General features: G+C 38.7%; 11 protein-coding genes, 3 long non-coding RNA genes and 1 pseudogene across 32 annotated transcripts; 8 read left to right on the top strand and 7 right to left on the bottom strand.

Annotated features, from left to right (window-relative positions):
- Positions 1–7,919: 7,919 nt before the first annotated feature.
- LOC113461044 (uncharacterized) lies at positions 7,920–10,385 on the bottom strand. The gene is made up of 4 exons (XR_015969446.2): positions 9,962–10,385; positions 8,306–8,446; positions 8,179–8,225; positions 7,920–8,051 (listed from the first exon to the last, which is right to left on the bottom strand). It is a non-coding gene; the product is annotated as an uncharacterized LOC113461044 (long non-coding RNA).
- Positions 10,386–11,374: 989 nt separating this feature from the next.
- On the bottom strand, positions 11,375–14,514 carry LOC103724190 (putative flavin-containing monooxygenase 1; annotated as a pseudogene). The gene is made up of 5 exons (XR_015969447.2): positions 14,111–14,514; positions 12,964–13,204; positions 12,681–12,856; positions 12,244–12,569; positions 11,375–11,911 (listed from the first exon to the last, which is right to left on the bottom strand). The product of XR_015969447.2 is annotated as a putative flavin-containing monooxygenase 1 (transcript).
- Positions 14,515–19,138: 4,624 nt separating this feature from the next.
- LOC103723086 (SEC1 family transport protein SLY1-like) lies at positions 19,139–21,869 on the bottom strand. Its single transcript, XM_008813900.6, has 2 exons — positions 21,408–21,869; positions 19,139–21,328 (listed from the first exon to the last, which is right to left on the bottom strand). The coding sequence occupies exons 1-2, from the start codon at positions 21,436–21,438 to the stop codon at positions 19,500–19,502; spliced, it is 1,860 nt and encodes a 619-aa protein (XP_008812122.4). The 5' UTR covers positions 21,439–21,869; the 3' UTR covers positions 19,139–19,499.
- Positions 21,870–24,575: 2,706 nt separating this feature from the next.
- On the top strand, positions 24,576–30,854 carry LOC113461847 (uncharacterized). 3 transcript variants are annotated; one of them, XR_016396689.1, is made up of 9 exons: positions 24,576–24,749; positions 24,834–25,150; positions 26,051–26,401; positions 26,781–26,829; positions 29,445–29,522; positions 29,602–29,682; positions 29,886–30,117; positions 30,246–30,363; positions 30,456–30,854. It is a non-coding gene; the product is annotated as an uncharacterized LOC113461847 (long non-coding RNA). The 3 variants fall into 3 exon arrangements; XR_016396688.1 differs by having other exon boundaries at positions 29,602–29,692; positions 30,246–30,854; XR_016396687.1 differs by having other exon boundaries at positions 30,246–30,854.
- On the top strand, positions 28,191–28,806 carry LOC149752752 (uncharacterized). The gene is made up of 2 exons (XR_016396690.1): positions 28,191–28,326; positions 28,700–28,806. It is a non-coding gene; the product is annotated as an uncharacterized LOC149752752 (long non-coding RNA).
- Positions 30,855–32,485: 1,631 nt separating the features above from the next.
- LOC103723101 (small nuclear ribonucleoprotein SmD3b-like) lies at positions 32,486–36,525 on the top strand. The gene is made up of 5 exons (XM_039115376.3): positions 32,486–32,780; positions 33,729–33,781; positions 33,855–33,921; positions 34,005–34,061; positions 36,118–36,525. The coding sequence occupies exons 1-5, from the start codon at positions 32,622–32,624 to the stop codon at positions 36,181–36,183; spliced, it is 402 nt and encodes a 133-aa protein (XP_038971304.1). The 5' UTR covers positions 32,486–32,621; the 3' UTR covers positions 36,184–36,525.
- A 1,026-nt stretch (positions 36,526–37,551) lies between these two features.
- On the bottom strand, positions 37,552–51,349 carry LOC103723105 (protein LAZ1-like). 2 transcript variants are annotated; one of them, XM_008813922.6, is made up of 9 exons: positions 50,754–51,349; positions 50,287–50,654; positions 50,129–50,185; positions 46,776–46,884; positions 46,054–46,238; positions 45,876–45,964; positions 40,336–40,597; positions 39,592–39,843; positions 37,552–38,372 (listed from the first exon to the last, which is right to left on the bottom strand). In XM_008813922.6, exons 2-9 carry the CDS (start codon positions 50,434–50,436, stop codon positions 38,019–38,021), a joined length of 1,458 nt encoding a protein of 485 aa, XP_008812144.1. In that variant the 5' UTR covers positions 50,437–50,654; positions 50,754–51,349; the 3' UTR covers positions 37,552–38,018. The 2 variants fall into 2 exon arrangements, with proteins under 2 accessions (XP_008812144.1, XP_017702427.1); XM_017846938.5 differs by having other exon boundaries at positions 50,854–51,257.
- A 3,223-nt stretch (positions 51,350–54,572) lies between these two features.
- Positions 54,573–58,178, bottom strand: LOC103723135 (cyclin-B2-2-like). Of its 5 annotated transcripts, none has more exons than XR_015969448.2 (12): positions 57,949–58,094; positions 57,748–57,811; positions 57,478–57,616; positions 57,331–57,390; positions 57,192–57,237; positions 56,935–57,099; positions 56,688–56,828; positions 56,195–56,284; positions 55,886–56,107; positions 55,402–55,513; positions 55,129–55,307; positions 54,573–55,021 (listed from the first exon to the last, which is right to left on the bottom strand). XR_015969448.2 is itself a non-coding variant. In XM_008813965.6 (12 exons), the coding sequence occupies exons 2-12, from the start codon at positions 57,800–57,802 to the stop codon at positions 54,883–54,885; spliced, it is 1,326 nt and encodes a 441-aa protein (XP_008812187.3). In that variant the 5' UTR covers positions 57,803–57,811; positions 57,949–58,178; the 3' UTR covers positions 54,573–54,882. The 5 variants fall into 5 exon arrangements, 4 of the variants coding, with proteins under 4 accessions (XP_008812187.3, XP_008812179.3, XP_088561940.2 ...); XM_008813965.6 differs by having other exon boundaries at positions 55,402–55,500; positions 57,478–57,607; positions 57,949–58,178; XM_008813957.6 differs by having other exon boundaries at positions 55,402–55,500.
- Positions 58,179–61,512: 3,334 nt separating this feature from the next.
- On the top strand, positions 61,513–65,699 carry LOC103723151 (U-box domain-containing protein 15-like). The gene is made up of 4 exons (XM_008813977.5): positions 61,513–62,164; positions 62,282–62,398; positions 63,973–64,398; positions 64,486–65,699. Exons 1-4 carry the CDS (start codon positions 61,727–61,729, stop codon positions 65,524–65,526), a joined length of 2,022 nt encoding a protein of 673 aa, XP_008812199.4. The 5' UTR covers positions 61,513–61,726; the 3' UTR covers positions 65,527–65,699.
- Positions 65,700–68,745: 3,046 nt separating this feature from the next.
- LOC103723159 (ubiquitin domain-containing protein DSK2a-like) lies at positions 68,746–73,738 on the top strand. 6 transcript variants are annotated; one of them, XM_008813988.5, is made up of 8 exons: positions 68,746–69,298; positions 70,790–71,551; positions 71,613–71,833; positions 72,295–72,408; positions 72,478–72,536; positions 72,876–72,904; positions 73,192–73,284; positions 73,385–73,738. In XM_008813988.5, exons 1-8 carry the CDS (start codon positions 69,043–69,045, stop codon positions 73,531–73,533), a joined length of 1,683 nt encoding a protein of 560 aa, XP_008812210.2. In that variant the 5' UTR covers positions 68,746–69,042; the 3' UTR covers positions 73,534–73,738. The 6 variants fall into 6 exon arrangements, with proteins under 6 accessions (XP_008812210.2, XP_008812227.2, XP_008812218.2 ...); XM_008814005.5 differs by having other exon boundaries at positions 71,628–71,833; XM_008813996.5 differs by having other exon boundaries at positions 68,753–69,298; positions 71,625–71,833.
- A 1,464-nt stretch (positions 73,739–75,202) lies between these two features.
- On the top strand, positions 75,203–82,417 carry LOC103723179 (uncharacterized). Its single transcript, XM_008814016.6, has 4 exons — positions 75,203–75,460; positions 80,984–81,714; positions 81,800–81,883; positions 82,102–82,417. Exons 2-4 carry the CDS (start codon positions 81,012–81,014, stop codon positions 82,215–82,217), a joined length of 903 nt encoding a protein of 300 aa, XP_008812238.4. The 5' UTR covers positions 75,203–75,460; positions 80,984–81,011; the 3' UTR covers positions 82,218–82,417.
- Positions 82,418–88,518: 6,101 nt separating this feature from the next.
- LOC103723193 (catalase isozyme B) lies at positions 88,519–93,904 on the top strand. The gene is made up of 8 exons (XM_039115378.3): positions 88,519–88,757; positions 89,082–89,178; positions 90,663–90,940; positions 91,709–92,485; positions 92,597–92,686; positions 93,131–93,198; positions 93,281–93,374; positions 93,584–93,904. Exons 1-8 carry the CDS (start codon positions 88,743–88,745, stop codon positions 93,641–93,643), a joined length of 1,479 nt encoding a protein of 492 aa, XP_038971306.3. The 5' UTR covers positions 88,519–88,742; the 3' UTR covers positions 93,644–93,904.
- A 3,116-nt stretch (positions 93,905–97,020) lies between these two features.
- On the bottom strand, positions 97,021–101,530 carry LOC103723201 (receptor-like cytoplasmic kinase 176). 2 transcript variants are annotated; one of them, XM_008814048.5, is made up of 6 exons: positions 101,268–101,530; positions 100,307–100,656; positions 99,046–99,181; positions 98,285–98,427; positions 98,080–98,203; positions 97,021–97,670 (listed from the first exon to the last, which is right to left on the bottom strand). In XM_008814048.5, the coding sequence occupies exons 1-6, from the start codon at positions 101,326–101,328 to the stop codon at positions 97,210–97,212; spliced, it is 1,275 nt and encodes a 424-aa protein (XP_008812270.3). In that variant the 5' UTR covers positions 101,329–101,530; the 3' UTR covers positions 97,021–97,209. The 2 variants fall into 2 exon arrangements, with proteins under 2 accessions (XP_008812270.3, XP_089782019.1); XM_089925893.1 differs by lacking the exon at positions 101,268–101,530 and having other exon boundaries at positions 100,307–100,877.
- Positions 101,531–107,132: 5,602 nt separating this feature from the next.
- On the bottom strand, positions 107,133–112,368 carry LOC103723207 (putative serine/threonine-protein kinase PBL21). 5 transcript variants are annotated; one of them, XR_606584.6, is made up of 5 exons: positions 111,654–112,368; positions 111,060–111,249; positions 108,587–108,954; positions 107,680–107,934; positions 107,133–107,576 (listed from the first exon to the last, which is right to left on the bottom strand). XR_606584.6 is itself a non-coding variant. In XM_008814062.6 (4 exons), the coding sequence occupies exons 2-4, from the start codon at positions 111,178–111,180 to the stop codon at positions 107,911–107,913; spliced, it is 513 nt and encodes a 170-aa protein (XP_008812284.3). In that variant the 5' UTR covers positions 111,181–111,249; positions 111,654–112,368; the 3' UTR covers positions 107,133–107,910. The 5 variants fall into 5 exon arrangements, 3 of the variants coding, with proteins under 3 accessions (XP_008812284.3, XP_026656054.3, XP_088561945.1); XR_015969449.1 differs by having other exon boundaries at positions 111,363–112,299; XM_008814062.6 differs by having other exon boundaries at positions 107,133–107,934.
- Positions 112,369–119,402: 7,034 nt separating this feature from the next.
- On the top strand, positions 119,403–121,613 carry LOC103724201 (glycosyltransferase family 92 protein Os08g0121900-like). The gene has a single exon (XM_026800260.4). It carries the CDS (start codon positions 119,746–119,748, stop codon positions 121,411–121,413), a length of 1,668 nt encoding a protein of 555 aa, XP_026656061.4. The 5' UTR covers positions 119,403–119,745; the 3' UTR covers positions 121,414–121,613.
- Positions 121,614–123,649: the final 2,036 nt, after the last annotated feature.

Genomic DNA, 123,649 nt, shown 5'->3' on the forward strand with positions numbered 1-123,649 from the left:
TATATAAATAAAAATAAATTATTCGTGCTCAACTCCGCTGCTACCGAGCTGAAGTCAAGCTCAAGTAGGCAAAAATGTCAAACGGTCTCTCTCTCTCTCTCTCTCTGTGTGCCTCCCTCCTAGTAGCCAGCCAATCCTGGTCTTAAATTTTTTAATGCACTGCCTATATACTCTGACTAGAAGTAGTTGCCGTGATGCTTCACGTTTGCTGGTAGCCCCTACACTTTGAAATTGCACGAAAGGAACCGAAGTACAGCAGAATTAGAGTCCGCATCTGTCCACCAAGCCGCACTGTAAATTTTTGAAGTGATTTTTCAGGATTTATGCCTACCAATGGCATAAAAGCACTATAAAATAAAAGTACAAAGTTGTATTATTTGTTAGTGTAATGGTGGTTTGTGATTAGGAGTGCAAATGGATTGGGTAGGGTCGGAGCATGAGTGATCCTAACCCAATCCGATTTCTTGTTCGGGTCCCAATGTTGAACTCAGACCCAACCCAATAGAAGATCGGGTCGGGTTAAATCGAGTCCATGGCTAAAATTTTTAATCCAATAAGTCATTCAAGTCGGGTCAGGTCGGGTCCATGTATAATCCGGTCCCAACCCAAAAAATTTGAGTCCAGATCGAGTTTGGATCGAGTTTGGATTGGATCCAGGTCGGATTCCTATATATACTTGTCATTCCTTATGCTTAGCTTCTTTTGCAATAAATGAAAACTATAGAAAGTAGGTTATGTATGACCATACAAGCGAAAGTGCCTAAGCTTTAAGGATTGATGCCATTATAAACTAACCTAATAATGATAAGCTCAACTTTATTAACTACAAAAAAAATTTCTGTTTATATATGCAATATATTTTTTTTTTATAGAAAAGAATTACATCTATGCTAATCCTTTTTACTCAGCAGTGATATTGTCTGAATTTGTTAGAATGCATCCACTACTATTTTTTTCTAAATATACTACTAGCTAAAAAAAACATACATCGGCCAAGACGAGGAATATAGTTTTGATAATGACATATAGTAAAGTTTAATACTTGCAAACGACTCATCATGAACCTATCTTCTTCCATATGAAAAAGTTATATTCTATTTTGCCTTTATTAGTTTGAACTTCCTTATTAGGGGAACAATGTTCCCTTTTGACATTACACAAAAATAGTCTCTTTCATTTCTCTCCTCCTCAAACACAAGAAAAGATAAAAGAAGTATAAAGTTAGAGACTCATAAGTACCCATATGGGCCCTAATGGTATAGTAGGTTCTGATCAAGTTGGGTCGGGTCATATTGTAGAAAATCTAAAATTACCCCAAAAATTAAATGGGTCGTGTTGGGTCGAGTCAGGTTAGAATTTAGTAAATCCAGACTTGATCCAAAAAATGGAATGAGTCTAATTTTAGAATCCGACCTGGCTCCACAGATCCTTTAAATCGGGTCGGATCGAGTCTAACAAGTCGGGCTGTGTCGGATCATAGGTCAACCCCACCTATTTGCAGCCTTATTTGTGATGCTTAGCATAGTATGCTCCATGTGTAGTAGTCCCAGCAACATTGTCGGTTAAGATCCTATTATGGACACTAGGTTAAGAGATAGAAGTATAAGGATTTATGAAATCCGAATTCAATGAAACTATAAGCATTTTCCCTTTGAGGATATCCGGATCCCCCCACCCCCCCCCCCCCCCCCCCCCCCCCCAAAAAGTGGCAAGGTAGCTTGAGCTTCCTACAAAGCATGCGAGAGAGAGCAAAGATATCTCCTGAATGCTTGCTCTTGAAGAGGTTCTAACTTTAACTTGAAAAGGTGACACTATCTGTTTTCATGTTTTCCTTTTTCAATGAATCCGTCTTTCGGTCGTATAATGCCTAGTGAAAACATAATGAGATGGAATGCTTGAATTGAAAAGAAGACCAGCTTGTTGGTAGTCATTTTTCCACAGCTACGATAAGAATGTCAATGCTGGAGTTTCACTTAGGGGAAAAAATGTTGAATTTGCAACTTAAAAAAGGCATAGATTAAATAACTTGATTTTGGGATCTTGTTCTCCCCTATGTGACTTCGTTCTTTTTTTCACACAAAAGATTGATCCTTTGTGTTCACAACAAATTTCATGAAATGGAATGAAATGACCGGCACCCGTTACATTATGAATGAAAAGAAAAACGGATAAATGCTACACGTACATGAAGTAAGTTTACAAGGCTAATTCATCTTGACCTAACCTAACAGTATTCTCAACGCCAGCCCGGTGGTATCCCAGTTCTCACTTGTCATGGTGTGACCTACGGACCCAGGATCCTCTACAATGGGTTATTGGCACCATAGAATGCTGTGTAGTGCTCGATGGCCATCTTCAAAAGATGACCGCCATCCAACAAAGTATACTGGATTTTTTTCTTTTTCTTTTTTGATACTAAGAGAGGCAAAAGCCATCCAAGATTTTATTAAAAGAATTGGTAATTACAAAGAGGATGAGTTACAGAAAGTAGAGAGTTTATCATATCAGAACTATAGGTGTCAGTTGTAACTAAATAAACTTACCAAAAAGCAAAGAACATAGTGATATGTTAGCTATGTATAAGCCAAAATAGAAACAAAAAGGTTATCTTTTCTGATGCCCAACTATTTTGATGACAGCTATCGAGTGCACAATATTCTATAGTACAAACTATGCTGTAGAAGGATCGATTTTCAGGACCTATGGCTTGAGAACCTATCTATATTTGAAGCCCAACACGTGGACTAATATGGACCTCTCATGTCACTCAGTTGTTGTCAGCTGTCCCTTCAAACTTCTTCCATATCCATACTTGGCGAACCTAGGGTCTTCCCTTGGGAACTATTGTTTCCCATGCCAACCTAACTTTAATATTCCCTCACCAAACCCATTGTCTGTTATTTCAGACCTTTTTGTCTTTGGTATCTTTATAATTACTTATCTTGACTACTAAGTATCTGGCATGTGATTTGCTTAAGAGGACAGCAGCATGGATGAATATGACTGCACCAAATGTGCTAAGATTTCATTGAGAAGCCAAAACACTAATTGTCATGAAAAAATATTTAAAAGTTTTTGGAGCAATTCATTGCTCTAAGACAACAGATCCAATTTAAGGTTCAGCATATCCAAATCATGTACAATATATGCCTGGTCAGCTTAGTATTGGATAAATATCTTTCATGCCAATGATTTACATCGAGCACTTTGTGTTTCAATTCAAAAATTTAGCTAAGGTTTTAAGTGAATCAGTGAACCAACTAGGTCAAATTTCTAAAACTTAAAAGTATAATCCATACTTACGTCAAGTTTGCAATGTCCTGTTGTTCTTGTTATCTTCCATGTCTTCAATTTTGTATTTAAAATCTATCTTTTTATGTTTAATTTATAGATTATTTTGTTAAATAATTATTTATGTATCGATCTATAAAATCCAAATCAGCCAGCCTCCGACATCTTAAATATTTTGTTGCATAAATGATAGTAAAGTCATCATTAATCAACATTTGGAACCAATGGATGCACAACAAATCAGCTTCCACTTTCTCCATATGCTTAGGAGGTTTGACATGGGACTACCCTATAAAATTGAAAGAAATTAGGGTGATCAAAACTTGGAAAGAGATTACTTAGGTCCAAATTTTGCATGGGCCCAGCAACGTGCTCAGTAGTGTACAAAAGTGGTTGGAAGAATGATTTGAGGGCATGTAGTTCCATCCTCCATAAAGCGAGACATGGAATCTGAAAAAAAAAAAAAAAAAAGGAGGAAGAACTGATAGTTGCCTATAATTCTAATCAATCAAAATTTGGTATGCTCGTCTTCAGCTGTTGATTTGATAAAATATATTTTCTGTTCTAATTGATATAGTCTACTATGGTTGCTTATTAGACTCTGACTAATAGTGATTTAAATACTCAACTTCAAGATGGTTTAATGTGGACTTTGGAATTAAATGGAGAAGCATATGAAGGAGATTAGCGCAAATGCAGGAGGCACACTGAAAAGAGGGCTCTAGATTCAGTTTCTAGATTCCATTACTAAGGCAATTAGCATAAGCCTAGACCCTGAAACAAATTTGAAAGAAATCATATCTTTCACTGCTCCAGCATTACAACAATGGCAGCACTCACCACCCAATCATGATTTAATTGTTGTCAAATGTCTTCTCCCTAGAATCCACAGTGGCTGTGGTAACATTATGTTAGGCATTATAAAGGCTATAGAGGAGATTGCTATGTTATATAGATTAATAGTAAATATCAAGAATAACGGTCATTATTTAACTTTTAATTTATTATAATCATTGTTATTCATCGTTTGCACACTCGTTCGAAAAAAATAAATAAAATTTAAAGCTCAAATTTCATGATTTCGAAATTATGTAACAAATGAATAACAAAAATATCTTGTTATTTGATTAATAGTGATTCAAGCAAACAACAGTTCTATTGTGTTATTGCTAATTATTATTTGTTATTATAACAGCAAACAACATCACCTCAATGTCATAGCAGCTCATCATTGTAATTAGTTAGACTCTATTATTTAGATAAGCTATCTTTGGGATTTAATCAAAGTAGGAAGATCATGATAGAGTGTAAACTTTGAGAAGAGAAGAATCTGATGTGAGGGAAGAGTTTTCCTAATCAGATAACTGGTATCTTTGCATTCAGAACCAAATACAGTTACAGTTTTCATTTATAGACGAACAAACATAAGGATTTGTTTTATTGAATCTATGAATCCACTAAACTAAATAATGAAAATGTGGGTGCAAATACGGTAACTAGAACCACATGTAGCCCTAACTACATGCATTTTTCAGCAATAGGTATTCAAAAGCTACCATGGTAGATTTAACTGTGAATATTCGCAGTCTGATATGCCATGAACGTTGTCACTCTGTGCTTCAGCTCTCTAGGCTAGTTGTTAATATTTAATATTTATATACTCTTAGGCCCTAAGAGTCACTACAGTGGCCGTACCTCCGATCACATGCCAAAGATATTGGGTTTGAATCTTCAGTGGCGTATCATTAAGAATTCAGCTCAGGTAATTCTTATACAGTGGGATGCATCCACCTCCCAAAGTGAAAATCCTGGAACCTAAGACCAGCCAGGGACTTAATTTACAGGTAATACTCCTTCGATAGCACTCCATTGTAATCTCAAAAAAAAAAAAAAAAAAAAAAAAAAAAAAAAAAAAAAAAAAAAAAAAAAATCATACATGATGTTAAAATATTGGCTAGAAGAGAAAAAAAGAGAGAAAAATAATTTTATTTTTCTGTTCTACCATATTCAGTACATTTCAGGGGTTATATATATTGTACAGACTCTATATATGAAAAATAATATAGGGTGATATAGAACCACGCTAATAAAGAAAATATGATGGGTGAAACATGTTGTTATGTGATTCCTAAAATCATTCTAACAAGATCATGCTAACAAAGAAAAATAATATAGGTTGATACAGGATCACACTAATAAAAAAAATATTATGGGCAATGCAGGTTGCTATGTGATCCCTAAAATTATACTAGCATTTCCTCAAATTCAAGATGATACTATAGGTGCCAAATTGAGTTTAGAAACTAGATCACGACTGTATCTAGAAACTGACGTATTAGATGAAGAGCTGAAGTAACAGCTCAGAAACTGACATAATAGACTAAGAGCTGACATAGCAGCTTAGAGGCTGACATGGTGGTAGATCAAGAACTTATGTGGCAGCATAGAGCCTGATGTGGCAGAACACAAGCTGTTGTAATAGCTTAGAAGTTGATGTAGCAGATGTTGACATAATAACTCAGAAGCCGATATGGGAGACTAATGTGCCAAGCTAATGTGACAATATAGAATTTACTATGGTAAAATAGAAGTTGATATAGAACCTTAGAAACTGATGCAGTAGATCAGGAAGCTAACCAAGCAAATTGATATATTTAACAATCCTGACATAGCTAACTGACGCGGTAAACTAACGCGTCCACTGACATGACTGACTAACATAGTAAATTGGTGTGTTTATCGATGTGTTTGATTGACGTGACAGACCGATGTATCTGTCAATGTGACTGATTGACTTATCTGATAATGTGGCTGATTGACTTGCCTGATGATGTGGCAGCAAGAAGATACATAAAAGATGATAGCTGCAGCGAGAATAGAGCTCAGAGAGAAAGCATCCGAAGGTCGACAATCTTCGTAGACGGCGACAACATAAAAGAGAAGCAAGAGACCTCAAATTGGATGGTAAATGAGCCAAAGCCATCAAATAAAATTGAAGATGTAGAGAATGGGCAACGGTGAGGAGAGACGACCGAAGATCTGAAGTTGAGGAGAAAAGTAATGAAAAAGAGCTGCAGATCATTAGAAAATAAAGGATCTTCGAATGTTAAACTATCGAAAATAGAAGATATACAAATACACTAAAAAATATGAGATCTTTAAATGTTGATTTACAAGTAAATAGAAGATCTGTAAATCCACCAGAAAATAGAGGATCTTCGGGTGTCAATTCACCAAAAAACAGATATCGATAAATCGACAATAACGGGTCTTTAAAACTTTTAGACATGGCAATGACGGCTATAGTAAAAGCGGAAGAGATGGCAACAACAGATTAGGTGATTGGTGGCTCTGATACCATATTAAAATATTTGCAAAAGAAGAGAAAAAGAAGAGAAAAAGAGAGAAAAAAATGATTTTATTTCTCTATTCCATCATATTCAGTATATTTCAGAGGTTATATATATTCGTATACAGACTCTATATAAGAAAAATAATATAGGATGATATAGGATCACTCTAATAAAAAAAATATTATGGTGATACAGGTAGTTAAGCGATTCCTAAAATCACTCTAACAAGATTATGCTAATAAAGAAAAATAATATAGATTGATACAGGATCACACTAATAAAGAAAAATATTATGGGTGATGTAGATTGTTACATAATCCCTAAAATTATGCTAATACCTGACTTTTGAGATAATTTCGTGTTCATATGTCAATCTTGTAATTATACATTCTTTTTCACAAAAAAGATTTAGTCTTTAGAAAATTAAAATAAGTTTTTATTTATATGTCATATTAAAATAATGTGTTTTAGATATCAATTATCGATTTCTTTATTTTTCAAGCTGAGTCCAACTAAGCTCAAGGTCGTGAATCCAAGCTTTAACTCCAGGTTATAGAAGAAATTACTAATGGTCAACCAGCAGAACCTCCATCTAGTCTTCATGGAATAGGATGCCTCAATTTTTTCGACACTTAGAAAACAGTAGTTGTCCCCTCCCATCCTGGTCCATTACCTAATCTATCCTGTCCACTTGGGATGGTCAGATGCACTATAGAATTTGAAACCTTGCTTCCAGGTGTTCGGCATTAGGTGATCTGGCTGATCAGCCGCCTAAGAATCTATGCTATAGAAAATGACAATCAAATTAAAAATCAGCACTTGGTCCTTTCTTCAACCTCTCCTGTCAATCCAAAACCATAACATTCACTGTTGGAAAAGGAGGTGATGGGTCCCCAGGGCCTTTTACTTTTAAATTTCTTCCAGCCAGAGAAGTCTCTTTGGCATTGAGCCGGGTGTTGATTGATATCTCAGTGCAAACTTTGCATCTTCATCAGCTTGAATAGAAACCCAAAATAATTGGAAACACACAGTTGATATTTATAAACAAGTTAGGCTTTATGTCAGAAGACCTTAATTTTTTGTTTAGAATTTTAATTTGCATACAAAATGCAGAAAGAAAGAACAAATCACTTGCACCATCATGTCCTTTTTGAATGGCTTGGAAGTGCAGTACATGTAGCTTTGACCCGTTCTCTCTTTTGACCCCATTGTTGTAGTGTGAACTTGAATTTCTCATAGATAAATATCTGTTTGCTTTGATTGTGCTTTTAGATCTTTCAGTTTCTTCAAAATATTGGTGAAGTAGTCCTGCAAATACTTTTCTAAGGTCACAATGTCTTTCTGATCCACCCCAAGCAAATTATATGTTTCTGTCATGGGAGAGAAAACGGTGTCGCTTGAGAGGACCTGAAATCCCACCAATTGAGAGATTCAAGGCATCAAGCTCAATGATAACCTACACATATATCAACTGAAAAGAAATGGTCGCAACCAAGCCCTCTTCGTTAGCACAGAAAGAAGGAAATTCCATCACCTTGTAAGGAAATATAAGATCGGCTTATTCCCAAGAAGTAGGTTCGTCTTGTTCACAAGATTCTCTATTAGTTGCTTGCAATTGGCAGTCAATATTACCAATAAGTGAAAGATGGATAGAGATTTACCTCTGAAAATGCTAAATGATCAGCTATATCATTCGTCCATTGGAAAAACCGAGTTAGCTGGCGAGTGAATTTCAAGACTGAAACAGGGACAGTGGTTACATTTGCATCTTGCCCTGCTAGTCTTTCACACAAAGTAATCACCTGAAGGCAAAAGAACATTCTTTAGACAATTCAAAGATGAGATATATCTTTCTGTTCAAACTTTTGCACAGATTCAGTTCTCTGCTCACTATCACTAAAAGAAAATTTTCAAGAAACTTCATGCTTCATGGACACCCGTCAAACCTATAAAAGATTGCAAATCTTTGCTCAATTAATCAACAATGATGCACATAAGCTTTATGGGTGCAGCAAGAAATAAATGTTGCCATTTGTTGGATGAGACTGGATAGGAACCAACATGGAAGAAGTAGATCCCAATTCAACTTGATGAAATATGAAATTTATTGTTTTAAGTTCGCAATATGATGTTGGTGCTAATACATGTAATATTGTGACTGTTGTAACATTACATCAATTATTCTGCATGTAACACATTAAATTGTATTAATTTTCATAAACATTTCTCTGTGCAAGATTTCATAGAAATTTCAGTCATTATCTTGATATGGGTCTGAAATACACACTAAAACACATATGTACTGAATTCAGCACCAAGGCATAAATGATCATTGAAAGAACTTTTTTTTTTGCCTTTTTCTTTTTACCCGGCTATAGGTGCCTGTTCTCTGTTTATGTAATCCTACATTATTAATGTTGTTGGTATTGTCAGGCCAGGTCAAAACAGGATTAGAACCACCAGCCCTGGCCCAAACTCAACCCCCAAACACCCCCCTCCTTTTTATTTAATGCTCTCCTCCTTCCTAGTCTACCAACCTAATTCTTCAGCCTGAGCATAAAAGTTCTAATGTGGGCAGCCTGGATCCCTAACATCCCTATGGTTTAGTGATATACTTAGCATATACCTATTTCTCGAATTTGGAACTTTTTGAGTCCTGCTCCTATATTGGTTTGATGAAGGTAGACAAGTTAATTATAACAAGGAAAAGAGTACTGAAGCATACCATAGACCAATTGGTATAGATGTGCAAGGCCTAAAACTTTGCTAATCGATCACAATTTACCATGTCTCAGCCCTCACTTGTGCCAATGGGCATTACAGTCTGCATGAATGTGTATTATGTGCATGGAATATTATATTACTCTTTTGTTCATTATTAAATCACATGCTGTTGGGCTTTTAACTCCCATGTTCAGACCCATAAACACCATAAATACTTGCATAAGCAGGATTAACGCATGGATATCTCTAAAAAGCTACTCCATTTGGTGAAGTAGCAAGGGTCCAAAATTGACATGATTCGTCAGAAAACAGATGGTTCGTGCCAAATAAAATAAAAGGAAAGTTCAAGATCAAGGATTCTTTTTTCTCATTCATCATCCAATTTAAGAACCTATGATGAAATTAAGGGGAAAAAAAAGGCTACTCTCAATTAGCTAAGTTAAATCATTGCTGAAAGTAGCACGAGCGCCGATACACCAACGATTCTAATTAACAGAATTTCATCGTCAGGCTTTCAATTAGACCAAATGAAGAGGGGGGGAAAAAAATTCCATGCGAGGAAGTAGAACTTCTTAGGGGAAAGGGGTACTCGCCTGGAGAGGAGGAAGTCGGGAGGAGGTCGGCTTGGGCTGGCGCTAACGTGCGCCCCCCGGACAGGGAGAAGAGGTTGGGACGGCGACGGTGGAGGAGGAGGAGGAGGAGGAGGCGAGGGGAGGTGAGTTGGGGAGGGAGAGAGCCGAGCCTCGAAGCCATTCGGAGGCAGCAACTCTATTTTTTTTTTAATTTTCTGTTTGTTTTCCGGTTATGTTTTCTTTCGACTTGCAGCGCGAGATGGATGGAAGCCGTCGATCTAAATCCTGCCACGTCCAACCGAAAAGGATCATGCACTTGTCCAGCTAGGCTTTTTAAAAAATCTTAGTAGATTATCAACCAACCACAAGAAATTATAAGTTTTTAATCTTTTAATGGTGAAGCTGAGCAAAAAAAAAATGGAGGTGCAAATAAGTTGAGCAACAACTCACAAGCTGCTTGGGCTCGCTTTGATTCAACTTAACCCGCAAATATACATATTTTTAATAATGTTATTTTTTTATTTATAATATATATTAATTTAATATTTTAAAATATAGTATTATGTAATGTTTTGTTTTAATTATATTTTATGTTCGAATTCGACCTCAAATTCGAATTTGAGTATGGCTTGATTGATATTTGAATCGAGTTTCGAATTTGAGTATTTCTAATCAAATCAAGCTTAAGTCTCTAGTTACCCGGCTTAGCTTGGTTCAATTGTACTCCTGGTAAAGAAATATGATTTGATTCTACATGCTATGAGTCCTTTTAATGCTGATATGTATAATTTTTTCTACGGATGATGGCTCAGGCTATAGACGGGGAATAGTCCTTTCCCATTGTCAGAAAAAAAATGTTTATTTTTAAATATGATAGTAAAACGTTTAGTACGAACATGCAAAATGTACAAAGAATAATATAATCAAAAATCACAATTAATTGTTGTACAGGCTGTCAATCATAATAAAATTAAAATTATTTTTTTATCTACAATCATTTTAACGTTCTCCACTTTAGTCCAATTGTTCATTCTCTAATGTTCACTGTCTTCTATTCATGCCCCTGCATGCATCGTCCAGAATCCTCGGACGTGTTCAATCTCTTTACTTTCTTTTCTTTCCGTCTTTCCTACCATCCTTCACTCTAGTCCAGTTTTTTTTTTTCAGAGTTCTTAGAACATTTGCTTTCTCGTATGTCAGCTAACCCTACCCCTGGATATATTGTCCTGATGATAGATTTGTGAGCAGAAATAGGAATTTCTGAATTAGAATGGGGCGGCCAAAGCCAAACCACACGCAAGAATGTTTAATAGACCAAAATCCTTAAAAAAACCATCGAACGCCCACAAAAAGCAGCAACCATACAAGACAACCCCCATCAGAGATCCCAAAAATCTAGGCAGCGCAAAACAAAATGACAAACAGAAGCCAAAATATCAAACAGCACAAAACAAAGGATATTTTTTTTGTTACATGAAACATGCATTTTCCTTAGATTTTATCACTGTTGACAACTTTGAGTCCACCATAAACTTTATTTCAAACTTTCAGAGTGAGTGAAGGTGATCAGATTTTTGATGGAAACCCTTTTGTGAGGGTGTACTATGATAGAAGACATTCATTTCTTGCGGGGAAGATCAGCATAGTCTGCAGTTCCATAAGGAAGGAAGAGATCAGCTAGAAACCCCTTCATGCTTCTCGGGTTCCATCCCATGTCTTGGCACAACCGATCATTGTACAAAATGTGGACAGTTCCAATGCATGATCCGCAAAAATACTCCCGAGATATCGCTTCATGTACTTTTCCCAATCCTCCACGTTCTTTCCATATCTCTGATGCCAGGCAATTGAAAACCACCATCAAGGAAAGGAATTAGCCACTTGGATCTCAACCCTGATGTATATATGTTTGATAAACTCTCTGAATAACCAAGTATTGCCAGCCAAGGAATCCAAGGATGGATGCATTCCCTGTCAAAGTAGGTTAACTCTAATCAAACCAAAAAAGTAGAAATTAGACGCAATGCGAGAACATTAGACAAGGTCGATAAAGCTAGCGACGTTGTTCTAGACTTCATCAGAATGGCATTGATTATAGAGCATGGCAACTTGTAGCAAAGGCTTCATAAAAAATTTGAACTACATCGACATGCTAGTTCTCGTCTGCTCAGAGACATTTAACAAATTTGGATCAACATGCTCGTTCACTAGCTCTAATGAAAATTCAAGCACATGCTTATATCGCTAGAAATTAATTGTATCTCCTAACTCATATATGATATCTAAAGACTACAGATATGTACCTGTAGAGAGGGACCGTCGTAGTTGATGAACCAGCTACAATCTTTTTAAAGAAAGGTGACCTAAAGATGTCCCTTAGCTTCTGATCACCTTTGAATCTAGTGGCAAAGATTGACCATATCAGTCTTTATAGGCTCCTCTTCGCCTTCGATGATCATCCCATCCTTACAAAAGCTAAAGGATTTTGATGTCTTTACAACAATGCTAGTATTGCAATTAAACAGGAAGTTACTGCATGAAAGAAGCTATGTGCCGGTACCATGCCATACTGTTCCATAGGAATCTTCCATCTGTAGTAGCTCTTGGCAAATTTAGATAACAACCATCTCTGAATTCACAAAAACAAACATCAACTAATTAGGATACAAGAAGGGAAAACTACAGAGGTTAGTTTTAGGATGTAACCTGAAAATTAAGAAGCAAATTCCTATTTCATTACCAGAGGTGACAACAGGATGGCCAGCAAACAAAGCAGAAATCCTTCACCAGGTTTGTGAACTAGAAGCTCCGAGAAGCTATTAAGATATAAGAAACCAACAAAGACTCCCCAAGCATATTAGCCGTCTATATTCCAACGCTTAGTCCTACATATCATGGTGCAGGGGTGCTGGATCCCTACAATGAAAAAAAAAAAAAAAAAACAGAGATTCAAGCATTGTGATCTATATAGCTTGCTTTAAATATGGAAAGAAGTTTATACTAGAGAAACTTCACTCTTGTACCATTTGTATTAGCGCACTCTGCTGCAATGTCCAATGCTGATTTCTGGAACCCTACCACTGTAACTCGTTTCCCTTTTATCAGCTCAGTGGTGTCAGCAGTGTCCATGTTAGAGTAGTCCCTGGAGTGGATCACCTTTCCATCAAACACTTCACGTCCCTTGTTTGCTGGAAATGTGGGGATGTGTGGGGCGCCGCTGAATTTTCCAATGCAGATGATCACAAAATCCACCTGATAATATGTCTGGCAATTGGCAATCGAGAGAGGAATTTAGAAACCAAAGTTCATGCATTTGAAAGTAGCACAACTTATTTATTTGATCAATTTAAGAACTTGGGGCAATGAATTTTTATTTTTATTTTTAAAAATTTTTCATTCTTTCCTATTGTTAAGTTGCGCTCGGTATATAGAATAAAGAATACTAAATAGAATTTCACGTTTCATGAGTTACCTTGAAAGAGTGCAAAAGTGAAATTTCGAGGATCTGAGGGGTTGAACCACATGTTCATCCACTTCTAGAACACGCTCAAGATCGAGCTTTCAATCACAATGGAAAGAACACAAAAAATCACCATTCAAGTGCTTATGGTGCAAGAAAAGGATGAAAGCGAGTCGTATCTTGTTGTTTCTCTCTTTGGAATGCTTAAATTTTCTGTAGGGGAAATTCTGGACATGAATAGTGCTAAGAAAAACAGATGCGAGAGAGAGGGAGAAATTACCTGATAGTTTCATTTTTCCTCCCAACTATTCTCTCTCTCATTTGAATAATATTAGATGTTCTTGGTCGGGCTAGCCCATCATGGGCGGTCCAACCAGGCCCAAAAATCAACAGTCACAAAGTTGTAAATATAGATGTTCCCTTTTACGGGCGAGCTGCAAATATAATTGTCTATCAGTCATGAATGATTGATGTTATGTTTAATATAATAGATGACCAGTCAAAATTGCATGACGATGCATAAATCATTTCCTTACATTGAACAACAAAAGTAGCATAATAGCAGGTCGCTGAACATGATGCATTTCAGACATCGCAAGAGTGAGATATGTGGACGATCTTGCTGCATTTCTTGAGAATATGAGTTAGTAGAGAGGATTTAGAGAAAAAATTACTGTAAGACGAACTATTTGTTTTGTAGCTTTTCTTACCTCTGTTTTTCCATCCTCCTCCCTGCTCTGCATCGCGACGTGCCACTCCCCCCTCCCGCCACTACCGCCGAACGCCTCGCCATTCCCAGCCCACAGCTCCCATGCCATGATCTCCTCCTCGGCTGCTCCCACATACTCGATCCCCGCCACCCTCACCTGGCTGCTGTGAGGGAACACCTCCATCACGCTCTCCAGCCATGGGAAGTCTGTGAACTGGTATACCGGCCGTGGTGAATGGAGCGTTGTCAGTTCGCGCCCACATGCCGCCAATGCCGCCATCGGCCTAGAAGACGGTGGGGAGGAAGCCCTTCTCCAGCGCCTGCTTGCATGCCACTAGACCACTGATGCACCACGATGGCAACTCCCTTCTTCTCCACGGCTGGGGAATGGCTGGCTTCGTACATATTTATAGCCGTGTAACGGCTAGAATGGGAGTGGGTGCTGTTTACTTGACAAGGATAAGTGATGCAGGATGGAGGTAGGGAAGGAAAGACAGAGGGGAAGAGAAGAAGAAGAGGGGGAAGAAGAAGAAAAGAGAGGAGGAGGAAGAAGAAAGGAGACTAATTTTCATTCATCGTTCATTAATTCTAAACAAATGCATGCCCCATATATATATAGTGCCACAAAATAATAAATAGGTCCCTACGAAAAAAACAATTCAAACAAGGTCCTCAAATGACAATATGCAAATTAATCCTACCCACATAAAATAAAAAATAACATAAATCAATCCAGCCACAACGAAAGTGGCTGGACCGTCCTCCTGCGACGACCGTGATCCCGCAAAACAATTAGTCCAGTCCTCGTGTCCGCACCAACAAGATTTTTTTTTATAATATTATATGCAATTAGTTTTGCTTGGACTAGCAGAGTGCGCTTTCTATCAACTGCACAGATCTCAAAATGCTGCGACCTCCATCATTTATCCGCTGCACGGTTCTCAAAGCAGAATGGAGATGATCCATTGGTCGATGGGCACGATGAAAGCATGACGAAAGAGATTGGGGAGTCCTGGATGATGTCAGCAGATGCTGGCGATTCTTGGATGTCAGCATTTTCTCTGGCTCGTCATGATTCTATCCTTCTATTCCGAGAAGTACAAATCTCTATGAGATCTATGCGGCAGATTTCTGTTGAACGTGCAACTGGAGCCTATATGCCGAATAATACTTGATTTTAAATAACATATATGTTAAAAAAAATTATTTGATCCATAAAAATTTTCACGCACTCAAATTATCCTCTCCTTGGAGGGAAGCAGTCCACAGATATTGCAACTGGCCAAAGCTTGGTCACATATGAATTTTAAATTGGAGTAATAACTTGTTCTCCTAAAAATAGAAGTGGTTACTTTGCAATTTTATGTTATTGCTTTAGTTTGTGTTTTTGAGCAACATCAATGTTAGGAATTTTTCATGTATTAATTTTTTTTATAAAAAAAATATTTTGTTTCCCTTATTTTCCTGTTTGTATGACATTTCATGTTATCATGAAATGAATTCACGGGCTACTCCCACCCTTTTCTCTAAAAAGGAAAAAAGAATCCGAATTTAGGATTAGATGAGATTTTTCAAATATTCTTTCAAATTTAGGGGTTATTTGCCTTTTTAAAAAAAAAAATCCCCACCCTTTGTTTGACTGCTCCTATTTTCATATTCTTGTCATTTTATTTTGTCCAGATAATATTGCAATCGCATATTGGACCTGATCTTTCGTTTGGATATATTATTCATAAGGATAGCCAAGTCTACACTTGCATATATGTTGCAACTATTTGTAAGAGGTGCCCATAGCAGTGAGTAGCAAAACCTTAATGACCTAGGAATTAGGATATCACCTGAAAAAGATAGCCAAAAATTATTATTTCAATTTCTTGGCCTTGTGTAAATACCCAAGTTCTCATCAACCATGCTATATCCTTTGGTTTTGTATTTCAAAAACATAACTGACGTGGAACTAAAGATATGCTCGGATCCTCACGCATTCTCTACATTTAAGCCATAACATCTTTGATGCTAAAGATCCAATCAAAATCACAAACACTATAACCAGCTCGTGCTAAGTTCCAAAATGGCACATGTTGTAATGTCCCACAGTCCACATCAGTTATAGGCTAGAGCTAGATCTACTCTAAGACTATTTGTAATGACCCAAAAGTTCACTTAAAAAGATTAGCAAGAAATTGTTTGGATTTTTTTGGTCGTGTATATGTATCTAAGATCTGCAACTAATACATGCTCGTATAAGGCATCATAGAAAGATATCGTATAAGGTCAAAAATGATCGGCTAGGATCACTAACATGGCATCTCATTTTATCCTTTTCCTCTTTCACATTGTCTCTGTTCATCTTGACTGCCCTTCATGTTGCTGTGATGGTTTTTTTTGGATTAATAGATACAATTTTGAATTGAGCCATTTACTATCAAATTCTTGTACACTATCCTCTATTTGCATAGATTTTGGGGGACACATCATTCTACAACCTACAATTAGCGTATGGTTGTTTTTATTTTATTTGTTATTGTTCATCTTGATGTGGCATTTAAGTAGTTCTCTTGCTTGGAATATTGATTACTGCCTCTATATTGCTTTCCTCGATTTAATACTTCAGAACCTTATATTTGCTTGGCCCACATATCCCCAACATAGATTAGAACTCAAGCACCCCTAATCATTAATTCATTCATTAAACCCATAAATGCTACGGGATGAAACCAAAAACCTTCTTCTGTGTTCGTTTGAGACTCATTAATTCACTTCCTCTCAACAAGCATCAGCTACTAGCACCTTAGATGTCTTCATACTTCATGGTCTCGATACTCTTGCCATCTTGATTGTAATTTCAACAATATATGACCCATATTGATGACTAATGGTCTATTCATGTAGCCTCTTTGAGATTCCTATAATCATCTCTGCGTGGCTTCACTCACTCTTACACATTGCATCACACCAATCAGTCTACTCGTATGCTAGTGTATGCCAAATATCCTACTTCATTGCCAGATGCTGACATAAGCTTCGACAAGTCTACATCTTTGTTTCTCCCCTTATTCCCACTTTTGTCTACACATCATTGTTTCAATTATTCGGCCAGTCATCCACATTTTCATCTGTCTTTTTGCAGAGGTTGGTCACTCTTCAACAATTCCTGGGTCAAAGCAATGTACATGGTTAATAATCATGCTCCGGTAGCCCCTTACATCTTAGCTTGACAACTGATGACTGATAAACACTTTATCACTTGCATTGAACCTTCATAGTATCTACATCTATTACATTGATATTGCCCAATGCTCATGACTTCATATTATCATAGCTCAACCGCCGAGCCAAAAAACTTGGCCACTTATTATGCAGTTAATACATAAGTTGTTTGAAGCCATAAAAAAAAGAGTTGTTTGAAGCTACCAACTCCTCTTTCTATGATAACCTTTATTTATGCTCTTATGTCTTCGATGGTACAACCAAACTTAAGGAACTAAGTCATTCCAAGTTTATTATTCATTCAGCCTTTCAGTGTTCTCATCAACACTTAAACTGTACATGAACATCGCATTGAAGTATCACCTGTCATGCTACCTTCACCTCTTGGTTTTCCACTCCAATTTTTAAGTTCTACTTATACTATAAGTCAAGCAGAATTATTAACGTATCGCCTTTGAATCATTTAGAGTATGCGGAATCAAAAAGATAAATGTGAGAAGCAAGGCAATTCCACACTAGCTATTGCATGGTTTTCATCTCAGCTGAAATCTTGACCAAGAATGATTTTTGAAGCTTCAATTGAAACTGATCTGTAACTAGAATCAAGCCAAAATTGACCCCCAAAACTTGACTTCAGGATTACCAGTAGATTTAAATCTAGTTTAGTTTCTGAAACTCATGAAGACCAACCACAGCCTCACTGATAACCTTGTTCCCTCAGGCAATCTAAACCAGTATATTCCAACATATCGGCTGATCCACTATCAATGTACCAGCTGCAACTATTAATCTTTAGTTTACTATCTTAAACATGTTTTCTAGTGTAAAAGATTAAAATCAATGCTTTATAAAATATCATAGTTTATCTTGTTTTTCAATATAATTGGTCAATATCTCCATCATTATATATTGGCCAAAGACTAGCATATCTTTCTTGTTCTTAACTTTTACGGCTTTCCATCTCAGCCAAGATAAACCTGTAAGTTGGTTCATCTATATGTACACACATTGAGCTAACCAGAGCATCAACCTTTAAAGACCTCAGGCTCTCTGTTTGACGGGACGCACAAATAACAATTTAATGTATTTATTGGACATAAAGTTCTACTCAATAAGCTACGAAAGGAATTGCATCATAAATACGTAACATGGTAAAATGCCAGCACAAACAACATGCCCATTTTCATCCACTTTAGACACCACATGTACTTCCAATTTCTAGTCCATGAAAATGAGAACTGTCACCAAAAACCCCTTCTTGCAAACTCAGTTCAACACCTCTTTGGCTTCTTTTCTTTTAGTTATCCAAATTTAAAATAGGAACCCTTGCAAAAATTGTGTGATCTAGGGGAAACATGGTTAGACCATCAAAAACAAGATTTTCATCAGCTGGTCCTTTCAAAACACATACCTCGACATTTCACAAGAACTGACTGCCTCCATAGTTTTATTAAGCATTCATTTCGACCTAATCATGTTGCCATCTCCTTCACAAGCATATGATGCCCATGTGCTTGCTTCACTTCTCAAATGGATAACAGAGATGGCCATAAAATTGCTTAAAACTTTATTAAGTATAAAAAACATTCGATAATAAAGCAGTAGTATTAGAAGCATTTCATTACACCATCAATTGCAAAACAAAGGTAAAGTAACAAAGACAAGCATACGCGCATCCATACATGGCACATACATACAACCAGACAAATATAGATGTGCATGCATGCATATTAAAAAGATGTCCTGTTTACGTAAGGTACTTTCACCCTTCTTATATGCATATGCTTGAACTTAGTTACCAAAACTTAAAAGCACATAAACACAAAAGCATCGTTCATCCTAATCTTGATAACAGGATATGTTTCAACTCATTTCTGTTGGTCAACATATGGCGAATTTAACATATAAACAGCATCAAAACTAGGCTGAATGGCATTTTTTTCAATCCAAAAAATGAAAATAAAACAGAAAAGGTATAAGGTCACCGACATATGACTCACTTGAATACAGATGGCAGTTTTCATGTCGGAAAGAATGCCATTGCATTTCTGTTTTCATCTAAGATTGCCACAGTCAACTCTCTATTAGCTCCTTAAGTCCGACTGCTAGTCATCTGCCACAACTATCAACCAGAAACAGCACATGATGGAAAACTTAACTCCTTACTGGGATGGACCCATTCAACTGCTTCCTAGACCCATCTTCTGCCCCAACTCTGTGAGCTGCTCGACAAACTCCGCCCCATTAAGAACCTCCGTGGTACCGTATACGACATGCTTGACTGGCTGTGAACGTTGTGCCAGCTCCATCAAACTCCTATACTCAACAAAGTTCCCACCACCTATCATGAAGACAATTGCTTCTTTGAATGGTCCCTTCAATTGTGCCCCAGATCCTGACCTAGGGGCTCGTGGATCAAACACAAGGTAAGAATCCACCTCTGGGTTCGGCTTCCCTTCCATCAATGCTTCCACCGTCCTTGTTAGTGCCAGTTGTCTCCCACCAGATAAAAGATTTTTCATACCTGCAGTCACGGCACTGATGGACTGCCCATAAAGCTTCTCAGCCCAGTCCACAATGTTGCTCCTGCTCGTTGAGCTTGCTGAAGCTGCCAATGATGCGTTCAAAGACTTTATCTTCTTCACATACTGAAAGGCACAAGTATCCACATCAGATTCCCTCAATGCTGCTTCTATCGACTCTACTTCAGATTGCAGTGTCGTCTCCAGAGAAAGAAGGTATGTTATCGCAAGCCGAATCTTATCCGCCTTTGTGCCCTTCCCTCTGAGCAGACTAAGCAATTGACTCTTATCTACACTTCCTTTTGTCAGCATGTCATTCTCAAGATCGCAGTAACCATCCAAAGACCTCTCCTTGATCTCGCCCAACAGCAAGGTGGCAATGTTGGTATGCTTGTCGATCATCTTCTTACGCTCGGTGAGCTCCGGAAGCGAGTTCACAGCATTCATCAGATGCTTTGTGTTCCCAATCAGATCGGTGCCCTCAAACTCAACCCCGTCCTTGCCACCAGTCCGCTTGTTCACCTCATCAACATCCTGCTTGTACTTGCTCAGCTGGGTCTCGATTTCTTCCGCAACCTTATGAAAGGGAGACCAACTGTTGGAAGCCCAGAACGAATCGGAGTCGTCCAATTCATAAGATTTGGCAGCAGCCTTCTCTGCAGGCATGGTCACTCTGTTCAGCTTCATCCCGAGCACGTCATGGACCAGTGGCCGGTAGCTCCAGTCATGCTGGATCCCAACTGCGAGCTCAAAATTCCGATCAAATATGCAGAGGATCGGGCGCTGGAAGGAGCTCGCAAGAACACCACTTTCCAAGAAAAGATTGTTTTTTATCAACAAATGGTCCCGGATGCGTGAATCCAGAGCTGACGCAACCATCTCCGCCGGGCCGCCGCGGGCACACCGGATTACCGGCACAACCCTGAAGGTAGAGAGGACACAGAACAAGCGACCGACGATCTTCTCCACGATCTCCTCGATCTCGCGGTCCCCGGCCGAGGGGTCGTTGATCTGGACGTAGGCCTTAGGCTGGGCCAGCGAGAAGAGGGAGTCCTCCAGGGTAACGAACTCGAGGTATTGATCATAGATCTTGGAGATCCGGTGGACGGCGTCCTTCTCGAGGGTCTTGAAGGCGAGGGTCTCGAGGAGGGGGCGGGGGAGGGAAGAGGAGAAGTTGAGGTGGAAGGACTCGTAGAGTCCGCGGTCCGCGTCGGCGGCTATCCGCTCGACGTTTTCCGGCGTGGGGCGGACGAAGTAGATGGCGGGGACGTCGGGGACGCTCTGGCGGTTCTTGTCGATGGGGAAGAAGAGGGTGATGCCGTGCTTACGGAGGTCATTAACATGGATCAAGGGGGAGAGGATTCCGAGGCAGAAGGCGTCCATTATCAGGATCTTGTAGACCTCCTCGGAGTCGACGGCGGTAGCGGAGGAGATCCCGCCGCCAGGGTTCGAAGGCTGGTTCAGATTCAGCATCCGGACAATGAGGCCTGCCGGGGGAATGGATCAGAATTGGGGGATAGAGCAGAGGGGGGAGCAGATCAAGATCGGGAAGAGGAGGGGACTTACTCATTTGCTTCTGCCGGAGATTGAGCGCCATGGATGGGTGAATTCCCTAGGATGTCGTTCCTTCTAGGGTTAGGGTTTTAGGAAATCCTTATCCAGGAGGGAGGATTCTAGGGTCAGGGTTAGGCCTTGGATTTGGATCTGGAAGTCGGAGGTGGAGAAGAGACGGAAGCGACGCGGAGTGGTGAAAGGCACCGCCGGTGGCGACTTCAACTGATGGAAACTAGTGTGGTCACGTGCGATGCACATGAGGGGAGAAAAAAAAACATGGATCGCAGTACTAGGAGGCTGGGATCCCTACCTATAGCCATGTAGCTCTATAAATACGCTCGTAAGGTTTAGCTGAAGCACTCCTCTTTTTCTTCTTCTTCTTCTTCTTCTTCTTCTTCTTCTTCTTTCTTTTTTTTTTTTTTTTTTTTTTTTTTTTTTTTTTTTTTTTTTTTGCTAAAGCGGGTCTTCATACAAGACGTGTACGAATACACCCAATAAAGTCAAAAAATACTAACTCACGGAGAGCCAGAGGCAGCTCCCCCTCCCCCACCCACAGGCCACAGGGTGTATCATGAGTGATGAGCCGCGAAGGCAGCCACCAGTCGGCTGCCCCATTGGCTTCTCGAAATACATGCTTGGCCTGAATGGCCACCCCAACCCCACACATCATCCCTATGTCCCGAACCAAGGGGTGGTCTGAGCCCTCACCCCTCAGCCCCTTCTGAATCCAACTGATGACTGTGGCTGAGTCGCCCTCCAACACAATCGAGCCAGCCTGCAAAGCCTGCCTCGCATATCGAAGACCGGCCCAGGCAGCTCGTAACTCTGCCCCGGGGACCGACATGCCGAACAGCTGACAGCCCCCTGCTGCCACGACTCTGGAGTGCGGGTCCCGTATCACAAAGCCCGCACCACCTCGCGCGCCTCCATCCAAAACCGATCCATCGAAATTGACCTTGAGGAAACTCGAGGGTGGGGGTTCCCAGGTGAAGAACACCATCTGAGAAGCTGCCGAAGCAGAAAGAGAACCCCAGGTGTCCCGAGCTATCAGAGGTCCATCTGAAGAGGATCTGATCTCCAGTGCCTGTACGCGCGCTAGCTCCACCACGAACCTCGGTGACACCCTGCGCTCACCGAGGGTACGAGCGTTCCTCGCCAGCCAGATCTGATGTGCTGTGCAAGTCGCTCGAATAGCCTCCTGACATGTCCGGGGGCGGACCAACCACTGCTGCATCGTCTGTAAAAACTGAGGCCTCCCATGCCAGACCTCCTGCGGGAACCCTGCCCACTGCCATGCCGACCTCGCCCACGTACACTGGAAAAGCACGTGGTCGACCGACTCCTCCACACTGCATGTCCCGCACTCCGCAGAGATCTCACATCCTCGCCTACTCAGCGCTGCTCTCGTCGGGAGACGGTCCCACGCCACCTTCCATAGGAAGAGCGCAGCCCTCGGGTGGAGCCCTGACCTCCAGATCCAAGTGTAGTCCGGCCCTGGCTCATGCTCCTGCTGGATAACACCGGCGAGATCTCCCAATCGGACCCTGGATCGGCAGGAAGTGCCCCAAACCCTAACATCAGGCCCCCCATAGCCTGGCACCGGAAGAGACCGGATCCTCTCAGGCTGAAGCACTCCTTTCGGTTCACTTCCCTCGGGCCAAAGAAGAAAACTAAATGGAGTAATTTTGTTAAAAATTGAGGTATCTATAAAAAATCTGGCAACGTTTGCCGATTCTCTAAGAAATGAAGTCGCCAGTGGCGCTGCAGACTTCATTAAGACCGCATGATTTTGCCAACTTCATATGGATACCTCAAATTTTATAAAGTTTCACCACTTACATAGCCAATGCCTCTTCATTCTCACGGACAATGGATGGTTATCCCATGAGAGTCAGGCTGGCATTTGATCCAAAGATCTGCATCAAAGACGTCCTCAATTCTGGAATGTTATCGAATATTTTGGCTGCTCTCTTCCTACTTCTCAATTGTGGTCCGCTAATTTCCCTTCTGACTTGATATATTGTTGTTTTGATGCCCATGAATGTCTTTATTTGAGAGGCTCTAGGGGGCTTCCGTTCCTTTTTGTATCAAAAGAAAATAGTGGCTTAAACTATGCCATCTAACTACTTCATTCTAGATACATTCTTTTGGAGGATAACCTGAGCAGAAATAGCAATTGGTTTAGTATATCAAGATTGCCGGTGTTCAACCCATGGCTAACCTTAGTTTTTTTTCTGGTGATTGTATCGGGTGCAATCTACTTGCCTGAAGATTCACTGGATAGATGGTTAGGAATTGAAGCTCATCTAATCTGAGCCAGCAACTGATATAACCATTTTAGTCTTTGCTTTTCTTTCCACAAACAAATAATTTAGTCTCATTTGTTTTTGCATGGTATTTTCTTTCTTAACGATAACTTTTCATGCTACTACGTAGGTACAATTGGCTGGATTAGGGTTAAAATGAAACAAAAATGATCTAATGACTCTGGAGACATGCATCATCATGCTAGTCCAAATGGCTAAACAAATTTGTTTTGAAAAAGAATTTCGTTCAGACTTGACACATTTAACCAGTCAAATAATCAAACTGATTTAGTATTAAGAATATTTTCAGGACATTTTTTCCGCTCAATTTCCATTTGGCCAATTAATGGTTCCATGTATACAGTCCTTGATGATCATGATCGATAGCTATACATAGTGTGCATTATCTGATAGCAGTTTATCTTCTGATACTGGCTATCGAGAGATATACAATATTGATGATGCTGATCGGTGGATTCAGAACCATGCTAGTTCTGGCAATGAGCACCTACTGTTATAGAACATCTGCAAGCTATTGAGGGACTGCGTGACCTCCTAGGTCGCATATGTGTATCGCGAGATGAATAGGATCGTTAATTGAGTTGCATCATTTGTTGCATAATACTGTGGTGCCTAGAGTTCTAATAGCTATGAGGCCACGCGATCCTTATTTATATATATATATATATATATATATATATATATATAGACACATACGGTTTAGGGAAAAAAAAGTGTACGGTATCCCGTGGTCAGCGTAAGTTGAGCAAACCGGTGACCGGTAAGTTGGAAACAGGGAAGAAACGAAGGTTCGGGCCAGAAGTTTTACCGATCTCCAATTTTAAACGGAAATTCCCACCACACTCCCCAGTCCCTTCTTTTCTTTCCCTCTCCCGCCTCGCCTCCGCCGGCGGCGACCAATGGCGAAGATTGCCCAGACCCAAACCCTGCCGTCCGACTCACCCATCTCATCGACCAGCTCGAATGCCATTGCCTCACTCCCTATGGCTCCTACGTCTCCAAATCCGCCCATGCGGACCTTCATCTCGTAATCCCTACTCGAATCCAATCCATCTTCCCAAATCTCGGTTCCATCCCTTTTTTTTTATTCACTTCTCGATTTGAATCGTAGGCGACGGAGGAGATGGCCAGAGAGGGGACGTGATACTTGGAAGCCATAGTCTGCAGTCTTCCCCCTTCGGTGGATTTAGATTCAGGTGTAATGGGATTTCGTTTGGGTATGAGTGAGGCGGCTTATTGCGAGGCAATTGCAATGGTAGAAGAATACCAGCAGGCAGTGTCTGCGACGAACCTCGCGGGGGTTAGAGATCTGCAGGGTCTCTACCCACAGCTCGGTTTGAATTGCTCTCCCCAAGTTTGATCTCACACTCGATTTTCCTTAAAAAAAAAAAAACTTGCGGGAGAATCAGGCATCAAACTTTTCCCCAGGTTTGATATTGCATTCTGATGAATATATATATATATATATATATATATATATATATATATTTGGAGAATTAGGCATCAATCTTATCTGTAACTCCCAGAAAGTGTTGTTACAACTAGATATAGAATGCCATTTCGTGAATGATTTTAAAAGTAAGGAGTTTATGCTTGTCTGCAAGTGAAATTTCAATAATTTATCGAAAAATTAGGAAGTGCAAAGCTTCTTTTGATGATTAGAATAAGGAAAATAAGAATATGCAAACGCCTGATGCATTATTTTGTTCAAACTAATTTTTGTCAGAATATTTCATTTACCTGCATCAGAACTTGTACATCACACTCTCTATCATTCTAATGCTTGGGTAATGGCTTATCAATCTTTGAACTTTGTTGTCTACTGGTGTTGATCCGAGAAAAAAAAAAAGACTAGTTACTTTCAAACTTCCAGAGGTCCTAAACCAAAATGCTCCAAGCAGTAACAGAAGCACCTTAATAATTCCTTACCGGATCCGGGGATATGTCTCGACATCCATACTGAAAAAGCAAAACATACGTGCCAAAACTTTTAGATCTCCGATTCAGCTTCAAAGCAAGTAGTTAATGCATAACATGGAGGTTTACATTAATATCCTGAAAGGTCATCTAACTTGTTTTGCCAATAATTGACGAGTTTTATTGACTTGGATATTGATATCGACTATAGATATGGACTCTAACTGGCTTTCCCCTTTTATCACATCGAATCATGGGTAGCATCTAGATCAAGGAAAATGTTTTTTCAACTTTGTATATTGCCATATATCATAGTTAGAATATCATATCTCTCTTTAGTTGAGTGTCTAACGAGTAGGTGCATTTTGGTTGGATCAAGATAAAGCATTTGAAATAATCTGATGGTTTCAGGTTTATGAATCTCTTGAGCATCGATTAGCTGTTCCTGAGGCTGCTCAAGGATTGAGACTTCCTCTTCTTTCTAAAGATGGGGAAATTCATGAGGAAGAGACTGAAAAATCTAGCATGACATCAAGGAGCTCTCTCAACTGTACAACTACCATTATCACACCAAGCTCAAGTTCGAATTTAACCAGTTTCAATAATAGTTATGCAGCTAGCAGTGTCAGTATGCTGGGTGTTGCTGCTCCACCTAATAGTGATATGGTTGAACCTGGAGTTGGTGGAGTGCCACATCATTTTCTTGGAGTACCAGCAGCTTATCTATGGCAAATCCAACAAGAGCAACCTGCCATGGCTGTGGTACGTTTCACTGCAGTTTATGGTCCTGAAGTTAATGTTCACATAAATGCATTTTGTGTAACTGGAAAGACACATATCTTAGTTCTTTTTTCATGCTGGAGTCCCTGTTAATAATTAATATTTAGCATAGCACAACCTTCATCCATACCTCAAGCCAACATGTCTGAGAAGTAATATTGTCATTGTAAGATATGACATAATATCAAAGATCCCTTGTTAGGGAAATTGAATCCCGCTTAGAAGCTAAGTGTGATACATTAGCTGATCTCTTTGCAATGTATGAAATAGGTAAACGATAAACTGAATAATATCAGGAAAATGTATAATTACTAGCACTTAGTTTAATCAATCTGATGAATAAGTTGTCATATATGTGCAGCAGACTCCTCTTCCATTAGTCAGATAACAAGTGCTCGTCTTCCAGAAAGGTGAACTCTTTTCCCTCTGTTCCATATTATGGTTTTTTGGCCTTGCTTTACCTGCCAAGTGTCTTGCATACGATGTTATATTGTTTATTTTGATGGCTTTAAAAATCCCATCATGTCGATTGTCCAGTTCGTTTCCATATGGTATTTATTTTATTTGATTTTCCAAACATGACAGTCCTTAATAAACTGAAAAGTTTCTTGTTGTGCTAGTAGTATTTCCTTTTCTGATTAATGAATAAAAATGTTAGTATGCAAGGCCAAATACATTTTCAATACTATTACAGGTAAAAGGAAAGTGGATTAGTGACTAATTATCACCTCTCAGTCCATATTTCATGTTAAATGCTTTGGATACAAATGCCTTAGGAACTATAAAGGTACAAGGGTATCAACACAGAAGTGCCAAGCACAAGGTGCTAGAAACCATGGGTTGGTGCAAAAGAGATTATAATATGCTGTATAAATTGTCTAATAATTGTACTAGAAGATAGTGTCAGGTAAAAATATTGTATTATGCTTGTTGTTCTGGAAGCAGCTTTAATGTCCGGTAAAGAGACATGTAGATGAAACTACTGGTGAGAACCAAAGGATTCAAATTTATGTTAAGACTCTGGAACATGAACTAACTTCATGTGTGGTATGGGCACCCTTTTTATTCAACAGTCATTTGAAAGTTATGGAGTTGTCATGCATAAAAATCCTTTTTTGACGCAGCCGGCCTAGTTGTGACCCAAAGTAGTAGTAGAGTTGCTTTGAGAAAGTAAATGATTTGCCACCAAGGTGGTAGCCTAGTGGTACTGGGCAGCAATTCTAACCACAAGGTCCCAAGTTCAAATCGCTACGGCGACGATTAAATTATGGACCGGAGCTCACTACTTTGGCCACTGCTTGGACTTGTGGTATAGGACCGCTCTTGAACCGCTAGTAGCCGGGGTGGTGCCGGGTGTGATGTACTCACACGTGGGACTCGAGCCAGAGCTCAGAGGAGTAGCTGAGCCGGGCCTACGGGTGGGGAGGGTATGAGTAAAACCGATCGGGGTGCCCAACACACGGCCATTTCTGCCCGCATCGAACATTCTCCTGGCGGGGCGGGGGCCCAGTGGGGCTGCTACGCGGGGGTGGGCTTGTCCCTTCCTCCCCCCTACCCCTTTTCTTTAGCAAAAAAAAAAAAAAAAGTAAATGATTTCATTTACCTTGTGGCGCCATTATTCATAAAAATTCTCTTAAGCCATCTAACAACCTTTGCCATCTAGATTGCTCAAAATGTATTCAATATTTTTGAATTGATCATATATGATAAACCAAAGCGGCCACAACTGTTGTTGACCGTACCATTACCTTTGATTGCTTTCTACCTGATGTGGGGTCGGAACCCCGACACCAGCCCGCACACCGGGCGAGCAGGGAAAGCATCCGCGTCCTCCCCGAGGTATTGTCCGCTCTGGGATTGCCGCTTCGGGTCTGCGGGAGGTCGCCCAGGGCCGTAGCCCAATGACAGTCCCGAGCCCTGACGGCGCGGGGGTCCGCAGAGGTTGCCCCCTACCCTCACGGTTTTGTCCCGCAAAAGGGCCCTCGGTACGCAAGGGACCTCCGTAGAGGAGCCCTCGGTGAGAAGAGGTGTTTGCACCCCCCATTTAAGGCACAGACCTTTCCGCTGATTACCCGATGTGGGACTAAACTGGGAACCCCATCCCACAACACAGCCCCCCCAGCGGGAAGGTCTGTGCGTGGCCGGGGCCCTCCTTCTAGCGCCATCTGATGTGGGGTCGGAACTCCGACACCAGCCCGCACACCGGGCGAGCAGGGAAAGCATCCGCGTCCTCCCCGAGGTATTGTCCGCTCTGGGATTGCCGCTTCGGGTCTGCGGGAGGTCGCCCAGGGCCGTGGCCCAATGACAGTCCCGAGCCCTGACGGCGCGGGGGTCCGCGGAGGTTGCCCCCTACCCTCACGGTTTTGTCCCGCAAAAGGGCCCTCGGTATGCAAGGGACCTCCGTAGAGGAGCCCTCGGTGAGAAGAGGTGTTTGCACCCCCCATTTAAGGCACAGACCTTTCCGCTGATTATCCGATGTGGGACTAAACTGGGAACCCCATCCCACAACACTACCCATGCTGAGTCTTTTCCCTTGCTTATGTGGTAATTGAATGACGCAATCTGAATGGTGTGAAAAAAAATGGCATTGGGGTCTTCAAATGAAACCTGTGATTAGAAAGTCACCGACGGAGCCTCAAAGTGAGTTGAGGCATTGTACGTTCAGTATCATTTCAGTTTGTTGTTGTGGAGCCGAGCAAAGAGTATAGTTGCTTGTTGAGTGATGTGAGCTTTACCTTTGATTGCTTTCTACCCATGCTGTCTTTTCCCTTTCTTATGTGGTAATTGAATGACCATCATCTGTTTTCTTTTAATTCATTTCTTTTGTAATTTTTGCTAATGGCTGAATGTACAATGAGGGCCACATGGTAAATATGGATTGCTTCCTAGATCTGATTCTGCTGCTTTCTCTCTACTGTTCTCAAGTTCAGTTTACTTCCTACTTATGCAACTAAGCACAAAGCATAGGATGTTTATAATTCCCACCTTTGTTTTGAAACCAATACATGTTTCTGTCTTTTGTCAGGTTACACATTTACGGGAGTAGCAAGGTGTTGATCCACATTTTGATACGATCGCAGGACAGTATCATCATATTGTGAAGGTAACCTTATCTTTGCAAAGTTTATTGTTAATCAAATCAGCTTTGGTTGTCTCTTCTGACTATAACAATTGAACTGCAGGAAATGGAAGGCATGCAATGGACAATTCACCAAGTTCAAATGGACTTAAAGCACTCACATGAGGACCCAAACTCTTGAAGGGTAAGATCCGGTAGGATTCCTACTGCACTTTTCATTCTTGCTTCAGGTATTGTTTTGATCTTAAAGTTATAACGATCTGATAATTCAGAGTGGCAGAAAAATAATATATTTATGCTACATATTGCTTAACCCTGAGCTGTACTTTCCCCTATATCTCCATTAAACATACCAATGATATTGTCAGTGCACATTTTTTTGGCCAGGTACTATTCTTGCCTTGTATAAATAAGAAGAAATTAACTCAGTCAATAGTGCAAAACAGGATGGATAGAAATCCTTATGTTCCTAGACTCATGCTGATTGGAGCATTCAATTTTGGAAATCCTTTTGTCCTGTGCAACAACAACAACTTCCAGAATGCATTTCTTGGGATACCTAAAGCAACTTGATCATTGGGCGTAATTTTCCGAGTATCTCATTTACAATAGCCTTCTGGTACTTAGATGATTTCCAAGGTTCCCTGTATGCAAAATATTCGTGATTGACATTTGCAAACTAGTTGGGAGGATAATTCTCCTTTTCCCTTGCTCATATATTTTAAACTGATTTTGAACAATGTGCAGTGATGTCTTTAAACATCTAAGTAGCAAGTCCTTCATACAACGATAGAAGCACCTGCGCTATTTTAGAACAGCGGCCACATCACTCTGGTTTCTCTTCTGGTTGCTTGATACGTGAATGGTAGCATTTCTTCCACCACTTGCGTCGGAAATTTCTGTGCACTAGTGATTGGCCATATCTGCTTGGTAACAGAGAGGGTTAACTATTTGCAGAAGTTGCGGCCATCCAAATGTAGAGTATCTGGAAACCAACATAATGGAGATAAGTTTTTTACAGATTTCCTTTGTGTCTGGCAACGTCTATCCACATGTTAATCTGCATTGGATTTCTGTTTGACTGTTTTTGTTAGATATTTTGTAGAATAAGATTGAAAACATATATAATCATTGATGCAGTTCTACTTTTTTTGCTATTTCCCAGGGTTTTGCTCACTATTAAAGTGGAGAAACTATGTTCGGTATTTTCGTTTTTCTTTTTTGGTTCCTTTTTGTTGTTTTACTTTTGACACATATCTACGGGTGCCGAGATGTAGGGAGCATGGAATGTCTGCGAAGTTACTTTTGTATTACCATGGTCTGTGATTATTCATGCAATGAATGTGTTTTGTTTCACTTGTTACATTTTATTATTTGGTTTTTTGATATCACAGACAATGACAATTCATGTAGAAAGCAGTGCATGCCATGATCCGTCCTCCCCTGTTCTCTGAAAAAGAAAGAAACAAGACTTTGGTTTGGAATATCCGTGATGCTGGATTGTGAACTCTGCAGTTGCTGCACCATTAACTAATGAATCTTTCAGGGCAAGCTTCATCGGACTGGTTCAAAGCTCGTAAAACGGAGGTAACTTGCAATAAATGAATAAATTTAGAGAGCAGCACCCAAGTATAGGTGAGCACTGGAGTTTGCTGGTTTCACTGCAAAATTCTTGATCTTGAGGTCAGACTTGTGAAGCAGGACTATTTTGGGTAGATGGATGAATTAGCTGAATTAGATCAAAAAGTTTGTCAGTGTGAATGCAGATAAACGGACATATGGCATTCAAACTCATACAGATTTTAAACTGTTGTGGTACTTTAAATTGATGATTGGGTAATGGCGGTTGCTGATAGCCTCTGGACTGGTCACTCAATTGATGATTCTTTTTAAATTTAATTTAAATTTCCTATTTGAATCAGTCTGACATGACTTGTTACAGCAGGATGGAGTTAAGCTCATGCACTTCGGTTGCTCTGTGCCAAGTTCTGCACTAGTTGGTTAAAAAAATTCCGATCTACCTATGATGCTGTGACAAGCTGGTGATCATGGTGGAAGTCTCCTTAATTTCCATCTAGTGAATCACCTGATAATGTCCTCCCTGCCAAAGAAATCTCTCACTTGTTCAAGAATAGGCTCAACTGGAGGCAATCATGCAGGGTCTTTAGTTGCTAGTAAGTGAAGATGCATCAGAGAACTGCAATGAGTGTAGATTGAAAGCAATGGGCAGACATTGCATTAATGAGATTGCTTCTGTAGTCCATCAGTAAAATCCAAAGGCGTCTTCATGATCTAGTCAACCAAGTCATATGAGCAACCATCTCTGCAAGCTGCTGTGCATCCAAGTCCAAACTAGTACCGATCAAACTCTTGGTATAGCTTAACCATGATGAACTGGCAGACTATCGTTTCCTGAACTCTAGGGCAGTGTCCACAGTCTCCATGGTGCAACACTAAAAGTTGAAACAGGAACTTGAACCTCAACCTGAGATCTCTGTCTTTAGTAATTGATTTATTTATTCTATATTTTGCCCTCAGAACCAGTGAGCTGAAGCATTCCCCCTCTTATACATTGGGAACTATAGTTAACATAGTCTAAATAGATTGTGAAGTGCTAGATTGTACAAATCAATGAAATCAAAAAATGAGTCACCCAATTGATCGCGTGTTTTTTTTTTGGTACAATATTAACATGTGTTGAATAATAAACAAAATCATAAAAGCGAGTCCGATTGCGGATTGGGTCGCCTCCTTTGCTGCTCACCACTTTAGGAAGTTCTTTGGACTCGTCATGTATCTATTTCTCTACTTATAGGACAGTGAAATTAGTACGAGCAGTCGATGTACCGAAAAATTAAAAAAAAAAAAAAAAAAGTGAGCCCAAAGCAGGTGATTTGCCGAAAATATTGTAGCAAGACGCAAATGGACCTACGGGAGTCGAGTGAACCTGTTTGTGACTCCACAGATCCAGTCCAAACTCACTTCCCGACCTGCGTTTTATTATTCCTTATTATTCCAAAATCCTCTACGGACCTTCTAGGGTTTAGAAAAGTCTGACGGTGGGTTTTGGCAGCAGCAGCAGCAGCAGTAGAGAAAGCCAGAGCGAGAGAGTACAAGAAGGAGATGAGTCGGAGCCTGGGGATACCGGTGAAGCTGCTGCACGAGGCGGCGGGGCATGTGGTGACGGTGGAGCTCAAGAGCGGCGAGCTCTACCGTGGGAGCATGGTCGAGTGCGAGGACAACTGGAACTGCCAGCTTGAGAACATCACCTACACCGCCAAGGTAAAACTCTCTCTCTCTCTCTCTTGGATTCGACTTAGGGTTTCTTGAGGGCTGGGTTTAACGTTCCCCTCTTTTTCATAAGATTAGAAGTCGTCTCGCTCGTTTTCTTTTCGTCCGTTTTATATCGCAATCAATTCCGCGCGTTTTTTCTTAAATTTTTTGATTCGACTGTGGAAACCCTAGATGCACATCTAATTTGATAGGAAAGAAGGTGTTAGGCATATCAACTAAGTCAAGGTTGAGGAATGGCAGCAATTTCCCGAGTGCTGAGTTAGATTTCCAGCTATCCGCATTCTCACTGCTAAAGCATATACTTTTTAGAAGAAGGCCAATGTTGTCGAACCTGATTTCCTTCCATATACCTCGTTGTAAATGCTGTGCATAGCGTTTAGAACCATAGAACTCCACCCAAATGGCTCAAAAGAGTTTAAAATAAACCTCAAGGTGCAAATAACTAATCCTCAAATGAACCTAGATATTGTGCCCACTGTATACCCCATCACCTTATTGCATCATAGACATGCCCTTAATTATTGATCAAAATATTTTTTTGTCAGCCCAATAAAGTTTTTTCCATCTAGAAATAAGCCATGGCTTGAAGGTGAAATCCAAGAAATTAAATAATCTACTTGTATCAACAAGGGGTTACTCTTGAATTGTTGTTTAACCCGTGATTTAGTACATGCTTACAAAGAAAGATGCATGATATTGCCAAAAGATATAACAATAGGCTACTTTCAACTGTTGTATGTTCACAAGCAGAAGTATTGAGAAAAGCCACAGCCTCCACCATGTGGTACTGCTCTCCAGGTTTAACCTCCAAGCTTCTTGACCTATTTTTGTTGAAGCTAACGGTTGCGCTTCTTGTAAAGACCATGTATTTGTCTGTGTTAGGATGAATTATATTGATGGATGGTTTGACATGCATTGCATTTTTCTTCTTAATAGGATGGAAAAGTATCACAACTTGAGCATGTTTTCATCAGAGGCAGCAAAGTAAGGTAAGCTCATCATGCCCTAAATTTTGAATTTGTTAGTTTGGTTAGATCAACATCTGAATGATTTTTATTACAGGTTTATGGTCATTCCTGATATGCTGAAAAATGCCCCAATGTTCAAACGTTTGGATGCAAGAATCAGAGTATGGAATACTTCTTTTTCTTATCTTATTTTGATAGAGTAAGCATTTTCCTCATATTTTAACGTATTTGTTGCTTCATCAAGGGCAAAGGCTCAGCTCTTGGAGTTGGACGTGGCCGTGCAGTTGCTATGCGTGCTAGGGTGAGTTATACTTTTTTAACAATCCCTGACTTTTGTTATAATATTCTGCAAACTGTTTATTTATCTGTCAAGTCAAGTTTAAAATGAAATATTTTTTTCTTGTCTTATAGGTTCTTATTAGTTTGAGCTTACTATTATCATTGTTGTCCATGGTGCTTATTTTTTTTTAGAAGAGCCACTAAGTTTTGTTGTGTTCTTCTGTCATCCTTTCATGTTCTTTGCTAACATTCATTTATCTTGTGAAGGTCTTCCTCTTCCAGCAAGCTGGTTATCCCTGCCTTCTCATGTGTTATTCTTATCTTAGATGGGCTCAGTAATACGTTGTTATCACCATGAAAAACAACTAAGATTAACCTGAAATTAATTGGTCAAAAACTAAACAAGATAAGAAACTCATGGATACAGCATTTTATTCAATTACTTATTCGAGAATTTTAGTTATCTTAGAATTCATATTTCTTGTGTCCAAATAGTTTATTATAGTCATAGGAGTTTGAAAAGGCCATACATCTCCACTGTGTTTAATAATTGTTGTCCTTAGAGTTGGGATTTAAGATAATCATTCTGGTTATCATGATGACTTGTCCCTTATATTAGCTAAACTTTTATATACATGTCATTTTTATAAACTAGTGAAATTAAGTACCCGAACAAGACCAGATAGAAGCCAATTAATATCACCTAAAATATGGGCTTTCTCATTGGTTATGGCTTGATGTGATATCATAATGCATTCAAATTTTCTCCTTATAGGTAGATAGTTGTCCTTAATTTCAGTTTCCACGAGCAGTGGGAATATGATAATGCCCTAACCATTGCAAGGGCTTTGTAAAAAGGGAAATGTCTGTATCTTCCACAAGGAGGGGAGGTCAGGTGAGTTGAAAGTAGCCATAAGCTAATCTTCCTATAGTTAACAAAAGAATAAAAATATTTGAAATGGCATGATAAGAACTCCACGTCTTTCATTGGTAGTAATATGGTACACTTTATTCAGAGGTATTAAATTGATTTGAAAATATCAAATTAATAGGTAACATCTAGGCATGATGTCATCTTCAGATGAGCTTTCAAGGCAGCCTTCCCCTATTTGCTTAAGAAATGAAACCCCAATCTGTAGTTCAGGGCAGAGCTAGAGCGTTTCTCAACAATTCCACAAGCACTCTTGCCAATACACCAAATATCTTGGGAATGACTAGTGAGAAAACTACGTTATTATCTCCACCCATCCCCACAAAATGGACTCAGTTTAAGTTAGCATAATAGCGTTGATTGGTCTTCTTGTACTCTATCCCTAATGCCCTATGCTCCAGGACATGGACTTGTGCACTCACCAAGGTGACCTGAATACTCAATGCAACGAGGGCAAATCCCCTCAGGCGTACAGTCCCTAATTCTGATGAGAATTAGTCCTTTTGTGTTTCTAGGGGGGAAAGGGTATCTCCACCCATCCCCACAAAATGGACTCAGTTTAAGTTAGCATAATAGCGTTGATTGGTCTTCTTGTACTCTACCCCTAATGCCCTATGCTCCAGGACATGGACTTGTGCACTCACCAAGGTGACCTGAATACTCAATGCAACGAGGGCAAACCCCCTCAGGCGTACGGTCCCTAATTCTGATGAGAATTAGTCCTTTTGTGTTTCTAGGGGGGAAAGGGTACTTTTTATCATGTGGATTGAGTTTCCCTTTTTCAGATCCCCTCAAACTCTCGAGAGGATAGGCGCACTAAAAATAATGAAACTAGAGTTTGTTAGCTATCATAATGCACTTCCTCCTAATCTTATGAACTAAAACAGTGACTTCTACCAAAAAAAAGTAACACCGTAAAACTTTCCTGACTCAAAAAATGAGAAGGTTAAGTTGTCCAACGAGGGTAATAATACAGATGAATCTCAATGACTTGTCATTTAGTATCCAGTCTCCATTTAGTATCACCATCTGCATAGTGCTTCAGGCTGAAACACATCATCATCTTTATTTGTTTATTTACTTGTTTGTTGTTTGTTTGCTTGCTTGCTTGTTTGTTTGTTTATTTTGATGTTCTCTCATGTTGTAGGCTCAAGCTGCTGGTCGTGTTGGTGCTGCTGCTGGTAGGGGTGGTGTGCCTCCAGTAAGAAGGTAGTCGTCACCTTCTAGCACTTCACACGTCGCTCGGATCTTGCCATCACAGAAAATCGTATTGATCCTTTTTTGAATCTTTCTCTGGTAGAAAGGGGATGTAAACAACGGATTGTTTAATGGATGCAAGGAAGACATTTTTCTGTTACCAGTTTAATCCTCATGCGACATCTAATGACCTTTCCTGGAAGCCTCTTCTTGTTATTATGGCCTTTGCATTTTTCCTTCACTGCTTCTAGTACCTCTAAACATTTTATTGATGCGATGTTGTTCCTAAATGAGTGTGGAAGGTGTACATGCAGTGTTTTATCACAACTATGTGCAAGTTGATATTTGTTATTTCTAAGAGTTGTCGATGCAGGGCAGATAAATCATGTGATTCATGTCTCATCGATCTGTATCTACAATACTAGGTGGCTTTGTGAGTTTGACTAAATAATAAATGTGGAGACAGGTTTCCAGTCGTTTGGAAATATTAAGGAACTTGTTAGCCTAGGGAGTAAAAAAAAAAAAAAAAGAAGAAAGCAATTTGGTCGGGGCTTCTCTTGATGAGGCAAACGATTGGAAATGTCCAATCAAGCTGAACCCATTCAGCTGAGACTAGGTACTGGTTTGTCTTAAGCTCCCCAATTATCAAAAAATTTTGCATCTAAGGATCATCCATTGTCGGTGCGGATCTTTGTGCATTTTTACGGTGGGGCATGCTGTTCTAGTACAGGTGGTGTTATATAAAAATGAAAGTTTGCATGAGATGGCATTTCCAAACTAGTTATCACCCTAGGTCCCCAACCATCCATCCTTGTTCCTAACCTTAACAACACCTTTCTACCTCTGCTTTTTTTTTATATGGAAGGGGTACTCCAGCTAGAACCGAGCTTGGCAGTATATTATTCAAAACTTGGCATTCCTCTTGGTGGAACCGAGCTCTTTACCGAGCTTCTAAACGTTTTCGCAAACCTAAGATATTCGAGGCCAGGCTGATTATGAGCTGAAGTTCAAGCTCGGCTCATGAACAAGCTCAGAGCCTGTTTGTTTGGCTGAGCCTTGGGCTTTTTGTTCGCAACTCTGTTTTCGGCACTGCCAGTCTTGCTGGCAATTAGCAGTAATGAAGTTTTCAAACAGGCTACAGACTCCTACCGCTGCCTCTCCTGAAATGGCTGGTGGCCGATTGACCAGTGGCAATGTAGCTACCGGTGCTCCAGACATTAGGCAGGCAAATATTCCTCATCCGACAGGTGGTCGGATTATAGCAAGGTGGTCGATATCACCATTTTCATTAACCCAAAGGTTCTGTAATAACTGGGACGAATACTTGATGGTAGATATCAACCTGGTACTGCTCTAATTCAAGATTTTCATGGTGCTGACTACATTGTCAAGGAAACTTGCGGGATTTCATTATGACAACTCAATAAACTGCAGGCGCCCAATGTCTGTAACCACTGTCAGAATTTGAAGCTTTACAACATCCGTTGCCCTTACAACATTTGCCACTAGGATAAAAAAAGCTTGATATGTCTCATCATTACATGAACCAATCAAATATAACCCTCCCAAGGATATTGATCTCTCTGAATGAATTCAGCAAACAGAGAACCGATGGAGCTGTGACCATTTCTTTTTTGCTCCACCATAGTTCTAACCAGTTTAGGTATACATGCAAAACTCGCTGCCAGGCATATACAAATTTGCCTGATATGCAAAGACCAAGAAACTTCACTTGCAGGCTTATGATGGAGAATCAGAATAACTCGGCAACTGCTGAAGCTGATCCACTCTGCTTAGACCACCAAGCACCTTGTATGTGCAGAGGACTGCAGTCACTCCTATGGCTGACCCTCATTCCTTTGTAACCCACCTGCGCCCCCGAATTTCATACCCACCATATCCATGATCACTACTCTCTCCCCCACTTTCTGCACTGGTATAACCTGATTTCCTATGACGTCTTCTTCCTCTGGAGGGCCCGCTATCACTAGCTGTTCCGTTCAACAGTGGGTCATCTATTCCACGAATAACTCTCCTGGTTGGTGATGATGAACCGATGCAACTATCATCTTTGACTCTCTTTCTCTCCTTTTCATGTTTTTTTATGTTTTGAGAGATCTTGTGAAGCTTCTCATTGAATTTTGTTAGACCCTTCTCCATGGGCTCCACCGCATGGGTGACTGTGAACTTCAAATCATTTACAATCTGCAGGGGTAAAAGGGATTAGGAATTCCACAATGCTCTCCATTAATCAAATTTTTATTGTCAATAGAATCTGATACAGGATGATAAAAAAGGACTTGCAAATTCTTGAATCCAAGATCTGCATCCAAAATTCCATGAAAAATGTTTTGTAATTTTCTGATGTCGAGATATGAAACTAGACATCAGCTTCATGCGGAATTCTTCCATCAAAATTAGAAAATGATGTAATCAAGAGACATATTGTACTATACTACTACTCCCTAACCCAGACCACATCCTGACTGGCTTAAAATATAGATTTAATTAGGGATGGCAGCTGGGCAGGTTTTTTTGGGTATCTGATCTGTTCCGAGCCTTAATAGGACTCGTTTAGCAAAACCTTATAGGGTTTGGGATTTAAAATTAAAACATGTTAGGTTTTCGGATGGGTTTGAGGTTTGACCCTCGAGTGCCCACTACCCAAACCTGATAATATATAATTTATTTATTTTTGATAAAATCTTACAAAAAAATATATACAATAGAGGGAGAATTATGGACTTAATGTTGGTATTATGAATTATGGTTGTTTGTTCAAGTTTGAATTGAAAGTTTGATGTAATATTGATTATTACTTGATAATAGTTATATTCAATACCCGATCCGACCCGAGTAACCCGATCTGAATTAAAAGTAATCGGTCGGGTTCGGGTACCCGACCAGTTTACCATTTTTGATGGGATAGGTTCGGGCTTTTGGGGCAAATTTTTAATCGGGTTTGGGATGGGTTCAGATAGGAGGACTTAAAACTAGTTCGAATATGGGTAGAGCAAATTTTGTGGGTACCCTACCCGTTGCCATTTCTAAATTTAATATTGAAACCAAAAAGTAATCTAAATCAATGATTCTTTATTTTGTGACCTTTATCAAGTATTTTTTGGAATGATCATCAGAAATTTCTTACGGAGAAATGGAACTAGTACTCAGATCCATGCATTTTGTCAACATGTCCTGCACAGGTCCAAGAGGACCAAAAAATTATAAAGATTTGGGCTGAGCAAGCTCATGAATGGAGTAAGCCAGGTCTTAGGAGGAGAATCAGGGATTTCTCTTTGTGGTTTTGTCAAAGAAATTTGGGCCCTATGCTAATTGAAATGAGCTCCAGAAAACCTTATTAACAACTCCTAGTGAGATTTGATAAACATATGCACTGAGATTGAGAGAGAAAGAGAGATCTTACATATTCTCCTCCTCCAAGGACAACATCACGCATGCTTTCTCTGATAGCTGTTCCACTTTTGATATCAACATCAGGCTGAGGAAGTCTAAGCTTTGTAGGTCGTTCACTGTCCCTAACCTCGTCAGGGTCCAAAGGGCAGTCCACAGATGCATAGTCTCCAAGAACTGAGATGCTTCCCAGAAAGCGCTCACCCATTAGTTCATATGGTGTAGCAGGGAAGACGTAGATGTGAACAATAGAAGCAACGCCCATCTGTGCTGGAAGAATTTGTGAGTCTGTAAGAGCTTCAGCCAGCATCAGGATATTAGAAAATTTTCACGAACCACAGACAAAATTTCAAGGAAACCGGTAATGTAAACATGAAAGCATAAGTTCCTGTTTAGATAAGATATCTGACTCCTGAAAACAGGAAAAGTCAAATAAATAAGATAATCATGTACATATGAATTAGTAATACTTGGTCTTATACACAACCATTATTTTTCCAGTGCATACAGATCACACTGTACAGCTGCTAAAGAATTGATCAACATTCTAACTTGTAGGAAAAGAAGATACATGCTTAAACAAAAATTCTCTCCTACTAACACAGCAAGAGGATACCCAAGTTTGCAAAAGCTTTTATACTAGTCTTACACAACAGCAAGGCAAAAAGAGATGCTTTAACATATATTTACAGTAGCAGATTCTATCTAATAGGTTGTATCTGAATTTCGCATTAAATTAAAACAAAGTATCAAATACCTCTATACAAATAATGAAGTCCTGAATACTTGACTTAAATTGTAAGGCTTGAGCTATAGGGCTTTTGAACAAACCCCAGGTATAAAGCAGTGCAATTGCAACACCTTGCCACCAAGTCAAAAAGACAATTGACTTGAATACCAGAAATTTGGCCAATGGTTTTATATGAGCCAGTTCATCCTTCGTCGCAGCATAGAATTGAACTAAACAATACAATGCCCATGATTGGCTGAAATTAAGAACCACAGCCATGTAAGGGTACCTACAAAATTTATAAAGAAGGAACATCTAGTCATCTCTAATCAAGAAAATTGAAGTTTTCACATGTAACAAATACAGAATAAGAACGTCAAACATCTGCTCAATGAAACTTTTGTCATAAAAGCTGCAAACTCTAACTAGTACATGGAAATTCATATACCAAAACAAACTACCAAGTGCTCACACTGGCAATTACAATCTCAAATGAATGAACCAATAAGTTACCAGAATATGATCCCAGATGAAGATAAAGTATAATACATACATACATACATGCACATATATACATATGGACATATGTATATATATGCACGTATGTATTAAATCGCATGTCAAAAAAGGAATGCTCGTACGTAGTGCAATGGCAGATCCATGAAATTTCATGGATCGTTTATGCTCCGGTCTGTAAGAGTACGTGACTAGGTTTCAGCATTTGCGGGAGTAGTGACAGTGATCAGGATATGGGAAAACAATGCAATTTGACCTGCTATTGAGAAAATATTCCTTTATTTTCAAAAAGGAAAACAAGCCGTTCCCCAATTCCCTTTCTCTTTCTCTCACTCATTCTCATTCTCCTGTTTTTCTTTTCTTTCTTTTCCTCATTTACACTGGTTCCGTCCTCCATGTTTTGTCTTCTTCCCGACCTTCCACGGTCCACAGAGCAGCTCACATGCTCAAGGCAGACATGGCTATCTCTTGGCCTTAACAAATCTGAACCCATCCATCCCATGGTACTTATTTGACTTTCTTTCCCTCTTCTTTTTATTTATTATAAATAACCAAAACAACTCTAAAAAATTGGGGTATTTTTCTTATTTCTTTCAAGGAACTTCTCTCTTTATCTTAGGAAATGCAAGCATCATGTCCACATCTTATATGAAATTTTTAGTGCCCAGTTTATTTCTATTCTCATTCCTAGCCTTTCTTTAAGCTTAATAGTGCATTTGTTGTAATTTTTGATGGTTCTGTGAACAGGTAATTTGCATTGATTTGTTCAGCAATCTTGCTTTGAAATTTGGTTGCTTTGTCTCTCTATAAGCATTCCTTTATTTTTGATTTAATACTTACATTGAAAATCTGAATATTCGGGACTGATGAAATAAATTGCCAGAAAAAACTTTCTAGAATAACCTCCAAAGATGTTCGGCCATGTCAAAGAGTTCCTGACGCAGCACATGAACTTGCACTAAGAGGAGGAAGAGAGTTGGAGGCTAAAAACAAAAAGCAAAAAAAAAAGTTATTTTTCAAGTGGGAGTTCTTGGGGGTTTGCTTCACAAAAAGAAGTTGGAAACTTGAATGAGTTCAATCTAGCCACATATCATTACTTCAATGGTCAAAAAAGTAGAAAAAAAGAATCTGACAAAGCAATAGTTAAATACATAATAAACAACAATTTAGGATCCACATACTGCAATCTCCACATTTCCGGGCAGCTTGTGCCATTGAACTCCAAGCTGTGAGCTAGCGAGAACAATTATTAGAAGAGTCGAAGTATGAAGCTAATTTGTGTGTGCAATCTATCAAACAAACATGGAAAAAATCTGGTGGCACTGTAATGTCAGATTCATGGACCGACGGAAGAAATAGGCTGTACCTAACTTGTTGACAACTTTTTCAAAGATGAAATAATCTTGAAGTCCTTGTGTACTGTTGGGCAAAAAGGATGCACAGTATATTTTTTATTTCATATCTTCTATTATTGATGAAATCAGACTGGAGAATGTTATTCAATTTGTGACAGATCATGCATCAAACAATATATCTGTAGGGAATATGAAAGCTGAAAAGCATCACATATTTTCAAGATCAAATGTGCATCCCATTGTATCAATGTAATATTCAAAGAGTATGATAGTCTTGAATGTCTCCCATATTAGAAGGTGCAAGAAAAATTATAAAAATTATACATTGATACCAACATGTCCTGGACTTGACGAGACTTCACACAAATGGTCGTGAGTTTCAAAGACCTGAATGCAACAAGGTTTGTTACACATTTCTATACCTTCGATCTATCTTGAAATAAACCAAACCATTTGATATATGGTTGTTTTAACTGAAAGGAGAGATCTGCCTAAAGTAGAAGTGCAGAAGGAGTACATGATACAAGGAGATAAGTTTTGGGAATGTGGAAAACAAGTTTTACGTGCAATGGAGCCTCTTTTCAAGGTGTTGAGAATGGTTGATGATGATGGTTCTACTTCAGCCTACATATAGTATGTCTTGCACAAAGCAAAATAGCAATTAAAGAGGTTTTTGTGGGAGAGAGTAAAGTATTTGCCAATTTTGAAGATTATTGATTATAGATGGAAATCTCCATATTGTCATTTATATGCAGCGGCAGCTTATTTGAACCGTCTCATGATGGACATGTCAAATTAGTTACACAAGTGGGATTGGAAAGGTAATTCAGTAAATGGTGATGACACATGAAAAAGACTACAAATAGCATAGAAGTTAAGAAGCTACCATCCTTGGATTTAGACATTTTGGAATCATGGCTATAGATTCCCTATGTGTCTCATCCAAGTAAGGATTGTCTTAGGCCCCGTTTGGGAGAGCTTTTGGAGGGCCAAAAAGCATTTTCTATCCCTCCAAAAGTACTTTTAGATGAAATAAGAGTGTTTGGTAAAAATTTCGGAAAGCTGTTTTAGCTTTTTTTAGAAAGCTAAAAACAGCTTTTTGGAAAAAGCTCCATTTTGGAGCTTTCCGGAAAAACACTTTTAGGCTCCGTCGAGAAGCTATTTTTTTACCAAAATACTCGTGATAAAATATAACAATTATACAAAATATCCCTTTATAATTCTAAAAATATGTAGGAGGGTAAAAAATTAATTTATACTAATAATTATAATAGTTTACCCCTTTATTATTGTATTATACTATAAATATAATATTATATTATATTATATCATAATACATTGATATGTTATGTTAAATAATTTAATATTATATTAAATTATTATGCTATAGTATATAATATTATATTATTATATTATAATAATATTATATTACATTATAGTAATATTATACTATATCATATATTTATGTATTAATATATATTATATTTTATTATGCTCTGTTGTATAATACTATGCAATGTCCTTTATGGTTATTTTGTCATACTAAAAGTACTTTCTCAGTTTGTTTACCAAACACATATTAAAGTGCCACAGCACTTTAGAAATATAGTTACCAAACAACAAATAGCTTTTTATAAAAGCTCTACTTCAGAAAACTCTATTTCCAAAAGCTCTACTTCCAAAAGCTCTACTGCCAACAGTTCCCCCAAATGGGGCTTTATTCATTTGTTTCCAATTATATCATAGAAATTTATAAATAGTACATAAATATGTGAATCTGCTTTTTGATAATTTTTTGGATTTTGTAATAGGGCTTTGGTTGGATATGCGGGGTGCTTCGGTTTCTATTTTGAGAATCTTGGCTATCAAAATTTTAAGACAACCTTAGCTCCTTGGCATGTGGGAGAACTTGGAGTGCTTTTGAGGCTACACACACAAAAAAGAGGAAATGTTTGGAACCTAAGAGGTTGCAAGATTTGGTGTTTGCGAGTGAACAACCATCTAAAGAAAAAACATAGCAAAAAAACAAAAGGCTGATTCAAAGCCAGTCGACCTTGATCAAATCAATGCTTATGTAGATGATTTTGAAGGAGTTGAACTTCAAGAATATGGTGGGGGAGTAATGAAGGAGAATGAGAGGAAGATGAGGTTCATTCCCACCTAGATGCATCCGAGCATACTCTTGATGGATTATTCTAGTTTCAAAATTATCTTGTATGATTTGTTTTGGACAATCACTATGATGTGATTTGATATAGAGTTGGATCTATGATATTTAAGACATTAGATGTTTTTGATGCTACAATATGTTGGTAGGCAATGTGAATCGTATCACAGATGGTTATAAATACATATCATTTTGCTATATTCACAACTATTTAATTTTAAATTATTAAATATCCTGAATTTTCCTACACTTTTCCCTAATTTGCCTGATGTTTTCTAAATTCCGGATTTCTCAACCTTGCTGAATTACTTCCGCATGCCTAACCTCAGAGCGAATTCTAAGTACTAGAAAATATTATAAATACTGCAGAATCCATTCCATTCCTAACCTTTGAAGATCCCTCAACTTACAAGATATTCATAGTGGGTGCTCCCTCCAATTCTATAGACCAGAACATCAGGTTGCTGCATGTTTGTATTTCTATGTCTTTCTTCCTAACCATCCACAAAATAAGTTCTTTGAATACAAAAGGCTTATTTTTCATATCAATCGAAATAATTAGGAACATTGTTAAATGCACTTACCGTGCTTTTGTGATTGAATAAAATTCAATTATAGGAATTCATTTTATGGATATGTGATTAGTAGGATAGATCATGGTGACAGAGGGCTGGCTGGAGCAATTCCAGTGGATTGCTGTAATGGTTTAGGATTCATGAACTAGTTATCAGTAGGTTTGGAGTACGCCAGGGGTAGGGCTAAGGATTTCTACTAAAGTTTTTAGGATAGGAACTTAGGGTTACAGCTGGAGATTGCGGTCAATAATTTTTGGTTAAATGCTGGGAATAGGCACTGCATGACTTGAGTTCATATGACTAGTTGAGTATGGAGTTACACTTTTTGTTTTCATCCATAGAGCCCCAAGTGTCTAACTCTCAAATGTGGAAATCTCTCTCCCCTCCCACCCCCCCCCCCCCCCTCTTCTGCATGCGTGTGTGTGTGTCTTCTTGCTTGATTTTTCAAGATAATATGTTTATGAACACTTGGTATGCAAGGTTAAGCATAATCACCGAGAGACTTCTAGCTGGCTGCACAACTTAGATATAAATTATGGGTTTCATAAGGGATTAGCATTTTAGAACATTGTTATATATTGTAAAATGCCTAAACATGTTCCAATCTTCTGCAAGAAGACAACACCAAAACAATCACTCATATTATACAATCTGATGTTGTTAAGAACAAACTGCATCAAATAACGGAAAACTTGAAAGGAAAAAACAAGAACATAATGCATCATGGCACCTTTTCAGTCATAAAATACAGATCTAGTAAACAAATGAATTCAAAATCAAGTTAAGAGTGGAAAATTTAGCAAGTAGATATAACAATAACCACAAGACGAAAGCCAGAATCCAACTATTTGGGGATGAGCAGTATGAGTCTCTCATTTCATTCAGCTGGCAAAATAAAGCAAAAATCCAACATGCCATCTATCTTCCATCCATTTAAATTTCATATGATCTTACCCGCAATTCAGTTTGAACTCTCCTTCACAATATACGTTGAAAGCTTCAAGAACCACTGCTAAAATGGCAGTGACAGTCTTTATTATCATCTGTGCAGAAAAGGTGAGCACTTTCGTTATCTTATTTTGCCTTCATATGAAAAGGTTGAAAATTCTTCATAGACAAATGGATGACATACATATTGAACAATTCCAATCTTAATAAGCTGATAAAACCATCTGCCAAGTTTCCATGGACTTAGAATATAATTCATAGGAAAAGGATGCTTTATAACTCCCTTTTCAGAAACAAATTCCAATAGGGGTGCAGAAGAACATGAACCACCCTGCCTCTCCAAAAACTCAACCGTTCTCTCTTCTCCACCTAAATAAGTACAGGATTGTGATCAGAAGTCATAAACAAGAACCTGTCAGCATGATGAAGAGGCACATATAACATAGCAACAAACCAACTAACAAGGCCTTTTTATATATGGAAAGTAAAACTGCCAGCACTACGAATTTGTCAACCCAATATAGTTGCAACTAGGCAACATGATTATGATCATAAAAATATTATAATTTTAAATTTAAGGCATCTGTTCAACTAGCAACTTCTTTTCTTGCCCATTCCCTAGTTTATGCTCCCAAGAAAATCGTTTTCTTTTGAATTTCTGCAGAAACACTACGAGAATCATGCAACTCTAAATAACAGCACCAAGCATAAAAGCACCATCATCCAACTAGTTTTTCCTGGATCATATAAAGCATTCCAGCTGCAACTAAAATAATGGGTGTGCCGATTGGCAAGATGTAAACAAATAATGCATGCTTAACATGAATATATCTGATGCATGCACATATGAAGAAAAAAAAGGTGGAGTAGAATTATATCACTGGAGCTCCTCTGAGAGAGGCCTACCCAGGCAAGCAACTAGATATCTTCCGAAGCAATACATGGCAAAGGCCTCGTAACAATCACGCAGGATCTCACAATCAACACTAATTGATGGATTCACCAATGATACATACTGCATTAAAAATAAAAATAGCTTCAGCAAATTTTTCAAATGCAACACTTGACATTGCTAAAATAATTCAAATACTTGTTAGACGACGCTTCAAGGTATATTAGAGCAACCAATGCAATCGATAGACTTGTAAAAGAATGGAAAAACTTTTCTCAGGAGTTTAATGGAATGATAGCAAAGCAAGAAGACCACAGTCAAATTTTCAGCAACACGAAAAAAAAAATAATCACCATTTTTAACTCTAGATGTCAAATGTAGTGAGTCCATTAGAAGTAACAAAGAAGCCTCACAATCAGGGTGAGCGGAACCGTCCCAAACCGGGCAGTTCCGGCCGTTCTAAGCCATCCCAGCGGCTCACCGGAACGGTTCCAGCAACAAAAATGAAAACCGTTGCCGAAAGCAAAGAAGGAGAAGGAAAGAACGAGTGAGCGGGGGCGGGGGGAGAGGGAGAGGAAGGGAGGATGGCAGAGGCCGGCGCCGAGGCAGCAGCTGAGGCCGGCGTCGGGGCAGCGGTGGAAGCCGCGGCCGTTCCCCTGTTTCGCTGGTGTAGCAAGCAGAGGCCGAAGCCGGACCCCTGTTTCGAACGAAACAGGAGAACGATCGCGGCCGCCGCCGGCCTCCCTCCCTCTCTCCACTTTCTCTCTCTCTTTTCCTCTCTCATTCATCCTATAGCAAATTGTGGATAATATTAAGTTTATGTAAACCTGTATATGGCAAAACATTAATTGCACAACTAACAAAAAGACTACGAATATGTACATGGTAATTGAACACATTGTCAAAATAAACTCAAAATCCAAAGTGCTTTAGAAAGAGTGTGCTATTTCCATCAGTTATACGAATTCATCTAGAAAGAAATTTAAACAAAAAGGAAATCAATTTAATAAGTCTTTGCAAAATGACAAGCTTATAATTTGACATCACATAGACAAGGTTGGGAAGCATAACCTGAAGTCTAATTTAGCTAATGGTACATTGGCTATGCGCTTAGCTGTATTTGACAATGTACTTGTTATACATCTTTACAAATGGCTGATATACATTAGATCCTATACTTTGGTGCATAGAACAGATAGGAGTTATCCTTGTTTTGGCCATTTGTTGCACCAACAAATTACCCGCTTGTGGGTCTCATAATCACAAATCTGCAGGCAAGATCATCTTCAAATCCTTCTGAATGATCCATGCTAAAGCCCCTCTTCTCCAATGTTAAGTTTGGGAGTAAAACAAGTTCATTTCTAAAATTTATTCTGCTAGGGTTGTACGGCTGATATAAGCTCATAAATTATTTCATCCTGAGAATATTGCCTGTTAAACTTAATCATAGTTGCATGATTACATGTTAGTTCGAGCAATTAAAAAAAAAAATCTGCTGAAGGGCAACAAGTTTGCGTTAGATGGAGAGATAATATATGATATTGGTGCGACCTTGTGTAAGGATCTATGTTATTACCAACCTTTTCAGTCTATTCAAGGCTGTATTATATTGGCAACATGCTATTGGTCTTTTACAAACCTAAATGAAGCCTTGCTTTGAGTCTTATCTTAGTCTAATTAAGCTGAATTAGAAAATGGTGAGTTCATTGGTCTTATAAGCATATATATGTGTGTGTGTGTGTGTGTAATAACATTTCTTGAGTGGGTGCAAATTATCTCTGCCCTTTTTTGTTGCAAGTCCTACAAAATGCAAGTAGGAGAAGGCACCTTTCAATCTGAACCATATACTCATGTAATATGGCTGATCACCAAAAATACTGGAGTTGTTTCATTTGGTAATGCGAGCAAGATCTTAGTCGTGGCAATTATAAAAAACATAACACGCTCAAATTTGCTGGTCACATTCTTTTCATGACAAGATAGCAAAATCAATAGGTCACCTTCTATGCAACATTGAACATGATCTCACTTTCACGATTTAACTTCCTCAATTTACTGAACATCCATTGAGATAGAGAACTAGTTGAACACAAAGAGTCGACATAATATCATACTGAATGATATTATCATAAACTCTTACCATAGGAGTACAAAAACAATATGCAAGGATAAGGGAGATATCATGTAATGCCCTATGTAATAGAGTGATATGATATGGCAGATGGTGATATTGTTCAGCATAGATGCAGATTGCTTATACAAACAATGGGATGCACCTAACTGTATTTACACCTAACAAGGCCAAGTTTCACTTCTCCTCTCTCCCAAAACTCTTCCAACTTCATTTGCAAAATTCATATTAGGATCTGGCATTTGAAGGCCAAAAACCACTAGGTTTGCAATATGTACATCATTCAGGCTGACAATTAATTAATTACAGCAATGCCTCCACCACCAACTTGCACCGAATAGTAGGTATGTTAATTGAGTACCCACAATTATCCACCATACCAGCCGAACATGTCTTGACAAGACTAGTGGTTTTTAGTATCAAACATAACACATAGGAACATATTAACCACATGACATAGCACCCTGAGTTGCAATAAAGATCTAACAAGATGCAAGAGCACTTGCCACAGTTTTGGGGCTGCATGAATTAATTTCAACTATAGGAAGTTACACAATGTTTTGATTGGCAATGGTTGTATCTGCATAATTTGATTAAACATATATCAACTTATCCTGATTTGGGGGCTATATTGAAGCATTTATCAACTATCATTATTTATTTGTTAATTTTTAGACTTTAATAACAAATTAATTCAACATGAGTGAAAAAAAGGAAAGTATGATGTTGCTTAATATATAACCAACTTTAGCAGCCAAATGTTTTTGCCTAAGGTACCATACCCACTCTGGAAACAAGATGACATTCCTGAACCTGCCTTTGAAGAATTTTTTAGCTCACTTCTAAAATTTCTTGCACTCTAGTTTAAGTTCAATGAATCTATGTTCAGGTGGTGCTACTTTATGATTTTATGCAAGAACTGGTTCTCCAGAGTACTTCTATAAAGAGGGAATAATTGGCATTGCATCAAAGCCACTTATTGCTGTTTGTAAAAGATGTTTTAATGTTTTACTTTCATAATTTAGATGATAAAGAGATTGCGGTTTCACAAGTTAAGCAAACCCTAAATGTTCTTACATTATCATGTCTAGTATAGATTAAAATCATCGGAGCAACATCTTACGGGCGGTAAAGTGGTTTGACAAAGAAACCATGTTCTTGCAGCAAAAAGTCAAGCCTTTTTTTTACACATTCATGCAAAGAACCATCTATATATCTGAGTAGCAGATATCTTACCGACTCGATAGCATAGCAAGGGACCATTAGGATGACACCAATCAGAAACTTTTGCTCCTGAAAGCCATAGGCAAAAGTAACCAGTGAGATCACCAAAAGCTTTTTTTCCAAGCACACCACGAAAGAACGTGTCCAAAAGCAAGGAGACAAGGTGGAACCTCAGGATTCTTATATGCTGAAAGGTGATTGAATAGGAGAAACATGGAGAGCGTCAGTGAGATGACTACAAAGAGACCAGCAATCAGTGTGGCCCACACGGGTGGCGAGTAAGATAAGAGACTCGAGGAGAATTGCTCTGTTATCTTCATCGGGTAAGCTGCCTCTCTTCTGCCCTAAACTCTCATAGCCTCCGAGTATAATCCAAATCTTGAATAAATCATTTGAACATTGCAACTCTCAACCAATGAAATTCGCAAAATCCAAAAAAAGGAGCAGCTTTTTTTCCTATTTCCAATGTTTTTCAGATGCAGCGATCAAAAAGACTGCTACTTCGTAAGAAGCCGACTTGACAATTCCGCAGGATGACCTAGAACACAAAGATAAAGCACTTGTCAACACGTAATCCTTCTTATAAATGATGGCAGCTAGAATTCAAAAAGAAAAAGAAAAAGGTGCGAATGCCCACCAAGAATCTAACAATCCGTAGCCCAAAACAGTCGAGTTCCGATTCCCAGATGCCCAAAAAAACCAACAGAAAAAGATTTAAAAAATAAAGAAAGCGAGACCTAGAATTTTAATGCCGCAGGCGCCCTAAAAGATCCCTAGAAACTAGACTTCCAAGACCCTTCCTCCCATCAAAACAAACCAATCAATCCGACGGACCGCCAGAGGGCAAGATTCGCTTCCGCTGGTCCGCTCCCACTCGATCCGAGAACCCTACGAACTCGAAAGAGGAATTCGAAAAAGGAAGAGGAGAAGAAGGAGAGAGAGATTATGAATCAAATCGAGAAAGGGGGAGGAGGAGGAGGAGGAGGAGGAGGAGAGGATTCGCGAAGGCGAGTCGGCTTCCTTCGGCCACTAGTCAGCGACGAGGGAGTCGAGAATCCTGAAGCCTGCGCTTATCGTGCAGGCGACGCGCGATGCACCGAGAAAGGGATAGTGCCACCGGCAGCGAAAGCTGCGGCTGAAGATGAGATGTGATGGGAAAACCACAATTGGTCAATATCATCCGTATGATTGAGTCTGGACGGATGATAGGGTTCGCAATCGCAATAAAAGGACGACAACACGAGATTATCGTGTGTTTATTATAAGCACGAGCTAGCCAGGGAGGTCAAACCAAAGACGGACAGTTGGGTGAGACCGGCTTTTTCTTTTTTTCAAAAAAAAAAAAAGAGAAACAAAAGATCCCTACCCTCGTTGGCTTATAGAGTACTCCTCATTTCTGGTTTGAAAATTTCTTTGCAGCTTAAGATAAATCTTTATTCAGATACCTACCAAACATAATCCCACATTTATAATTGTCAATGTTATTCTTGGTTTTTGAAGAGTTTTGGAGGAGGAAACAAAAAAAAAAAGAGTTTTCTTGTATGAATACCCATTTATGTGTATACACTCTTAAAATTTACATTTATTTCTGTACCATCAGAAAATATTGATTTTGTATAAATGCTCCTAATATAACGGTTCTTCTAATATCGTTAATAAAAACCATATTTAATTTAATTAAAAAATAAAATTTTAAGATTATTTTTTTATCCTCCATCGATCGCCTTGTAAATATTTTTCACTTCTACCCATTAAGAATATTTTAGTCATGTTAATTTGAAATCATTAATTTTTTTAATGGCGTTAGATGATGTGGGTATATATGCAAAAATAAGGATAAAAAAAAAGTAGAATAGTAAAATAAGTGTTTTATGAGGTATACATGATATCAAATTTGGGAGGATATTCATGCAAAATTCAATATTTAAAAGGATATTCATGCAAAAAATCTAAGAAAAAGAAAGTCTTACATCAGAATGAAGCTCAAAAAACATTTTAGAGCCAAATGTCTAAAAAAACTAGATTCTGAAAATACTATTGCAAGCTATTTCAACAAAATTGAAGGAAAAAAGCAACAAAAATAACAACACATTAATGCCAAGACCATTGATTTCACATTTATATAACATTCAATCACTAGGTTTCTCTAATCAAGGATTAGCATCATTTTTACATGTGTTTTTTATTCAAAGAACTAGGAGCTTTGCACCACCAAATAATAATACCAATGCTAACTTGAATTAATAATAGATGGTACAACTGAGTTCGCAATTAGCATGCAATATAGGCATAAGAACAGAAATTCAGATAACTTTTTACATAAATTACACCGCACGCTCATTCCTGCACTCGCACGAAGAAATAAAAAAAAAAAGACATCATAAAGAATTATCCGCTGCAAGCAAATAATCACATCTAACTTGTCTTGTTGGACATACTAGATACAGGACTCCAGATAGTGTGACTTAACACCAGGAAGATGTTCAATGATAAAGTAATCTTTTTTTCATGACTCAAAATTTTTGAAATTGGATAAAGAAATTGAAATTACCTTCAGATTAAACTTGAATACTAGAAACTTAAAAATTAAAACTAAATACAAACTGAAATTAACTCGATTGTAGATTTGGATAGCATGTGCTGACACTACTCTCTCCATGAATCTCAGATTTTACCTAGAGAGCATTCACCAGAAAGATTGAAGCACAGGAATACTCAGATGTTTGATATTGCTAACTCTCCTATACATCCCATATTCTGATGATTGTCACCACTGAAAAATGAAAGACCGAGAATTTGCATGAAGAGTATAAAATTAGGATGACCGTGGCTGATCATGGCAGCTTCAGTATGGAACCAATCAATCATCCATGTATGCGTGATTTCTCTTGGCAAATTGGCTCATGCACAACTCTTGCTGCTCGGCAAAGTCAGGGATCATACATAGCATTCCATTTCCAGTGCGCCGCTCCAGAGGATACATGGTTGCAACTTTTACACATTTATGATGATTAATGGTTTGCTTAATTTTGCAACAGTAGCAGTATGAGATGAGAACAAGAAATTCCTTGCACTTTTGATATTATAAAATGACAAAATATCAAGATTATAAGAGCAAAGTCAAGTAATACCGTGTGCAGATTCATGCATACACTTTTCCATGCTGATATTCTTTTCTGCATAGAAATTTTATACATATGACACAGGCTTGTTCATTATTGCTTCAGAACCTCCACCATATAATGCAAGTTGTGAACGGATCAAATTCATCTTTTAAAAAGGAGAGTACCATTTGTGCAATGAACCAAGTGAGAGCATAATCTTTTCTTGCCTTCGCAACAACCTTGGGGAGGCAACTACTTATGACTTCATTTTCACAAGGGAGGTAACCATCACAAATGTTCCAATCTCCCAACCAATCATCTGGCCGACGAGGCTGAGCTGTGACCTTGACTTTCTTATAGGATCTTGAGGTACTTCATGATGACCTTTACTGAGAAGATTTAAATTCAGTAACAACCACTATGTGGCATCCAAGTATTTCGCAGAATCTTATAGTCTGTTTCGATGGCTTTGGTTTATGCCTACATTTCAACCACATGCTTCATAATGTGTCTCTACCGAAGATTATTGGGTGATATCTTCGTCTAAAGTCTTTGGGCAATGATGAAAGATTTGAACAACGAGGGTAATTGTACGTGTTCATATCCAAGGACTACCACTTTATGCCATTTTTTTTATTAAAAAAAAAAAGCCAAAGATACGTCAGTCAAAATGAATCAATGATAGGAATTACGTCAAAAGTAAATTTGACTTCACATTAATACATTCAACCAAATATGCACACCATTATTATGACTATAGCATCCTAACCAAATATGGGAGGTATAATGGGCCACTTAGGTTATTACCATTTATTTCTGCCCCCAAGCTGAATTAACCATTCAAAAAATCTTAAGTACAATGCGACAAGAATGGGACTATTTCATTGGTTGGTATAAGTACTAAGCCACATATTACTTGACTAAAAAACCTTTTGATAATGTAATTAGCATATTTATCCGCATAAATAGAGGGTGAGTCTTGGAGCAATGGGATGCTTACTTCATTATGACTTCGAGGTTATAAGTTTGGACTAGGAATATAGCTTCTTCGCATGCGAGAGAGTAAGCAACGAATATCTGACCTTCCCCAAACCCTATAATAATATGTTTATCTGTATAAATCTTTGATCAGAATATCTGATTTTGTAGTCACAGTAATCTAGCACAAAAATCTGAATATTGTAAATTATTAATCAATATTGTAATAGTATTCATCAAGTTCAATAAACAACCAGCATTACCCGAATTTAATGTAAGATCTGCTCACTGTACTAAAATATCAAGCATATCTCAAAAGTCAGAAGAATTATCTAAGAGAAGATAGACAAACCCTTGAATGAAATTTTAGACACTGAACCAGAAAAGTAAGTTCTTTTATTTGCCACCTGGAAATGGTGAAATACACAACAAATTATATCTACATTAATTTTAACACTCGGATCTGATAGATTGAATCAGTGTCATGATAAAATATCATATGCAACATGCAGTCCAGCTATCGCAGCATCTGTTGCATAATTTAGCAACTTATGTTGCACACACTCAAGCGGTTGTCTGTTGCACATCACTTCACAAAGTTGGACTATACTGTTAAACATCATTAGCCTCCTCAATGATATCTGTTAAAAATCTGCATTGAGTTCTTAATCAGTAGCTCTAGGGTCATGTATCCATCAGAAAAAAGGCTGGTTCAGATTTTGCTGCACACCCAAACTTAAACGTGCTATATTTCCGGTATACCGCAGTGAGCTTCCCATGTCCTGCCTTCTGATGGAATTCTACCATCATTCTGGAGCACTCTCTGCAATGGGAACCAAAGTATAGGAATATCAGTGTTGTAGCAGACTAACAGAAAATGTTGAAGTTTAGTACATTCGCAAGCAAACAAAGAGGAAAAAAAGAGCTCACAAAAGCTGGTCCTCTGAGTAATTTGTATGTAGCTCACTAGCTCTACTCCAGTGCTTGAACCCTTTAAGAGCAGACTGAGCAGTGTAGACAGCAGCAGCGGCTAACAATGAAGGGCAGAACTTCAGCATTTGATACTCGACAAGACAGAGCTCAACAATGTAAAAAGATAGAAGTTCTTGCTGTTTCAAGGCAAAAGGGATTATAAGTCAAAAACTATCACTGTATTTAGAAAAAATTCTTTTCTCATGCTGGTCATTTGTATGAAAAGTATACCTTCTTGTCAGAATCAGCTGCTTTGAGGAACCTCCTCATGAAAACATAAGGGGTTGGCACAGACATGTTGAACCGCAACGTCTTGACTATCAACCTCTCCTGTTGTACAAGGCTAGAGAACAATTAGCAGTTGCAGTAAACAAGGTATGCCATACCGTGCCGAACTAGACGGTATGGGGGTGTGCTGACACTTGGTACGCCGAACTGCCCCCATATCAGACATACCAACATAATAACAGAATAGCACTGGTACGGGGCCTAGTACCGAGACGCATACCTCGGTAATAAATATAATTAATAAACAAAAATAATAGGTTAATCCTATAAACTGAGAAAAGCCATCACTAATCAGACTGTTAGAATTTTAATCTAGAATTAGACTGTTGGTATCTAGAGTCATTTCAGAATGGACGTGGGACATAGGATATATATTTTATCTAGCCAATGGACATACATACTTAATAGTTCAATTTGAAGTCGTTACCATTTCAAGAACTTCTTCCCTTGTGTAAGCACGGTCTGATATTAGGATTAGGTCCTCCACAACAGGAACAGAAACTTCCTCATATTTGCATGCAAGGAGCATGGCTGTCACTCCTACCAACTGGAGCTTCTTCCTCACAACTGTTTGACGTGCTAAAAATCTGTCGATGATGTTCACAGTTAGAAATAAAGTCTCGTCCATAAGTTCAAATTTGTAGTGCACCTGTGTGAGAGAGAAATTATAGCAAGTTAGAAATTTCAAAAGCTAGAGAATGGAACTAAACTCATAATTCGGTGATAAGTTTTTAACCTCTATTAGCCAGTCAATCAGAATAGCACGCATCTTCTCATTAATGTCAAACTGGTTTGCAATGTAGTTAGGGCAGGCACGGCCTAAGTCCTGCACAGCACACGAGCAAACATTTGTGTTATTTCATATGCGATGCTTTCAGAAAGTTCAAAAGTTGGTCTAACAAAATCTACGCTGGCCTTCTTTGTTGAACTAGGTGATCGGCTTAAGTCAAGAATCGCTTTAGCCACAATTTCATAAGTTTTAAATTTAACATAGCTTTGCAAACTTAGCATTCTATCAAACAATAGACTGGGGTTACATCCAAGACAATGCCTTGTCTTATGAAGAAAAATATCATTTCAACTTGGTTGTACCGATGTAAGGCGGCTTAACCTGTTTGGATTTAATCAAATCAACCTTTGTTCCAAAACATGTGTTAAACAAACATGAAATAGACAATGTTGAAATCCTCGTATAAGAAGGAAGGAGGGGGGGGGGTGTCAAAGTTCACCTCAGTCTGCCTAAAGAAGCTGTAGATGTCCTCCACATACTCTACAACTGCCAATGGATTTTTCGAATCACAGCTGTCGATGTCTGGAATAGGCTCCTCCTCTAGATCCTCCATTTCAACCTCCTTGAGCTCACAGTTATCCTGGAAATAGCTTCTTTCCACAATCAGAATCATCTAATACCCGGAAAATATGATATTTCAGAAAACTAAGAAGATTTATCTCAAGACATGGCAGGCGAGAACAAACCAATTCTTCCATCTCCTCCACCATAGGTAAAGGCAAGTCATTAGCTGATTTGAAATCATCAACATCTATGGCAGTGGAAGCATCCAAGGCCCTAGAACTTGGAGCAGACGGCAAGGGTTTCTTCTGTCTCTCACTCCCAATTGGCTGAAGTCTTGCACTAGAAATCTATACCAATATAAACCATCCGACTAAGGTATCAGTCATCCATGGAGTAACAAAGTAAGCCGCTATGTTCTCATTTTATCAATTGAGAGTACCTGGTGACAAGGTTGTGATTGGTTGGTTAAGGAAGCTGCGAATCTCCTGTATGGCAATCCATCAAATATTATTTCAAAAAGATAGAAACCAAAAAAATAAATTGACACTAAAGAACGGATGAGGGTTCTTTATTTCAACCTTGTCATTGGTCGCCGGCCAACAAAACTTGGGGGGTTCTTATCATTCCCGGCACTCTTACTAGGAAGAAGAAAACAAAACTTAGAGATTGAACTTAGATGCATTCAAAAAGATCAGACAATTAAAGATTAGAGTTCAGCGAATTACTCCTGCAATCCCTTCTTGATCACTGCACACGGATAGGGAGGAACGCCCACAATGTTTCTGATGTCTTTCAGTGCTCTTCTATTGTTATTCCCCATGTCTGCGCCAAATTTCACGCCCTCTATTGGAACACCTTTACAATCTTTATTCCAAATTAGTAATCAAAGAACATAAAAGGGGCCAATTTGGGATCCCCCAGCTAGGGTTCCAGAGGCCAAAGTGCAGATCTTGAACTAATCCCACAAAAGAAATCACGAAATCCTGTGAATATACCTCGGGCACTGGTTGACTCCACCATTCCTCTATGATTCCCACCAACTCTATCCATTGCTAATATCTACAGTAAGTGAAAAGAAAAACTAATTCAAGAAACCTCTCCAAACCCCGAATCTTTAAACCCAGATCAGAAAATTTCGAAAAGATCACTAAAGATTCAACAACATCGAATAACTATTCCAAGAGATCGATCAAGACCTTCGGTAAAACTCCTCGGTTCTCTCGAAATTCTTGAATCCCTCTCAGATGACGCTGGAGAGAAGGGGAGCCAAAGAAGCAAGAACCCCAAAAAATGGATCTCTCTCTCTCTCTCGCTCGCTCGCTCGCTCCCCCTCTCTCTGAGCCGAATTAAGAGGGAGGGGAAGGGTTGGGGGGGGATTAAAAAACGAAAAAGATGGGTGAGATTGGATGTACGAAAGGGCGAGAACGGAAAGAGCGGACATTGTCGGCGGATGTTTCATTTAAAACCAACGGCTAGTGAATAGTAGCCGTTGGATGGGGGCAGGGGATGCTTCCTTGAAAACCAGGGCTTTAACGGCTATATCTTGGCATGTGCTTTCAAAAATTCTGACGGCCGGTATCGTTTTTTTATCGATTGCTTGCTTGGATTGGCTACCACTACTTTGTCCCCCCTGACGGTCCCGTTAGAACGCTCCATCCCATTTTCTTTTCATATCTCATGCTTTGCATGGAAACTGGAATGCATGCTAAATATACCACGGCCCCACTCTCTAGCCAAAAGCAGCGCTGGATTAAATGATCAAATAATGATGATGATGATGAGGAGGAGGAGGAGGAGGTTCCAAGTGTATGGTGAAACTTCAGTTGGTGTTAAAGATTAAAATCTATTGATTTTTCTTTTTTTTATTTTTGAGTTGCTAGAGTAACATTTATTTTTGAGTACGGATCTGGTAACCATTGTTGTTGTATCTTTCGAAAATATCCGGTCCAATTTCTATCTAAATCTATCGAAATATAGATACAAATTTGAATATTAGACTAATATTTATATTTATATATGTATCAATAAAAACATAGATATTAGTATGGATAGACAACTATTTGATCCGTATTCGAATATATTTGAAATCTTATTTAATCTTATATAGATTTTTATAAGCTTTTAAAGAAAATATGTGACATATAGTAATATCTCTAATTTTTTAGTCACAAAGTTTAACTATCTTATGTATATCTATATTTGTATCCGTACTTTTATATCTGATTTGTGACTGTATCTATTTAAAATAAATATGAAGATAAATATTTGTATCGGATTAATATTCGGATCTATATCCATATTTGTCAAACAAAAAATGAATATGACTACCTATATATTGATATCCAACCTTTTCTGCCTACTTCGCTTACTTGGATAAAATAGTTGGAGATGAGCTGCATTTGGAGCATAGCTGGGTATTTAGTGGGGTCCAATGCAACTCCGTCAATTTATGAGAACCTCATTATGAGCAGGCAGAGGAGCAAGGAGGTAAAATATTTCTGGTTAATTATTCTTGGGCCTTGGCAAACTGCAGTCATAAAAACATAGCGACCATCATTCTTTAGAACGCTTGGTTGTTTTCAATCTTGCTCTCGAAAACAGCGTCGGTAATTATTAGTATATTATTGAAAGGTGTATGCATAAATAATCTTTTGTATATATCAAATTGTTTTTTGGTATTTTTTCTTATATTCAAACTAGATTTTTGTGTATGTATAATGGGCTTCAGGTTGTATCTTTCATATGAAAGAATAATTCTCCTTCTTTCGCGATATCAATCTTTGGATCGTGCAATATCCCCTTCCTTTGCATGCATATAGAAGACATAGATTAGAGTGCTTTGAAATCTATGCAATATGTGATCTAACAATTGACATGGTAATAAAAAGATCAATCATTCTTTTACGCAAAAGATACAACCTGAACTTGTATACTGAACCCTAGTTATGACACAAATGCACTGAATGGATCTCAATAAGTGGCTTTCTTGAATTAAATCTGCCCAAATCTTCTTGAAATCTTTAATTTATGGTAGAATCCTAGCATATGATGTTTAGATCTTCACAGATTCTCCAATGCTAATATCATATAATTTTCCTTAGATCTCAAAGTTAATTTGGAAGATGTGCTTATATGTCCCAAAATAATGCACTACAAGAGTTTCCAAGAGGAAAGCAAGAAAAATAAGGTTCATACGCAACACAGCCGGATGCAGGAGTTGATTAACATGAACGCTTCGCTAAATAATTTTAACAATATAGGATATTAAACCACCTCAGGGTTGAATCAAATACAATATACATCTTGAAATTGCTTTTCTCTTTGATGATAACCCAATACAAGAGATTTCAGGACCTTTATTAGTTCTTCTTCATGCCAATAATCTAGGTTATGAAGCAATTTCTTGTTCGCTATTCTTATAGATGGGCTTTGGAGTATATGCCTGGAATTCTTGATTGCAAACCTAACTTCCAAAGCTTGCTTCACTAATTCAAGCTTCTCATACACCACCATAGGAGCTTCAACTCAAAGTCTATCACTAGAGGCAAGCTCCTTTCCAACCTATATTAGGTATTTTTGCTCACCTCATCATTAATCAACCCATCCATCATATCATTCAAATTATTAGTGAATATAAAGGCTGTTATCTAATAATCTCAGTACTGTGCCGAGTTAAAAAAATTTCGTTTTCTTTTTTTTGTTAGAGAGGTTAAGAAAATGATATGGGTTGGTTAAACTTGACATCCCTTTTCACCTACCAAAATTAAAGAAGTGCACTTATCAACTTCAAGGAATTTGAAAAAATGATTACATGAGATGATCGCCACCATTCCCTCTTCCTCTCTCGCTGAGTGCTGCACTTGCCAACATCTAGTTTGAGTAATCATTCATTTTCTTTATGATTTCTTCTGATGAAACCGTGGGTTCAATCTATTTGCTCGCTTGGTTCGAGAAGCTGCTGATACAAATTGTGGTTGTAACTAAGATATTTAATGATTTAATTAGAATAGTTAAAATTTATCCTATGATCTATCATCTAGGCGGGATGAGAAAAGGAGGAATCTATTTTCTTTGATAAAAAATTGAGAAGGAAGAAGCAACTACTTGAGAGTGCAGATGGAGGAATCAAGGTTGATCTTTCGTGTGAAAAAAAAATTCAGCTTCCTTCGCACGAACCCGCAGTTGGGTCATCTATTGCATGGATCTCAAAGCACTCCAAATTTCGCCATTCAACGGCTTGAACGGATCTTAAAGTGACCAATGGATAACCCAACAGTGGATTCCCATGAAGGAATGTGAACTCTTCTTTTGTGCAAGAGATGCATTCCCGACCTTAGATGGAGATGGTGCATAAGGATGGAAGTTTTTGTCTACTGGGGTGAGAAAAGAACGAGAGTTTTGCAGTCACACAGCATAAGAGAAAGATGAGACCAATATGGACTTGGAAGGATCAATTTGAGAAATGCATTCTAGTTGAAATGAATCAAGCATTTAGAAAAAAACTTTGAACATGTACTTGTCTATATTTTAGAGCTTTAGGTGGTGTTTAGTGACCAAAATAGAATCACCAATATGGTCTTACATCAACCGTGATCTTTATTATAAGATAATTTGATTTTTGATGATTTAAGATCATCATATATGGTATGCTATATTTTTATGATTAAAAATTTTTATGTATCTATGAGTATTTTGTACATGGATGGGAAATTTATAGGCTCTCTCCTTGTTTTTTTTTTTTAAAAAAAAAAACCAACGAACCTGCGCGCAAAACATTCTCCACCTGTCGTCTCTGCGGGGAGTCCTCCGCTTCCACTCGCATTCCCTGAGCCACCTCCTCCTCCTCTCCTCCTCTTCCACATTAGCTATCGTCGAGGAAGGGGTAGGATTAGGGTTGGTTTCAATCATCTCCCACTCTATCTCAATTTCTCTCTCTCCTCCTCTCGTCCTCCCCTTCCTCCCCATTCCGTCACCATGGCAACCGAACCCGTCTCCATCTCCATGCCCCTCTTGAGAGTCAACCAAATTTGTCGACAAAGCCTAACATCGTCGATCTGGGAGACGGAGGAGAAGGTGCCCGCAATGCCGGAAGGGGAAGCCGTGGCCGGAGGCAGAGGAGGAGAAGGGAAGATGGCGATGGAGAGAGAGCACGACCAGGAGGACTTGACCCGGGAGATGCTGGAGATCATCGATTCGGTCCGGTCGTTCGGCGACTTCCGGCAGACGCAGCGGAAGGAGTGCTTCAACCTCGTCCGCCGGCTCCAGCTGGTGACTCCCCTGCTCGAGGAGATTAAGGAGCTCGAGACCCCGATTTCTGATGCGGCGTATGAGAAGCTGTGCGACCTTGCGAAGGCATTCGCCGATGCCAAGAAGCTGTTGAGATGCTGTCATGATGGGAGCAAGATCTATCTGGTGAGTATTCCGTCTGAAATGGATCTTATAGTTGTTTTAGATCATTGGAAGGGGCAAAAAAATTGCATATTTTCTGATTCAAACCGTAAAAAAACGATTTTTTTTTTTTATTATCAGGCACTAGAAAGTGGGGTAGTGGCGGGCAGATTTCACGTCGTCTATGAAAAGTTGAATCGTGCATTGGCTGGGATGCCGTACCATGAGCTCGGTATTACATATGAAGTGAAAGAGCAAGTAGGCCTCTCGCCCCTTCAAATATTTTTATGATGTTACAAAATTCTTTCGTGTATGATATTTTCTCTAGTTCTTTTTGCTGAATTTATTAATTGGTGATGCTAAATAAGTTTTGCTAGTGATATTAAATGAATTCTTGTAGATTTACTTGACAGATTATTGTCCATTGATGATAGATTTTGGTAAGAAATTTATGTTTCCATTCTGCATGGTTTTGTTGTACTTTTATGGAGTGCAAGAAGAATCGAAGGGTCTCTTATTGTCTAAAGGAATGGAGAGACTCTTGATAAATTTGGGATTTGGCTAGAAGTGTTGTCGGTTGGCTGAAAACAGGAGTTTAGTTATTCTGGTTATGGTTTTGGGTACAATAGGGAAAATGCCCTAGTGGTCATACCCCTTCTTCCCTTCCATAAGGATCCAGGGTTGAGTCTTTGCTGGTGCATATTCCCAAGTATCAGGACCCACATTACTTATCTTGTGTGGATCTTCCCCACTTTACTCTAAAGTATAAGAAAAGTATGGTTTTGTGTCTACTCTTGGATTAATATAAAATGTGGCTTATGATTCACATAATCAAGATAAGATGTCCATTGCTGGTGCAAGGTATAGTTTATAGAAAGTATTAGGACATTTCTTACTGGGATTTGTTGAAAAATAGCTTGTCTCTATGTTTGTCCTTTATTAAAACTATGATTGCTCAATATCTAATCTAGGAGTATATAAAGTTTATTAGTAGGCGATATGATAATTTCCATCTCTCTTATTGTAGTGTTGCATTAAATAGATGATATGCTACTGGTCCATTTCATCGCACAAATTAGCATTGGTTGTATTTATATCGTATATGATGGGATGATAATGTTAAAATAGATATTTTCTGTCCATTTTGTAGCCTACTTGCCATAATGGATAAGTTCAAATCTGTAGGTTACCTATATACTAAAAGATTTCATTATAATTCTGGACTTGCTGCACCAAATTTGGATGCATTATCTTGATTTAGTAGCACAAGACTTCTGCTTGATGGAAGTTGCCTCTGAATCTAATATGCAAATGTGAGTGCACGGAAGCTTTTGCCTGTCATTAATTTATTCCTCTATTGTTATACCTACTGACACAGTTCAATGTTCAAAGACCATAGAATGTTTAAATTTCAAAAAAAAAAAAAGAAAAGAGGAAGGCTTGAATTATGAAGTGTGATTTAGTTCTCAAGTTCACATGTAGTCCATATGAAGGCTTGAATTATTTATGTTCACCCTTTACAGATCATATATCTATTTCTATCTTTTTTCTTTCTTTCTTTTAATCAAAGAATCTCATTATTTATTTATTTTAATTATTTATCTTATTAGTTATGGTCTGTCAAAAACAGTTGTGTGTTGTCAGTGCATCTGAAAATTCTCGCCACAGAGATTATATCTTATGTCTTCATCTTTACATGTTGAGTATCAACGGTACTTAAATCGATGTTCATTTAGCAAATTTCATTGGAACCTTATATAGAAACATTTGTGTTATGATGTAATTTGATCCTTTACATTATAAATTAAATTTTCTCATAATCATGCTTTCAGGTCGAGCTAATGAACATGCAACTTCAAAGGGCTAAGAGGAGAACAGATACTCAAGACATGGAGCTGGCTATGGATCTGATGGTTGTACTCTCTGGCGAGGAGGATCGGGATGTAGATAGGGCAATATTAGAAAGGCTGGCTAGTAGATTACAGCTACAAACTCTCCCAGACATAAGAGCAGAAACAATGGCTGTAAAAAAGCTTATTAAAAAAAGAAGTGGGCAATATGCTGAAAGTACTCAGCAGATCATAGACCTATTAAACAGATTAAAACAAATTGCCGGTATTGAAGACAGTAATGGGCTAAGTGAAGTTGCCTTGCCTAAATATTTGGAGAAATGTCCATCTTTGATGATTCCTAATGATTTCCTTTGTCCAATATCTCTAGAGATCATGATGGATCCTGTCATTGTTGCAACAGGGCAGGTGCTTCAAATTGTTCAATGTTATTGCTCTTTCATTGTATAATTGGCAATATTTGCTGACAACTTGTTTCTTTCCTTCCTTTTCCAGACATTTGAAAGACGAAATATACAGAAGTGGTTGGATGCTGGCCATCGAACCTGCCCAAAGACTAGGCAAACTTTGGCCCACCTTTCGCTGGCGCCTAACTATGCCCTTAGAAACTTGATTTTGCAGTGGTGTGAGAAGAACAAAGTTGAATTACTAAAGCAAGAGGCGGATCTTGACTCTGAGCCTGCGGATCATGAAGAAGAAATATCCTCACTAGTCCAGGATCTTTCTTCCATACATCTTGATAAGCAGCGAAGGGCAGTTAAGAAGATTCGCATGCTTTCCAAAGAGAGCCCTGATCACAGAATTGCAATTGCTCAGAATGGAAGCGTCCCTGCCCTAGTCAGTCTTCTGACCTATCCTGATTCTAAACTCCAAGAGAACACTGTGACTGCGTTGTTGAACTTATCAATAGATGAAGAGAACAAACGGCTTGTAGCTAAAGAAGGAGCCATTCCTGCTATTATCGAGATTTTGAAGACAGGCACTGTGGCAGCTAAAGAGAACTCAGCAGCAGCTTTGTTCAGCCTATCTATGCTTGATGATATCAAGCTGATGATTGGGAATTTGGATGGTATACCTCCATTGGTAGATTTATTGCAAAATGGGACAATTAGAGGCAAAAAGGATGCTGCTACTGCACTCTTCAATTTGATTCTAAACAATAAGAACAAAGCCAGAGCTGTAGATGCAGGCATCATAGCACCTCTACTTCAAGTACTGGGTGATAAGAACCTGGGTATGGTTGATGAAGCTCTCTCGATTCTCTTTCTTCTAACATTACACCCTGGTGGGCGCAATGCAATAGGACAGCAATCATTCATTCAAACCCTTGTAGAATTCATCAAGGAAGGGACTTCCAAAAACAAGGAATATGCGCTCTCTGTTCTTCTAGAACTGGGATCACATAACCCATTGCTCTTATCGGCTGCACTCCAGTTTGGTGTTTGGAATCACTTGGCTGAGGTGGTAAATAGTGGAACTGACCGAGCTCAAAGGAAAGCAAGGGCCCTAATGAGCAAGTGTGAACAAGTACAATGAAGCTTGGGAAGTCTCATTGTCTGGTCACCTTTCTTTTTCCTTCACATGTGAAAGCAGCAAAATGGATGTATTTCTCGTGTTATCGAATGCTTTGCTTTCAGCTTATAATTTGATATTTTGAAGACGCTTACTTCCAATTCAGTGTCATATATTTTCAAGTTATACTTGCTGCAGTTCTCTCGAATTATGGTTGTTCTCAATCTTTTATCAGTAAATAACAGGTTGAGTTGTGGTAACAACGATGATTGACTATTATGGATGTCCATTATAAATATAACTTAGCAGATGACTGATTCTTAAGGTAATTTGATAATTTTTAGTTCTTTCTTAAGTTGTATTCTTAAATCTTTTTTTGATTATATCTACTTGATTCAGAACTAAGGCTATCTTGATGCTAACTAGAGAACAGAACAGATTCTGGAGCTAGTTACGGGATAGGTCAAGTTCTGTCCAAATGAATCTCATTGAGATTAAATCTTATTGCTCCAACCTGGCAAGGTTTGTACGATGAATTCATGATTCCATATCCTAGAGCTGTAGCTTCCTTGCATTCAGATAAGAATAAAATGGTATGCCATTTAGATACCATTAATGATGGAATGCATTCATCAGGATCTCACCAAAGATGGAACATTGATGATACACACACACACACAGTAAATCAGGTGGTAATCGTGGCAGATTGGGTGCAAACACCTGAACTATGTTTTTTGACGATTAGGAGGGAGAAATTATATCCTACATGGCAAATACCATGCGACCGTGCATGCCACCAATCATAACCACTCATTTTTGTGGGTTCCATTTATCAAGCACTCATCTCGGTGCACCGCTACAAGAATGAGTGGCTATGATTGGTAGTGTGCACGGCCACGTGGTGCATGACCGTTGTGCTTCAAAAGTAGTCCGAAGGGTCAGGGTTGTACCTTTGCATGAATCCATCATTGGATCATCCACTGGTTGCTTTGAGATCTATGTAGGTGGATAAATGATTGGAGTTCGGAGTGCTTTAAGAGCTGTGCGGTCGGTGATCCAATTGTGGATTTGCACGAAGGAAGGTGAATCCTTCTTTTGTGTCAAAGATACGACCCTGATCCAGATCCTCCAACACAATCTCCACCACTGGATCCATCCCATTATTTAGGATTCCATTGGAGGATCTAATCTCCAGTGCCATTAGTGTCCAATCTTATTTGAATACTGGTTAGAAAATATTTTTAAAGGTTGGAAGTCAATAGGCATCGGTTATAGTAATTTAATTGCTTAAGAAATTAGTAGCAACTATTCTTAGTTTGATGTGCAGTTTGTAAAACATGTTCCTAATTTTTCAAGTATCAACCAGTTGTGGGACTAAATACACACCTATACCGGTCCTCACATACTCCCTCCGTTCAACTCCTGATATCCTCGTCGGGCTAAGGGTTCAAATCTAATCAGCCTCTGTGAACCCATGTTGCAATGTCCCCTAAGGCTGCAAATGGGTCGGGTTGACCCCGTGACCCGACCCGACCTGCTTAGACCCGATCTGACCCGTTTTGGAGGATCGTGGGGCCGGGCCGAATCCTAAAATTGGATCATTTCATTTTTTTGGATTGGGTCTAGGTTTACTAAATTGAAACCCGAATTGACCCGACTCGACCCATTTGAAATTTGGATTATTGTGGGTTTTCAATCCTACAACCCGACCCGATCCAACCCGAATTTGTAAAATTATTTAGGCCCGCGAGTTGTAGCCCGCAGAGGTGCAAACACAAATTCTGAAGCCATGAATGGGTTGATCTGAATCGGACCCGAAGTTTTTGGATTGGGTCTGGATTATACATAGACTCAACTCGACTCGAATAACTCGTTGGGTCAACAATTGTAGCGGTGGACCCGCCCCAACCCTACCCGATCTTCTATTGGGTCGAGTTTGAATCTAAAATTAGGACCCGAATAAGAAACCAGGTTAGGTCGGGGTCACTCATGACCCGACCCAACCCATTTGCAACCCTAGTATCCCTTAGTCCACATAGGCTATGGGCCAAATTTACTCTGATATCATTTGTAACAACCCGAGAACTCACCAAAAATGTCTAACCGGAAGGTATTTTTTTGAGCTCTTTAGTCTTATATAAGTCTCCTGCATCAATTACCCAAGATTTTCTCGGCGAATAACCAATGTGAGACTATATGCACGCCCGCACGGATCCTCACAATGTTCATTGGGGTTAAAGAAAAGAGAGTAGGAAAAGAAAGAAGGCTCATTTGCGCGTAAACTAAGGGCAGCAAAAACTTATTCAATCTGACCTTGTCTAGGTTGAGTTTGGTCATTGGTTTTGCAACTAGAGACTTAACTCTGTGAAGTCCATTTCTCAAAATTTAAATAGGTGAGGTGTTAGCTAAGGCTTGGATCTAATTGGGATGGTGAGAATAAAGATTTTTTAGAACAAATCAATATGGATAAGAAATTTTAAAAGTTTTCTTTTGTGGTAATCTTCCATTGAGCGAGTGAGGTCAAAATGGTTTGAGTTGAGTTGGCTTGGGTTGTGAAAGTTGACTCAATAACATAGATTCGATTGACCCAATCCTAAATCAAATGGAATATGATTCAAGATTTTATACTTGTTTTTATATAGATTAGATAGGAGAGTGCAGCCTCGTCCCACAAGGAGATATTTAAGCTTCTTCATAATTTTCATTTAAGAATCTAAGAATTTTTTTTTGGAAGATTCCTAGGATCCAAATCTTGAAAGATAATACTACTGACAACTTGAATTGTCCTAATTCTTACCCGGATATATGACCAGAACTAATTATGGGCCAATTTTGGATAATAGAAAATGTCAAATCTTAAATTGACCCTATCTAAAATGCGAGCAAAAATGAATATAAGTTAGCTCGATGTCCTGCCCATGATAAGCTCCTGCAGATTTTTCTTGGAAAAGAAAGTAGGATCAAATTTTTTTCATTTGGGATTCATACCTCTCAAAAGGCTCAAATCTTTGATCTTTTATATGCAAACAAGAGGGTGTTAATACATTATTTCTCCAACCCTACTAGGTCAAAACCACTTAAACCTGTTGCCACTTTTATTAATGCATATCGACAAAACCACCCTTAGTGCTCATTAATTTCCCATCCATGCCAACGTGAGGCACACGTGACACTCACGTGCCCGTGACGCGCGTCCCCGCCCGCCCCACCCCCCCTCTGACCTAATTCCGTCAAAACCCTCCCACGGCCTCTCTCTCTCTCTTGCCCTGCTCTTTTGAGGCCGGGTGAAGCTAAAAAAAGAATTCTTTCCTTTACCCGATTTGTGTGGGGGAAGGTATCCCTCGTTTTCTCCTTCACTCTTTCGTCCTCCCCGCTCCCTTTCCCCTCTCGCAAGCAATTATCGAAGAATCGACAGGAGAAAAGGGCGAGCAAGAGCCCTCCTCTTTCTCTCCTCCAATCCATCCCTTGTTCGATTCCTGATCGCAGATCGGGATCCGATCCTTCTTCGTCCAGGGTTAGGGCTTCCGATCCCCCCGTACCATGGGTGCCGACGGCGACTCCGTCGACGCGGGCGACTCGGCCGCCGCCGCCGCCGCCGCCGCCGCCGTTGGGGGTGGGGCCACCGTCCACATCCGCTCCTCCAACGGGTCCAAGTTCTCCGTCCAGACGGACCTCGAGTCCACCGTGGGATCGTTCAAGGTCGTTCTTGCGGAGAAGTGCGACGTGCCGCCCGAACAGCAGCGGTTGATCTATAAAGGCCGGATTCTGAAGGACGAACAAACCCTAGCGAGCTATGGTTAGCCATTCTTGCTGATTTTTTTGGCTCTATATGATAGATTTTTTGATCTACAGTAGATGATATGGTTTTGAGTTAAGAATCATCAAAGCCTAATTGTTTATGTTGATTTGTTCATGAATTTGCTTAGTATAGATAAAGGAGTGTGGAATCTTGAATTAATGAGCACTGTGGAGATTGTTCCGACGGTTCTTTGTGATTGCCTGTTTGTTGTTGATTAGGAGTTAGTATTGGGATTATCTGCTGAAGTATGGACAACTAGGCAAGAACGGTGTATTTCAGATCACTGTTGCTTCCTTTATGGCAAGGTTCAGAGGATTTTTTTTTTTTTAATAAATTGATAGGTTCAGATGTTTAGGGTTTCGTTAGGTCAAATGTCACCACATGACCCGATTTGATGGGGTGCTTTGATGTGTGAAGGAAACAACTTGCAAAAAATGCTTGAAAAAGCTACTTTACCTGAACCACTCACCTCCAAAAATCAAAGGCTTAACCTGAGATATGGAGCTGCAGTAGGATGCTTTTTTCGGAGTCTGGAATGGACCAATTATATTGTTGTGGCAGAGATAAGAAGAATTTACGTATTCGGTTCTTGGTGTGTCAAGGAGGAAGAGAAATTTTTGGATGGGTTTAGAAGCACCTAGAAATGGGTTGGTCAAGGTTAAATACAAATAACTTCATTTTGGATGGTACAAATGTGGTGGATATATGTTGGTCTGGCAAGAGTTGACAAGGTGAACCATGCTGGGTTTTACCAGACCTTGTATGGTGCAAGGGATTTCATTAATGGGATTTTTGTTTTGCTATTATATCTGCCTTACATAATACTAGATAATTTTGGTCTTCTAAGGAAGCCCAAGAAGCATATGATGGTCATTTATAAATAAATAATATCTTGTTCTGGCTGCGATTGATAACAAGTCAATAGTAAGTATTGTACAACAGTAATTGTTGGAAAGAATAATGAGGAAAATCATTGGTTTTGCTAACTAGCTTACTAGATTGGATAGTGTGATATAGAAATATGACCAATGGCATTAGAAGCATTAGATATTGCATTTCTGCAAGTGGCTAATTGCCACTTGCAAAGGCTTGAGATCTTTCTTTCATGAATGTGTAATTGACAATTACTAGGATTTGAAGACAGGCCTGCACTTTAGCTTGATTTTGTAAATCACTTATGACTCCTTGACTTGGTTGGAGTACATAAAGTCGTTTTTTCGATGTCATGGAGGCTAATTCGTAGGCATAGAATAGCATCAAGTAGGAAGAGTTCGATCATATTTGGCTCTTCTTTTTTTAAAAAAGTTTTTATTTTTATATATCTGAGTGTTTTTTTGGGCGATCCACATTGCCTTATTGCTCAACAGAACTGCTTTGCCTTTTAAATATAATATCAAAGGCTGAGTAATTATGGGGACGAGGCACTTCTTTTTCAACCTCTGTTGTCTCTGATGGGTACGGATTTTTTACTCTTCTTTATCTTGGCAGGTGTGGAGTCTGATCACACTATTCACTTGGTTCGTGGTTTTGCATCGTCAACTGCATCTACTGATCGAGCTTCAAGAACACCAAACAGCATTTCAGAGGTTGCAAGGGGTGTTGATTCCAATGAAGGTGGGGGTTCTGGAGCTGCTTTTGGAGGTTCACCATTTCCTGGTCTTGATGCTAATATGCTAGGTGGTAGTGGAGGATCCAATTTGTTTGGATTTGGATTACCAGAGTTTGGTCAGGTGCAACAACAGCTGACTCAGAATCCTACTATGATGAGGGAAATAATGAACCTGCCTATTTTTCAGAGCCTGATGAATAACCCTGAGCTACTGCATAACATGATCATGAACAATCCGCAAATGCGTGAGATCATAGACCGAAATCCTGATCTAGCACATGTACTTAATGACCCCAGCACTCTCCGACAGGCTCTGGAAGCTGTAAGAAATCCTGAACTCATGAGAGAAATGATGCGAAACACTGACAGGGCTATGAGCAACATTGAATCTTCTCCAGAAGGATTTAACATGCTCAGGCGTATGTATGAAACTGTTCAGGAGCCATTTCTCAATGCCACAACAATGACAAGGGACGCAGGAAGCGATTTGGGTTCTAATCCATTTGCAGCCCTTCTTGGAAATCAGGGTGCTACCCAGTCTAGGGATCCATCTCCAAACCCTTCGACTACTGGTTCTGAAGCAACAACTGGGTCTGCTGAACCAAATGCTAACCCGCTTCCAAATCCTTGGGGCAGTGCTGGTAAGTTTTGCTTGTTTCACTTGTTTGCTTGATCTTATATGCCTTTTGATACTTTGAAAAGTTCTTTCAATAGCAGGAGGTCCACAAACAACCAATTCAAGGTCAAGTCCTGCCAGTGATGCAAGGACTTCTGGCGCTGGGTTAGGCAGGCTTGGATTACCAGAATTGGAAAGGATGGCTGGTGGTATGGCGGACCCATCCCACTTAAATCAGATTATGCAAAATCCAGCCATGATGCAGATGATGCAGAGCCTCCTCTCCAACCCTCAGTTCATGAATCAGGTATCTGTTTCCTTTTAGCCTAGGGTTAGAACCAAGGTCCGCCGTACCGGTACCGATCGGCGTACCGGTGGCCGGCCGGACCGGTACGGTACCGGTCCGGTCCGGTACGTACCGGCTGGTACCGGTCCCGTACCGGCCGGTACGCGGTGGTTTCAAAAACCACAGCACGCGGCGCTGTGGTTCTAAAAAAAAAAAAAAAATCGTACCGGTGCGAACCGGCCGGTTCGCACCGGTACGAGGTGCGTACCGGCCGGTACGGGCTCCGAACCGGCCGGTACGCACCCGTACCGGCCGGTTCGGATAAAAAACCGGAAATACCGGTTTTTAATCCGTTCCGGTACCGGTCCACGGCCGGACCGGTACGTACCGGCCCGTACCGGCCGGTACGGACCGGTACGGCATTCCATGGTTAGAACTCTTCGTGTGACCTGTCTTACCTTGTGATTGTTGATTGCCATTAGATCTTAGGTCTCAATCCCCAGCTCCGTAACTTGGTGGAATCCAATACCCAGATGAGAGATATGTTGCAGAACCCAGAATTTATTCGCCAGCTTACTTCTCCTGAGACACTGCAGGTAGCTTTAATCGTGCAAGACTTCATATTCTTGCGTCCTGGTATAAACTGTTCTTTCTGTTTCTTGCAGCAACTTCTATCATTGCAACGTTCACTTTTTTCCCAGCTAGGTCGGCAACAGGCAAGCCGGTAAGTCAGCACCTAAAGATGCTGTTTCTGTTTTGTGCTTCACTTTCTTTATCTGCTGTCTCAGACTCTTCATGAGGTTTTGATTTTGCATCTCATGAAAAGTTGTGACCATGGTTGTCTTATTTGGTTATGATTCACTTTTCTTTTTTAATTTCCATGAAAAAATTCCTTTTGTAAGACGGGCCTATTATCGATTCATTCAGTTGAGTAGTTTGCCATGATCCGTGGACTGGATAGCATTCTTGTTTTGAATTCTTGCGCTGGTGTTCTGCTTTTCTTCTATTATTCTTCTATTATCTCTTAGACCTGATCAAGTGCTGTTTGTGCTATCAATTGCAGCGAACGTAATCCGGAAGGCAATGGTGCAGGTAATTAAAAATGTTCGGTCATCATTTGCCTGTTCTATGTTAGTCACTTAGATTTGATGGTATGCCCAGAATTTCTATGAACACGTCTTTATAAAGATGGCAGTTGTCAGTTCATTAGCATAGTTCGGTATTTGTTTCAGTTTGTGGAGAGACCCACCCTATTAACTTGGCAATGCTGCGATATAGTCATAGAGACTAAAACTCCTCCGGCTCCATTCTTACGCTGGACCGAGGACTAATAGGCATTCCATTGACAATTGAATTTTGGTCATGTTGCTTTGCTACAGGCACGCCAAACATCACTGGGCTGGATTCTTTGATGAACATGTTTGGTGGACTAGGGGGGGCTGGTGGTCTTGGTGTTCCAAATACTTCTAATGGTTAAATTTTTTATTGTTTTTTAGTTACACGCATCTTTTTTTTTTTTCCCTATGAAACGTCACATGAAAAATTAAAGAGAATATATCTTTTTTGTTGCAGTGCCTCCAGAGCAGCTTTATGCAACCCAGCTGTCTCAGCTACAAGAAATGGGCTTCTTGGACACCCAGGAGAATATTCGTGCTCTGAGTGCGACTGCGGGGAATGTCCATGCTGCAGTTGAGCGGCTCTTAAGGGATATTGGTCAATAGATCACCATCATGTGTTATTGTCCATTTTGTTGTGGCTCACATCCATACCCACAGTTTCAGCTTTTCGTAATTTTGGCAAGAAATAAGTAGATATATGTGGCCAAGAGCTGTGTTACTACTTGCTGCGTAGTTACTGGAGCTATTGGTGCCTTCGCCATGTCACTTTGTCGGGATGATATATATGAAGATTCTTGGTTTCTGTAAATACACTTTAAATACTCCTTTGGCTTGTGAGTTGTCTATAATCCGTGTTATTCTTTCCTGTTTCTCAATTTGGTATTACAGTTATCAGCCATTTGTGAGGATAGGTTGGTTGATTTGATGGTGTTTGGCAGGGGATATAATCCACTGAATAAGGTGGAATATGGTTCTTATTCCGTAGTTATGTTGCCTGATAACAAAAGTGGCCAAACTTATACTGTTCAGGGATTTTGTTGTCCTTATCTACTCTTTAATCTAACCGAAAGAATGGGAGACTAATTTGTATTTGTGATAAAATCCAAAGTGTCATGTATGCTTGTCCTTTCAATCAAACACCAAAATTATCCCTTTTCATGGTATAAGCTTTATTCCTGCACAGAATGAATCATCTAATTCTATTCCGCTATCCAAATAGAGCCATAATTTTATGAGCTTCCTGAATATCCATACAATTGGAGTGGTGGAGAGCCCTACCTCATAGCACAGCCAGGAAGCTGCAACATCTCTCTCTCTCTCTCTGTGTCTCTCTCTCTCTCTAACAATCAGGTATAAAACCAGTCCATTTGTGATGAGATATGGTAAACAGGTTCCTACTGATCAGATTGCAGGCTAAAGACATTGAGGGGATTGATAGTTTACTTCACTTGGGAATTTCCACCTCTTAATTTTTTTAAAAATCAACTTCGATGGTAACGTGTCAATTTGGTGGAGTGGAATTATCGAACCCTAGGGCAGCTTTTGTTACAGCAGGTGTTTCTTTGCTCTTGGATATAACAATCTCATTGGCTGAAATGAGAATGACATGGGAAGGGCTGATGTATTGTATTACCATCCTAAAGGCAGAAAAATGACATTAGAAAGAGACTCCAAAGCAGTTATTTCTTGGATTTCAGCAGGAACTTAGCATCGGAGGCTTACTTGTCCCTAATGATGGATAATTGAAGACTTAATTCGAGTATCATTTCATGCGTGTTCAACATTCCAGCTAGATTAATTGGATGGCTTTCTATGTAGCTGATCATATTACATCTTGAGTTATAGGATATCCCTTTTGAATTATAAGTTTATCTCCAAGATATATCGATGGTAGATTTGACTAGGTGTATTTATTGAAAAGTAAACGGTTTAACCGGGACAAAAGAAAAAAAAAAAAAGCCAGACTGAAACTCTCGTGCAAAGGGTAAAGTTCTCCTCTCCCCTTGGTTGGGCCATCAAGCTCAAAATACCATCCAGCCGTAAATTACGAGAATTGTTGATTAAAATATTTTTGATCTTACGGTGGCAGCGCGTCGGAAAGTCTTCTAGATGCCCATCACCTCGAATTCTCCATGGTCTTCAAACAAAAAACTCTCGTCCAAATCAGGAAAAATTCAAATTCCTGACTCGCATAGAAAATTTAATGCAACTTCCTCGTCCACCGTTCGATTTCTTCCAAAGTACATCTAGACCCGCCATGTTTGGAGTCCATGAACGAGCGAGATGGTTTTACAGTTTCATACGGACGGCAGATTCGACGTCCTCATAAAGTTCCCTGTGCGAACCGTGTCGCCAGAAATATTGTCCAGTTTTTTTTTTTTTTTTGGGTAAATATTAGCGCTGTCCCGTTCGAAATCAGCGATCAAACCCTAAACACACAATCTCTCTCTCTCTCTCTGAGCTGCGATTGCGACGAGAACCACCGCCTCAAATATTCTCGTACCGGCGATGATCGGCATTGCTGGTAGAGGTAATGATCGTCTCGATTCTCTGTCTCTTTCCGTGTTATGTTTGAATTTCGATTTTAAATTTGCTTGGAATTTCTTCAGGTCTTTCTTCAATTTAGTCGTCCTTTTTTTATGGCACGAATGAGAGCGATTTCGTGTTTAAATTTTTACTCCATGGGTGTCGAATCCAGTAAGATTGGACGCAAAACCTACCAAAAATTGAAATTTTCACCGTAATCGAGCGCCATCGGGTCCCAGGCGCTTCCATTAAAATTCCAGTATGACAGCCCCTATGGTTCCATGATCTTCTTTCCAAAAGTTCAAAATTTTTCATTCCCTTCCGTCCGAAAGTTCAAAGTTTTGCTTTTCTTTTCTTTTTTTCGTTTGAAAACTATGGACCCAACTATAGCATCCTCTTTAATTCAGTAACTGTCTCAGTTGTCTTTTCTTGACGGCAACTGAATCTGGTAGAATGCAAACTCTGAAATATGTTTACAGCCTTGTCCAAGTGTCTTCAAAGACCTAACTTGATGATCACATGGTGATGTTCTTGGATATCATCTCTAAATTGTGCTGGCTTAACAGTCTTTGTGTCTCAATCTCTCTCTTAGTTCAGTTTATATTGACATCCTAGCTGTTAGAGAGGAGCATCATCTGATACTGGAGATCCTACGGGAAAAGTCGGTCTTTTAAATCCCCCACAAAGAAAGGATTGTTTGCCATGATCATCAGCTTAAGAGAAGAAGAAGAAGAAACTAATACAGGCATTGAGAACCATATGTTTACTGAAATTATTTCTCAAAGGTCAGGGACCTCTCACCTAAGGACAACATGTCTTCACGAGTCAGATCATTGAGGATCTTCCTCAGTTAAATTTGTTTGTTAGGCATGACAGCACTTGGTCAGGTGGTATATATAATCAGTCACATTTTCACAAGGCTTTATGCATACTCTCATCCCCTTACCGCCTTGGAATGTGGAGTTAGAGCTAAGGAATTAGAGCAGAGTTTTAACCCTGTTGTGACATACATGGAATTTGAACTGTGCTCCAAATTTTGAGCTGAGAAATGTTACCTTTTACAAGTACTCTTCCAAAAATTAGAAATTCAATAAGTATCATTTATATCTGCCCATGACATGTTGCTATGAATATGACTGTTTTTATCTTAGAAGCTAGATGCTGAGCTTTTTTGACCATATGCCGATGTTTTTCAGGTATGCAAGACTTTATCATTGCCAGTCCAAAAGTTAATTTTCCTCCAAATTATTGCAGACTTTCTTGTCTATTAGGTCCCATCATAGATGCTCAACATCTCTCAGGAGCTGTTGACATCAAGAGAAGGTCTTGGATAATAGTTTAGGAACTGCCTTTTATCCAAACCCTTTCCACTTTATTTTAAAGAATAGCAAAACTAATATCTTCTAAAGCTAACTTAATTCCAGAATAGTAACTAACATAAGAACACAATCTGCTAAGACACATCTTTCTTGGCTTATAATCATAAAGCTTGACATCACTTTCAATTCTGGCTTGTGGAATGCAACTACTACACCATAGTTGGAAGGAGTCTGGATATTTATTGAATGGTCAAGAAAGATAAGGAAAGAGCAAAAATGACATATATGGAAGCTATGATTTTTTTTTTCCGCATGTGTCTGTTTTTTTTTCTTTTAAAAGCTAACAGTGACCATTGATGCGTCCCTCAATAGGAATAATTGTTGAGAAGAAATTGTAATGCAAACCCCAAATATGGCAAGGCTTTTCAGTTATAGTTATGATCTATGATTTCCTCCTTTTCTTTTTGGACAGTTTTTTCTTAATGGTAAAGAGACCACAAATCACTAGCTCTAGGAGATCAGTGAGGCTGAAATAACACCCTTTGCAACTTCTGTTCTGCATCACTGGAGTAACATTTGGTATCTTCAGTACTGCTTATTTGGGTCATTTTGCTCTAACCTTCTTTATTTGCATTGGCACATCCCTTTTTTGCTGGGATTCTATTGTTGTTGTATCATTCTGGTTGATTTTTATTCTCACAAGTTTTTTCTTTTGAAATGAAAAGAAGGGGAGCTAGTAAAAATTTTATAAAGGATTAAGGTAATCGTACTGACTGCTCAACAGCACTAACTTGTTAGCTACACACTAGCAGCTAGACAGGTTTAGACAACTATTTATGGTCAACTATGGGCTTTACATGTTATATTGTCAACCCTATCAGGAATTAAAAAATAAAAATATGCCATCACCGTCTTAGATTCTTTTTTTTCTTTCTGCTTCACTGACCTTAACACAAACACACACACTGTTTTGTAGATAGCTGTCTCCTATACCAAGTTTTTCCAAGCTAGAATAGGTAATGAAAGATGTCTCTCCATGTTTGGCTGCTTATGTTTAATCAACATCTGACTGAACATTGTTCTATAAATAGTATAATAAACTTCGAAATTTTAGAACTTGTTAACTTTAGATTCTTTGCAACTGCCAACTGGAATTTAAACATAGGTCTTTCATGGTTTTAATTGCAATCTTCTAACTGTAGTAATCAAAATTCATTTTATCATTTCTGCAGTAATGCATCTACTTCATGTTCACCTCACTGTGACCTTTTGTGTTCTCTTCACTGAGAAAAGTAGGTTACCCTTATATTTGCATGCAAATTTTCAATGAATAAGGAATACGCTTTGTGACCTAATTCAAAATGCAAAACCAATTAGCTTTTGAAGCTGAAATCCATATTCTTCTAAAAGTTTCTTGTGTAATTTTGTTACAAACATGCTGTAGTAGATTTTATCGATTACTAATAATAACCTTGATTTTGTTCACTTGCTGTTTAGAACAAAAGCCTTTACATATATATCACCATAGCATTTACTTCAGAACTTATGAACTCTTTAAATTAGTATAGTGCATACTCATTGCTTATGTTTCACTAATTAAAGAAAATTGTTCACATATGAAAGGACACAGCACGAGTTGTAGACACATGACACAGCACGAGTTGTAGACACATTACTCCTAACCAGCAAGAGTATTTAATAGACACCGATCAGTAAAATGAGTTCAAATTTTATAAAATGTAAGATTATTTCCCTGTCTTACACAAACCTAAAATGATGCTCAACATCTCCTTGAAAGACTTTTTTCATAAATTATTATTTCCCTGTATGACATACCACATGCAGTGTTCAAATTGTATGCTCCTGAGTCTTGGAATCATTTTACATTACCTTCCAGCAGCTCTATGTCTGCTCACTTTAGGTTGCTGGAGCATAACCAACTCCAACTACTTCAATTATTAAAGTTAGATTTAATCAATTCTTTTAGGCTGTATGTGGCTATTGGTCCAATTGGATTTGGCTATAAATCCAAAGACCTCTCTCTCTCTCTCATGCATGCACACACATGCATGGGCGTGCTGAACTCTGTGAAACACATACACACCCCTCTCTATCAGTACGAAGCAGCTCCATGAATCTGACACTGAGTGCACTTGTGACTTTGTCATTCCATGAAGTTTGGTTGCAAAATTGGCTGCCCAATTGACCTGTTGGCCTCAAAATATGTCTATAATCTCCATCTCTGGCCTTGACTCATGAGGAATGCAAGATTTAAGAGGGATGGATAATAGCTCATGTTAGGGTTGGGGCAGTGCTGTAGCCACCTGATCGCTGTCACTGAGTCACCCTCCAGCCAGATGTAGTAGCTGGGATCATTGTCTATGGTGTAGCTCACCCCTCCAAGGATGCTTGCAGCTCCACAATTGGCACAGAAGCATCTAAGAACCAAATTGCATGAGCATGAAGAAGATGGCCTCTGGTGATCGTGTATGATACAGCCTGTCCTACAGTTACCATTTGTCTGCTTGATGAAGCCATGGAAATTGATTTTAAATGTTCCCTCAGGGGCTTTTTCTGTGTTGGGGGGTTGGAGGGACTGAAAGAAGTGTTGATGCGGACAGTGGGACTTTTGGTGCCTATTGGATGCCCAAAGACGAGGTCTGACCCAGAAGCTCCGTGGCTTGGGCACTAATATTGTTGAATCCTCTGTGCAATGGGATGTGCTTGGCATTAAACATGCAATCATTCTATGTTGCACCAGATCCATGATCCCACATACTATGGGATATGTGACACACATTAGTGGTCCTTCTCGCTGCTTATTCGACAAAGCTTAGGAAGTCATTGAGGGAATGTAAGGGAAGCTTGAAGGGGATGTGAAGGCCAGCTGCCAGACAATAGCTGCTGCCAAGCATTGAAGCACATGCCGTGCAAATTCATTTTTTTGCTGGCACATACAGAGTAGTATCTCTATTTGTCTATATACATGTTTTTGTGCATTATGCACATACATATATTTGTATATACATACACCCACAAATCACTAGGGGAAAACTGTATGTGGAACATGTCATTTAAATGGAAATGGAAATCAAAATAGTGTTCAAGACTTCAAGTCAAATTTGATGTTCACAAAATTTGATGTTCACGGATACCTTGAGGTGATTGATATCAATACTTTGCGTTGATTATACAAAATAATAGAGAGATAGATGAAGATATGTTATATAATAAAGCGAGAGTTGCATGGGTGACAAGGGGAGGTGCTTCTAGGGTGTTATATGATTAAAACATGTCTTGACAATTGAAGGGAGAATTGGAATAACTGCAGTAAGGTCTTGAATAATAAGGAAGTTGGTCTAGCAAACAAAAAGAGCTTGGCATAAATGAGAATGTTAGGTACGGTGTAGCATAGAACTTTAAAGTGAAACAAGTATATCAGAAGTATAGGAGTTGTGCTAATCGAGGACAAAGTGAAAGTGAGCCAGATAATCATGATAATTGTGCAAAAATTGATAAAGTAAGTCATAATGTACGGTGAAACTTTATAAAGGATATAAAGTAGAGACCGGGGAACGAGTATATTAAAGAAGGTGTATGTTTGCACCAATCAAGGACAAAACAAAAGAGAATTGATTGAAATTGGATGGGTAATCTTTGAAGACCTAGTAAAGGTTTGGGAGAGGAGGGTTTTGCTCAGATCAGTCTTGAAGGGTCCAAAAGAGATTGGAATAATCTAATATGACTAGAAGTTGTGAGTGAAAAAATTGCAATAACACCATAGGTAGCCTTAGATATGAAGGCTATAGGATGCTGACCAAATAGTTGGGAATGCATGAAGGCGCACAAAATCTGTCCACTGTTTCAATTTTCTGTCTCCCTTCATTATTCTTCTCGATTCTTGCACAAAGGAGAAAATGATTTAAGGGGAAAATTGTTAAGCCAGAATATTTACCACTTTGAACATGCTTTGAGTTATTAACTGTTTTTGAATGTTGTGTTTCTTGTTCAAGCTCTGCACCTTTCATGCCAGTTCTATACTATAAAAGTTACTGCAATGTATGTTTAGTTTCTGTTCATGTTTACTCTTTTTGAGTTGTTTCTTCATACTGGCATTTGGACATGAAATCTTATTACTGCTAGATTATGCATGTTCTACATTCCATTCATATCCATTGAATTTTGTTTTTCTTCTGGTCATTCTTCAGCTTATTATGGTCGAGCTGCTATCCACCAATGATTCAACAAATGGTAGATAATTTTAGTAAGTACGGAATGCTTAGCAGTGGAAGTGCCATGGCTGCTGGAGACAAGCAACATTCAGTCTCAGTAAAAAAAGTGGCTTTAAGGGAGTTGCCAAATGAATCTAGGAACATCATTACAAAGCCAACCGGAACCTCTCCACTTCCTAAAGACAAAAGACTCACCCCAGATTCTGTGAAGGTAGTTGGTACCAAGAGGCCACAGCCTGATGATCCATCTAGTCCCTCCAGTCATCAGACCCCAGGCAACATTGGTCCAAATGGACATCTTGTGTACGTACGTAGAAAACTTGAAACTGAGCAAGGCAAGATGAGCACTTTTATCAATATGGATAGTGCTGATTCTCCTGAGTCAAGGAAATCTAGCAACAATGGAACAAAAGAACAAAATGTGCAGCAGTGTCAGACCCAAGAGCCTAAGGCAGCTTCTCTTCCTGTCCCTGTACCAGTGGCATCTCCATCTATGTCATCTGGGAAACGATCGCTTCCTCATTGTCCAGGAAAGCTCATCACTGGGTTGGCAGCACTGGAACCACATGAGTCGATGGTTACTTCCACCACACCAGTCCTAGCAGATTCCCAGACACCAGGTAATCAAGATTGGAAAGAAAGGTTTATTCAGTTGCAGATGTTCTTGAAGAGCTGTGACCAGTCAAGCCAGGAGGAGTATATTCTAAGTAAGTCATTTTGTTAAGTAATATAACACAATGAATCCATATCATTTACGTTCCACTAATTTTATACATAATAATGTTGATTTAGTGCTTCGATCTTTATCGGCGGTTGGCCGTAGCAGGCATGCTGTTGAGTTGGAGAAAAGAGCAATACATCTCTTATTGGAGGAAGGTAGTCCTACCTGTCTGTTTTAGCATTTCTAAAGACAAATAGTGTTACTTCTGTGCAGAAACACTGTTTATGACTGTATACTATACAATTGAAATTACTCTGAATGGTTGATGGTTGTACTATCATTTGAATTGGATGCTCTCTAAGCTAAGCCTTCTCTCCCTTTAGAATGATGATTCTACCAATGCAGACCCATACTGATTCTTTTCTTTCTGCAGGTAAGGAGTTGCATCGTATGAAAGTTTTGAATGTTCTGGGGAAAGCTTTGCCCAAGGATCATACATCAATCTCAACTCAGACCCCTTCTCCTCTAAAGGAACAGTTTCAGAAATAGAAGACAGTAGATACTGTCAAGTTTGTTTTTAAGTTATGGATGAGGAAGCTAGGATTTTGTTGCTCTCGGTGGGAGCAGGAGACTACTGCTGTTTTGTATTTTTTCGGCGTGTGGAATCAATTGCCTTCTTTTGGTACAAGTAGCTTCTGTAGCTTTAGTTTAAACCTGAAAAACTATGAGAAACATAATTTAACTGCTGAGACTGTACGATGTCACTAATTTTGGTATGATGTAATCCGTGTACATCAAACTCTCTAATATGCACCACGGTGAATTCTGATCAGAAGCTGATGCCATCAAATTCACTTTTCCCGTTCTCTAATGAGGTTTATTAAGTGTTGCACCGCATTGACAGGCTACTGCATGCTGCTTAAAATGCTTGGATTCTTGTGTTATACCAGATTGGCAGGTTAGTGCTTAGTGTTACCAACACACATGGGCTTCACATAGCTATGGTGCAAAATATTGTTCTTCGATTTCTTTCAGTGATGAAAAAAATTCCTCAGTAGATTTATGCATTTCACTTTTCTTGAATTTTTATTCCATACTTTTTTGGAAGAAAAATTTAGGGATCGGCTATAAGGAAAAGAAAAGAGTTAGAAGATAACTGAGTTGATGATAACTCCTCTTAACAGATATACTCCAAAAAACTCCATCAATTTGATGATAACTACTCTTTAACAGTTATACTCCAAAAAGCTCCATCAAAGTTTGCCTTTAGGGTACCTAGCAGCCAAAGAAATAAGGTTCTGACGAGGTTAAGAAGATTGTACCGGGGGCTTAAATGTCTTGAAATGAAGCTGAGGCTTCTTCAGACTAGTTTCTGAATTGATGTCCATGAATTTTGTATGTAAGGGTGCCACTTCTGTCTATAGATTAATAACCTCAACTTCACTTTTGTAACCATGTCCTGTCGAAATGTCAGTTTGCCATGAAAATCTGGAGAGGATTATATCCCAAATTAGAAATTGAGCAGTCACCTGGGGTGTTCTCTGACTTCTTCTCAAAGAAGACAATGCAGCAAGTTCCTAAGAGAATTCAAACAGCCTTCCTCTCCCTTATTGCGGTTTCACGGAGTGCATGTAAGGAACGGAACTCTAGAATTTTTCTAAATTAATCCTCTTCGACTTCAGCCTGTGTTTCTGCTGCTATCAGGCTTCTCAATTACTGGTCCGAAGATGCTGACCTTGTGGCATTTGCAGCAATCTGGGCTAGGGTCAAAAATCTTCCAGCACACCCTTCAGAAGACTACTGATTGCTTCCTTCAGAGGTCTTTGTTGTGGTAAAAGGCTCATGACTAGGTGAAATCATGAAGAGAATTCCAATGCAAATGCTAAGATTTCCAGTTACAGGTGTTCATATTTCAAAATTTCTACCAATGTTTCAGATGTGTATTGATTCAGATGTCCAGGCTGCAGGTCTCACCAGAAGTTTTCAGTGCTATTGAAAATTTAAAGACCAATATATTGATTCAGAAAGCACTAGTATGATGGTAAAAAACTGTGAGGGTCTCTCTGGCTTAGGAAATCTGCCATGCAGGAATAATCAGTCTCCATGAGTTTCTCTCGTGGTGTCATACGAACAACGAGTAAGGAAATCCTCACACATAAATCGACATCTCTTTTTAGTTTAATCATATGACAAAACTCAACTATAATAAAAATTTAGTTGCAGATAAACAAAATTCAAATCCTTCAAAACATCAAAAACAGCTGCAAATATAATGTCTTAAGGCGTCTGGAAACAAAAAGATACGACATGAACCCATGTTTAACTGTCTATTGGTCTTCAGGCACTGCTTTTAAAGCTCCTTGTGATTGCCCTGGTGACTGCACGAGCTTCATCCTTTCATGCTCAGCAGCAGGAGCTGAGAAACTTGTTGAACTCCAGTGGCAGCTTCTTGCTCGTCGGCTGGGCCTGGCAGAACTGTGGCTCTGCATGGCATCTCCATGTAGCTGCACTGGAACTCAAAAACTCTGATACTGTGATAATAAAATCCACTACAAGAAACGTTAAGATCCATATTAATTATTATATCCATTGAGCCTTCACATTCTCCACTGTAACCCTTCTCTAGCAGTTACAGTTCCACTAAATTTTAACTTGTTCTGCTTCCAAAGTTACTATTCAGCTCACACTCCAGCGAAATCTAAAAGACCAGTACATTGGATCGGAATAGTAGATAAAAATGATTTCAGACTGTAATCGCCTTCAGCAAATGGAAACCTACAACACAAACAATTGGAGTCAACTAGTTTAAGTCTCATGAAGCCATACAAGAAATGAACACAGCAATTCTTTTCTTCTTCTGCTTTCCACTTCTAATCATCTAACACAATTCACCGTGCCGTGCTTTTTGTGCACAACAGAGGATCCGAACCTGAATTTGATAGTCAATATATAGTACTGGAGCCATGAAAGATCTTGACATGAAAAATGACTGCTTCTCGGCCATCAAAAAGAGCAATCTATACAAAGGTCTATGGCGATACGAAGTTGTTTAATGAAGTTGGTGTTGAATTAAATTAAATATTTTAAATCTTTCCTCCAAATTTAAAATTTGAATTCAAATTTATATTTTGAATTCAAATTCCGCGTCAACGGGCTTTCTACTTCTTTTGGCCTGCATCTACTTTGACTTGGTCAACGGCCAAGTGTCAAGCATCCGCGCGCAAACAAGAGAGCAAACATGAAAAGATCTCCAAAGAAAACAGGCCAAGACAAGTGTCATGCATCTACGTGCAAGACCAAGCATGAAATGACTCCCAAAGAAGAAAGGAAGCATGGGCGACCAGGATGCAACAGGCCACAGGATCAAAAGAGCATAAGAAGACATGTCATCAATTCACGGGAGGATAGTCTGCTTCTTTTAACACGCCTGAACCTATATAAAGTGCTCCAAAGATCATTTCAAGACAATGAAAAATTTATCTTCTCCCTCTTGTTCTTATTCTCTTCTCCACATAACTTCAATTATTTTTCTAAGTTTTTTTTGAGCCATCTGCAAGCGTGAACGTGCTCTTCTTTAGCGCACTGATGGAGAAGGCGTAGTTCTATATTGGATCGTCATATCTCTAGGAATCTGTGTCAGCGGATCTATGCATGGGGGCATAAACTTTTCTGGAACAACGCATCAGCATGTTTCGATCCACATGTCATCTTCTTTTATTTTTTATTTTATTATTCTATTTTCAAGTAAATAATTTGTCAGTTTATTTTTCTTGTTTACTATTTTTGAATATTAGAAACATTCAATAATTAATTTATCAATTATATTTGTGCATCTAGGCTAACCGTTGGAACGGAAGCGACTTCATCAAAACTTCGGCAAAAAGGATTTGATCTTGAAGTTGAATGCTTTGGTTCCGTCTTATGTCCTACTTCCATAGCTGGAGTTGGCAAGTCTAGCATTGTAATGAGACTTGAACAAGGAACTTTTTGTACTAATTACGCCAACTTCTATCTTGATAAAGGTGACACCAGAGTCTGGCTTGTGCTGACAAATGAGGTGCAGTACTTTACTCGGCAAAAGAAATCTGGAAGACATGGAAGCCATTTAATCAAACCTCGTCTCAACCATCAATAATTAGCTCGAACGTACACATCTAGCTTTCAATTTCTTAGATATGACCCAAAGCTGACCCGTGATAGAATTAAGTGGTGTAAATAATCAAAGAGCTGAAGTTTAGCCACGCTGTGTCCGAGTCAGGCTGAAGTATTATCCTGGATAACCCCTTCAACCCATGCTGTTATATTTTGCGAGGTCAGAATTTGTATGAAATTTTGGCCATGCATTTATTCTCTCTCTTAATAAATGTACTCTATTGTGACTCATGTATGTCAACACTTATCTTTCAGGTTTAGCATACCATAATTCTCATTCCAAAATCACCAGCTTGTTTTCAAGGACTTGCAAATGCACCGCACCAATTCCTAGAACCAATCATATTGCTAAAGCCAGATATTGGTCATCTAGATTTTCAGAAATCATATCTCATCTAGATTTTCAGAAATCAAAATTTTACTTTTTTTTCAAACTTCTTTGATTCATGCACTCTACCAAACCACAACTACTCTTTTTTGTAGACTCTATTCATCAAATGCTCATCTTGGTTGGCTGAGTGCAAAACTAAATAACGCACGCCTTCTAAGTAAGATAGAATTATTTCTGGATGCCATCCAATCCTTATCTCGGTAAAAAATTTCTATTTTTTAAATAAAAAATATATTTTTTTTACTTATCAATTTTAATTTTCTATGTATTGAATATCTTTAATGGATCAGTCTTAGAAAGTTTTCGGCATCCTTGGAAAAAACAAAAAATAGAATAGCTTTAGATCTTATCTCGAGGAAGCCTGTTTTGACCGAGTGGCCCAGCTATCTTGATTGGAGCATTGGCTGCGAGCGAGACTACCCTCGCCAAGAATGGGCAGAGAAAAGCACATAGAAAACTAACAGAGAATTCTGTGGGCTGGGAGACTTTTTTTCCTACGTGGTCGGTATACCTGAAAGACCCGAATGACATGCCTAGTTGCCAATATTTTATCAAAAAAATAGCCATCCAACGTATTCTTATTTGGAGTGTATCTGCTCTAGGTTCTTCGCTTCTAGTTACTCAAATATTTTGTTTCATTGAGTCGCCCGGCAAATGATTGATGAACCTAACTGCAAGTTGAAAAGAATGCTTGATTGGAATTTCTTTTCTTGAACTAGCATAGTTCTAGCAGTCTTGGGAGGTGTCGCTGGTACAGATCAGAGTGAAATCAGTTCAAATACAAATCAGATATCTTATTTTACAAATATAGATATAGATATGGATGTTAGCCAGATATATTTATTTTAAACAGATATAGATACCAATCGAAAACTGAAAATATGAATATAAATATAAATATAAGTTGGATAATTAAATTTTATAAATATAGAATTGAAGATATTAGTAAGTGGATAATAAATGAAGTTAATAGTATATCAATATAGTCATTTACTTTTTTACAAAGTTTCTGAGTGTTATATAAATTAAATAAGATTATAAATAGAATTAGATATTCAGATATGGATTGGGTAGTTCTTTATCCATATATATATTTTTTTCATGGATATGCACATAGATACAAATATTTATTACTTGTTTAAATTTTTATCCATTGAATTTGGATGGATATTATCGAGTCCATTTTTGGCCTTATTTACCAAGGATGTAATGTGATACAAAGAAAATTAATGGATGAGCTTGATTTTTAATTTTATTATTTTATTTCGTTTTTATCTAAAGATTTACATTTTGGGAAAATAGAAGGAAAATATCCTTCTAACCCTTGCGTTTGAGATTGAAGAATGAACACATATCTTTAATCAACTATAATTCTTTTTCCCATTTCAATATCAAGAAAATTGTGAAATCTACTATTTGATTTTGAATGAAGATGTACTCATTGTTTTGGTAAAACAAGGAGGCACAAATAATCATTTACGCCATTTATTCTTTTACCCAATGATGTCTTGATCAACATATTTTTCTTTTAGAAGATTTTTTTTTTTGCGACAATCTCCAAGCACTCATCAAATCCCTCTAGAATTAAGGTACCTTTAAAATTTGGCTAAGCTTGTCTCCAATGATGCAAGCACCCATCAATAATTTGAGGCAAGGCATCCTACTTTACTTCTTTTTATATTTTCATTTTATTTCTAATAAATATATTTTTTATTACTCTATGTAAGGTTAAATAAAGAATTATATAAATAAATCTAAATAAAAAGTTTGCAATTAAACTTGACTGATGACAATATTAAGATTATACCTTGTAATTCTAGTATGGTTTAGATAGAGCAAATACAGATATGCATGTTAGTCGAACAAAAAAAATTATATTCATATTTATTTTAAACAGATGACCAGTGAACTTTATGTCTATAAAATTAAAAATATTATTAAGTAGATGATAAATTAAATTAATAGTATATTCATATAATCATTTAGTTTTAAAAAAAATTAATGAATACTATAGAAAATTAAATAGAATTGCAAATAAAATTAAATATTTATTTAAATATAAATCGGATGGTTATCCATCTATATTTATATTATTTTTTTGGTGAATATAAATACTAGTACGAGATTAGCCGAATGCTGAAATTTTCATCCATATTTAAAATAAATTTGGATAAAAAATGGACCAGATCTAACCAGTTGGATTTAGTCTATCCGACTCATAAAAAAATTATTATAATTTAAAGGTCATTTATCTCCCTTATGTAGAGGATAAGCAACGTCCTTTTTTAGATAAATAAATCCCACGACGGCCAACCACTTCGTTCCGTTCCTTGGAAGGGTTGTTGCTTAGCGGAAGGTGTGAATCAGGAATTCCGTCAAAGGGCGCCACGTACCCTGGTTTTTGCGGTGGGGCCCAGCCACATAAAGAACTTCGTCTTCCTCGTAAACAAAGAGCCCCTCCCGCTTCCGCAGGCACGCCACGGCGCGACGATCCTCCTCGTTCTTATCCCATCCAGATCGAAAGGCTCGCCATGGATCCCTACAAGGTACCATCTTTTTCCCAAAAACAAAAAATTTTCGAGCTCTCGATCGGATTCTTGATGTTCTCATATCTTTTTCACCCTAGATTTGAGAACTGATTTGATTTTTTCGCCCTCAAAAATCGATTTTTTTTCGTCGATTTTTTACTTTCTCCTCCCTTTCCCTCCGTCGTCATTTTTTCGTGGAGATGGTTGATGCTTTGATGCGATCTTTCTGTTTGCTGATTGTAATCCCATGAGGTTTGATTCCTACTGCGTGGTGATTCTTTGATGTGCTATTCCGATTCACCATTTTTATACCTCTCTGATTTGAGTTTCTATTGGATGCAGCACCGCCCTTCGAGCACCCACAACGCCCCCTTTTGGACCACCAACTCTGGTGCCCCCGTTTGGAACAACAATTCCTCACTGACTGTCGGATCCCGAGGTAACGTTTGATCTGTATTTGATCCATAAGGTTTTTGTGTAATCTTTTACATATACTTGAATATAGTGGTTCGAGATTATCCTAATTTCTTATGGATGCAGACCTTTTTTTTTTTGAGCTATTTTTTGACTTGGTTCATCATATCTTTCAGTTATTGCGGGTATCATTGAAATATCGGTACAAATCAATTTGTTGTTTGGGTAGCTTTTTGTGACATCTCTCTGCAGTAAGCTATTTGCGGTTATTTGGTCACAAATCTGCTTTGGCTAGGAAGAATGGGCGCAAAATTGTGTTAATTATGTATAACTTGTCCTTCGGAGATTTCTAGGTGCTTGTGTCGAGAGACTGTCGAGGGATTTGGGGGTACGGACAAATGTTAGGTCCTTTCTCTGTCAGTTCCTTTTTTTTGTGGGACTATGGTTTGAAAATTGTAGGTGGTTCTGATCACTATATAGTCCTAATCACTATATGTCTTGGTTCAAAATTTCTATTTCCTTGCTTTAGTGTATCATAATTGTCAGTTATCATTAAAATGGATCCTCCTCAAGGTAGTCAAATTCAAGAAAGGGATTGTTCATCAGCACCTAAAGCAAATAGTTTTATGGTAAGCTTCCCTAAAATTCTAAGCTTTATAACATAGTTAGATATTGATAAATTTTCGTCTTATTTTAACCACATTCCAAGCTTGTTAGAAGTAATTATATTAGTAGAACAGGTCAATTTTTGAAACGAAAGAAATACTTGTTCAGATATTAAGGTCAGAATTATACAATTCCAAATGTCTTGCACCTTGTGAGGAAGACATTTCAATTGTTATGTCTTACTGGTAAAAGGAATTAAACTAAAGAATACATCCAGGCAACACATCAAACATGCTTGTGTGTGCGTGTTTTTTTCAATGAAGGGATGGTAGACTTGTCAGATTCATGCTTGTAGTATAATTTGTGTAATTGGATAGGCGTATGGGCTATTGCATTGGTTGTTGCAAACACTTTCACACAACAAAATAAACCTGATCATAATGTATGTTGTAAATCCATTGATTAAGACTGAGAAGTATATAGATAGCACAGCAACAGAGTCATCAGAAAGATCAGATATTCAGAGGCCTGCATCTGAGATGACATCCTAGGCACCTGATATGTGGAATCATGATTGAGAGATTATAAATGGTGGGAAGCACCGAAGCAGCTGATGACAGTTGGTACCATAAACTAAAGTAACCTTGGTTTATGGTATTGATAGTTCTTTATCTTTCTTCATGGATAAAATATATGGAATGGTTATTCCTATAACCAGAACCGTGATCATCAAGCCTTATCCCAAGTATTTGATTTGGCTTTATGGATCCTCACATTTGGCAAGAATGGTTATTCATAATTCTAAAAACTATGGATCTGTTTTATAAAAACAAGTTGTAGATCTAATATGTCTATAATTGTGATCAAAGTCATATAATTCTCTAATCCATTTCCATTGGACAGGGCCTGTTTTTCTTGAGGATTATCATCTGATTGAAAAGCTTGCTCAGTTTGATAGGGAGCGTATCCCTGAGCGGGTTGTTCATGCTAGGGGTGCTAGTGCAAAGGGCTTCTTTGAGGTCACTCATGATGTTTCTCACCTCACCTGTGCTGATTTCCTTCGGGCCCCAGGAGTCCAGACCCCAATCATTGTTCGCTTCTCAACTGTTATTCATGAGCGTGGAAGTCCTGAAACCTTGAGAGATCCACGTGGTTTTGCAGTGAAGTTCTACACTAGAGAGGTAAGTGGGCTGTTCTGCTCATTTTCAGGTTGTGGTTTATCCTTCAGAGTTTTTGTAATTTTATTATGGAACATTTTTAGTTGGTTAAGAGTTCTGTTCCTATTTGTTTTAGTTTGTGAAAGGTGTAGTTGTTTTGTGTTTGTCTTCATCCAATGAATCCTATAATGTCAGGTCCTATCATTAGTGTGCTGTGGAATTAAATTTTTGTTTTAGTAGTGTACAATTTCTGTTTGACCTTGGTGTGAGTTGCTGGTTCTGTATTATTTCGTTTGTATTCTTTTTGTTTTGTTAATGACTTGTACGATCCTACTACCTGTGAGAGTATAAAATTTGGAAGATGTGAGCATTTTTAAGTAGCAGCATTGTTATTCATGGTGACTAGTTAATCGAAACGTTCTGGTAAAATAAATATGCATACTATATTTCAAGATGTATTGAAGAACACATTTCATAAGTTTGTGTTCTGTTTGTAATTCGAAATTCTGAACTTGGTTTTATACGGATAAAAATGCCCACCTCATTTTCATCAAAAGTTATGTACATCTTTTGTATGTATACGTGAATATAAACATGGAGTGAAGATACAAGATTCTGCTTATTGTACTGATTTTCAATTTCTTAAGTTTGAGTTATACTTCTATCAAGCTATTGATGCATCCCTAAGTAGAAGAAATCTTGCTTTAGAGTGGTCAAAAATTTTAATAACATAATGGTAATTCAAGTGTTCGAATTCACTGTTATGACCGTTGTGGTATATTTTGGCTTCAGGGTAATTTCGATCTCGTGGGAAATAACTTCCCAGTGTTTTTCATCCGTGATGGAATAAAATTTCCTGACATGGTTCATGCTCTCAAACCAAACCCAAAGTCCCACTTACAGGAGAACTGGAGGATCCTGGATTTCTTCTCACACCACCCAGAGAGTTTGCACATGTTCTCCTTTCTATTTGATGATGTTGGTATTCCTTCAGACTACAGGCACATGGATGGTTTTGGCGTGAACACCTATTCTCTTATCAATAAGGATGGGAAAACTCATTATGTCAAGTTCCACTGGAAACCAACATGTGGTGTGAAGTGTTTGTTGGACGATGAGGCTGTGACTGTTGGAGGCAGTAACCACAGCCATGCCACGAAGGATCTGTATAATTCTATTGCTGCTGGAAATTATCCAGAGTGGAAGCTTTTCATCCAGACCATTGATCCTGACCATGAAGATAAATTTGATTTTGACCCACTTGATGTCACCAAGATCTGGCCAGAAGACATTGTTCCTCTCCAGCCTGTTGGACGTATGGTCTTGAACAAAAATATTGATAACTTCTTTGCAGAAAATGAACAGCTTGCATTCTGCCCAGCAATTGTGGTACCTGGAATCCATTACTCAGATGACAAACTACTCCAGACTAGAATTTTCTCCTATGCTGATACTCAGAGGCACCGTCTGGGGCCAAACTATTTGATGCTTCCAGCGAATGCTCCCAAATGTGCTCTTCACAACAATCACCATGATGGCTTTATGAACTTCATGCACAGGGATGAGGAGGTAGTAGAATCACCTTTTCATTTTTTTTTCCTTTTTTGTGTTGGGGCGGGGGTGGGGGTGGGGATGGGCAGAGCCCAGTTTGTGCTTATTCATCAAATATGGTGTTTCCAGGTGAATTATTTTCCTTCAAGATATGATGCTGTTCGACATGCTGAGAGTTTCCCCTTACCACCTCGTGTTCTCACAGGAAAGCGTGAGAAGGTGAGTTCCCAGGGACAAATCTATCTGTACCTTATGGTTTTGTAGTTGATGGCATATTGCTTCTTAGCTATATAATTTTCATACATCAGTCTATTTAAACTATAAGATCAAATTGTTCTGCCGGAATTATCAAAAACCATAGTACTGCCAACTCATGTTTTTCTAGGGGCGAAGAAAACTTACTGCACAGCTTGCTTGAATCTCTTCCTTTCAGATATTACCACATTTCTTATCAAAAGTGGAACAATAATCCCTTTCACTTAAACGGTCTTGTCAAAACCCAGTTCTTTTGTGGAACCACTTGTCTAGGGGTTGAATACCTGAGGGAAACTTATCGCACACAATATCTCCTGTTTCAACTATTTAGCAGTAAATAGCGTATTCCAACATGCACTATCTTGCTGTGCCTTTGAGCGATCTAATGTTTTCTTCTGGTCAATGCAGTGTGTAATTGATAAAGAGAACAATTTCAAGCAGCCTGGAGAAAGATACCGGTCCTTTGATCCAGCCAGGTCTGTTCTGGTGCAGTTTAATGTATTTTGATGTATGCATAACAAAATTCACTCAATTTTCACTTATTGTATGATTTTTCAGGCAAGAACGTTTTGTCCACCGGTGGGTTCAGGCGTTGTCTGACACCTGGGTGACACATGAAATCTGTAGCATCTGGATCTCATATTGGTCTCAGGTTAGAATCTTAATCTAGAATCTCTATCGTGTCATGCATATGCTGCAGCTTTACACTAGATCGGGAGAGCTACAAATGACAGAATTGTTATACTTCTCTTCTGCCTGGAATTTTAGAGTGGATAGGGAGATCTATCTGCATTGTGGAAGATTCAAGGTAATGCATTTATTTCCAAGAGTTTTCTGATCCATGTTCTCTATGGGTTGCAGTGTGACAAGTCTCTCGGTCAGAAGCTAGCAACTCGGCTCAACGTAAGGCCAAGCATGTAAAAGGATGCAAAGTTTTGGAAGCAATGGGCTCCAAGAGACTGATGCAGGAAAGAGGAACATCCTTATGTCTAAAGAGGAAGTCCTTGTTGTCTTAGAAATACAAAGGAACATCCTAGTCTGGATACCAGGTGTGCTATGGATGTATTAATGTAATAATAAGCATATATATGCATGCTCATGACTTCAAACTATGAAACTTACCTTGTGTACTTCTATGATCGCTGCACTTGCTGAGATCTGGAATGTTTCCATATTGTGTTCTGATGCCATCTTCTTTCTGGTTTGGTTGCCTCCACCTGGGACGGAATCATGAAGAAAATGGGGAAAATCTTTGGTGATGCTTTGTTATGATATGCCTCTGGTCTGAAGCTTTTTTGCCTCCATCATCACTTTCCTTGCTTTTCTAGCCTCCCATTACAATTTCAACTTCAGTTGATGCCATGATCTCTCAGGCTGCAAGTTGTTGTTTGTATTACATTCCTTTCTCCACATGCAAGTTGTTCTACTGGCCAATCCAAGCTTAGATCTCAAGTTGAATGAGATACAAAATGATAAGGTGGGCCCTTCACCCAGATTTCCCATATCCTTGTGTTTCAGAAACTTTTTAATGGTTACAAATCCAGGCTAGCCCTTCTTACAGTGATGTCAATTGTTGGTTCGATCTGTAATTTTGTCGCATCAACTTTTGCCCATTGCTTCTAGCCAGACAATCATTAGCCTCGTTTTATCCTTCAAAGGATAGAAAGTACCAAGATCATTACTGAATACGTTAATGAAGTCAAGAACAATGACCATCATGATTGCATAAACATGAGTTTTATTTAACCATGCCAATCCTTAAATCAACATTAGATGAATACCAAAACTTAGAGGTACAGCCATGCAAAGATGGTACGTATTTCATGCAGCTCAGGAACCACTCTAACCTACCAGGGGCCATTTGTGGCATACGGAGGCCAGTAGAGATGGATTTGTTTGGCCACCATCGACGACCTCCCATACTCCTAAGCAAGGGTGAAATCTCCTGTGCCACAAATAATCGGGAGGTCAGCTGGCTTAGTGTTATGTACAATCCGTCATGGAGATTGAACCTTAATAACCATGGGTCGTGAGAATCTGTACAATCGTATATTTAGTCTCATATCAGTTATGCACTAAGTAAACCTTGAGTATTATAAAGCCAATAAGTTCAGATAACACCTTTCGGCTAGTTTTTTTGGGTGATATCATGAAGACCTAACCCATGATCCATATGGACTAGAAGACACTGTAACATAGGTTTCGATTGGATTTGAGGTATTTTATGATTGAATGTGAATGGACTTGGATCCTTAACTTGGTAAGGATGTCAGAGCTTAAATGGAAAAAATATGTGAAGGTCCACGCAAGCATTGTTTAGTTCCATATCAGCTATGCACTAGGTAAATATGTAGATCTTGGATGCTTATATAGGACCAAAGAGCTCAAATAACATCCTTTGGATGCTTATATAGGGCCAAAGAGCTCAAATATCATCCTCTTTAACTAGTCTTTTTGGGTCAGATCCTGGATTAATAGCCACTACTCGGAAAGAGTCTTGATGTTTCATGTAGTCCAGGAAGACATATATGGTGCCAACAGGGGTGGTCGTTAGGCTGATGCTGGTCGTGGGAAGAAGCCAAGGCTTTGTTTGCAGCTAGAAGAGCTAGCAGGATGAATAGATACAAGTATAGAGAGTTGACCATGAGGTTATTGTAGATCTTTGTAAGCTCTAGTTGTAATTGGGAGCTGTAGGTGGAGTAGTATAACTCTGATCGTGGAATATATATGTCACAGCTTTTGCCATTGGTGCAGTTGGGTAGTGGGAGAAAGGAAGTGTCAAAGGTCTCGGCTTTTTCCTTCTCAAAAGAGCCCCCAGATGGCATCAGAGGTGAAGTAGTCAAGTCTGCCGTGTTCTGTAATTAATTGAGATAGATACGAACCGCCAATCTACAGTACATGCAGACTTGTCCTAATTTTTTGCTTAATGAGTTCTTTTGAGCTTAAAGATTAATTGAATTCGAATTGGATTGATTTCTTAGGGGAAAGGTAGTCTACAAAATAGTTAGGCTACTTTTTGAGCACATGTGATGCAAGGTGGTTTTGATCGCATCTAATTTGAGTTTATTTTTTTGATTAAATGTTAATAAATACATTCATAATTGTGTTTTATGAACTCTTTTGGTCTTTCCAATTTTCACTTAAAGGTAGAGCTTTGAACCAAGTTGGATTTGTTTTTATAGAACCGAAGCTAGGGTCACGAAAGGATTTTTCAAGGAGTTAGCATCATAATTGTAGATATGAGTGATTGGCACCATGTTTTATTGCTGTTTGGGAATTGCTAGCTCAAGGTAAGAAATGGTAGCTCAAAATTTTATGTAGCACTTGGTGAAGGATATACTAAGCTCTCCATGCTACTGAAATATTTCACATTGCCGGCGCAAAAAACTACTACGTGTCAGCTTTCTGGCGTTTTAAAGCGTTGCAATAACATCGGCAACACAGCCATAAACAAAATAATTTTAGGACGCTTTTGTTTTGCATCACTAATCGCCGACACTTATAAAATACATCGTCATTAAAGCGGCTTATATTAAAAACACTTATTTGCGTCGCTAATCAACGACGCAAATTAGTGATGCTAAATATTTGCATCATTTATTTATAATTTAACAGTGCTTTAGCTTTAAAATTACTTTTTTTAAAAAAATTGTTTACATTCTCCACCGCAGCAGAACTATCAGAATTTCATCATTCCAAAATGGCGGCGCATGGAGGACTCCACTTTGGCATCAAAATGACATCATTATAATCAGTTTAACAGGATCCTTTTCAGGGACCTCAGCATAGAAGGTAGCCTTTGATTACATAGGCAAACTAATCCTAAAGCAGATCAATTTTTCTACCACCTTTTGTCCCCACATTCTTACGTTAGAATTCTTCATGGGGCCGAATCTAAGACAGGAAAATAACAGCAGCAGCACATCGGCAGGGGCCTTCTTCAGTCCAATGTTTGATGGGAAAAAAATTCTCCTACTTGCATCGTTTAGAACTGAGAAAAAAAGCATACAGAATCCAGAGTCCATCCCCACCAGAACCAATTGGTGGTGCTCGAAAAGGATTGACCCACGTAAATAAGCAAAAAAACCAGTTCTATACTTCTCAAATCAAACTCGGTGTCAATGTTTCCATAATTACCCATACTACAACATTAAAGTCTCGTTTCATTACTTGGATTACAATGGCCATCCATACAAATTGTCCCATCATTGAAAATGGAAGTAGATAACTCATATTTTATGAAACTAAAAGTCACTCTTCATCATTTTTCTAACACATTAATCTTAAAAAAGATGTTGTTACAGTATAAAAAAGAGAAAATTCTCATTCCATTTAATCAGATTACATTCATTTTTGTCAATACAAATCACCAGAACATCCTCAAATCGTTTCCCAAAAAGAAAAACCGAGAGGAACTACAACGATTGAGATAAACAAAAATGGGGGTTGGTCTACGTGCACAATTGATAAGATCAAATCTCAACATGTTACCGTACTCTGGGAGGGTGGTGCCTGGCCTGCATGCCAGATCCAACACCACCATGCCTCGCCTGAAGTGGGGAACGGGGCTGCGCTGGAATTTGGCCACGGTTGCAACCAGCGGTCTGCTTGGCGGCATCTTTAGACTCCCTTGACCTGCTTTTCATGGCCTCGATCTGCTCCAGTGTTTCCACCACTTCTTTCATAGATGGACGGCTTTTAGGATCACCAGCAAGACACTTCAGGGTAAGCTGAGCAGCCTGAAGAGCTCCTTTGGAGTGGTACTGTCCCTCGAGCCGCGGATCTATCAACCGTGACAGCTTTCTACGATCAGCCAAGTATGGTTTACCCCAATCAACCAAATTATGTTGCCCGGTTGGACGATTATTATCGAGCGCCCGCTGACCGGAGAGCATCTCCAGTAACACAACTCCAAAACCATAAACATCACTCTTCACATATAGATGGCCTAGTTGATGAAAAGGATTCCAATCATTACACAGAAAAAAAAGGGACTGATACAGAGAAATAAACTGAGAGCAAGCAGGCATGTGTATTGCATGCTGGCGGTATTAGGATGGCTTAAAATATCTCACATGAGATAAGAGCTCCTGAAGGCTACATAAAGTTTAATGTGGTTCGGCTCTAGTGACAGAGAGAGCAGAAGAATGAAATATGTGCAACAGTGTTGCCCCAATCCAAAAGCACAACAGCATTTGATCACTATTGATGATAAGCCACTTCATTATAGAGGTGGTGAAGCATATGATGCTTCTCTCATCAAGGCCCACAATCCGCATACGGAAATGGCAGTTACTTTGATTTGTGATGTCGAATATGATGATCACTTTTTAAGTAAATTTTTTTATGATACGTACCAGTGGCAACATACTCTGGAGCTGCATATCCATAGGTGCCCATGACTCGTGTCGTGACATGCGAGTCTCCACCAGTTGGCCCATGCTTTGCCAATCCAAAGTCAGAAAGCTTGGGAGTGTAGTTCTGCACAAGAAACCAAGATAGGGACAAGATGAGACCACAAACTTTCAGGGAGAGTATTAAGTCTGAAAGAAAGAATTTTACCGAGTCAAGGAGGATATTGGAAGCCTTGAAATCCCGGTAAATGACCTGCTTTTCTGATGTATGAAGGAATGCGAGGCCGCGAGCTGCGCCTATGGCTATCTTCAGCCTTAGGCTCCAAGAGAGTGGCTCAAAAGCTGCTCCTCCTGCCCATTATATACTGATTACATGAGTATGGAAGATATACCTCATGAAACTGAAGGACATTAGATCAGTTCTTCAAATCATTCCATGAATGACATACAGCAAAAAAGTGCAATCCACAAGTTCACAATACTAAATAAACTTTACAACATTATTTAGTTCTTTCTGAGACTTAATACTCCAACATGATGAACAGCCAAAAAATGTGTACTTTTCTTTGATTGGATGACTATATTTTCTATATTTTCACAGTTTCATAGCTTAAGGAATAACCACAAAGATAACTTCTCGAAGAGTGAAAGTCAAAATAAATAAGATGATAAAACCACAATGAAATATAATATAAATGGAGCAGAGCTGAATGCTGACACCTGTGGTTACAATGCCCAAAAAGATCCTCATTCCAGTACATTTCAATATTTTCATACCAAAATCATTATTCTAACCAGATAAGTTTGCCAGAGAAACGGCTGTTCTATTTGATGTTACTCAACTAATCATAACTTAAGTCATGTATCATTAGCATTATGTTAGTGCTTATCAGTAAAGTAGTGTTGCTGAGTGGTTAGCACCGGCATTATCCTTTTTCACAATATTTCTGTATTTTCTGAAAGACTCACTTCGAAAGAGGTGATTCTCTAGGCTGCCCTTTGCCATGAATTCATACACAAGAAGGAGCTCCCTGTCCTCCCAGCAATAGCCCAAGAGCTTAACAAGGTTGGGATGTGACAACCTCCCTAGAAAATTCACTTCAGACTGCAAATAAAAAAGAAATTAAATTTATTAGATTAAGTAACAATTAACAAAAAGAAGCGCTGTTACCAATTAAACTAAGACTCCCAGAAATCAACAAAGGTGCTGGAGTTTGGGATCCTCTCTAGTTCGGGGTTGAACTGGAGATTTCCAGTTCTACATCAGCATTCACCAGCCATCCATCCATGTATCGTGGAACAGCCGGCGATTTGAGCTGGGAAATTATGCATTACGCAGATGGCAAGTGATGTAGAAGTGGTCTTCTCCAGTTCAACCCTAAATTGGAGAGGATACCAACTCAAGGTGCTGACCTTCCATAATAATAACAATAAATCTTTTTTTCCTGTCATTCTTGAATGCAACTGATCGCACTTCAGCCACATGGGTGCTTAGCAGATTTGACATACTTAACTGAGTAACAAGTCAAAGGGTTTAAAAGGTGAAAAAAGGATCAGAAATGCTTTATGTAATCCTTTAGAAGAAGACAGACTATGATCTCCCAACAAAATTATGCCAAAGTATAAATGCTCGGACATCATAACAAAGAATATACTAGATGTTATGGACAGAAGATAACAGAACTTTAATTGATAAATTTATAATAAGTACAATCATGTGATATCTGTTCTACTACAACTGAAACACCAAGCTCCATGGGTGAAGCCCAAGGGCATCCATGCATTCATCTCCACTTCATTTCCTCTCTCCTTCACATATTTTTCACATGTTGCACATGCCGCAGTCTAGTAAACAAGAAAATGGAAAATCTTGGCACCACTAGAGTTTGCTAAACTCATCCAATACAAGAAAGTATAATTACATGCATCGATTTTGTGAACATTACATTTTTTTTTTAAAAAAAAAGACTAAGTATTTAGAAAGTCATAAATTGTATTACAAGAAAAACAAAAGGAAGAAGAAATCTAGTATTTATACAAGAAAAGAACAACATCATTGCTTACACAATTTCCTACTCCTTGCAATGAGAAAGGAAAGAATATACACACAAAAAAGGAATTCATGACAAAGCTAAGAAAAAATCAACAGGAAAAGAACATAACTACAAATTTGCAATAAAATAAATTAATGGACATGGACCTCTTAAAATAAACAAATATGGACGATCACCTGCCACTCCTCCAACCCTTGCATGCTCTCAGGATTCAGTTTCTTTACAGCAACCACCATCCCAAACCCACTCTTTGCTGGGTTCAGAGTCTTCTCATCCACCCATCCCTTATATACTCTCCCAAATCCACCTTCCCCAAGAACTGTCTCAGGCTTGAAATTCCTCGTGGCATTCTTCAATTCAGCAAAAGTAAAGATTCGAAGGTTTGGTGCCTCCAGGATCCGACCCTCCGGAAAAGCCTCATAAGCACTTCCAATACTGCCAGAAGACTGCCCAAAGGTAATGCTGCTGATGCTTGACAGCTTCCCGGTGGTGGTGATGCTACTGCTGGTCTTTGATGTTGATGGCCCTACAGTTATAACAGATGGAAGAAGAAGAAAGAGAAATGGAGGAAAAGGGTAAGTGACATTCGAATAGACCCATTTGATACCATGAGAAACTGGAAGATCAGTCATACCTAAATAAGAAAAATAGGGAATTCTGGTCAAAACATAGTTTAGAATCGCCCTTGAGCAGGGAATTTTCTGAAAACCATTTTAGATTGATAGATGCTAAAGCATTAAAACCATGCTGAAAGTTCAAACCAAAAATTACATTTTTCTTTAGATAGGAAGGGAATAAAAAAAAAATGCACACAAAATGTTAAAACGAAGATTTTTTTTCTTCTTCTCTAAAACAGTGATCTTAAAACCATAGGATCAATCAAATCAACCCAACATTAAAAAAGGAAAGTTAGAAACCGAAGGAAATCCATGTTAACAAGGTGGAAAAATCGAATTTTTAGAGGATTACTAGCATGGGGAGAGCAAATTAGGAGATAAAAAAGCAATCTTTTATCAGAAAATGGAAAAGACTAAAAGAGAAAAAAGGCAACCAAAATCCGAGTTGGATAAAAATCTCATCCTTTTCGTTTTCAGACACACATATAAAAGGTATAGATTCTTGTTGATCTTTTATTACCTGGGCTGGACGCTCTGGTGATTGTCGGAGACTTCACCGGAAAACCGAAGCAATTCCCCATCACCTATTCCCCCCTCCCCCCTCTCTCTCTCTCTCCCTCACTCACTTTCTCTCCTCCCTCTGAGGTTTCTCTTCGTCTGCCTTCTCTTTAGGGAGATGGAGACCAGGGCATGGCTTGGAAGGAGAGAGAAGAAAGAGGGCTGGAAACGGAGGAAGAGTTGATTTTATGCACCCTTGTCTTCGTTTCCCGTCGCCCGGTCAACAAAGCCTAAGTTACTGTTGGCACCATCGTTTGACAGATTCAATTGGGAATCTTTGACACAAAGGTAAGCATGAAAGGAAACCCTTTTGGACCCATTTATGGGAGGAAACAGGAAGACCATAAATAAAGTACCTAATTGGACTTCTTAGATGAAATTGTTCTAGTTTGTCTCAAGATAATCATATTTTTCTTTCGTACTATAGGATTAAAATTGCCATAGGGTATGTTTGATCTTACAAGATATTTGCAAGCAAAATACCCCACAATGCAGGAGAGATAAAAACAAATAAATACAAAAATATTTTAAACAATAAAATATGATTTGAATTTTATATCAAAGATTATATATCTTATATGTGAAGTTTAACATTTATCAGGAAAAAACTTGATGGACTCCGACGAGCTAAGGAGTGATTGGATTGCAAGCACCACAAAATCTAAAATTTATGAATTCGATCCAGATACAAGATGACGAATTGGATACACCGAGATTGCATTCGGCAGTATTTTTTCATCTTTAATTAGAATCTCCGGTTGTGCACTCTATGAAACTCTATGAAAAAGAAATGTTATTCGCTAGTACATAATATCTAAAATCAAAATCATATTATTTAGGATTTTTAAAAATTCTCTTTAGTGGATGATATCTAAGAGAAAAGAGCTTATTTGTTAAGATGTTTTACTATTACTATGGCCATTGAAAGTGTTGCATTTTGTATCAAAAAAAAAAGTAATTGCATTAATTATAGTCTTGAAGATTGCTAAATTGATCGTAGAGCTCTTACAAAAATAATAGTATAATACTCATTAAATATATTTTTTAGAATTAATCAATTATTTTATGTCAAGAAAAAATATTTTTTTCTTTTTATTATTGTAGTGGCTACTTTACAATGCTCTAGAGTATACACGACCATACATATCAATTATTATAATATTCTATAAATGTCCTACTAAAGCTGAAAAAGCCTCAATAATACAATATTATTGTGGTAGCTATATAAGTAGCAATCCAATCGGCCGCACTATTAATCTCCTATAGATATGACTAGCTACAAAAATATGGTATTGCTTCATAAATCACTCCATTTCTATGTATGAGACAAACCCTTCGTACCATATAGCACGAGGACAATTTTGATTCTTCAATGCTATATTTCTGTCCCATATGGTGCGGTCTACCAAGAGCTTGCAGTGATTATGAATGAGAAATGTTGGAGGTTTGACAGCAAATTTAGGTTGGTGAAAAATATTGGTTGTTTCAGAGCAAAGTTAGGTCATACATGAAAGGGTTGACCATTAAATTGTTATGCCTAATTTTATTAATATAAGCTTTGTAATAGAAAATCTTAAGGGAGAAGCCTGAGTAGTCGTTGAAAACTTCGTAGCAAATCCAGCAACTCGATTGACAACTACGATTTCAAGAAGATCAGCTGGAAAGATTTTTTTTTTTTTTTTTTTTTTTTTTGATTCAAACGGGAGGGTTGACCGCCCGTGGTATATACTATTAGCTAGGCAATGCATATCCCTGATCCAAGCATTCTTGTTTTTAAAGCCAAGAACTCAAGAAGCATAACACGCAAAGCGTGGTTTGGACAAAAATTATTTCGTCAGCTGCTCCAAGAGAGGGACGGCTAAAGGCAACCTTAAAGAAAGTATGTGAGATCCTGAAGAGTTGGAAATAGATCACTTTTACCTTCTCGTACCAAAAAAAAAGAAAAGAAAAGAGAAAACTTTGTTTTAGTCAAACGCATGGATTAAAGATTCTTAGTTTTAGAATAAGCATGTGAAAAAACAGCAAAAAAAAAAAGATCTAGAAGGATTATCAAATTTGATGTGGGCTATTTTGGCTACTACAAAAAAAGATCGGATGGAGTCTAGAAGCGAGATCTACCATCTTGAGAAATTGAATCATGCGCCAAACTTCTAAAAATCTTAATTTGTCTGTACGATGTTCGATTGAGGTACTTTTTTTTTAATCTGAAATCAGATAACTTTTTAAAATTTAAGACGTGGTGCCACCTTCTAAAGATGTGGTATGATGAGCGATCATCTTCAAATATTTTTTCTGAGAAAAACTTGGAATGAACATATCTCTTAATTCATAAAGAATTAGGCAAAGCTGCTGGAGTTAAAATCGATTTATAGGTTAAAATCTACTTACCATAGGGTTCAACTTTTTCATGATTATTTCTACTAATCATATCTATTTTAGGAAAGATATATCTTTTTTAATTAGAGGAGACTATGTAACTCAATTTTATAGTTTATTAATGAAAAAAAGAAGACTTAAATCCTACTTTTATTATTTTTTAATTTTTTAAATTTTTTAAAAAGATTTAAGTTGAGTTGGTTGAAGAAATATTTCTTTCTTTCTAATTAGATCATTTTTTTCCTCTTTTTAAGAGAGAAGAATGAAGACCAAGTAAATGTTCCCATGTTCTAGCTTAGCTTATTGGCCTGTAAAACCAAGAAAAAAATGGAGATAACTTATTAAAATAATATTTATGGAAATTAAAGGAATAATTTTATTTTAATGGAAAGCACCAAATAGTTGCTGAATGTAGACATATAAAGCTGACTCATAATTGAGACAGGGGTTGAGGTTAAATTATGGTTAGTATGTACCACTAGATACAGCAAAATATTCCATCTTTTGAACCACACTGCTTATCAACCTAAAGCTTAAATTCTAAACCTACCCAGTGCACAGGGTTTGTTTTGTTCTTGAATTATCATAGAGCACCTTTTCTTTGATGGTGGTTTCAACTCCTAACTCCTAAGGTTCATTACATAAAACTTTCATATAACCAATAAGTCAAGCATCAGGTGGAGTTTTGGCACATCTCCTGTCTATTTTCATTTCTTAATGCGTGAATGGTGTGAGGACGACCCGTAGCTTCTCAAAGCATTACCAAATTATTTTGGAGCCTCTCCCTTTGACATCTACCAATTCAAACGATTTGGTCAATCAAAAGAAAAAAAAACAGTTTAAAAGAATATCTATAGTTAGATTCGAAGGAGACTGATAATATTTCAAGAACATTTATGCAAAGAAAGACTCTTTCCACCTTTAATGAGCCATCGGATTCTACATTTCCCATACCAGATTCTGTACTTAACGACATCTTTATACCGTTGTTTCAGTCCTTCTTCCCTTGTTCTCTATTTCCTTCTGCAAGCAAGTCTTGCGTAGGACGAAAATCAAACCGTTGATGCGGTGAATGGACCATCGATCGCTCCATTCAGAGGGCTATTTTGGAGGACAATTTGTGAATAAGAAATCTTTTATATTCTGTTTATGTTTTATCTCTCTGTGTCCAATTTTCTTGTGATGAAACGATAAAGCTAAATAAGCTCATATTGAATAATCTTAGGCATATAGTCTTTCAGACGAAGCATGTATACAGAGAGACCAACGGAGCTGAGAATTAGATAGCATCGTATGTGGTCAACCACTCTAGAGATACTCTGTGGGTAGGAAATAGGGAGTTGCCCAGTGCACTCCAGGGGCTATTGTTTTTCGACTTTTTTGGTTATATCCATACATGTATGATGCATCAGGCATATGTCCTTGCTGACATTAAGACCTAATAAAGAACTAGTGAGGTCTCTTTTCATACGTTTCTCATACATGACTCGAGCATGATGCGTAATCCTATCCATTGTCATGAAAACTAGAAGGCAGAGCACCAAGACGAATGGATGCATGAATTCTACTGTTGTCAAAGAATTTGATTTCAACCAGAGATAACCTCCTTTGCCTGGATACTACTGCAAACTTCTCGGAGCTTGACCCAAAACCCCTTCAACTATTCTCTGCCTTGACCTGACCATTCTCAGTAAGAGTAATTAATGAAACCACGTATCCTATCAGTTTGAGTTGAGCCCGAAACCATATGATATCATAACAACATACCTGCTGACCTTTTTTTTTCTCAAGCCTACGGTCGCTGCTGTCTACTTCCCCTGTCTGCCCTGCCCATCAAGCCACCACCTCGATGACTCATCTCACTTCTAAATCCTCCACAAAGAAGAGCATACTTTAAAGCACTAGTGCTTGGGTCCTAACCTCAGAAAAACAGGACTTGGGTCCAACATTTGGCATTTAGCCCCTGCATTAGAAAGTTATTGTCCATAACCTGTCAAGGATCAATGTAGACAATTTCCTATTACCAGACTTCTATTTTATTCAATCTCCTCGAAATAAAAGTGGGCTAATCTGAACTCGAGAAAAGAGTATTACTTAAAGCTGGAGAACGAACACAAATGCTTGGACCTTGGAATGGATTCTCTTTTTTAATTATAAGGTCTGAAATCATGAAAACATATCTATAATAAAGTTAGATTGATGTGACATGAAGACTGAAAACTAAACTTTCGTGAGTCAAAATAGCAAATGTCTCTATCGTTTACGATCAGAAAAATGAGCTAGCTAAAGGTCATGGGTTAGAAGATGCATGTATCAAATTTCTCTACAAGGGTTGATGTACCACTTCTATCATGGAAGCTGGGTAGACCAACCTCGAAGCTACGCCATAACCCCTCTGTTTCTTATGGATGGGTCAAAAGGACTGATCCAGAAAGGTCAAATGTTATGCAATGCTCTGCTCCTTTCGCTTTGTCTGAGTCTCACTGGTCATCACAAGATTAGATGACTAAATGTGGACGGATGACTAAAGGCGGACACCAGCAAAAGAACTTTGAAAAAGGAACCCCTCCCTTGGGGATTATTACTTACAAGATTTTTAACCTATTAATGGGTGCCCTTAACTCCAAGTTTTGTCCATACGAATTGATATTAGAATTCTGAGAAATAAGGTAGAGCAAGTGTATTGTGACATAATGCATAACGTATGATGAACAAGCTATACCGTCCGGTGAAAAAGAATAGCTATGTTTTAATCTTGTTGAGCTCATTCAAGAACTATTTGACTCATTCAAGAAACTCCTTGGCAATTTCCAATTTGAAGTGTTTTAAACATGGAAATAGCACTGACCAATTAAAAATGCCCATTTTATACTACATACTATTTAATTTCGCAACATCGCCTTTAGCCTAAACCAGTTTTCCATTAATCTGCCAATTAAGAGAGCTTGGAGACGGGAGAGAAGCGAGCACGTTGCTTGCAGTAAGCGTTTTTCGGAAACATCTCTCTTGGTTGGGCTTCTCTTCCTTGTCTAGAAATACCTTTCCTAATTACTGAATTTAATGAAACCTAGAGCCATGGCTGTGTCTCTAAATTGTTATGAGTCATTGATTTTTTTTTTGGAGAATGGAGATCTTTCTCCTGTCTGTTTTGTACAAAACTTCAAATGCAAGTCTCTAGTCTTCATATATATTGAAGGGAATAAAAAATATACTTATACTAGCTGATCGAATTGACTATGCATTCCTTAATTCGTTTGCAAATCATTTGGGATATCCTCATCAGCACTTGACATAAAAAACTTCCACCACCATCATCATTGTTTATTCTTCTCAATTCCTATCAAAAACGAGCAACTAAATCACAAACCCCACCAACTTCCAACTTTTATTGTGCAGGACCAAAACTAGTGCATAGTGGATCCTTCTTATTGAGATAAAAGATGATTCAACATTTAAAGAGGGAGAGCATAAATACATCATTGCAAATCAAATATAATGATGTTAATCTACAGAATAAAATCAATAAAAGAGAGAGAGGACTGCAATTCTTCCATTCGCTCCCCAACTGCAGTTCTTCCCACCATTTTTTAAACTTTCCTTCAAAGAAAAAAAATTCTGCTCCGCACTAATTCAGAGGTCTCCCACTCTCATGCACAAAAAAAAAAAGAAAAAAAAAACTTGGGCAGAGCCAGCGCTTCAACATATGATTCTGCAAGCCATATCTGAGAACATTTTCGTACATGGTCGTGGTAAACCGCAGAAGAAGCAAAAACCGGAATCAGTCTAGAGTATCGAAAAAACCAGTGCATGCATGAACAGCTACACATATTTACTTGCTTCTGATGCATATGACGACGCAACATTACATCTGATCTTTACATTTGTTTAGCAGATCCTGTGGTAGTCAATTCAATGGCATAAGCGTCTGCTCGCAGCTTTCAGTTAGGATAAACCAGTTTAGTATTAGTTCGCAAATGATTAACCCTTTAAACCATCACCTATTGTTGTAACAGAAGAACTGGCAGCCTTGTGCGGTGGTGCTGCTGGAGGAGGGGGAGCTGTCCTTTTGGCCGTTCTCCAAGATGTAGGGCAGAGATGCCACATGATTGAGGGCAACAGCTACATCACGCATGGTGGGGAGCATTTGAGGCTGCTCATGAAGACACAATGAGGTGACAACCGATAGCTGGTAAAAGGCACAGATCGGGTAGCGCCCATGCAGTAATGGATCAGCCAATTGAATGAACCTCCTCCTATCATTGAGAAAAAAGAAATGAAATGAAACTTCAGTTAAGAGGTAACTTAAAACAGTATCTAGCTTGAAATCTGCCTGGGCCACACATGGTCACAAAAGAAGGAAACTTTGTTTCAGGGACTCTGTTCATGATCTGAGCTAGCCAGTAGTGGTTGAATTACAAAGTGAAGTCTTCATACCACTCGACAATAGAAACTATGGAAATATAGAATTATAGTGAGATCGTTGTGATTATTTTCTGGATATTAGACTAGCCTAACATAGCTGTATTTTACAAACTGGAGCCATCACTGTCCTTATAATATTGATAAAGAAAATCTACATTATTGGAAAAGTGAAAAAACAGAAACCACCTCTCTGTTATGCATTTTACTCGGATTTAATATGCTTCTGAGAACAGTGATCTTAATTTACCCATACACCAAAAAATGTTAGAAATTTAGAATTGGAATCTATGATATCTTTCAAAAACAGCTGGTAGTCATCTGATGAAGCTTCCTGAATAATCAGAAAAGTAAAGGTTCTCAAAATTTTCAAGTGAAATGATATACTAACAATGAGTTGAAGCAGAAAAGAAAAGATTCAAAAACTTTTTGCTGTAGAAATTAAAAAAGATATAGAACTGAAATGCCATTATTGTGATGACCTACCCATGAAATTAAATTCTGCTTCCCCAACTTCTTGGAAAAGTCAAACACCCTTTTACCGGTGATCAGCTCTAACAGAACCACACCAGTCAGCTTCCCACTCATAGCATAATCAGGAGCACAATATCCGTAAGTTCCCACCACCCTTGTTGAAACATGAGTTTTGTCACCAACAAGTTCAAGCTTCGTGGGTCCAAAATCAGAGAGCTTAGGGTTGGAATCATTATCTAACAATACGTTAGCAGATTTTAAGTCATGATAAATATCAGGTGGGTTAACCACATCATACAAATAGGCGAGCCCTTTAGCAGCACCAACAGCAATCTTTACCTGTGTGTTCCAATCTAGTGCTTCTTTGTTAGGTGGCAGATCTGAGAAAAGAAATAACTTATGGATCAGTAACTCACACAATGGAATATGAAATATTAAAATCTAAGAGACGTCAATATTTAAATCAGAAAAACTATGGCATACATCTGTTGATCAAACTGAATAAAGATAAGTCGAGATGCCACATGATTTGTTTCTTTATGATGTGTGAAACTGCAGTTGTGATCAAATAATGTAGCAAAGGCCATTAGTCATATAGATGCACATAAAGCAAGTAAAGGGTGACTATCTTCCAAGCATAAGTTGGAATCTAAAAAAAGTTACCGGCTAGGATTAGTGAAAAATTGCTGGAACTCTCTAATAAGGATGAGAGCACAAAGCTTTCCACAAAGTGTAATACCAAAGATAATGAAATGCTCGGTACTGGCTTGGTTTGGTTAACTGGACTTTTCAATGAAACATGGGAGTTACCAAAAGGACCATGGGTTAAAAAAAAAGCATTTCTGCAGGATTTAAAGACATCTTTACCTCAAATTTACGCCAAGTTTCATCAAAGTAGGCTTGTAAGTCACAACTAGAAGTGTTGAGAATGGGCAATGGAACAAAAGATAACCAATAAGAAACTAAAATTCAGAACTCAAGTAATAAGATTGTTAAATAATTTTTCCTAGTAGTAATACGAATAACTAAAATTCAAAACCAAAACAATCAAGCCTTGTCCCAACTATTTGGGGTCAACTTTATAATTCTGCATTCACCAAGAATTCCTACTTAGGGCTACATTTGATGTCATTTGAAACTTTTCCGCATTCTCAGTCACACAATTAATTGATCAGAAGTTGATTTTTTTATGGGCATTAATTCATGCAGGAATCCAGGACAAAAGTATTTACAACTTTAAAGATCTACATGTGGAACCAGTTACAAAACCAAGATTGAATCATAAGCTGAGTAACGTCTAAGTTTTGATCCTGGCAAAATATTTACATCAACCCTCAACACACTACACATATTACAAATAAAGTAGCTACAAACATCAGTAGGAATCATGTCGATGAATGATGTTTACATGTTACAATTATGTCAGGATTATTTGCTAATTTGAAATTTTGAAGAGGGTGCTTTAGGAGAGAACATTCTAAAATAAGTTCAATACCTGGAGTAACACAAAGCTTGAAATGCAACTGCAAAGAGAACATAATTGGAGTAGTTTTGAGTCGGAGCCAATGCCCCAAGACAGAGTGGAGTGACTATCTATCTTGCTAGAATATTACACAGGATTGGAAATATAGATAAATTTGTTCTTGGTATAATCAAAACCTGGAGAACTCTGTGCAGCTGCAGAGCTGCACTTCCAGGTGGTGTAATTGGAGCAAGTTAATGCAGCAATGAGACATAAGAAGAGCGACAGAAGAAGAAGGATAAAATTAGGAAGAAAATAATGAAGGGGATACATGAGAGTAATGTTTAACAGAGAAAAGGATATGGAGATGAAGAGGGCAAAATAAGAAAGAGAGTTGGAAAAGACAAACATTTGAACCATTAAGAGAGTTTGTTTATATGCATTGAAGACCGCACTGTTTGAGAATGGCTTAGATTTGGGTCCAACAATCTGAAAGGTAGAGGGTATGAAAGAGTACATAAACATAAAACAAATAGAAGGATTTATAATAACTGCTTATAGTCGAGTATATGACCATGAAGAAAATACGATAAAGCAACTAGCGGATGGAAGGTCAAAACAAGCCTTGTCATGTGTGGTTCTGCATGGTGTATCCTTCCTTGTGATGTAGTAACCTGGTAGCCGTTAGCTTATAGTTGAAAACAATTAACATTGACGTAAACTACATTTATGTTTCTGCAAGCCCGTAAGCTTCATCCCAAAACATAATAATATACCTCATACCTTGCATGATGGAAACAATGATAAATAAAAGAAAGTTCCATTGGATTTCTCATATAACACCAAAAGGAACTTATATTTCAGCAAAATGATCATTTACAGCAATTAATATACCATTTCTGGTCAGCAAAGATCTGTGGTAACAAGTCAACGTTCACAACAACCATGCAAATAATATATGTAAACCAGATCGGTAAAAGCAAAAGGCTGACAGAAATAGGATGATTTATTAAAGAAGCTTACCACGTAAGTGATCTTCCAAGCTACCATGTGGCAAGTACTCATAAACCAACAGCATCTCAGCTCCCTCAGCACAATATCTACATAAGCTGACAAGATTTGGATGGTGCAACATTATCAACATTAGAACCTCGACCAGGAATTCATTGCTCCCCTGCAGCCCATTGTGATTCAGCTGCTTGATTGCTACAACCTGCCCATCAAAATGAAAATTTATATATCAAATGTAATCAAAATCAGAACTTCTCAACAAAAGATGCATCAAATCCTAAGCAAGTTTGCTACAGAAGAAGAATATGTGCTTGCCTGGCCTGATTCCAAGAACCCCTTAAAGACCCTCCCAAAACCCCCTTCCCCAATCAAATTAGACAACTTGAAGTTCAAAGTAAAAAGAAACTGGGATGCCAAAGGGGGAGGCGGATTTAAATTTTTTGCCCAAGAAAAAAAATCAAAATAATCTTACAGAAAAAGGAAGTGATGAATGCCAGCATACCTAAAGAACATAAGGGTGTCCTTAAAATTTAAAGAATTTGGCATGCCAAAGAGGAAAGACTGCGATTTTTTGGCAAGAAAAGGATTCAAAACACTTCGGCATACCTAAGGAATCACCGAGCCCGGACAAGGACCAGGGCATCGTGCCATCACTGAGCCTCCTTCCAGCTTCCTTCTGACGATAGGTCATGCAAGAAAAGCAACTCATCTCTCAGCCCCAAATCCAACCCTAATCAGGACCAACAACCACGACCCTGAAATCTATCTAAAATCTCCCCTCCTCGCAGAAGAATCTACCACCAAAAAGCTATATTGCGCCTATCTCCTCCTCCACTAATCATCTCTCCTTCTCACCGAAAAAAAAGAAAGAAAGAAAGAAAGAAATGAACAGATGGTCCATGAAATCAGGAGCAGCCACGCAGCATCAATCCACACGGCTATCAAATTCGAAGAATAAACCGAGGAAGAAAGCAAGAAATGGGGGAATTCCGAGGGGAGGCGGAAGCCCTAACGGTAAGGCCAGGAATAGGGAAGATGTGTCTGGGGGAGAAGCGGAGGAAGAGAAAAAGAGAGGGTTTCTTGTTTCCTCTCTGTTTCCGTTTGCTTCTTTTTAGGGTTCCGTTCAGATGACCGGAATTTTCGCGGTCTCCGAGCTCGCCGGCCGTTTCCGCCGGAGGAGACGGAAGATGGAGGGGAGAATTAAGGAAGATGCCATGAGAGAGCCCGCGATGCACGAAACAGAGCGATGCACGGGAGAAAGGAGAGGTGGCTCTCCGCGGGAAATAACGGAGCCATAGTTTTCGGCAAATAGAAACTTGACGCGTCAGCACGCGATGCTTCAGTTACAGGAATAGTTTGCTCGATGCATAGGAGCGGGCTAAGAGAGTCTTCTTGCGGCCCATCCAGCAACCGATTTAGACACTCTGAAAAAATAAAATTTATGAAATCCCAAATCAATCATTGTCGAATCTAAAGGATTCCAGCGTGTCTTTCTTGTTTTAGCTGAATTCCTGACTATTTAAATTGAGAAACCACTGGATCAACATAAATAGTTCGAAAAAATTATATTTTTGGTGGAGTTAGTTTTATCATCAAAGGGAATAGTGGTGCCCTAATAACCGCAAATAGTATCAAAATATGACTATTCCAACAGGTGCCCAAGAAGTTGATTTATGCGGCGCAGACATTGACGATGTCCCGAATTTGCTTATAGGATGACTTTTTAATAGTTATTAGATGGCTTTCAGATTAACAATCTATGCGATTCCTTTTTCTATAGAATTGATGGCGATTGATGCACACATTACTTTTCATCGAAGTTTTACATATACATAACAAAATTAACAGTGCAGCCGATTGAATGGTATCTTATGCAGATAATCACATTAGAACTGTGTTATAGGATTTTTTAATAAATCTTCCTGTGCAGTTGTTAAATATTTTGTTTGTTGATTCTCACAAATATATCTATACTCGAATGAATTAATTTATCTAATTTACCCAAAAAAATCTAATGAATAAAAAACTGGTAATTAGGCGAGTTCTTTTGATGCCACTCTCTTGACATATGTTTCCCATTTTCTTTTCTTCTTTTTTTGTTTTGATGGTATGCTGAGGGCCAAACAGATTTTTCATTAAGACAATAAAAGCAAACAATGGGACTTCCATATTTTCATCAAGAGAAAAGAATGACAAAAAAAAAAAAAACCCTAATAACCGATTCAAAGCATTTTATTAATAGGCAATTCATGATGGCTCCTCCCAACTGAAGAAACCAAGTTCTCCGGGCATTATCCTCATCTCTTGTACCCACTTCACCTTTGGACGCAAAATAGTCCCCATATACTATTTTCTAATGAGAGGGAAGCTAGGGAAATTTTAGTCTTTATCAGTTGTATTAATACTATAATGTAATCATTACGATGGAAGTGAACTCATATATGTATCTCAGAGCTAGGTATGTTAGTCTCCTAGTTTTTTATTTTTTTTAGCACAATAACTTGCATGTTAAGCATAAATGTCTACTTTATTATATAATGCAAACTCCTTTAACATGTCCATTCATGACAAGTACCTAAGCATCCATGTTTTCCATCTAGTCTTGTCGTATCCCATTTGTGTTTCTTACGTTTCTCCCATTCGGACAAAAGATAAACTTAAAAATTTATCTCTTAGCTACATGGCAAAGATTCAATTCCTTCCTCTAATTTAATTATTTACTTAAATATATTTTAACTTTATCAAAAATATAAATTATATATGTTGCATATGCCATATTATAGTATTTATTATATGCAAATTTCTGAAAGTATTTTCTCATAGACTCCTTAGTTTTGTGGAAAGAATTTTATTTTACTGAAATATTTTATCTGAAAAATTGATATCTGGGTATATGATATATGCAAAAGTGATTTTTGCATAATAGTTGACCATGAAAAAGTAATATAGAAAAAACACTTTTCAAAGTAACTTATATTTTATTGATTATCTACTTTTCTGAAAAAAACTATGCAAAATATCTTTTATGCCCTTAGTAAAGTTATGTAAAATATTTGTAAACATCACATGCATAATTGTTAACAGAAATTTTTAAATATTAAATCTAAAAGTACTTTAAATATTTAAAAATAGGTATTAAAAATATTTATTAGGTTGAGCTTTTAAAGTTCTAATAATTTTTAATAGTTAAATAACTTCTTTATATTGTGAAAATTTTTATAGTTATTAATATATTCTTATATTAAAGTTCCCATAACTTATTTATATCATGGTAATTTTTAATAATATATTTTTAGTAATATATTTTTAATGATTAAAAATAGCTATAAAGAAAATCATGAGGCATAAAGATAGTTTTGGTAAAAAAAATATTATAATTTCTAGTATGTGGGAAAATAACTTTTCTATGACCTATATTTCTTCTTCTTTTTCTGCAAACCAAACAAGTCAAAGCATTAGATCAAAGTTTCCACACAATTAAACTCGACTCGTTCATACTGCAAAAAAATGTCCTTCTGTGTTTTTTTTTCTCAACACAAGGTGCCATGTATTATTCTTGCTAATTAGTGAAAGCGTGGGACTCAATGCAGGCCCCAGTATTACAGCCTTTCAACTTTCAAGGGCGTAATGTGTTTAAAAAATAACATTGTTGTCTGGATCACAAGTGGAAAATCTTTGACCCAATTTAAGAACTTAGAAATCTGTTCACGCCATTTCAATGCACATCAGATTTGGGTTCAAGCATCATGATTTGAAAAATTATATTAATCAGGAGAATTGCATCTCAAAATAATAATTGTAATTTTTTTTTTTTTTTGAATTGAGGAGAGAAAACTGTAAGAGAAGAGAAGGTACCTCAGATATATGAATCCGTAAATCTAAGATATACGCTTGAAAAAAAAATCCAAAAAGGTTGCATATCTTGAGAGATATGACCACTTATTTTTCTTAAACCCTTGCCTCCAAACAAGAAGGTGTGACTGTTGTGCTAAAGCTCAGATTACAATCGATGTAATCATGTTATTTTTCCATTTTTTCGCAACAGATATAATAATATTATTTTGCTAACTTTTTAAACTTAAGAAAGTTTAAAAGATTTCGTCCTTGACAAAAGTCGTTGAGTAGCGGTCATTCTAAATTGGCATAAGTTGACAATATTAAACAATACTGTACTATGAAAGATTGGATTAGATTGAATTAGATTGGATTAGATTTAATTAGATTGAATCAATCCTATAAATTATTTTACTAGGAAAGAATATCCTAATAGAAGATTGTGACCACATCTAAACAAGGAAAGGGAGGAAGAGTAGTGGAAAACATGAGGCTAGAGTATTTGTTTATTTAAAAAAAGGCGAGAAGGAGGTGCTTGGAAGGATCAAATCTATTTTTCTTTTTTCTTTAGGAGCAATAGAGAAAGCAAAATGCTCCCCTTGCTTTTATTATTAAATTAATAAAAAAATAAATCTATTATATAAATAAGAGTAAATTTACAAAAGTCTTCTGAGATTTATATTTATTATACTTATACCTAATAGTTTGTAAAACCTATACTTATATCTAGTTAAATTAACGGCGTTAATAAAATCATTTATATCATGTGAAAAGTTATAATTATATTTGAGTAGAGAGAAGAATACACATTTTTTTTATAAATTTTTTTGTATGAATATCTCTTGAAATTTATATTTATCTTCGTATCCTCATAAAACACTATTTTTGCACAAATACCCACAATATAACGGTTTTTCTAACACCATTAATAAAAATCATTTTTATTTTAATTAAAAATAAAATAAAATTTTGAAATTACTTTTTTATCTCTCATCGCGATTGCCTTATAAATATTTCTTTATGCACATCTACCCATTAAGATTATTTTAGTCATTTTAATTTAAAAATCGTTAATTTTTTAACGGCATTAGATAGTGTAGATATATATGCAAAAATAAGGATAAAAAAAGTTATAATAGCAAAATAAGTATTTTATAAGGGTATACATATAAATATCAATTTTAGAGGATATTCGTGCAAAATTCGATATTTAGAAGGGTATTCGTGCAAAAATCTCTTTTTTTATATGATTAGTTTGTTGTTATATCGGATTTATGGTCGGCGGTTTAACTAATTTTCTATTAAATTATAAATTAAAGTATTAAATAAAAAATAGATAAATATAAAGTTTTAAATTATTAAATATAAGTATAATTTATTTTTAATTTCGGTGGAACTTTTGTAATTTACTCTGTAGAAAACCTGCATGATTGACCAAATCAGCGCTCAGCAATGAAATCTCTTTTCGTCCCCCACTAATTTAGCCCCCCATGCACGACACGCAAGTCAAAATTATCAACGCGGATGCGACCCGTCCGAATAGAGACCGGTCCTTTCGCTCTCTGACCCGTCCACCCCACCCACCGCTCCACGTCGCTTCTCTCGTCCCTTTGCTTCCTGCCCGAGAAAAACTCTCGCGCGATATTCTCTGCCATCCCCCTTCGGGTATCCATCAAAGGTGGCGCCATCCAGGCAACTCAGCCTAAATGATAGGGGAGATCTACAGGCAATTTTCAGAGTACTCCTCGTCATCATACGATGGATGGTAAAGAATTGTAGCTTCTTCAGGGCCATGCATGTGTATCAGTAGGCCAACTTAGCTGCTAACTAGATGGCCTTCTACGCGACGCATCATTCAGAAGAGTTTTTTTGGATGAACCAGACCGATGTTTCCTTCTCACTTAATTAGTTTGCTTCTGTCTTCTAATTTTTTTAGCTGTAGCTGGTGTAAATAAAATAAACAAAAAGGAAGAGAGAGAGAGAGAGAGAGGTGGCGTCATCACAAATCCTTTATGCCAAGCTTCTCTTTTCTATCTTGTTTCTGCGTGGCTGCTTTCAGCATAAAGATCAACGTTGATGTTGCCTGATTCCTATTCCTAACTAGACTTCTATCATGCTTTGTTCGGACATTTAAAAGATAGTTATTGGAGAATAACGAGCTTTAGTAACAGGTGGTGAGATCATGTCGCGTGTGAGCATCGCTGCCACTTGATGGACGTTGGATGGTTGCTCGACTAGGTTATGGGATATGCTCATGCATGGGGTCCGAGAATCCACTGGGCCCCATCATGGCAATCATGCAGCATGCATGCATTGTTTATATAATACCATACAATTTATTATGATGTGATATGTTGCCAACCTCGTTGGTTTGCTTAATTTCCATTTGAGTTTGTGGATGGTGGTTTGCTCTTGTTAGTGAGTTATACATCTGCTTAAGACTAGCTGACAATCGAAGGACTAAGTTGGCTGGTACCAAGCTCTCTCTAAAACAGTATTTAACGTTTCATCCAGGCTATTGTGCAAATATTGATACAATAATAGATCGTAAATTTACAATATGACATGCTCATAGCTTCCACCCTCTTGCTGCAAATTGATTCAATCTATAACGAACTATAATTTTATTTCCTAAGAAAAGAATTTTTGCTCATAAGTTATTGGATTGAATAATTAATGAAAGTCATACAGGAACTACTTCGTCGGTTTCCTCTTAGTTTTTTTCGCATATGTTGCTTTTTGATTCATAGGGATGTATTTTTTATAGACAATTAAGTATAAATAAAATCTAGTTTTATTCCAAAAAAAATGGTTTACATGGTTCTTATTGGTATTGCTTTATTTTCGTATTCATTTGATGCAAAGTATTTATTATTATTGAAAAAATGTAGTTTATCATAATTGCTCTTTAGCATTTTGTCTTGAGTGTGAATTTAAAAGTGTTCAAATCTGCAGGTTGAGAATATACCTACCCCTTTGCTATGGGGTCAATTTTCTCACATCACATTGAACGGGGGGAGATCGGTAATAAAACGGTTTCCTGACCCACCCTAAGCAAAAGAAAAGTGTTTTTTTTTTTTTTTTTTTGATAAAAACGGCTACTCATATCATATAGTACGAACGTGAGTACAGCCCTCCAAGTCACGGGAGAGTAAAAGGTACAACTGTGAAGGGACGTCTACATCAGACGTCCACAAAAAAGCACCTGAGTGCCGAGCGACAAAGGAGGCGACCCAATCTGCTGCCCGGTTCGCCTTCCTAAACACGTGTGCTGCCTGAAAATCAGCCATCATCTGAGCCATCCTACGGGTCTCTCGAATGAGGGGATGGCCATCCCCAAACCGATCCACACCCCGAATCAGATCAATGACCACCGATGAATCACCCTCGAGGTACACCCGCTCGGCCCCGGCTAACTGCCTCGCAAAGGATAAGCCCTCCCAGGCTGCCTGTAGCTCTGCACCAACCACAGTAAATCCAGGCGTACGCCGTCCTCCTGCTGCTACCATCCTGCCACAATGGTCCCTGACCACAAAACCGACCCCTCCGCACAAGCCATCTACCGACCTACTCCCATCAAAGTTCACCTTGAGATAGCCAGGAGGTGGGGGTGCCCAAGAAACAATGGCAAACCGTGGCGCTGAAACAGCATGGTGAACACCCCAGATATCCCTGACCAGCCCAGAAGTGACTACCGAAGTCGCCCCAACAACCTCCCTCGCAAGCAGCAGCGCCCGGTCTACCACCAACCTCGGAGGCGCCCTCCTCCCCTCAAATATACCAGTATTCCTGTCCAACCATATATGGTAGGACAGGTATGCTACACAGATCCCTGCCTCAACAGATCTGGGATGCCGCATGGAAACTCTCAGCAGATGGATCAGATCCTGCACCAGATGGATTAGAATGCCTTCTCTTGTTCTTAAACGAGAGCCACAGATTTCATCTCCAATATATGTCCAGCATTTCGAAAACTAACAAAGCGGTGGTGTGGCTTTTCAGATCAAGTATGTTTTCAGAGAAGCAAATAGGGCAAAAGATTGGATAGCTTCGTATGTAGCTAATCACTCTCGGATACTCTGTAGGCTGGGGAAGGAGAGTTGCCTACGGCGCTCACATCTTACAAATTAGATTTAGCTGGACATGAACATCTGCATACTCGATAGATATTAATTTTAAACTCTAGGTTTAGCCCCTTAAACTCATCTATATCTAGCTTGGACGGACCCAAATTTCTTGCAAGTTGATACCCTAATTTTGATTTTCCATCATTAATACAAAGGACAACTGTAATTGCCAGCTGCAGTTCTTGTTCTCTTGACAACTTTTTTTTTTTGTTTTTTTATGCAACAAAGTAATAACATAACGGATGCAACAACGGTTACTAGCTGTTAGCAAAGTTATGTAACTCCAAAATTATCTTCAGATAAACCAAATTAAGATAGGGGGACCTGCAGATAACTTATCAATGGCGTGAACAATTATGGACAATTTTATTAAAAACATTTTTGTAACGTCTTCTTGCTCTCACCACCTCTCTCTGTCTCTTCTTCCTACAGAGTACAGTCATTCTGCAATCTTCTAACTACCACCACCTTATAAAACCACCCAAAATAACACTCCCTAATTAATCTCTCTCCTAATCCAACTCATTAATAATAGATAATAAAAACGAAATTTTGCTCCAACTCCTTCACCTACGGTTGCTTTATCTTCATAATCCCTTCCCCAGTAAGTACGTTACTTGATTAATTATTAGTATTAGTATTAGAATTCCCTTAAAAGACTTCTGCCCTCCTCCGCCTCCTCGTCCTTCATTCAAGCTCTTCTACTGTCTCTCTGTTTCTCTCTCACCGACGGAAAGATGCGACGGTGTTTGACGACGTCGCTGCTTTCCGCCGCCATCTCCGTCGCTCTCCTCTGCTCCTTCTACGTACATCTATTCCGCGACCTCATCCCCTACGCCGACGACGAGGGCACTCCGGAGACGGCCGTCTCTCACGAGGCCGCCTTCAACGCCACCCTGACCCAGGCCCTCGTCCACCGCCACAACCTCGTCGTCCGCGAGATCCCCCGCCATCGCCGCCGCCGTCTCCCCACTTCCCCGGTGGAGTCCATCCTCTTCCCCGACTGGGAGACCCTCCTCGTCCTCCCCCTCCCCTCCGCCTTCGCCGATCATCGCAACCTCTCCTGCCTCTTCCACAACGGCGCCGTCTCCCCCGCTGGCTTCGTCGGAACACTCCCCACCTCCCCCGCCCGCGCCGCCTTCCGCTGCCCGATCCCCAACAGCATCCGCCGCCTCCGCCCCTTCTACACGCCCCGCCTCATCGACCCCACCACCGCCCCCGAGTCCGACGACCGCGGTCCCCCCTCCGAGATGATCCGGTGGACCCGCCTCGCCTACGAGGCCGTTTCCACCCCCGTCGATGTCGTCGTCTTCGCCAAGGGCGTCAATATCCGCCAGGGCGTCGACCGCCCCGCCTCCGACCTCCGCTGCCTCTTTTCCTCCGGCGCCGCCACCCCCGCCACAAGCTCCGCCCAGGAGGTGTTCCGCTGCCCCCACCCCCCCGGCGCGAAATCAATGACCGGCGAGGCCCTCCGCGTCTCCCTCGAGATCGGGACCGAGGGCACCGAAATCCCCTCTCTGGCCAATTACCACCGGCCACGTGCTCCCCCGCGCACACCCGAGGACCGCTCGCTAATCTGCGCCTGTACCATGGTCCGCAACGTCGCCAAATTCCTCGCCGAGTGGATCGTCTACCACTCGGCGATCGGCGTCGAGCGCTTCTTCCTCTACGACAACGGCAGCGATGATGACCTGCACTCGGTGGTCAACCGACTCGGCTCGAACGGGTTCAACATCTCGACCCGTTTCTGGCCCTGGCCCAAGACCCAGGAGGCCGGCTTCTCCCACTGCGCCGCCGTGAACCGGGACACGTGTACCTGGATGGCCTTCATCGACGTGGACGAGTTCATCTTCTCCCAAGCCTGGGCCGGTTCGGATACCCCGAACCGGACCATGTTGGGTTCCCTCGTGGCGGTACGACCGGATGTGGGTCAGGTCTCGATGCGGTGCTTCGAGTTTGGGCCGTCGGGCCGGCGGGCGCACCCGAGAGACGGCGTAACACAAGGTTACACGTGTCGGCGCAGGACGGAGAAGCGGCACAAGTCGCTGGTCCGGCTCGACGCGGTGGACGACTCGTTGTTTAACTCGGTTCACCATTTCGGCTTGAAATCCGGGTTCAGGTGGACCAACCGTTCGGAGGCCAGCGTGTACCACTATAAGTACCAAGCGTGGGAGGAGTTTAAAGTGAAGTTCAAAAGGCGAGTATCGGCTTACGTGGTGGACTGGAAGGAAACGGTGAACCTGAGTTCCAAGGACCGGACCCCCGGTCTTGGGTTCGAGCCGGTCGAGCCGAAGGGGTGGGCCGATAGGTTCTGTGAGGTGAATGATACCCGGCTCAGGGAGGTGAATCGGAGGTGGTTCGGCCTGGAGGGACCGCAGGGAGAGTATAGAATGGCATGGGAGTAGGCAGGGAAAAGAGAGGTTAAGTGAGATTTTTTTTTTACAAAAAAATAATATTTAGTGGATAAAATTAGGGAGACAGAAAAACAGAAAGATGTTATAGAGATTTTTTTTTTTTGTTTTACAGAATTACACTTGACGTTTGTAAAAAGAATTATTCATTGTTGTAAAAAGAGTGCATTAATATTAGTTTTATTTACTCTGCATTTTGGCTGAGAGTTTAATGGCTAATGTATGTTACCGAAGGAAATTATAACATTTAAACATACAATTAGGCAAAGTTTCAAGCCAAAATCCAACAAGTTCAGATAAATCATGCGACGGTTAACATAAAATGAGCAAACCCAACAAAGATATATAGTTTATAATTTTTATTTCACTTCTTTTTTTTCCTCTTAACATGCTATAGAAGCCAATGGCCTATGAGATCCATAGAAAAGTTATATGCACCCTAAATTGAGCGAAGTCACATTAAAACACATAACTATCTATATATGATGAGTCATGCACCCAATGTTGAACCGCATCAAATCATGTAACCAACGAGAAACTAAACCGGCATAGACATTCTCGACCGGATTATATTAACTTGTTCCTGTTTGACCGTCTCCTTGCATGCAAGCATATCTAGCTACAAATAACGAATCTGAAAAGGAGAAAATACATGCATGGATGGGCGGCTATAGTTCTCATTTAGACATATTAGCCTATTCTTATCGAACACAGATTCTCTGCTTTGCATATATAGCAGCAATAGATGGCCACCATCATGAGATAGACAGGCATCAAATGAGGCAATCTACAAGCACAAACTTTGTCATACATGGCGTGCAGCGTTTAATGGCCATTCATCTTCTGACGACAGCCATCCAGAGATGTGCTACTGTAGATTCTGATTGATTATGATCTGCAGTTATGTTTTTCTTTCACTAATCACCACCCCGTGACAGCGGATAGTTCTTCTCGGTCGTTTTCTTGATTTGATAGGATTCGATGGACCCTGAACCAGGTGCTTACTTTGCTACGCAAATTATTATATTCCTTTCTTAGCCATGCAGTCAAAGCATGTGATTAGAGGAACGCGGTGGCTTTGAGAAACAGTTTAGTAGCGTGGAAAATGCCGTGCGCACCAAGAACAATTCCTGATTGCGTGTAGCCAGCAGCCAAAAAGGCCAATTGGGCGTATTGGCACCTAAAGAACGCGTGGCATCCTTGGTTGCCTGATGGAACTGTTCGGAGTTTCATGGAAGCACAGCTCATACAGCTCTTGCATGAGTACAACCAACAATGTTCGAAAAAAATTCATGATTCTGTTCGTCTTTTGGTACACATAAATAGTCTAAAAGAAATCATAATTTCTCATCAACCTGCGGATGTCACCGTGCAGCGAGTAAAGTATTTCAAAGCACATTTGTTTGTCCTGTGAAATTAACGAAGCTGATTTATAGAATTATTAAGGCAGTTTTCAGTCTACCTTAGATGTACTTTATTAATTCTCAATTGCCAAATAAGGCTGATGAACTAAGCTGGAACTTGATGGATAATCTATAACAGTGTATTTTCTCCATATCAAGGTATATAAATGTTTGTACGAGCATTGCTTGTAACTTTTTTTTTTTTCACACGAAACGACTGTAGACGAGTTATCTTCCGACAGCGCATGGTTGGAGAGAGGGTGAAAACCAATGGACCTCCTGGTTTATTGATTTACTAATATTTGACAAGTGCTATGCAAATCACTGATGAGTTCAAAAAAAAAAAAAGAGAAAAGAAAGTGAAGTTAAAAAAAAAAAGAAAGAGGAGAAACCAGTCGCGTGGAAGCCTTTGCATGGCCATGGAGTCTTCAATCCTTATGCTGCTAGTTTGTTGATAAAATATTTAATTCAAAATTTTGATATTTTAGAATTTTATATTGGATATTTATCAAAATATAAATCTAGTTAAATATAATTTTTTTTTGGACTCCTAAATAACTTAGTTTTCTAAATAGATAAGATTTAATTTTCTATCTTTATCTCTCTCTTTTCTCTAAAAATTTTACAGAAATTTTACGGATACATCTCTAATTATTTCCCACACGGTATCTTAAAAAAAGGCATAAGCTCTTTGGAGACTTCTGTAAATGAAATGATGCATTATCACGAAAAGTTGTATCCCAGGAGACAACCTTGATGAATGAATGAATTATGTGAAGAGATGCATTTAACGAAAAAATGCTTAAGCATCTAATCATACTCACTCT

The sequence above is a fragment of the Phoenix dactylifera genome, chromosome 10 (assembly GCF_051530095.1).
Source record: "Phoenix dactylifera cultivar Ajwa chromosome 10, Ajwa_hap1_PhDact_Kaust_v1.1, whole genome shotgun sequence".
Classification (NCBI taxonomy): domain Eukaryota; kingdom Viridiplantae; phylum Streptophyta; class Magnoliopsida; order Arecales; family Arecaceae; genus Phoenix; species Phoenix dactylifera.

Coding starts and splice junctions, on each gene's coding strand:
- LOC103723086 (XM_008813900.6), bottom strand. CDS start 21,438: ATGGCGCTCAATCTCCGGCAGAAGCAAATGA. Junction 21,329..21,407: donor TCTCCGGCAGAAGCAAATGA/GTAAGTCCCCTC, acceptor TTCCCCCGGCAG/GCCTCATTGTCCGGATGCTG.
- LOC103723101 (XM_039115376.3), top strand. CDS start 32,622: ATGAGTCGGAGCCTGGGGATACCGGTGAAGCTGCTGCACGAGGCGGCG. Junction 32,781..33,728: donor ACATCACCTACACCGCCAAG/GTAAAACTCTCT, acceptor TCTTCTTAATAG/GATGGAAAAGTATCACAACT. Junction 33,782..33,854: donor ATCAGAGGCAGCAAAGTAAG/GTAAGCTCATCA, acceptor TTTTTATTACAG/GTTTATGGTCATTCCTGATA.
- LOC103723105 (XM_008813922.6), bottom strand. CDS start 50,436: ATGAAGATAACAGAGCAATTCTCCTCGAGTCTCTTATCTTACTCGCCA. Junction 50,186..50,286: donor CAGCATATAAGAATCCTGAG/GTTCCACCTTGT, acceptor TATGGCTTTCAG/GAGCAAAAGTTTCTGATTGG. Junction 40,598..45,875: donor GAGTTCAAACTGAATTGCGG/GTAAGATCATAT, acceptor TAAATTTTGTAG/GTACCCTTACATGGCTGTGG.
- LOC103723135 (XM_008813957.6), bottom strand. CDS start 57,802: ATGGATAGAGTTGGTGGGAATCATAGAGGAATGGTGGAGTCAACCAGT. Junction 56,829..56,934: donor TGGAGGAGATGGAAGAATTG/GTTTGTTCTCGC, acceptor AGCTATTTCCAG/GATAACTGTGAGCTCAAGGA. Junction 55,022..55,128: donor TACTCAGAGGACCAGCTTTT/GTGAGCTCTTTT, acceptor TTCCCATTGCAG/AGAGTGCTCCAGAATGATGG.
- LOC103723151 (XM_008813977.5), top strand. CDS start 61,727: ATGGCAACCGAACCCGTCTCCATCTCCATGCCCCTCTTGAGAGTCAAC. Junction 62,399..63,972: donor CATATGAAGTGAAAGAGCAA/GTAGGCCTCTCG, acceptor TCATGCTTTCAG/GTCGAGCTAATGAACATGCA. Junction 64,399..64,485: donor TCATTGTTGCAACAGGGCAG/GTGCTTCAAATT, acceptor TTCCTTTTCCAG/ACATTTGAAAGACGAAATAT.
- LOC103723159 (XM_008813988.5), top strand. CDS start 69,043: ATGGGTGCCGACGGCGACTCCGTCGACGCGGGCGACTCGGCCGCCGCC. Junction 69,299..70,789: donor ACAAACCCTAGCGAGCTATG/GTTAGCCATTCT, acceptor TTATCTTGGCAG/GTGTGGAGTCTGATCACACT. Junction 72,905..73,191: donor TCCGGAAGGCAATGGTGCAG/GTAATTAAAAAT, acceptor GCTTTGCTACAG/GCACGCCAAACATCACTGGG.
- LOC103723179 (XM_008814016.6), top strand. CDS start 81,012: ATGATTCAACAAATGGTAGATAATTTTAGTAAGTACGGAATGCTTAGC. Junction 81,715..81,799: donor CCAGGAGGAGTATATTCTAA/GTAAGTCATTTT, acceptor ATGTTGATTTAG/TGCTTCGATCTTTATCGGCG. Junction 81,884..82,101: donor ACATCTCTTATTGGAGGAAG/GTAGTCCTACCT, acceptor TTCTTTCTGCAG/GTAAGGAGTTGCATCGTATG.
- LOC103723193 (XM_039115378.3), top strand. Junction 89,179..90,662: donor ACTGACTGTCGGATCCCGAG/GTAACGTTTGAT, acceptor TCCATTGGACAG/GGCCTGTTTTTCTTGAGGAT. Junction 92,687..93,130: donor TCACAGGAAAGCGTGAGAAG/GTGAGTTCCCAG, acceptor TGGTCAATGCAG/TGTGTAATTGATAAAGAGAA.
- LOC103723201 (XM_089925893.1), bottom strand. CDS start 100,762: ATGACTGATCTTCCAGTTTCTCATGGTATCAAATGGGTCTATTCGAAT. Junction 98,204..98,284: donor CCAATATCCTCCTTGACTCG/GTAAAATTCTTT, acceptor TTTCTTGTGCAG/AACTACACTCCCAAGCTTTC. Junction 97,671..98,079: donor TCCAGAGTATGTTGCCACTG/GTACGTATCATA, acceptor TTCATCAACTAG/GCCATCTATATGTGAAGAGT.
- LOC103723207 (XM_008814062.6), bottom strand. CDS start 111,180: ATGTTGATAATGTTGCACCATCCAAATCTTGTCAGCTTATGTAGATAT. Junction 108,955..111,059: donor CTTGGAAGATCACTTACGTG/GTAAGCTTCTTT, acceptor TTCTTTTCTCAG/ATCTGCCACCTAACAAAGAA. Junction 107,935..108,586: donor AGCAGAATTTAATTTCATGG/GTAGGTCATCAC, acceptor TCTCAATGATAG/GAGGAGGTTCATTCAATTGG.
- LOC103724201 (XM_026800260.4), top strand. CDS start 119,746: ATGCGACGGTGTTTGACGACGTCGCTGCTTTCCGCCGCCATCTCCGTC.